Here is a 144,179-nt window from a genome sequence, read left to right on the forward strand (position 1 = left end):
GGACGAGGGCAGAAATGCGCTTACACAAAAGGGATATTATGTTTGGGCTGGTGTCGGAGTGGGACTGGGGTGTTGGCATCGAGTGGCACTGAAATACTTTGTACTGTGTGACATACTGAAGGTGACAGCGCTGCATGTGATTGGACTGCAGAAGTGATGCAAAGCTTTTCTTTCTCTATATTAAAAAGAGACGACGATATTGATCACTTTCATATCAAAGGTTTTTAAGATCATGAGAAATTTTGTGCGTTTTTGTCTGCTACTTTGCAGTATGTCGTCTCTCCATATGAAACTGGAAAACAAGAAAGTGTTTTTTTATCAGTTTGATATCGGTCTGAGCAAAATCAGACTTAAACCGCTTCAAACAAATATTAAATCACAACTAATAATCAGAAACATTTACTCAGTAACTTTTAATCAAAGTCACCGAGTGCAGCTGTGACGCGTCGAGAGGAGGACTGGCCCTCCCGGCTGAGACTGGTTTCTCCCGAGGTTTTGTTTTCTCTATTTATTCATCATTGGAGTTTTAGTTCCTCACCACTGGGCCGTGTTGGCTTGCTCACCAGGAGACTGCTGGTATTAGATTAGCTCAGGGTTCTGTAAATATCATAAACATTGCTTTATTAGAATGATCTTACTCTTTGTATACCATGTACTGTACTGGATTCTACCATTTTCTGTGTTTCGTTTTGTTTTGTTTTCTTCCTGTAAAGCAGCTTTGAAACAATGCAACATTGTAAAAAGAGCTATATAAATCAAATTGAACTTGCACTTTGCGTATTTTCTGCAGGTGTCGATGCTCCCACGCAGTACAGCTGTGAAGCTCATAATGAAAAAGGTCTGACGGTTTCCAGAGAGGCTCACGTCAATATTAAAGGTAAAGCAATATCGGCACGACATACAGTAAAACATAAATAAACCGATACCACATCCATACCACACCAGATGGGTGTCGAATCTGAGAGTGAATGTTTTCTCAGGGTTCTGAAAGCCTCGTGTAGTTTCACATCCACGATGAATGTTTTTCAGTGCTTCCTGACAGAGTGTCAAAGGTCACTGTAGTAAAACGTGAGGCAAACAAACTGTTGTTGAGCTGGACGCCGGGACATGATGGCTTCTCTCCGCTCAGCACCTGCAGCATCACGGTAAAATGACCTTTAAAAGATGCCCTTCTTACTTCAATGTATGATAACTTGACTGTTTAAAATGAAATAGACTGAACATTTTTTAACTTCCGACTGAAGATGTGAAGTCATTTTGTTAAGTAATTTGATTTGTTTATGAAAGTAATGATCATTGTTATGATATATTCTCAGTAATTGACATCCATCATGTGTTTCAGATTCGAGAGCTTGAGTTGGGAAACCCCACTAGCGCTCACAGCATAGCTGTTCCTCCGTTCCAGTACGAAGTCAACAATCTCAAGGCCATGACCTGGTACAACATGAGCGTGTCCTGCACCAACGAGATCGGATCCTCCCCGCCCAGCGCCTGGGTCCAAAGCAACACCACAGAGGGTGGTGAGTGTCCTCACAGATCTCACGATGAAAAAATGCCTTCCAGTCATATACAAGTTTTGATTGTATTGAATTTTTATTTTTGGGGGTGAACGATCACTGTAAGCTGAACTAGAGGAATTCCTGCAGCATGTTATTATGCGTTTCATGTCCAGATGCCAAATGGGAATGGGAGTGACCTGGTAGTTAGAAAATGCTTTCCTACTGGGTGTGTCTTCAAAGGATTTCCTCAGTATTCCTAAAAGAATTGTTGCAGATTTTTCAGTGTCTGATAAGCCTTATAGCTTATGTTATTATGATCTGAAGGCTGCGGTTTAAATTCAGTAGTTCCTGGGTGGTGATCCAAATATGGCGTCGCTAAAAATGTTACATCCTACGGAGGCAAGGTTTAGATCAAGTATAGACGGTTTCATTGTAACAACATAAAGAAACGTTACTGCGCATTCGCACTTTTGTGACCCCACCTTAACTTCCGGAACACATTCACAAACAATAGAGTGCCTGTAGATTATATCTGATAAGAACCCTTACTTGGCTAAACTTGTCTCTCCAATATTTTGAATTTAGACTGCGATACCAAGCTCAGCCACTAGATGTCAGTGTACCATACGGTTTCTTTAAATGCGACCGAACTACTGGACCCATTCAACAAATTGTTTATTTAATAAAATGAACACACAACACAATTCTACAAATCGTTTATTTAATACTATTATCATACAGTAAAGTAATAAAATAAATTAATATTAACGTAAATTAAATTAAATATAAATAGTTATAATAATATTCAGTGTTGGGTAAGTTACTCTCAAAAAGTAATTAATTACTAGTTACTAATTACATATTCAATAGTGTAATTAGATTACTGTACAAATTACTCTCTCCAAAAAGTATTTAGTTACTTATTACTCATTACTTTCTATATCCTACATCAACCTTGATTAGTTAAGTGATTCAAGGATAGACATGAAATGGCTCTTTTAATTCATTCAAATAAATAATATTAAACTACATAAAGTACTCTTATTAACTGACCAAAGTATTACAAATGTGAGAAGGACACATTAAAGCACAGATTTTAAAGTTAGACTTTGAATTTTGATGTCAATTCCACTATTGCACACACATATATTACACAAAGTATTTAGTTTAATTACATCAAAAGTAACTGTAATTAAATTACAGAAAAAATAAGAGTAATCCCTTACTTTACGTAATTAAATTACAGTAACTAATTACTTAGTAACTAGTTACACCCAACACTGGTTATATTATTAGACACTAGCCAAACACAAACAGTGTCACGAACTGTGGCAGGAGAAGAACCCAAGCGCAGGCAGCAGTAGCGAACACACAATACTTCATTATAAAATAAAAAACCCACGATGGGGAAAAAGCCAAAAGAACTAAGGTGAACTTTAAAACAAAACTTCCCACGCTGGGGATAAAACAAAGAAACAGGATAAAACAAAACAATTCATCAAACAATTAAGACTAAATGACATGCACGACATAAGACAAGGGAATCCAATAGACAAGGTAACATCACGAACAGCCAGAACTACATAGAACGTACAAGCAATCCACCAACACAAGACAAAGAAACAAGAGGGTATATAAAGGAAAGACAAACGAGGGATAATTAACACAGGGCAGGTGTGGGTAATTAAACACTCAGGGAAAGATAACGAGGAAATGAGATGGCGGGAACAGAGACGAGACACTGGAGAGAACGTATATTATTGTCAAATATTGTCAACATATTGACAATAATATGTTTCTCTCCACACATAACCAAAGGCTTTGTCATGACTCTGCTACAGGACCAAAAAGAACATGACTAAATGAAGCAGAGCCATGACAAACAGGAAGTTAACTGGGGGTCAGGTGCGCGCGCGTCCGATGAAACCGTCTATACTAGTTCTTGCACTAGGTCTCACTAGATCTCTCCCTGCCAGGAAAATGACTTTGTTCGTTAGTGAAAGATAGTTACCTCCATTGAGTTATCACTTCTACTCAAGCACAATGTCGAAACAGAGCTAGAGACAAATAATATAGAACAAGAGTTTATTAAATAATGAGACTTAAAACAGATACAAAATCTGTGAAAATTTACAGCTTCACAAAATTGTCCTGTGATGTTATTAAAAGCCTTGAGCTGGAGACCATTGGAGACCCCTATATCTACTTGTAAAGACAATACAGCACTATGGAGTTATACTGCGGACTATATTAAAAAGGAATTGCAAACTGCATTTGAAAATGCGTTTTCTATTTGTCGTGTCAAAATTGTGACATAATTCAAACGCAATTGCAAACCGTTTGCATTTGCATTTACACGAACGTACAATGTCTGCCAAATTTCAAAAGGAAAAGCAAAGTCTATTTGCAAATGAATTACCTGTGTCTTACGAGTTACGACCCTGCCAAATTTAAATCGCAATAGCAATTCCCCATATGCTATTTAACTTCCTCTGGTGTCACGTATTAAGCCTGCCAAAACTCAAATGAAATCGCAAATTCCTTTGCATTTGCGTTTCCTCCGACTTGTACAGAAACCTGTCAATCAATGGCGGGGGTGGGCTTATTCAACGGGGCGTGTTTGTATCGGGAAGTGACGTCATTCACCGTCGACTGGAACTTAAGTAGATACATACATGTGATACAGCTAAACACATGAGGAGTGAAGTTACAACAGTGCAGTTTTCAGTTTTTTTGTTTGGAAATAACTCGCGCTGGAACTCTGGGCTCAGAGCGGCATCACGTAGCATGTGAAACTTCGGTGCAGGATGGATAATCATCACCTTCTGCAACATTCCTCTACACATGTTTGTTTATGATATTCGTTTTCACAGTACTCCGAAGTCAAAGCGAGGACATGACATTTCTTGACAACACTGTGACCGTATTTTGCATCATGATTAATACGTGTTGTAAACCATAACAAAACATGTTCACTTTGTATGAATAAACAGCATCCTGCATTATCATTGTTGTTCATTATGCATACAGTATAACAAGTTAATAATAAATTACAAAAGTACGTGAATTCTACATCTCTTTATTTGTGTATCATAACATAGTGAGACAAAGACAAACTTGTGCTCCAGTGTTTTAGTGAGTTTGCTGGACAGAAGTAGCTGTCATCTACAAATTACTGGATGGAGTTGTTGCTGTATTTAAAATTTAATTTCCGAACAGCCTTTTCAACAACATGTGCAGTAAATGAGCCCATCAGCTGATGCACCAACCTGAGAAATTCAAGTAATTATGTTGAATCCACACGGCTTCAATATGACTTTTATTGGTAGCTCATTGAGATCACCAGACCACTGTTTGTGTTCATCTGTTTATCGAGCCCGTTGAACTTCTGTAAATTATACTTGTTAAGTACCGCAATTGTGATTCATTGTAAAGATTTTCTCTATATGAAACTTTGCATCTGATCCTCATTTGTTCCATTATTGTTATTTTGGCTTTTAGCTGTAGCTGAAACCCTTTTAGCCACAACCGGTGTCACCTTAGTGTTGGACTGACAGCCACCACTGCGACGGTGAATGACGTCACTTCCCGATACAAACACACCCCATTGAATAAGCCCACCCCCGCCATTGATTGACAGGTTTCTGTACAAGTCGGAGGAAACGCAAATGCAAAGGGATTTGCGATTTCATTTGAGTTTTGGCAGGCTTAATACGCGACACCAGAGGAAGTGAAATGGCATATGGGGAATTGCTATTGCGATTTAAATTTGGCAGGGTCGTAACTCGTAAGACACGGGTAATTCATTTGCAAATAGACTTTGCTTTTCCTTTTGAAATTTGGCAGACATTGTACGTTCGCGTAAATGCAAATGAAAACGGTTTGCATTTGCGTTTGAATTATGTCACAATTTTGACACGAACAAATAGAAAACGCATTTGCAAATGCAGTTTGCAATTCCTTTTTAATATAGTCCGCAATATAACTCCATACAGCACAGTAATAGAAAATGAGAAATCAATACATGTACAAATTAAATTGATAGTTCAACCAAAAAAAATCTGTCATTGTTTATTCACCCTCTTGTCATGTCAAACCTATATGACTTCCTTTCTTCCGCATAGCACAAGAGAAGATATTTTGAAAAATGTGGTTGACCGAACAACCATTCACTTGACCATTCACTTGCGTTGATTTTGTGACCATACAATAGAAGTCAATGGCTGCCATCGCTGTTCGGTTATCAACATTCTTCAAAATATCTTCTTTTGTGTTCTGCGGAAGAAAGAAAGCCATACAGGTTTCGAATGTTCATTTTTGGGTGAACTTTCCCTGTAATATAAATGGAGAAGAAAATTGTAAATGAAGTACGACACAAATGTACGTCTGCTTCAATGAGAATTTTAGGGGCCTCTCAGATAATACACACATCATCTAACGATGACATTTTCTGCTTGTTTTCAGTCCCGTCAGAGGCCCCACAAAATTTGACTGTTCAAGTGAACAATTCCATGTTGAAGATTCGATGGGAAGCTCCGCCCCCAGACAAGCTGAATGGCGTCTTGCAGGGATATGACATCACCATCAAACACGGGACGCAAACCAATAAGGTTAGTGTTGAGTTATTATTGATTGCAATAATCAATGAAACATCAATGACAAACCTTCGATCGAGGTGAAAATCATCTTTTATTTAAGGATATGCTGAAAATCTTTGGAATCTCAACGTTGTCTGTGATGTTTGAAGTATCAACATGTAAGTTGTGAACGCACCATACGAGTAGATATTGAGGATAGCATAGCTGAAATGATTTGATCTTGGAAGAATTTGATGAGAAATGTTTGAGTTTGTATTGAAATCTCTGGATTTCTGGTGTCCTGGCAAATCCGAGCACAGTTTGAGATCTCTGACATCTCCAGGGCAGATGTGTTTTTTTGTGTGTGCATGCGGGAAAGCTTTTCCTGACCTGTTGTATATTTCATTGATGTGTAAATCACATGAAAGTCCCGGCAGGTTACGCTGGTTTGGAGCTGCACGTTTACCAGCAAAACTTGTTGTGCAAAGAATTTACTAAAACATTGCGCCACGATGGGATCGTCATGATTTTCTGGCCAAACCCTCTTCATTTACATGTAAATCAAACGTTTTTAAAAACCCCAGGGCTGGTTTGCAAGCACGATTTAAAAACATGCTAATATCACCCACTGGAAGCAGCTGGCAAGTTTGGCGAGATGCTTGTTTTCAAGTGTTCATGAAGCACAGTTTGCATTCATTTAAGAATTGACGTAACGCAAAGACTAGAGTCTCCTTGGTAGGAAAGAATGAATTGAAAAGATGAGAACACAACAACATTGTGCTAATGGAACAGCTGTTCTTCACTATGTCGTATCTGAAGAGCGTGTGAGAAGATGACTCCCTGTTTGAGAGCTAAACTACACTTCAGATTGTCATATCTATGAATGCAAATAATATTATTATTATACTGTAATTTTGATTTGTATTGTCTAAGGATGATAGATTGTTCGCAAATATAATATATCGGAATAAAAAATAAATGGTAACACTTTACAATAATGTGCTATTTATAGAATAATAAGCCCCGACAGTGTGATCAGTCTTGTATCACACTGAAGGGGCTTATTTCGCAATAACAGCCGGCTGCTTGTGCATTATCCCGCTTATTACACGGCTACTTGCCACATGAGAAACAAACTGGACATGAAAGGGGATTTTGAAATATTTTATTAGCTCATCTTAAAGGGGTCATATGGCGTGAACACGTGTTTTTTCTGTGTGTTTGGTGTGTTATAAGTTGCCCATGCATGTGTTAGACACGTATAATTGCACAAATGAAAGTGTGGGAACAAAAGATGCGTTCTATCTAAAAGCGAATGCTCACCCAGACCTGCCTGAAACGCCTCGTGTAACCACACCCCCACAAATCTACATCAGCTGGTGGTCTGATTTGACTAAGACCGCCCAAATGTATACGCAAGTAAGGTGGGTGTACCTGTCAGTACAATTGAATAGGAACCTGATGTTCCAAATATGGTAAGAGGCGTCACATTTCCCTCACACGCTTGCAGTATTCCACCAATCACTACGCACTGGTTAACTGGCCACGCGTTTCATAGAGGCGGGGCAAAGAGGAGATACAAACATGCACGCTATTTGGAAAATACAGCGTTTTTGAACCTTAAATCATGCATACACATTGCATTACATCTAAAACAAACGACAATGTTAGTTTTAGCCGTGTCATATGACCCCTTTAACCGAATTTTACCTGATTTAATGTATTTAACCTGATTTACATCCGGGTTATTGTGTGTCATTAGTTTTGAGCGGTTGTTATCTGGGAATAATGTACCTGTAAATGTCGTGACTGGCCAATCAGAAACGAGCATTCCAGCGAGCTGTGTAATAACAATTAGTTAATGCATTAGCTAACATGAACTAACAGTGAACAATTCTTCTACAGCATTTATTCATATGAATTCATGTTCATTTCAGGATTTACTAATATATTATTATAGGACTGGGCGATATGTTGTAGGATTCTTATACTGTGTTCACACCAAACGCGAGCAATCGCGTTCCACGCTCTTTATTACTCGCGGGAAAAGTTCGTTATTTTCGCGTGAATGACGCGAAAATTCTTCGCGCGAATTCATAGCTCGAGTTGAAAATTTTCAACTTGCGCGGAAGAACGCCTCAAACGCGCCGCCCGATTCGCGTCATTCGCACAGCCTGCCGCGAGTTCGCATCTATGCGCGTCTTTGCATTGACTTTGTATGTCATTTACTCGCGCCAAACGCTTAATTCACGTTTGGTGAGAACACAGCATTATGCTCTCAGCTTCTCAATGACTACGGTTAAATGACGCCACATCCGAAAGACAGAGGGCGCTCTTGCGCAGGAACTCCCAATATGGGAAACAGAAGAAGAACAATTAGTTCCAGGAAATGCCTGTGGTCATATTCTATCGCTGTTCTTCAAACCTTTTTAGGTATTTTCATGATAATAAAGTATATTTATAGTAATGATGATAGACGAGTGTTGCTTTTTCAAATACACGTTATAAACGACTCAATCTCGTAGTGATTTTAGATCGAGCTGTACTTCCGTTCACGGAAGAGCTGTGCATAAAACATCGAATCGATTTCAGAATCGATTTAGACATGTCTAATTAGCGTGAATCGCGATATATATCGCCCAGCCTTGTGTCTTTTAACATTAATTAATGCACCATGAACTAACATGAATAACCGTATTGACATTGTCAAGGATTAATAAATGCTGAAAACCAAATGATTCATTGTTAGCTAATACTGCTAATCCATTTACTAATGTTAACTAATAGCACCTTATTGTTAAGTGTTACCAAATAAACAGTCATGTTTAAACCACTGAGCTTGTGCCCTGTTGTTGATCACCTCTGAATGCCCCGTGTGGTCTTTGTCAATGGCCAATGAGCAATCATGACCAATTAAACCATCTATTCCCCCTGGCACAAACACAATGGCACACTTCCCGTTTGTGTCCCAGTAGCAGGAAGTTGACAGTCGGAGAGAAATGGTTTGTTTTTGTCTGTCTCTCATGACTCACCGCCGAGTGACCTGAAGTTTATGATGACGCTTCAATGGCTGCTGGTGTATTCTATAGCCATGACTGGATTCATGATCTCACGCTGTGATCCCGCTCGAAAACAACAGTAACTGGAAATGAGTCTGATCACAGCTGGTCCAGTCTGATCGCACCTGTTGGGCTCCTTCAAACCAGCTCGGCTCCAGAGTAACCGGCCTCGACAACATCTGTTCATGCCATGAATGCAAAAATCCTTTTCTCATAACATGAAGATTTACAGTAACGATCATTTGGGGGGTAATGTGATTCGTTGAAGTACAATGAAATGAAGATGGAATGATTTTTCAAACGACCCATCTGGATATAGTTGTTTTTGATGTGAACAAGTGGTTTTTGCAAAAATACATTTTAAAACAAACTGAACAGACCAAAGAATGGCTAGAAGTCATACAAAACAGGAAATGTGAATATATATATAATTCATGGTATGAGAATATCTGGTATTTCCAACAAATAATTGAAAATCACCAGTGGAACGTGCACTCGCCCGCCCTCTACACGCTGTTTGCGTAGCGGGCGCTATGAGGAACAACTCTTAATAGGAGGAAACATAGGGGGAACAGACTTCGACAAAACACCTGTATAACTCAGGAGTTTGCTTCAGTGGTTGGAAGAGATTGACAGATTTCAGGACCTGGAGAAACAGGAAGTCATTATGTGAGCTGTAGAGAACTAGAAGTGACTTATCGTTATAGATGAGCTGGAGTTTAGTTTTCTTTTTTCTTTTGTTTTCTTTGCATGACTCTTATCACAATATATATTGTTCCAAAGCAACTTGAGAGAGAAATAAGCGCACAAAGAAAAACTGAAGGTTCTTAAGTGAGAAGCGATGAATCATATCCAGAATAAGAGTTGTGTTTACATAATAAATGTCTGTGTACTGTGCATATTAATTTTGTATTTATAAAAATAACACGCATACATGCACGTACTTAAGAAAAATATTTAATAAAAAATGAATACACATTTATATATCATTTAAATTATTGGTGAATATAAATAAATACACATGTGTACGTTTGTGTGTTTGGGTCAAAGACGAAAAAGGGTTTAAGCATAAAAACAATAAATGTAATACCGCTTTAAATCGTTGTTGTTAAAAATATAATATAATTGCATTTTTGTTTTTGTTATTCTGAGCAAAAAATAAATATCATACATTTTTCCCTGGTTTACAGAAGACGCCCACTAAAATGTCATTCAGTGTAACAATCTCGTCAGGCATATTTACAACAAAAATCAATTTATGACATATTAAAAGACTAATTACTACCACCCCAAATGCTAATTAGTTGTAATTTTTTTAATTTATTTGCCACTATCCTAGGTTTTGTCAATAAGAATTTTTACTCATTTAAAGCACAATGAAATGTAATATGCTCCCTTATTCTTTTATATAAGTTTAATAAGTCAGAATAAGCATGTTGTTTGAATTTGTACATAAATATTGTGTTACACTGAATGACGATGTAACACAACATTTCAACCAAATTTTGACATTTTATTCTCCGAAAACTTAGTTGAAACCATAAAGTAGACATTTTACTTGCATTTAATGTGCTTTCTGTGGACATAAAATCACTTTTGAACTTTTCTTTTAATGGGGACACCTTAACGTCTTTGACCCGTTTATAAATACAAAACTAATATGCATAGTACACAAAAATATATTATGTAAACACAAACTTTCATTCTGGTTACGATAATCGCGATTTGACAGCCTTCGCAAAGTGTGTGACACAATAAGAAGTTTAAAGTAAAACTTTTTGTAGATCATTTCAGTTTTTGGCACGCTACACATTTTTCTTCATTTGTAAATGTACCCTTGATTCTTTTCAACACATTGGAGGTTAACGTTTGAAAATCTCCCCTTGATTTAGATTTTATACTTGGCTGCTTGCGAAGCCTGGCAAGCATTACAATTTTGTTTAAATAAACATGAGTATTTAAAGATACAACCCATAACGTTTGCCAAACATAAAATTGCAGATTTCTTTTATGCACTTCTATTGAAACCCTCAGAATCTAACCCGACAACTCGAATAAATCATTATTATAAGCTTGCGAGTCAGGGCAAGATAGAGAGAGCGAGAGGGGCAGATTTTTCACAGAAAGTTATGGTGCTTTAAATATGTTAAAATGTCTTCAGTAAAGCAAGAAAATTAGAACGTAAACATCAGAGTCTATCTTCAGACAGCTGGAGGAATATAGTTTAATGTGCTCATAAAGGATACTAATGGGGGTTCAGGCCACAGCCATCACTCCAGGCCTGGAAAATCAATGAAATTCAACAGATTTTAGTTTTTGGCCGGTGTTAATACCTGACCTGAGGCATTCGAGCAGTTAAGATGCGCTGCAGGAGATGTGACGCACTAAACTGTGCACTTCTGAGGGGCCCTTGAAGGGGTCACTCTCATTTTAGGAAGTACAGATGAAACGGTCGATTGTCGATGAAGCGGATGTGTCTCAGTCTGAGACACAACAGATGTGTTGACGACAGCGTTACACAACCACGAGCAGCGGCGTGTCACATGTGTTTGTGTTGACCTGCAGCTCTCCTCTGGCCCGCGTGTCACTCACGACTGTATGAAGAAAAATAATAGCCTCGGTTCCTCATTCTCTTCAGTTTTGTTTTTACACTGATACAGTTTTGTTCTCAGCGTGATTTAACATGAGTCACATTTTATTCAACTGTATATTGCCATGTTACAACCACCATTTCATAGTTTTACCACAAGATCTTTAATTGAAAAGAAGTTGAACATTTATAGCTTGGTTTCATTCAAGTGTATAAGATTTTTATCTTCTACATGTATGTCTCTCAGATTTATTTTGAAGTAAATATTGACAGTTATTGGCAGTAAGTGAACAAAGCTGAATTGAATTGTGTGGTAGTTGTTCCAGACTTGTGTGACTTTCTTTCTTTCTCCGTGAAGATATTGTTCTGAGGTTTATGTAAAATTACTGTACGTGTTTATGTGTGTGTGTGTTCAGATCCACAGCATGAGTACAGAAGCCACAGTTGCTCTGCAGGTGTTTAACAGCACATACAGTGTGGAGGTCGTGGCTTGCACTCAGACCGGCTGCGGGACAAAAAAGTCACGCTTCTGGCTCTTCATACCAGAATTAGGTGAGAACATATGATAAGATCCTACTTCTCTTGAGTTTGTACGTTGATAAAAAACACTCAAATGTTTTGCATCATAATGTTAACCACTGACAGGTCCGTCGCCAAGGGGGGGCATTGCGGGGCAGTGCCGGCCCAAACAACTAAACCAGCCCCCCAGTCACACCCATTGAACAAACTTTGGTGGATTTTACAGTTTACATACTCAAACGTAACCGAAAGTATTTATCTTAGAGAAACAATCATCTATTTATGCAACAGTAACTTTAAATATAATAAACTCACTAACGCCAACAAACGAAATCAACATTTGTTCATTCTAGAATTTAATTCCACAGTCAGCTCAGCAGCACCCACCCTCTATCTTTCCTCCCTGTCTATGCGCTGATCTTCAGAGGTCACTCACAGAAATCTACCAAAGTAAAAACAGTCATAACCCACATGCTCTTCAACAAAAGCAAAATAGTTCAAAGTGGCCCATCGTGCACCAAGAGAAGACTTAGAACTTGAGTTCGCGCACGCAGAATGCACCTGTTGAGTTGTGGACGCGACGCTGCGCTTCACTTCCGGTGCGCACTAACATTTCAAAGCCTAAAGTGATAATGAGTGGTTTGTGAAAAAGTCTCGCATCCAAATGATGTCATTTTAATCCACTTCAAACATCAAATGCTGCTTTGCTCTTTATGGTGTGTGCGTGTGATAAACTCAAGACGGAAGCAACGAAACACAAGTTAATGGATCATTGTCTTACAAATGAAAAATAAAGATGAATGAACTCATTACTGATGTAGCATCTCTCACGTAATAGCCTAACCAATGTTTTAACCACAATCTCCAGCGCTTGGTTCTTTCTAATACTATACGGGTTGTTGTTTTGGTGAATATCTGTTAACATAAAAAGAATGCCCCCCATGAAAACGAAATGCCCCCCCCCCGTTCTGTATATTCTGGCTGCGGCCCTGGACAGTGCTATAATTTCCTTACATTTCATTTTCTTGTAGTTGGACAAAAATAATGACAAACTTTGTAAATGAATCACTAGTCTATTGGTATTGCCTGCCATGTCATCTCTATTGCAGCAACCGGAATCAGTTTTAATGAAATGCTGATGTTGAAACGAATCTCTCCGGAAGCCGTCATGTTGAATTATTGTTGTTTTGGAAACTAAATTGAATTACATCCCCTGGGAAACATACTCGCATGATATGATTAAAGTCAATTATATGAAATATACATTCATCAGAAATAATACAAATATGTAAGGGTGGTTCCGCTGTAGTGGTTCAGGCTATTGGGATGCTGAAATGACTAAAGTAACGTTAACAGCAAAATTAAAACAGCAAAACGTTAAAAGAGCACACAACATAGTTATTAGTACCAATATTAATACAAAAGGTATTTTGCATTTATGACAGCGTTTATTATCAGCTCGGGTTAAAAGAACGCACACATGTTTTTCATTAAAGTCAATTAGAGTTGACGGTTAAAGGATAAAAATATCATTCGCAGTTTGAAGAAGTCAATGGAAAATCTGTGTAATGATGTGTGCGTGTTTTTCAGAATCTCCTAACTCTCCATCTTCCACTCCGGTTCCTAATCGTCCAGACTCGGCGTACATTGTTCTTGGAGTTGTGTGTGCTGTGTGTCTTCTGATCATCGTGATGTTTGGGGTCGTGTGTTTACATAATGGATCTTATTTCAAGTAAGTTCTTTGCCATTTCTCGTTCTCAGAGGAAACATACAAATCAAGACGTTTCCCTTTTCCGTCTTAATACATGTTCCAGCTTCTCCTCTGAACCATAAATTTTCCGCTGAAGTCATGATGTTTAGTCAAGTAGATCTTTAGGCATTGTTTCAACAAACTCGCATTCAGGTCAGGCTCTGTTTGAACAAACACTTTTCATTCTTCCTTCAGTTCCCCAAGAATGCCCCTTTTTAACCATAATCCATTTGATCTCATTCCTCTGAGTGATTTGTAGACGTTGATTTATTCCAAGAGCAAATCTGAGGAGCACAGTCTTATTTATTTCTTTTTTATCTCGGCGCACTTGGTACAGGAAGTTGAAGGTTTGTGGAAGGAGAAGTGAAGCAGAAGTTGTGGTGCTTGCTCTGTGAAAACAGCGTGACTTCTAGTCGAACACAATTACGAAGGCATTTGGCCAGAGGAGTGCTGAGCAAAGAGCTTCACATTACCTCCAGTTGTTTGTGAGAGAGATCAACATACCCCCCCCCGATTCCTTTCTCTTTAGAAACCTTTTACGGCCGCCAGCTGACTTGTGTAGAATGAAGTGGGGCGATGGGAGCTTTGGTAAAGTTTCACTGTTCAGGGTCTTTAGCTTCCAGAACCAAATCACTGAGGGTGCTTTTTAATATAGCGAGGGTGCTCACTAATACAGTATGTAAATCAAGAGTTGGGTTCCAAAACGAGAACTCTGTTTTAATATGTTTTATTGTGTTAGTTAGCTGTATATTTTGAATTATTGTGGCTCAAATCAAAACAAACCAACTGCAGTTTGATTGATATGAATTGGAATGCACAATAAAAAAAAACATGATTTTTGAACAAATTTAAAAAACTGAGTTATCTCATTTTGGAACCAAACTCTTCAAATATATTATGCTGGAAATAGGCTGTAATCATAAACAATCTTAAAATATTACCACCAAACCAAACATGGTATTATCCATATATTACCATATATCACCTAGATTTAGTAACAATAAGAACAAAATCTGTTAAATTCATTGAAAATGTAAACAATGGCACATTACCAAGAAATATATCGCCTCCCTTACAAAAATTAACCATGAAATAAAAAAACATAGTTAACCAACGGTTACTGTAGTAAAACCATGGTTCTGCAAAAAGTAATCAACACACCCAAAAAGTAATTTTCGTACAAAAATCATTTAAATTGATTTAAAACCATATAAACAATGGGTGTATAACTGACTTACAGCGGACACGGCACATAATCGTAAGAGAAATAAATCGGAGAACTACAAAATGAGTGAACATATACGCTATTAATAATTTCATCTAAGGGTGCTTTTTTCTTAGCACCCTCAAGCGACGTCGTAGAACCGGGCCTGGTCTCAAGTCTCAGATGATTCTCCAAAAATGGCTTGAGAGAAGACATACACGACAGTTGTTAAAATCCACGAAGAGTATGGTGTAAAGTGAGTGTAGATTGTAGAGGTGAAATAATCTGGATTTGGGTCAATCTGATGAGAGATGTTTGAGCTCATATTGAGATCTTCAATAATATTGAGTTTTGATTGCAGACTTGACAGATCTGAGCTCAGTTTGACACATTGGTGAGATTCTCAGAGAGAAAAAGACACAAATGAGACTTAAAAAAGTTTCTATTTACTCTTTACTCTTCATGAGCTCTCGGAACTTCAACCCGGAAATAATTTATGGAACGGTGTTAGCAGATACTTGTTTTAATGCTACTAAATGCTTTTAATGTTACTAAATCCAGACGTTACTTCGGGCTGAAGTGGGAATTATCACATTATCACAAGGCAGCATGAATCTCATTGATGTCTATGAGAAATAACGGAGAAGTTAATCTGTGATTTTTCTTTATAGGTCTTTTATAAGTCGAATTATACATTTTTTTTGCCTTTCTACTGTCTGTGTGTGTTTAAACTATTGTCATTGGTGCCCTCTACAGGTCTTTGCTTGGAATCGACGACAAACTTACTCCAGTTGTTGAGTACAGACCACAGAGGTCCTATAACCGCTCGGCCATCGAAATCACACGTACGTTAAGAAATCTTTTTTAAAAGCCTTATTTATCATTATTATAAAACAGGGATTTAGTGTATTACAGACCTGAGAGGATATTTTCTCTCTTAGTTGCCAGTTTGGGCATCAGCAGTGAACTTCAAGCCAAACTCCAGGATGTGATGATCGTGGGGAATCTGCTGTCCATCGGCAAAGTCCTTGGAGAAGGTGAGGAGACGGTCTGGTCTGGTGTTGTGTCTCAGCTCTTTTCAGACTCATACTGATATCTTCTCTCACAGGTGAGTTTGGATCTGTGATGGAGGGCCATCTGAGACAGCCGTGTGGGACCTCTGAAAAAGTTGCAGTGAAGACCATGAAACGTGAGTCGTTTTGAATTGCTGTTTATGTGCTTTTAATAAATAAACAACTTTAGATTCATACAAAGTTCATACTGTGCAGTATGTAATGTTCACATTATATATCTCAAAGACAATATAACATCATAAATCATAAGTAAAATTAGGATCATTTTTTAAGACGGGATGTTTGTCACAGAGTACCAGTTAATATTTGATTCTGCCGGAGAAATGTTTAAGCAAAACCGTTGAATATTTCAGTGGATAACTTCTCTCAGAGAGAGATTGAAGAGTTTCTGAACGAAGCCGCATGTATGAAGGATTTCAGCCATCCTAATGTCATCAGACTCTTGGGTAAGAAACTTGTTGCACATCCGTCGCATGGCTGTCATCGACCAATGGCACAGTAAAGTAATGAGTGACACATGCATCTGCTCGCATAAGTGAACATTTGATTTTGAATGCTGTAGCCACACTGATAATAAGGGCAAAATGGAAAATGAACAAATAATTTGGACAGCACAGTAACTGAATACAGCAAAAATACACTGTGATATCAAATACAGGACGATGGTCTTGGGAAAAAATGATGCCTAAACATATAAGGTAAGAAGCTATACGGTGTTCAAATTGTGATGCAGCACTTATAACATTTTTATTAAAGTCATTAAATGCTATTGTACCAATAAACATTGATATTTAAACGTTACAGAGCAATGCTATAAATGACAATCAGCATCAGTATGCTTGAAATATAAAATCAAATAAAAAGATTTAAAATAAAAAAAGAGAAAATAAAATGAATTCTAATAAAAAAAGAGAAAATAACATAAAATGTTGATTTATTTTTCTAGGTGTTTGTTTGGAGGTGGGCTCAGGACACTTTCCCAAACCAATGGTCGTGCTTCCCTTTATGGAGCATGGAGACCTGCACAGCTTCCTGCTGCGGTCTCGCCTCGGAGAAAACCCTGTGGTAAGATGCCAATAAATAATAATAATAGAGCATTTAAATGATTTGTGATTTATACATGTGTAACGGAGGCCAGGCTAGAGACTGCGGTCTTTAGCCTCCTCGCTAGAGCGCCCGTCTCCCGTCCGGACCGAGTAGGACCGGTAACACATGCATGAATCAAAACGTGACAGACTCTGGGTCTGAGAGGATGTTGTTTTTTCCAGTATCTCCCCACACAGGTGCTGCTGAAGTTTATGATCGACATCGCTTTGGGAATGGAGTATCTCAGCAACAGAAACTTTCTGCACCGGGACCTGGCGGCACGCAACTGCATGTACGCACTCCTCTGCGCTTCTACTTTCTACTTAAAGTGGCCGTCACTCAGTTTCCGAAACCTATACGAACGCTGGGAGAGTGTATCGCGCACAGAAATGCTTGTTTTTTGACGCGTTGACCATGAGAAGCCAGCGCGTTTAACAGTGTGAAGAAGTCAGAATGCATGAAACACCGTTGCACATCCCCTTTAATAAATCTAGCAAATGTCAAAACAGCACTAAGTAGCATGCACAATAATGCAAGTCTTTTTTAGAAGTCAGAACTGAGTTTCATGTCTATGTTTATTGAGTTTTGGATGTGGTTGACTGAAGATTTGAACCTTTTAAATCCCTATTGATAATCTACAGCATGTATGCCGTTAAGCAGTTTATCATTTTTCCTACAGGTTGCGTGACGACATGAGCGTGTGCGTTGCAGACTTTGGCTTGTCAAAGAAAATCTACAGCGGTGACTATTACAGGCAGGGCCGCATAGCTAAGATGCCTGTCAAATGGATAGCGGTGGAAAGTCTGGCAGATCGAGTGTTCACGGTCAAAAGCGATGTGGTAAGAAGTGTTTTACAGTTGTGTTTTCTCCTCATGAGACGCTGTGTGTTTCACCGCACCGGCACCTGCTCGTCAAACACAACTTTGATCTGTACAGGAAATATCTGCTCAAACTTCTCAGCCTCAAAAGCACAGTCGGGCGTTATATGCTGGTGCGTTTGCAGAAGTCAGATGACTCGTTGACGTTTAATGTCATCTTATGTCCTTTCAGTGGGCGTTTGGAGTGACTATGTGGGAAATATCTACTCGAGGTATGACCCCGTACCCTGGAGTACAAAACCACGAGATTTACGATTATCTCCTCGAAGGCAACCGACTGAAACAGCCAAACGACTGTCTCGATGAACTGTGAGTTGGTTTTGCCTTGTAAATCACAGAGCAAAATACAGAAAATAAATAAGGCAAGCATTTTACAGACTCGTAACATGTGACATGCTGCTGCGTTACAGGTATGATATCATGTTCAGCTGCTGGAGCGCCGAGCCGGTGGACCGGCCCGACTTCACACAGGTCAGAGAGAGGCTGGAGAATCTAGCGGGGAAGCTTCCAGCGGTATCAAACAGAAGAGACATTATCTACATCAACACCAGTTTTACTGAAGATGAATCCACGGAAATGGCTGCAGAAGGTCCTTTGCTCTCTTCCTCTCCTTCCTGCAGCCGTAAAATCAAGGACACGTCAGTCGTGACGGCGGACGTTCATGAGAGCACGGGCGCTGAGGAAGACGACCGTTACGTCATCGTCGTATCCTCGGGAGACCACGCGGGAGCAGGTGCGGGCAGCTCTGTTGATGCTCAACTGTTGAATCACGGACGCTCTGAGCGGGACAGGGGAGACACAGTCAGAGACGTGACCGAGATGCAGCAAACATCTAGTGACACAACACACCTGCTTTGAAGAACCGTGTCGAACATTTTGTGGATTTGAAATCCATCGGGAAGTACTGTTTTTTTGGAGGATCCAGTCAAAATTCACCCCTTGTTCAGCGGATGCTTATTCAATGCATGTCAATGGAGCCCAAAAGCTGTGATACTGTGATAATATCAGACCTGTGTTTTTAAGCAATGAAATGTTTTCGTTTTTACAATATCATTTTGTTTTCAATGTTTTAGGAGGAGTTTTATTGTGATTGAAGCAGTTTGTTGTCCAAAAAAAAATGTACATACATAGAATACAATTTGTATATTAGAAGTGCCTTTTGTAAATATGAAGGACAGATTTTTTGTATATTTTTTACCTTGGATTGAACTGACATGGTAACTCGGAATCAGATGAAGTATTTTAAAATACTGTACATTTGAGGTACAAGAGCGACGTTTTCATTCATGTGTGATTATATTCTATGCTTTCGTGTAAATCTATTATGAAAAAAGTTATTAAATACTGCTAACAAAATGGAATTTGCTTTGATTTTCCTTTCGTTCTCGCACATTTTTTGCATGGACGTGAATGATTTAATCCGTGGTTTTACTTTAATAAATATTATTAGGTCCCTCTGTTTTTAAATATTTAAATGAGTAATTAAATGTTATTTTAAGAAGTAATTTGCTACAGCACTTAGGAAAAATAGCTCGCAAATAAAAACAAAGAAGTAGGTGTACAGAAGCAAATTGATTCATATTTCATATAGAAAATAAACCCTAATTAAACTTAATGGCATTGATTTTTTTCTGATTGGAAAACTGCTGAAAGAGAAAACTAATTATAGAAATAAAAACTCAGAAAAAGATGATATTACTGTACAGTCAAAGAACTTACGTTCGGGGTCTCGTGGATGAAGGAATGACGCATCGCAGGTGGGCACGTCACGTGCTGGAGGGCGCGCGTGCGTCTTTGACAGTAAACATGGCGGCGGCAGCTAGTCACTGGTGTACACACAGTACGAGTCGTTTACTCTGTTTTCTACCTTTTCTCTTCATCACTTTATTATTACATGGAGCTAATGCTGCTCCAGAGACGGGTCTGTGGACTACACCAGTGCTGAATGTGAGTGTGAAGCGTGTTCTTCATTAGAAATGACGGATGAGGCTAAAGCTAGCGGTACATGGCAGCACATCTGGGGTTTGTGGTTGCTGTGACAATTTTACATTTACAGCTTTACAAACACTATCTAAGACACTAGCGATCCAATGCGAGTTATTCGGCCCATGAACTGCGGAAACATGACATTTATTGAGCTGATGTGTTTCTGTGGGGAATCACAGGTTAGCTCGGCGCTTCTGCTCTTTACAACACTGACATTTCATCAGTTCCGCTGTTTTTAAAGCCACGTAATGATCAGTAATGATTACTGTAAAGAGCTGATGTTCGAGATGATGCATGTATAGACAAATAAGCTAAACATGCATGTTAAGTATACGTGTATATTTACAAGACAGCTGCATTTGAAAACAGATGGATGTATGCAAGATGATATATTTCCTGCAAGTAGTGAAGCAATCGGTTTGCAATCTAATATATAAGTGATGAGAATTATACCACTCAACATGAAATATGTCATATACACAAAATATAGTATTACATAAAGCAGTGTTATTTGTCAAATTGACCCATTATTCACAATACAGAATTATGTCATTTCTACCTAACCTTTGATCTGTGTAGAATATGTGATGAGGTCTTATCAAATATTTAAAGACTTGTCTATTTTTTCCACGGAGGTTTCCAGTAGCTGCCACATTGACATCTTATACCTGTTTAGTTCACTAGTAAGAACTCTTCTGAAAGTGGAAAAGTGTTGTGTCATTTCAGTGCGTTATCTTGTGTAAAGCTGATTTAAAGTGGCTTGTGTTGTAATAAGAGCCAAACAAACGAATTGGTAAAGAATTGAATTGTTTTCTCGTTTTCCAGACCTCGAGACCTTTATTATTACGAAAGTCCATGTACAAGGACACAGACATTGAAGTGAAAGGTATCTATCGTGATAAACCGAAGACAATGCTTTATAAACCGAAGAGAGTTATTTAAAGGAAAATCTAGTGTTCGTGTCTCTTTGCAGTGTCATCCTTTGGATGTCCAGAAGAAGTGACGTTTACAATTCAGTGGTATTTGAAGTATTACCCGTGTCACAATCAATACAACAATATAGAGGTGAGAGACCTTTGAGTGCTTCTGAACGTGTTTGTATAGCAGCTGTGTGTGATGTGATTTGTTTGTTAATCGTATGTTTCTTTATATGTCCGTTCAGGAACTGTATGAAAAGACTCCGCTCAGTCGAGGTGGGAGTTTGGATCCCGTGCCTTTTGGACAGGGAGAATATATTCAACACGCATATAAAGCATTGCCCTGTAACAGCGACATGCACTTCTTTCCTATGCTCAATGTATGACAGTCAAACACAATGTTTCATGTACGTTTCATATTCACCATTACATCAAGCGTGCAGATGATACTTTGTTTGTCGGCAGAAATCCAAAGCGGAGCCGAAACCAGTAAAGCCGCCTGCGATGGACAGAGAGCTACAGGTACAATTGTTGTTTGGCAAACGCGTTACGAAAGCCCGTCTCCGATCCAAAAATATATAAACAAAAATATATTTGGTTTGTTATTTAAGGCGGATCGTTTTACAAGTTCTCCTGATGCTGAGGCTGGCACATATAGAACAAAGGTGAGATTGAACGAACAATGTTTTTATATGGGACTTAACATATTTATATATACTTAATATACATGAATGTCCTGTATTTTCATTCCTGGGAAAGGATAATGTGATTGCAACGACCTGGAGAGACGGACCCTACCTGCTCGTGGTGGCGTTGCATCCAAGCAAACAAGACGTCAACTGGAATTTAACCTGTATGACTCATGACATTCCTCTTATCGTGAATGTGTTTCATTTGTCAACGTCTGTTATATGATCTGTGTGCATGCGTGTTATTGTGGGAATTGTGTATATTTCAGTCAGCGTGGTGATGAAGGGAACTCACGGTTTTCTCTCTGTCACTGAATGGCCTCTCATGATCGTGAGTATTGTTCATCAGCTTTCTGTTGTGCTTGAGATGTTTCTCTGGCATTATAATCTCTGTTGAACCCTTATGCAGTCTTGGTTTGGGGTGTGCACTCGTGATCTTTGAGTTCTCTAGAGACCCCAGGCAACAAAATGTCATTTTGTAACAAAAGAATTGTTTTTTTTTAACAAATCAACTCCGTTTTTTAGTTTTTACTACACGTTTGTGCAGTTTTTGGAGGATTTGTGATATTTTTAAAAATAAATAAAAAATATTTATTTGTAATAGGTTTTTATACAAAAACAGTTTTTTATGTAAAATTCACTTTATAAAAGACCCACATTTCTAACTTTCATTCATGGGGATAACATGGATCATTTGACATGGTTTAGTGTAAGATTTTTGCCCATCTTTTGGAAAATGTCGTTTTAAAAGTAAGGAATTCTCACTTTTACTAGTAGATTGCTGCAGAGCTCCACTATCTGCTATTAGACCAACTGACAGATATCTTTTCAAAGTTTTTTCAGTTGGATTCATCTTATGGATTGGATTCATATCATTCATACATATTATGAAATCACAATTCTAACAAAAAAGTATTTTTTTATGATAAGAATCAAACGTGGACAAGATGTTACAAAGAGAAAAGTTGCAGTCTTTAGAGTTTATAATTTATTTCAATCATCTGTTTTCAAATAATTCTACAAATTAAATAAATGTTGTCCGTTTTCTAAGCGGGGTCTCCATAGACCCCGAAAACCATGACTGTGACTTTTTTTTCCACACCAACAAAATCAAGATATAATTCCAATTTTTTTCATTTGTAGATCTAGAAAGTGTTGACCATTTTCCAAAGTATCATGCCATTTGGACAAAGAGAATATTTGTTTCTTTTATTTTAGCGAACGTCATTTGCGGGTCAAAAAGACCCAGAAGACCGCATAAGGGCTAAACAAGACACAACAGAGAATAAATATTTGCAAAGACAACCGTCACTACTTTTATTTACTCAGAATTTTAACTTGAATTGTTAAACCCTCATGGACCGTTTGTTCGTGGATGTAAATTCATCTCAACTCATGAGCGTCTTGAAATTGCGTGTCTTGTTGAGGAGACATGCAGTGATGCCTTTTTTAAAGGGACAGTTCACAGAAAATGATCATTGTTATAATTTGATGTTTGTTTCTTGCTCTTTTCTCGTCAGTTCTATATGGTCATGTGTGTGGTGTACATCTTGTACGCTCTGCTGTGGTTCGTCTGGTCGTCCTGTTACTGGAAAGACCTCTTGAGGATTCAGTTCTGGATCGCAGGCGTCATCTTCTTAGGCATGATAGAAAAAGCGGTTTTCTATGCTGAATATCAGAACACCAACACCGTGGGCTCAGCGTGTCAGTACAAATAAACCTTTGTTTTCTTTGGCTCGCATCGATTGAAATTGTATGTAGATTAATAATCGCTGATTTGACTGATGTCTATTCAGCTCAGGGTCTGTTGATCTTCGCCGAGCTCATCTCCGCTCTGAAGAGAACTCTCGCCCGTCTGCTGGTCATTATTGTCAGTCTGGGTTATGGAATTGTCAAGTGAGTGATGAAGATGTAGACTGTCAGCTCTGAAGATCATCTGAGATCGAGGTTGTAGTGACAGTGTTTGTTTTCCTCAGACCCCGTCTGGGCACGGTCATGCACAGGGTGGTTGGACTGGGTGTGCTCTACTTTGCTTTTGCTGCCATTGAGGGCGTTTTAAGGATCACAGGGGTGAGTCATTCTGTTTTTGCGTGTGATTTGTTTGAGTTTTAAAGACTTCCAAAGAGTGGAACTTGAGCTTACTCACTCGTATGCCATTACGGGGTTTTTAGAATAGACCAAAATTGTTGCTTGAAAGTCTTCCTAAATGTATTTTGGTTTTTGTAAATATTAAAAATGTAATTTTCTGATCATGTTGATTATCATGTGATAATTGTAACTCATGAATCACAGCAACAGCAAAAGTGTGAACAGGTTACTCGTGTGATATTGTTTCATCAATTCACAGAACAACAAACTATTACTAAAATAATGATACAAAATAATATACTTTTAATTTAATTGCAAATGTTTCTGTGGCAGTGAGTACTGTAGGTGGCACCTGATCTGAAATGTACGAGAACCACTGAACGATCCGATTATAAAGTTTATTGATATTCTTGGTAACCAAGATGAATTCGGCTTTTTTGAAGTTTGTCATTACAATATCAAGAAGTGTCCCAGTTTACCTGAATTCACCTGATAGTTTATATGCTTTATGTTGATGTGTAAGGTTGGAGATCCATTTAAAATAAGTTTGTTCCCCTCATTGTGATTCATTTTATTGAGTGTTTTATAATGCACTGTTTATCCTGAACTGAACAACAATTATGGCCAGAAAAAACTGTAAAGCTGCTTTACCAACGTTCTGGAGACTTGTATGCTCCTTTGACGTCAAAACCGGAGAGAAATGTGAATTTATATATTTTTTTGTGTATTGTGGTGCATGTAAACACGCTTGGTTGTTTCTGTTTTTTGTTTCTGACTCAGGCGAAAGAGTCTGATCTGGCCCTGCTGGCCAACATTCCCCTGGCTCTGCTCGACTCCTCTCTGTGTTGGTGGATATCCTTTTGGAAGGCTGTGTTTGCTCCTCGCCCTTAAAGTCCCAGTGAAATAAAAAATGACGATGCCTACTTTTTCATGAAATATTGAAGCGTTTATAGTAAATAGTTGATCAATGCGGGTCGTTCTCTTTTTAACATTCTTGTGCCCTCATAATCTTCAGTTAGAATCTGAAAATGCACTTCCGTCCTGTAATGACTATCCATCTTAAATGACATATGTTAGACGGCTTGGGCGGAGCATCCGTTAACTCCTCCCCTTCAAACCCATGTCAAAATGCAACAGCTGTTTTTATACATCCAATCAAATCGCAAAGAAAGACGAAAGCCACGCCCACTATTTTTCTCATTCCAAATTCCACTTCTCTCGGAAACGTGTCAAAATACGCAAGTAAAAACGATCCTAACTTCCGGTTCACGGGGACTTTAACAATCTGTCCAATGTGATGTGATGGTTTCATTTTATTTCTGCCTGATACCTATGGAAAGGTACTTAACTTACTGCTTTGCAGTTTTAGGGTGAAATAAAATTGTGGGTCATTTTCAATCAAGTTTACATGTAGCGCATATGCGACAATCTGACACGCTTGTCTGCTAAGCTTGTTTTTATAAAGTATCTAGAGTAAATGTGTTGATTTTGTATTGTTATAAACCAAACCAGTCTCTTGTTTCCTTGACTTCATCTTAAATATTTGTCAGTCTAGCACAAACCATTAAAACTCTAAAGCTCAGAAGAAATCCAGTGAAGTTGTCTTTGTACAGACACTTCACCAACACGCTCATCTTCGCAGTTCTCGGTGAGTATAAAGCATCTAATCCTATTAAAAATGTTTGAAAACCTGTGATCGGCGTAAGCGTTGTTAACCCACATGTGCTGTATGTCAGCATCCATCATTTTCATGGTCTGGACAACAAAGAAGTTCCGGTTAGCCGACTGTCAGGCGGTAAGTACATGAACTCTCTGATGTAGATTCATTACCAGTTTGAAGCCTATGATCAAATGAAGGATGTGTCTATATCAGCAGGACTGGATGGAGTTATGGGTAGATGATGCTTTCTGGAGGTTTCTCTTCTCCATCATTCTGCTGGTCATCATGTTTCTGTGGAGGCCGTCGGCTAACAATCAAAGGCAAGTGTATGAGAGACCTGACCGATGCTCAGAGATGAATGGGAACAGTCAAAGGTATGATTCTCTAATCTCTGTGTGTGTTGTGTGTAGGTATGCGTTCACGCCTCTCATCGATGACTCTGATGATGAAGAGATCGAAGAGTTCTTGGTGTCTGCAAATTTAGGTCAGTGAACCAACACTATTACATTGTATGAACATTGTATTTGGGTTTGCATTGTAATATAATAGATTTTATTATATTATATCATGTCATATATTATATTATATATTCTTTCCAGCTGATGGGATAAAATTGAGAGCAGCCAAGACAGAAACCAATGGAGCAGCAAAACCTACAACCCTCAATCCGGTCAGTGCCTATAAATGATATTAATCATTATTCATAATTTTTTTTAGTACAATAGTGTCACATGTGTAACATGTCAATTTTATTTATAGGATGAAGACTTAAAATGGGTGGAGGAGAATATTCCTGCCTCTCTGACTGATGTGTATGTGTCTTTATGCTTAAAACAACATCTCGCCTCTTCTGTGCTGCTAAAACATTTAACTTCAGTATAAACGTGTAATTATTCTTCTCACTTGTTTTATTTCAGAGCTCTTCCTGTTCTTCTGGACTCCGATGAGGTATGTACTGTTATGATGGGTTCACACCAAATGCAAATTAAATTAAAATGACATGCAAAGTCAATGCAAAGATGCGAACTCGCGGCAGGCGATGCGAATGAAATGAATCGGGGGGCGCGCGTCAATCTCGTCTTTTCCGCGTAAATTGAAATTTATTTGTTAGCTCGTTTCACTTACGCGAAAATAACAAACTTTTCCAGCGAGTAATAAAGAGCGTGGAACGTGATTGTTGGCGTTTGGTGTGAACCCAGCATTAGTCATTAGACACCACAGCAAAGAAGCGAAATGGAAACGATTCAATTCAGATTTATTTAGTGCGACAATATAGAAAGCATGGAAATATTGCAAACTGAAATTTTCAAAGAAGTCAGGGATTTAAATACACTTCCATACCCGTATCTTTTGTTATAGTTATTAAATCGTGCTATGATTATATCACGAGCAGTTCATAAATGAACCATCCAGGGGTGCGTTTCCCGAACAACGACCTAACTCGCTGGTTGACCACCATAGTACGATGCGTACGATGCATCGTTTGAGAAACTTACTAGCTACTCACGACCGTTTCCCGAAAACATAGTAACTTTGTCGCACATCTGTTGTTTGAACCACGTTGGTTCAACAGCATAGTTGATGACGTCACACAGGTGGTGGAGTAACACCGTCTTCTAATGAATCCGTTTAGATCGATTTAATGTCATATTATTGCTGTAAAAATATACACTGCATATGAAAACTATTTTTGTTATCGTATTTGTGCTCTCTATTGTTTTATTTCACGGTATTTAACTCATCCATAAGTTTCCTCCTACGTAACTCCGCCCATGGATTCCCCAGGGTCCTAGAGCACGCAGGTCACTTTTCGAAAAACAGCGCTTCGATTTTCTTGACAACCAAAAAGATGTCAAATTGAATTTGTATATATTAAGAATGATGGATATAGAATGCACTGCATGTTGCTTGCTTTGATCAAAAGCTTGATGCATGTAAGTCCACATGTCATAATAATAAGGAATGATTCTTCTAACCACAGCTCTAGACCTGTAGTTCCAACCACGCAACTTTGCGATTGATCATTGGAACGATAGTTTAGGGAAACACTTAAATCGTCAAACTATGTTGGAACGACGGAACTTGCGACCATAGTTGGCTAACGATGCTTTTGGGAAACGCACCCCAGTTTGGTGACTTGAGTAAATGTTTGTCTGACAATGCATATTGTCACCTGTTGATTGAATAAATGAACTCGCTGATAAATGACTCTCTTTATTGTATTTATTTAGGAGATCATGACTACAAAGTATGAGATGTCTAAGATGGAGTGAGTTTGAGAAAGCAAGCCTCCAGCGACGAACCAAAGCGCTGTTCCTGTAACTGGGATCAGAGAGCGAGCGAGCGAGCGATGGACTCGCAGACTGTTTTCTGCCTTTGCTGTGGTCGCTCGGTGAGCTTTGGATGTTGAAGGAATCATGCTGAAGGGGAGGAGGTTTTCTGTGTGATCTCAACGCCGTACTACCTGAACTACATGTGAGGTTTTGCCTCTTTTTCTAAACTTAAAAGATGTCCAGCAGACAAAGTCATCATTGATATACAGTACATATTTGAACTTTGTTGATATCATATCTGTTAAAGTTAGGATTGATTAATACAAATGCAGTGATCATTTGTCTAAATGACTGAAGCATTCGAAGCACAATATTTTGTTGGTCAGTTTGTTTATTTTGACTGAAAGTTAGCAAAACGAATAAACAGTGATATGAAACTTAAGTTGACTGACCAAAGCATCTTCTACATTTCCTTCAGTTAGAATCTGGTTTTTGGCTGTATATAAAGTTTAATTTATGAGTTTCACAGGTCTGTCAATTTGTCTATAATTTCAACGCATAATGTGAAATGACTGTAAGTGTGTTGGATTTGTGTGTTTGTCCACAGAGTAATTTAAATGAGCAGAATAATAGTAGTAGTATTATTTATTTATTTTGTCTGTAGGGAGTCCAGATATGAGAAATGTTTGTCTCCCATGAAGAACAATTGCAGCAAATGTTTCAATATAATATCGTATTTCTTTCTCTTTGAAGAAAAGCGCATGTACATTCATTTTTATGTATTTAAATCTTAGAAAAAGAGTTCACAATCTCCACCTGGATATTTTGCTGAAACCTTTTCTAATAAATGGTTTATTTTTCTTTATGCAAAATATAATTTCTTGTGATTTTAATTTTGGGAATGACAGATTCACTCATATAGATGCATACTGAAGCCTTACAACACTTTTATTCTTGAGTTTTGTTCTGTACCCGGCTGTATCACAGTCTGTGGTTCAGTTTGTCACTTTGCCTTTTTGCTCTAGTCTATTTAACAAAACACATGCTTTACCATGAACCGCGGTAAAATTGAGATATTTGTCTTTTGTTTTGTCCATGAGAAAAAACACATTGTCAAAACTGATTGTAATTCATTTTATCAGCTGCACTTTAGGATTTCATTTGATCATGGGATGTAGTAAATATCTTATTTTATCTCTAGGATTCTGGCCTTGTCAGTCATTCGTCATAAATATACAGTATTTATTTTCAATGCTTTTGTTTTTGCTTACAATCACATGATCTTTTTGAATGTAAAGTCTCTCCGTTTAGTCACAGAACACCCCTGAAGTCCTGCAGATCTCAGGTTCTGTCTCTTATCTGTCCACCTGCATGTTCGTTCATGTTTTATACGCATTAATAATGTGGGTTGCAATAAAGACCCTTTATTACAGTCAACTCTGAGACATTGTGTTATTATATGAGAGATGTCATATGTTGTGCCTGTTCATCATGTTCTGAGGGTGAAAGAACACTCAAGACAAACTGTAATTTCATTGTCTCGCAACAGATCATTCTTTGGATGATGGTTATGATTTGCAGAGATTACAAAGTCAAGAGCCACAATTAAAATAGTTTTTTTACAAAACTTAATTGTGGTTTTGTAACAGTAAAAGTGCACTAACCATGTTTTGATTAAATTTATGCATTTGGCATGTGTTGATTACCATTTGTATAACCATGGTTTTAGTACAAATGCCATTATGGTAGCACAACCGTGCTTAAGGATTGGTATCACAGGCAGTTTCTGCCAATCTCATATTAATCTTTCTTGAGTGCCTATACAGTAGTATTGCATACGTCGTATCTTCGAAGAGTGTTTAGTTTGATCACATTTATAAAAGAGAGATACAGCTGTACGATTATTTCCGGAAAAACAGGAGCTGCTAGAGGCGGGACTAGTGGGGAGAGTGGGATGGAACTACAGCACGAGCACACAACACATCATCATCACATTAATCCCTTCATGTTTTCTACATTATGCACGCACACGCCCATTGCCAACAAAACACAGACGTATGACTTAGTTTGACTTACCTCGTGCGGTTCATGTCCGGCATCTTTTAGCTCCGGGACCGCTCCATCTATCAGTTTCAAACCATCTCCAAATCCAGCGTTATATCCAGCGTTTATATAACATCCATCACTGAAATGCCGTGAACAAACAGACACCTAAACTTCACTGTCGCAAGAGTAACCAGCTGCAGGCCCACAGCCGCAGCCAATCTTGACGGTAAGTGGGTCTCTGCCGTTCGCCTTGCGGTGCTTTTCCAGGAGAATTGCCCAATAAAAGGAAGCCGCCATATTGTTTTAGCTATCTCGCTTGACTGAGCACGTAATACGCATGCGCGTGACGTCATTGTTTTCAGAAAGTTCCGTCTTGCAGTTTATATGGAAACGAAAACGGCGGCGTTTTCAAAAAGTTGCACTTTGAGAGCCGTTTTCAAAAGTTTGCATTTCCAGTCCCCTAAAACGCTGTTTCCGTGTAAACGGACAGCTAAAACGCATATTTTTTTTGCGTTTTCAGTTGAAAACGGTCTCGTGTAAACGGCCAACTACCCAGCAGTCTATGCATCATACGTCACCCAAGAGCGAAGAAGAGCACGAGGGCAGCGGTGTAATGGCGTTCATGTGTCGTAAATAAGAAACTTGAATGCACAAATAGCACACACAACAAATCTTAATCGTATTAATCACTAAATTTAAAGATTTTTTAAAAATGATTAATTATATCTAAATATAAATGTGAGTAAAGTTTGATACAATCATTCATTTTGAGAGAAAGCTATCAAAGCAGCACACTATATACCCTAACCCTATACCGTCCGTTTCCAAGATGGAGCCGCCGCGTTCGGTCGCCGTCCAGGTCGCCCCGCTTAGATTGTGCTTTTACTTACGTTTGCCTAAGGCGTGGCGAAGGGCTGGAGGGGTGCTAATTCCCAAGGAGAAGGACGCAACAGACATAAGTCAATTCCGGCCAATCTGCCTTCTCAACGTTGAGGGAAAAATATTTTTCAGCGTGATAGCACGGAGGTTGTCCACCTACCTGGAGAAGAACGGGTACATTGATACATCCGTACAGAAGGCTGGCATTCCTGGGTTCTCTGGTTGCTTGGAGCATACGAGTATGATCTGGCACCAGATCCAAGCGGCGAAGAAAGACAAAAGAGAATCTATGTCATCTTCCTTGACCTTGCCAATGCCTTTGGATCAGTTCCTCATAACCTCCTCTGGGAATCCTTCAACTTCTTCCACGTTCCATCATCCGTCACTAGTCTAGTAAAAGCCTACTTCAAAGACCTGCAACTGTGTTTCACAACAGCTGACTTTACAACATCATGGCAGTGTGTAGAAGTAGGCATCATGGCAGGCTGTACAATCTCACCCCTGGCCTTCACAATGGCCATGGAGGTCATCATCAGGGCCTCGAGATGGGTGGTGGGGGGTGAGCGAACTAAGAACGGGATACGCCTTCCACCTATCCGAGCATACATGGATGACATGACCACTGTGACTACTACTGCAGCATGTACCAGGCGGTTACTTGGAAAACTGCAGGAGAACATCAAATGGGCCCAAGTGCAGCAAGTAAGGCAGGACATCACCAACAGTCTGGAAAACATCAACAGGACCCTGCTGCCAGGGAAGCTCAAGCTCTGGTGCCTGCAATTTGGACTTCTCCCTCGGGTAATGTGGTCACTCACTATTTACGAGCTCCCAATAACAACTGTGGAGAAGATGGAGCGAACCATGACTTCATATGTGAAGAAATGGCTCGGTGTCCCACGCTGTCTGACTAACATCAGCCTCTACGGCAAAGGGGTCCTTAAACTGCCTATCACAAGCCTTACCGAAGAGTACAAGTGTTCTAAAGTAAGACTCCAGATGACGTTGAAGGACTCCAGAGACCATACCATCAGTAATGCTGTTCCAACCCTGGTAACTGGACGGAAATGGACACCATCCGACGCGGTGCAGCAAGCCACGTCAGCCCTGAGGCACAGTGACATTGTAGGGCACGTCCAGTTGGGAAGAGGAGGCTTTGGCCTTACAGCAAGTAAGCCAACTTGGCGTAAGGCCTCAACATCAGAGAGGAGGAAAATGGTGGTCGAGGAGGTGCGCCGTCAGGAGGAGGCGGAAAGAAGCGCAAAGGCTGTCTCTCTTTCCAAGCAGGGACAATGGATGAGGTGGGAAGGCCTGGAGAGGAGAAAGTTCAGCTGGAGGGAGCTCTGGGAAATGGAGGCAAGCAACATCAGCTTCATCATCAGAGCCACCTATGATGTGCTCCCATCTCCAAAAAACCTCCACCAGTGGTATGGCGAGGATCCAACCTGTGCCCTCTGCCCAATTCCAGCGACTCTCAAACACATCTTGACTGGTTGTAAGACCAGCCTCATACAAGGCCGCTACACCTGGAGGCACAACCAGGTCCTCAAGAGTCTGGCAACAGCTCTTGAGAGCAAGAGGAATACCACCAACTCCTTGCCCCTGAGAGCAACCAATTCCATCTCGGCCCCAACCTTCATCCGAGAGGGACAGAAAAAACCCAACCATCTCCCTATCAAACCAGAAGCTGGACAGCTAGCCATGGCCCGGGACTGGAAGATGCTAGTCGATATTGGCCAGCAACTAATCTTTCCACCTGAGATTGCAGCTACCACCCTTAGGCCAGACTTGGTACTCTGGTCCCCCTCATTGAAGTCTGTTTACATCATAGAGCTCACAGTCCCATGGGAAAATTCAACAGAAGAGGCCTATGAGCGCAAGAAACTGCGCTACATAGAACTGGCAGCAGACGCTCAACAACGAGGATGGAAAGCTAAAGTCTGTCCGGTTGAAGTGGGATGCAGAGGGTTTGTGGCTTCGTCCACCATCAGACTGCTGAAAGACCTTGGCATCCATGGACAGGCTCTGCGACAGACAATTAGATCAGTCTCTGAAGTAGCCGAAAGAAGCAGCCAGTGGATATGGATTAAGCGGAAGGACCCTTGCTGGGCTCAAAGAGCCGCTCACTAATCTCCCTCACCACTTGAGAACCCAGGTTACAACCCTCCAGGAGGAGGGTGAATAAGGTATGCGGTCAGCTTTAGGCTTGACTCAGGGAAGAGGACGCCCTCTGCCTTGCATAGTCCCGTGGGCTGCGCTAGTTAAATAACCAGGCAATTCTCATGATTGGGCATGGGACACAAGCTCAGGTTTGATCACCCTGTAGCTGGCCACCTTTGATGAGGGTGTCTAGTGTTGAAAGGCTGAAACACCCCCTGATTCAAAGGTACACTACTGAAGATGTGTCCCAAATTTACAGCTTTCCCACGTCTGAGATACAGCTCTCATGCCGCTCTTAACATCAAGGCAAACCTCATGTACGTACCACCCATTGGCACAATGGACAGTTTACCATCACGTCCCATGTTTCATGATTCTTTGCTTTCTCTTTCTTCACGTTTAACGTCTGCACTGACCATTTACGACAAAGTAACACTTTTGTAGAAAAAATATATATATTAAAAAACGGTTTTACCTACATTTCACTGCTGGTTGTATATTCTCTATATAACTGTGTATGTGACAAATAAAATCTTGAGTTTGAAATGGCCTTGACATTTCTCGTGCATTTTCAAAGTGAGGCCACAAGGAGGCGTAACACGCACGTGGTAAATAGACTCATTCCACACAAGATTCCTTACAAATGTTGTGCTGGTAGATGTTCGTAGAAGAATATGTTCATCCTAACTCATTGCTGTATTAAATAAGACTGCTTTTGCAAGTACATTGTACTATATTGTTATGTTTTAACTTAGTAAACATAAATATTGCAAACACGTGGTTGTTTTGTGGGGAAAATAAGTACAGCTGAAAGAGCTGAAAAAACAACAGAAGCCTGCTCAAAACACAATAGAAAATGTAACGGTTACATTTGGGAATTTTACTGGTTTTAATGGAAACTATGATGGACCTACTGGTATGTGATGGATTCTATTGGTGGGATGTTATCTGTCAGATAGGAACCAACAGAACACCATTAAATCCGTAAACTAGAATAATGCCCCAAACACACTACAAAAAGTAATTTTGTAATGGTTTTAATAAAAGAAGCTAGGAAACCGTTAGAATATCTGTGATGGTTTCTATGGCATTCCTGTTGTTATTCTTAGCAGGGGTGAACTTTTAAGTTTAATTCAAGGATGACTAGATTAGTTGAACAAATACTTAACATAACAAAATAAAAAAATCTTATTTGTCCAGACTTTACACAGATTTCACATCAAAACACAAATCCAACTCACCGGTTTCACCTTCCCTCAATTGAAGTTTATCATGTTGTTATTTCACTTCTAGACATAAAAACACACAGAGTATGCAGATGTTTCTTTATTTCTTAATGTTTGTGTTTGTTTAAAGCTCGTGGGTTTTAAAAGAATTGGGATTTCCTCCGAGGAAAAGAAACCACACAGGTTTGGAGTGAAGTAAATGATGATCATTTAAAGCCTAATATCTGCTTTCCTCTTGACTTCTTCATTGCGTGTACGTTTCTGGGCACTTTCATAGTGATCCAGAGAACAGAGATATTACACAAACTTTTGATCATTGAAGTGGCCAGAACATGTGCTTCTGGAGACTTGAGCTTCCTTTGATCGTTCTGCAAGTTAAATCCACTGAGACACTGAGAGGTGGAGTGTACATGTGCTCAACATTATGTTACTTTTGTAAGTTCAAATTGAAAGACACATTGAGAAATATTCTGATCCTGGAAGTTATTGTTTCTGGCATTCCTCTCATTTCTACGCTCACATTGTCGGTCAGATGTGATGAGAACTTTGGAAAGAATAACAAATGCCACAAATGTTTTTGGTGCTTCTAAAACATTAGACCATGCTCATCCTGGTCCATAATATGCAAATCGACTGATTTGAACAATTACTGAAAAACTTCGACTAATGTCAGTTCCACTAACTGTTTATTCATTTTGATGAGTTGATTGTTAATGTTCCCTTCTTTGAGAAGATTGTTTTATGCAAGAACAACAGACAGTGTCAAAATACAAACAAAAATGAAGATCAAGGTGTGTGGAACAGAGAAATAAAATTCACCATGTAAAGTTGATTTCATTGTCAGATACAAACCCTGATATACATGAACATGACAAGGCAAACATGAACAGCAATATATATGTTAAGAAAATGTTGAGATATTGTCATTCTTAATAAAAAAACATTCCACATATATAAACGCTAATTCAAACTATGGAATAATTCATGTAGGTAGATGTTAAAATGTGCTGTTGTTGAAGGTCTGTTTGACAGCGGTGCACATTTACAAGCTGAAATAAACTTTCAACATTCATTCAAGCTGAAGATGTTTTGTCTGTTTAACAAAGATCATTAAAACAAGCAATTTCTTACAATATGTTTCTCAGGTTTATTAGATTTTTGTGTCTTCGTGTATTAATTCTTCAGCACTTATTCACTGTAGCCACATTGTTTATTTAATGGTGAAACCAACCAACGATAAAGCTTAGTAAACTGTAGCATATTATTGTCATTTTGTTAATGTTTGCTATTGTGTAGTATTAACTATAGTGAATTATTAAACTAGTAAGGTAGTGTATTAAACTTGTAAAGTAGTGTACTATTTACTATAGTAAAATATAGAATTAATTGTGTTATGCTGGGTTCACACCAAACGCGAACAATCGCGTTCCACGCTCTTTATTACTCGCGGAAAAAGTTCGTTATTTTCACGTGAGTGACGTCAACCTTCGCGGAAGACAAGATTGACGCCCAATTTGCGTCATTCGCACCGCCTTCCACGAGTTCGCGTCTGTACGCGTCTTTGCATTGACTTTGCGTGTAATTTACTCACGCAAAACGCTTAATTCGCGTTTGGTGTGAACCCAGTGTTATGCTGGGTTCACACCAAACGCGAACAATCGCGTTCCACGCTCTTTATTACTCGCGGGAAACGTTCGTTATTTTCGCGTGAGTGACGCGATCTGACAAATATTTTCAACCTTTGTGGAAGACGCATCATTCGCACCGCCTGCCACGAGTTCGCGTCTGTACATGTCTTTGAATTGACTTTGTATGTAATTTACTCGTGCAAAACGCTTAATTCGCGTTTGGTGTGAACCCAGTGTTAGTATATATTTTTTAGCATTAACTGTACTGAATTGATGCACTGGAGTGCACTTTAATATTTACTATAGGAAGGTTCGAAAAGACTTTGGTAGCTTTTCGCACTTTACTATAGTAAATATTGAAGTATACTACAGTATTTTTTATGTGGAATGCAACCCATAAACGTTTGTTTTAATATCATTGCAAATGCACGAATGCATAATATTGACCATAACTAATGGAATCGGCTGTAAATTGGCAGGTTACAGTTTGGATCGGTGTCATTTTCATGATTGTTTGTTTTATTGTTTTGACAGCCATATGGTAAATATTGGCGCTCAAACAAACAGAGCAATACTACAGAGTCACAGTGTTTACCCTCTTCAGAAATCCAGGTAATAAGTTTATTCATCACTGTCTTTAAAAACTGGGATGGAAAATGACACGCTTTACCTTTAACCAAAAATGTACCAGCAAGTAAAAAGCATTTTTGTGTGAGTACATTAAAGTTGGAAAATCAGCGTTACATTACACTGCCGTCCACGTCTTTCATTTCTAAGACACGTCAACATCAAAACCAGAGCTGAGTCTATGAACAACTCTATCATTCAGACCCTCCAAAGGAAAACATTCATCCCTCTGAACCGTTTCCTTCAAGATCAGACATGCGACGATACCCCTCCATCTCTTCAGAACTCATAGGACGAAACCAGAAGATGGACTCGAGCCAGATGTTTGGCTTGGAAGGTGCGGTCAGCATATTCGGACATCTCTACCTCCACGCTGAGCTCCTGAGGTCCTTGTAACGGCTGAACCAGGATCAGCTCTCCGGTTTGACGGTCTGAGCGCTGCATGACGAATAAGCTCCTGGCGTCACCTCCTCCGGCGATGCCGAAACGGAGGCTGTCCGGTCCCGGCCTTCCCGGAGCGGTCGCAGTGGCCATGCGGAACAGGGTGGCGGGGGTGCGCAGATTGGTGGGCAGGGATAGGTAATGGTAAGAGATGGTCTTTGCGGCGAACGGACAGGAGCGGCTATCCATGGGACAGGGGTTTCTTTCGCACTGGCTGTGGTAGAACGAAGAGAATGTGTTTGTGATTTTTTTACGGTTAAAAACAAACAATCCATAATTGAGCGATTATATAAAAAGAATGATTTCTAAATCGGGAAATGTCAATTTGACGTTTAATAATAAATGTAAAAAAGTGAGTCAAGTAACCTGCAATTTTATGTTTCAAACAGAGCTGGCGATAGAGAGGCAGATTGCCCTTTTAACATGAGCCACTGTTTTCCAGAAAGCCACCAGTGCCTGACAGCTTTAAGGTTGCGTGACTTACAGCTTCTCACATTTAGCCGGACACAAAGGGGCCATTCAGCGCTCAGGTCGGCTTAACGACCAGCTTACTTAAAAAACAAGAATAAAAGTGTCATGCGAGAAAAAACAAACGGTTGCAGCCTGCTTCAATGATACCGCAAGCAAGTGGCAAGTGATTTAGTGAGATGTTAGTGGGCCCCAGTGCTGTTTAAAACGCTCCGAGACGGACATGTGTTTGCTATGGGAACCAGAAAACACACTTTACACTTTTGGTCATGAATGAGTCAGTGAGACGTTTTGTTATAATGTCTGTTGTTCATTTAGCTGTGCTCCGAAACCAAGCGAGCTGCCTACATAGACAGCATTTAAAATGAAAAAAAAAGAGAATAGAAATGACAACTGAAACACATGAGAGAGTATGGAGGTGTGAAATGAATGTAGATCGCAGAGGTCAAATAATCTGGATTTGATGAGAAACGTTTGAGTTCATATTGAGATCTCCTATAATATTGACTTTTGATCGCAGACTTGACAAATCTCCCTGTTAAAAAAACCAGCATATGTTGGGTTAGGTATGTTTTGGTGCTGGTTTGACCAGTTTAAACCAGCTATGGACCAGCACATGACCACCTAAGGACCAGCGCAATCCAGCATCAAAACCTACCAAACCAGCATATGTTGGGTTAGATATGTTTTGATGCTGGTTTGACCAGTTTAAACCAGCTATGGACCAGCACATGACCAGCTTAAACCAGCACAAACCAGCATCAAAACATACTGTAGACATCTCTTCTGAAGCTCTAATGACAGGCACATTTGTCAGATTTCTGACTCTTTTTCTCAAGGGAAATGTCTGAGACGCAGATGAGACTCCTCAGCAAAAGTTTCCATTCGCTCTCCATTTAATCTCTAGGAGAAATAATTGACATCATAAAGAGACTCATCTGTGATTTCTTTCTCATGGGAAAGGGTTTTGTGTGTTTGTGTGTTTCTAACTCACAAAGGTGAGGTCTTGACATAGCTGGCGTTGGCGTGCGAGCGCGGGCACTCGGGGTTGTCGCATTGGAAACCTCCTCCGGTGTTAACACAGCTGGTGCCGCGGCTGCAGTTGTGCTGTTGCGTAAGACATTCGTCCACATCTGGAGAGCCCAGAGGGAAGAGAAACCGAGTCAGAGAGGAAAAGACTGAGCTACCTGAGGAGGGAGGTGGGATTGTTTATTTGGCCCTTAAATTTGATTTGCCGACTGATTTGAGATGGACTCCTGGTGGGGTCTCTGACTGAGATCATCCCTCGTGAAAGAAAGCTGCTTTTAAATGGACAACTTTAGATAGAATATTTCACTTTCGGAAGCTCTAGTTTTTCTTTCGCGATCAAATCAAATAGAAAACATCCTCAATAAATCCTCTAATAATACAGACGCAGGAGCCGAAGGAGCCACAGACTGAAGAACTCCCAAAATATCCCAGCCAAAACCTGACTCGACCAATTCCCTTCCACACTCCTACTATTCGGCTTCAGTTACTAACTTTATTTACCCCTGGAGGTCTTTGTAAGGTGTCCAAATGTCTTTCACAGAGAGTGTCTGTTGCTTTTTTGCATCTTGATCCAAACGGCAAAGAAAGTTTCTTCAATGGTTCTTTCCAGCGGTTCAGGTTCCACACAGAGCTCTTATAAAGAAGGACATTTTGCCTTCATTCCTTTATGCTCTTATCCAAAGTGACTTTAAAATGCTGAATAATTCTTGTGTTTTTATAATGCCCGTAAGATTGGAGGTTGAAAGAGTTCTTGGTGTTAAATGATTAGAATACTGGTTTTGGGGTTGTTTAAAGCAGTAGTTCTCAAACTGGGGACGGTGGCCCATGGGGGGGGCCCCGAGATGGATCCAGGGGGCCACAGATTTTGTGGCATTTTATGGAATATAGAAATTGATCATAGATTTTATGCAATCAAACAAGAGAAAAATAAGACCACCAGACAAAAGAATTGATGTTTCAGCATTGTATAACCGAATATGGTTTTGTTTAAATAAAAATGTTAAATTTAAGATTATAAGTCTTTATTTGGGGGGCCGCAAAGCGATGCACTCTACACAAAGGGGGCCTTACAGCGAAAAAGTTTGAGAACCACTGGTTTAAAGCACCAGTGCATCGATGTTAAAAAAACAGAATGTAAATTAAAAACTTTCTTTTTGAGTATTAAGAATCACAAAAGTCACATCTGTTTGTCTCTCACCCTCACAGCTCCTTCCATCAGTGAGCAGTTTGTAACCGGTGGGACAGGAACAGTGATAAGATCCAGGGATGTTTACGCAGGCATGAGCACACAGAGGTCCTCCACGCTCGGTCTTGTACACCTCACATTCATTCACATCTGTACAAGCAAACGCACATAATAACTCTGCATCTGATTCAGAATTACGCAATAAATTAAATGGATATTATCAGGTTTCAAATTCATGTTTGAAGATTGATCGAATAATGAAATGATAATTGCTATAAATAAATAATATATAAAGTATGGATCATTTTGCAGTGTGAGACTGACCCTGACAGATGCTGTTGTCTGAGGTTCCGCTCATGTGAAAGCCAGCGTCGCAGCTACAGTGCTGGGCATGGTCCACTTTTGCACAGCGAGGTTTGCGGCTGAAGGCCGGATCATTCACAACGCTCCATTCTGGAGGAGCTGCAGGTATGTGGAAATGTCAATGATAAAAATCCCGTAAAAAAAACGGATCAAGTACTGGCAGAAAATTACCAGTACATTTTCCTTTATTTCACAGATATTTCCGTTAATGCTAAAATGCAACTTAATACAGTGCAAAATGTAAAATACAGGTAAAACGAGTGTAAAAATGAATACGGAAGATTCCTTCATATTAATACAGTATATTGAGCCCTATTTTTACGGATTTGTTTTTAGAGTGAACCCTCACATACACACGTTCAAATAAACATACGCTTGCATGCTTTAGTTTGCAACAGTTTAAAGTGTGTCAATTCTGCACAAAACAACATTACAAAATACAAAAAAAAGGTTTATTTAAGTGTGCTATCAGTGGTCTTCTAGACATACGTAAGAAAGTTTACTTTGTCTACTTTTATGTACGTTTCAGAAATATACTTCACCCAAAAATGAAAATTCTGTCATCATTAACTCGCCTTCGATTTGTTCCAAATCTGTATAAATGTCTTTGTTCTGATGAACGCAGAGAAAGATATTTGGAAGAATGCTTATAACCAGACAGATTTTGCATTGACTCCCATAGTAGGAAGAATACTTTATCTTTTTTTGTTCTGTTGAACACAAAAGAAGACATTTTGAAGAATGTAGGACGGCACTTTTGACTACCATTGTATTTTTTCCTACTACGGGAGTCAATGGGGGGCAAAATCTGCCTGGTTATACTGTAAGGTTTCTTTTTTGGGTAAAGTATCCCTTTAAAGGAACAATTCGCCCCAAACTGACAATTCTGTCTTCATTTGCTCACCCTCAAGTTGTTTCACATCTGTATACATTTCTTTGTTCTGATGAACGCATGAGTAATGTAGTGTTGATAGTTTGAAAGAAAGCCATATCGGTCGCTAGGAAAGACCTATGAGTTCTTTCTAGTTTATGGACATGTGTTTGAGGCAGCATTAAAAATGACACGCTTCATCTTTAAGACACCCGCAGGCAGGACACACGTATGTTATCGTGAGCACAGACCTGTTTGAGTCTGATACTGGCAGTGGTTTCCGCTCCAGTTGTGTGGACAGGTGCACTTGTACTGGTTGAGGGTCTCCACGCAGGTGGCACCGTTCTGACACGGGTTACTGCTGCACACGCTCACATCTGTGTACAGACAGACACGTCACTACAGATTTGAAATTGTAATAAAAAAAATGTATTCGGTAATATGAGCAGTTTTACCATCTAAGTTCTATTGTTCTCTAAAGCATTTCACATTTAGGAACGATTCACATTTCGTGTCTTCGCCGCATCGAGATGGAAATAATTAAACTTTTTGGAGTACCGCGCGGGTCATTTTAAGAGAGACAGCGCTGCAGCTCGCGTTTTCCGCATGGTTTTAGACGCGAAATGTGAATCGGGCCTGATGCAGTTTTTATACATTTTTGCATTTTGCAGACACTCTTATCTACCTGTGTATTTTATCGGTATTTGTGTTCCTTGGAGATTCAAACCCGTGATCTTTTTTGAAAACATATTTACAATAAAACCGTGTGTTATATTTCACAATCTGCTCTTTTTCTCTGTTGTCTGTACTAATATCGATTGACTGTAAAGCTGCTTTGCAGAAATGCGCAATTGTCACAAGTGCTATATTACGTTGAATGAAAAAAAATCACATTTCTTTAAGCAAAGGTGACATACGTACAGTATAATCCAGATGTGATCTCTTGACACATTCTTGTATATAATAAAGCGTTGTGTTTATTCAGCATCTATCGTTGACCCACAATCCTTTTGAGGCCAGAAATACTTCACGTGTCTCAGATTGGTCTCTCTCTGTCTGTACAGAGCCGGATATTTTGTGACCATGGAAAACACCTGAATTGTGCTCACATTCTTCTCTGTATCCTCAACTCAACTCAACTTTATTTATATAGCGCTTTTACAATTTTCATTGTTACAAAGCAGCTGTACATGAGACACATTGACTACAAGCAAAACAATCAAAGTTGTACCTGCAAAAACAAGAAAAGGTTGAAAACACAGAAGACAGACACACCCACACACAAAACACTCCACACACACAACACGCACACGCACCAACACACACAGACACAGAGACACACACACACACGGATGCGCACGCACACACACACAACACACACACACGTACGTACACAGACAAGTACGCACACACACACACGCTCAGTGAGAGCACACATTTAGGACATTTAGGATAAAGGAGAGAGAAGCACAGGTCAAATATTACAGATAATAAATTCCTATATGCAATATTAATTAAGTAAAACTTTAAAATTCTAAAGCAGCCCCCCCGGTCAGGCAGATAGTGCAAAAACAGTATGCAAACGGTGGCGAGGAACCCAAAACTCTAATCGAGAAAAAAAACCTCAGGAGAACCCAGGCCCAACCAGGGGATTCCAGTTCCCCTCTGGCAAAAGCTGCTGCCTCTGCACAAGCTCCAGAGATCTTGCACAACAAGGCTAAATAAAATAAATACACTTAATAATAAAATAAATTATAGTTTAAGATTATCATTAATAATCTAATAGCATTCTGTATCCTGTACAGAAGGGCACAGTCAAATGAAAGCGATCTTCTGAATGTTGACGATGGAATGAAGAAGCTGAGGAATGGTCGACAGGGAATGTTGAGCAGCCTCTTAAATCACAGTTCAACTAAACCCAGCTTCTCCCGTTCGCTCACATTCACTGAACCCGGCGGTAAGAGCCGTGTGCATCTGTGATGGGGAACGGATGAGGATGGATAGCGTCCACAACAGATGCGCACGACAAACTTTCGTCCGTCTTAGAAAGGTGAATTTATTGCTGTTGCTGTGAATATCTGTGAAATGCTTGTCTTGAAAAGATCTGTTAGCTCTTAATCTTCTGTGTACCAAACTATAGTTCATTTGTTGTCATTTCTAGATTCAAAGAAGGTCTGTTTTAACTAGGGATGGTCTGATGACAATATGATTCGATTTCAGTTATTTACCAAACAATGCAATGCATCGTGGCAAGTGAGATTTGGTTTAATTTATTGATATGATTCACAAATATTTGACAGAATAAAAATGTCACAACATTATAACGTTTTATTCCAAACCAGGGATGCGTTTCCCGAACAACGACCTAACTCGCTGGTTAACCACCATAGTACGATGGATCATTGGGGAAATTAATGATGTAGTTACGACTGTTTCCCGAAACCGTAGTAACTCTGTCAGAGATCAATCGTTTGAACCAAGTTGGTTCGGCAATCTAGTCGATGACGCCACACAGGTGCTGGAGTAATGACGTAATAAATAAGTTCCAATCTAATTAATGTCAAATTCTTGCTGTAAATAACATACGTTGCATTTAACGGCGACTTTAGTTATCCTGTTTTGTTATCTGTTGTTTTATTTCACGATATTTCATTCATTCATAAGTTTCCTCCTACGTCACTCCGCCCAGGGATTCCCCAGGGTCCTGGTGCACGTACGTTCGTGCGCATGCGCACTTTTCAAAAAACAGCGTTTGTATTTTCTTAACAAACTGAAAGATGTCAAATTAAATTTGTTTGTATTTCGAATGATGGATATAGAATGCACTGCATGTTGCTTGCTTAGTTTGCTCAAAGGCATGATGCATGTAAGTCTACATGTCATAATAATAAGGAACTATGCTTCTAACCACAGCTCTATACCTGTAGTTCCAACCACGCAACTTTGCGATGCTGTTTGTGATTGATCGTTGGAACGATGGTTTCGGGAAATCGTTGAACTATGCTGGAATGACGGAACTTGCGGCCATAGTTGGCTAACGATGCTTTTGGGAAACGCACCCCAGAAAAGTATTAACAACAATAGAGTTCTGTATACTATAGTATATACTATAGAAAACTGTAGTAATAATGTTTGAACTTTACTATAATAACTGCTATGGTATACTACTAATATTGTTGACGCTTTTTCGGTTTACTAAAGTTAATGCTATAGAATCAAGCGTAGCATCAGTTCTGGCAGGTCACGTGAGTCTAGCTTGCATCAGCCAATCACATCAGTGCAGCTAATAAAGCTTTGCGCCCTTATAAAATGCACTGTAACCCACTGCTTCGTAGGGCTTATTGCTTTTATAAAACGGTTATTCCATATGCGTAGCAAGGTTTCATAAAATAAAGTGAATAACGTGATATTTAGGCTATGTAATGCGGTCAGTCGTTATAAATCAGGGTATTTTATAACAGCTTAGAACTCGGCTCAGCCAATCAGAATCAAGGACCAGAACTGACCGTTTTATAATCATCGTTAACCATTAGTCATACAACACATACTAGACTGCGTCCTATTTAAGTTGCCACACTAAAAACCCACCTCCATCCCCATCCCCACCATGTCTGCCTGTATCTGTCGGATCATTTTATCGTTGTCATTTATCATTCATTTAATCCTGTTACGCATCATGAACAGTTCTAGTTCCCCAGTTTACTATAGGAAATAAATACTATATTATGAACGTATGAAATTTTAACCACACATAATATTGACCACAAAATGAATGGTTGATTGAAAATACGAAACATCATATATTTGAAGTCTATTTTAAAGCATTCTGATACTGTATATACAAATACAAGTTTGATCACTTTTGCTGTTTCTAAGGTAACAAAGACTCATCTGATTGGTGGAGAGGATTATGGATGGTGTTTGTGCTTCACGCTGGGATTTCATCTAACAACCAATTCATCACTGTTGATGAGACTTGAGGAAATTCAAGAAGGAGGTTTGGAGTGTAAAGTTTGGGCCAAGGAATGTTTTACGACTACAGTGCTCACGATCCTTCACGTGTTTATTTTCTTTCCCGGGAAGCTTAAGCGCGAGAATTTGCAGATCTAAATGGCTCGCTTGAGTCCCTGAGATATTTCTGAACTAACCATGAAAGTATTTATGTTTTCACTCGCTCTCGAAGGTGCTTTTGGAAGCGAGACGCCCGAAAATAGACGGGCAGAGAACACACGTGCAGAAATACAGACATCCCACTGTCTGTGGCGTCACATTAAACTCATACCTTCCTCTGAAACACACATGCTCTCTTTCAGACACGCGCCGGCCCACTGTACCACCTGGAATGTCTCGAATGCAGCCTGCGGCGATATTAAAGGAAGTCATCAATCGCATGCTTAGCATAGTTGCGTGCTATCGGACCGTGGACCGGCTTTAATGAGCTTAACCTCGGTCCACTGTGAGTTTATACAAAAAACAAATACTGCCAGTCAGACGGTTACACACATCACTCTTTAGTGTTGCTGTTTTCCACATTTTATAGGGAAAATAAAATAGTAAAGCCAACGCAACTATGAGATGTTTCTCCCCAGCTGGCATTTCAACGTTGAGTTACTGTTGAATCAACGTCATGGGTCAACGTTGAATGACCGTTGGATTTTGTTTTGATTTTGAAAATTGAAACAACGTTGAAATCCTGACCTTGTTTAAACGTCTCAGGTTTCAACATGGGTGAATTTAGGTAGAAACCATTAACGTTTAATTAACGTTGAGTTAAGTGTCGATTTTGAAAATTGAATCAACGTTGAAATCGCAACATTGTTTTAACGTCTTCCTTTAAACCTTAAATCAACTACAGATATACATTATTTTCTAGGTCGCAACTGGATCAACATATACGAATAGTATAACCATTCTGAATGCTATTATTACAACTTGTGCACAAAAATATGGTAAACTGGAATACTGAGTGAATTACTGAAAAGTATTATCAATGCAATTGTTAGCATTCAACTTGTTGAGCATAATTACAATATAAAATGACCTCAAAGGGTAATCTGAATATGAATGAGAAAAACTTTATGGCATGATTCTTAACAAACAAAGGAAAAGCAGCTATTTGATCTTTCTATTAAAAAAATCTTTCAAACAGTATAGTTTCAAAATGGCAGGAAAGACACTGGATGTTCCAAGAATACATGAAAACCCTTTTTTAAGATGCCAAAATGGAATAGAAAAACAAATCAATTTTTTTTAGAACATTTTATTCTGTATAAAGAAAAACTTAAACAATTGTTGCAATAACTTGTTAAACATTTTTTATTGCTTTCTTACGGCCACCACCACCCATCCTTTCTGGTGCATATTTCAAATATCTGGATATAACTCCTTGAATATTTGATTGGGTTGTGTTGTGAGTGTTGATGACAGCATCTAAAGGAAAAAAAATCAGAAGTTAAGTCATCGTCATAAATGCTGTACATTTGAGCCCACATATGAATCCTGTGTTATTACTGCCAATTATTTTCCAAGCCTTTATTATTCATGTTATTAGTCATAATTTAAAAACCATAACATTTCCTGATTAATGCCAGATCAACAGTAGGGCAGTGTGTACAGCACTCTCCTCCTATTGTCCATGCGAAACTTTGTTTCCTTTCATATTTGCATTGCATCTTACATACATGACAGACTAAACCCTGTAAGTAACGCGATTATTGAAATGCTATTTTTCAAACATGTAAATTACACATTGGTATAGTGAGAATGGTTGGTGGCAAAAAAAAACTGCAGGTATATATTGGTTCACCAATAATCATTTAAGCAAAAATATTTTAAAGTGAAAGTCAATAAAACAACCCCTGAAGTCCTTACGTTAGCAACACAGTGGCTAGTACAATTTGAATTTCGGCGGGAAGCTCGAGACACACTCGTATTACAATAGCACGGCAAATAAGGATCGAAATTACACTCAAAAAATGAAGAAAAAAAACATAACGAAGTAATACAAATAGTAGACCAATAGCTAGCCTACACATCAAGACCAGTAAGTTTTGCTTACCTTAGAAATGTGTGTTTTCTTTCCGCTGAGACCGTTCTTGCTTCTGACTACCCGCGCGAAACCAGAGCCCTAGCACGAGACGAGTTGACTCTGCAGTCCAGTCTGGAATCTCGCGAGATTATCCCTTTTTTTTAATCCAGTTGTTGTGTGAGAGAGTGCATCTAATTTGTATCATGATAAAAATATGCTATAAAAATATTCATGTTTTTGGATGGGCAACTCCCTTCTCCAAAAAAAAACAGTATAAAAAAGTCTGTTATTTTTTTAATTTTAACTTAATGATTTAAATGTTAAGTGTTTTAAGTATCCACATTCATGTAAAATTATCACAGAAAACATTCATACTGGTCAAATTCATTTTTGTATGTTAAACATATTATGTTGATTATTGGTGCAGACCTTGCTGAATTTTCAACGTTGATTTATAAGTATTTTACTGACCTTTTACAACCATTTAGCATTAAACATTGTTTCAATGTTGGATAAACGTTGAACCATGAACGTACATAATTTCAACCAAATATCAACGTTGAAGGTCGGTCGTGTGCCAGCTGTCTGCATTCAAGCGTTTTAAGCCTTCAGACTAGAGTTGTTTGTTTTATCGTTTAATTATATATATATATATATATATTCATGTTAATTTTTGTTAAATTTTTAACAAATTTGTTGTAGTTTTCTTCTTATATTGCTATGTAGGTTTAATTAATTTGAGATGAAGTTTTAATTTAGTTCTTATTTAGTTCCCATGAAAACCTTTTAGTGCCTCATCTTATTTCAGTTCATAAGCTAACAATTCTCATTTTTGTTTTGTTTTTCGAATAATATTTAGTGGTATATGGGTCAATGACGTATAAGGATTTTCGACATGCCCATTTTAAAATACAAATAAATAATAATATCTATGGCAGTTATTCAAACATTAAGAATGTGGTGCACACATACATGCAGATTAAAATGTTAAATTAAGTGATTTTAGTGTTTTTTATGTATGAATTGGCCATATTCTTAAACAGTGTCATGTGGTCGACCGTGATTTATATTAAAATAAATTCATTTCCTTACAAAGCTTTAGTATTTAAAGTGTTTAGAAACAAAGTATTTTCATTTTTGCAGTCACATAGTCTCATATTTTTGTTCTATAATTTTGTTAGCTAACTTTTTTTTATTATCGCATACAACTGATAAAAATGTTTTAAAAACACAATTCACTTAAGCATACTGTATCAGAGATTCATATTTCAGCCACAAAAATGAGATATATTTTATTTTAATTTAATACAATTATAGATATTATTGGTCGTACCACATGATAAGTGGTCGTTATATGTCATTGACCCATATTTTATTTGATTTAAAAGAACAAAAATGTCTTAAAGGGATACTTAACCCAAAAATGAATATTTATTTGAACTACTATGGCAGTAAATGGTGGGTGAGATCTGACATTCTTCCAAATATCTTCCTTTGTGTTCAGCAAAACTAAGAAATTTATACAGGTTTGGAACAATCTGGGGTTGAGTAAATGATGACAGAATTTTAATTTTTGGGTGAACTATTCCTTTAAAGGTTCAGTATATGAATTTTAGCAGCATCTGGTGGTGAAGTTGCAACCAACGGCTCACTCCACCCCTCACTTTTGAAGCACTACGGAGGCTGAGACAGGACAAAGATGTCGTCACGTTTTCGTTTCTTTTCTGAATGAGATAACATATTTATGAACCGCGTTCTGTAGAGCAGTTTGTCCGTTTAGGGCTTCTGTAGAAACAACATGGCCAATTCCACGGAAGGGGACCCGTGGTGTATGTAGATAGAAATAGCTCATTCTAATGCTGGGTTCACTCCAAACGCGAACCACCGCGTTCAACGCTCTTTATTACTCGCGGGAAAAGTTCGTTATTTTCGCGTCACGCAGAAGACAAGATTGACGCACGTTCGTTGCTATCACGCGACCCGATTCGCGTCTATTCACGTCTTTGAATTGACTTTATGTAATTTACTCGCGCAAATCGCTTAATTCGCGTTTGGTGTGATCCCCCCATAAGTTAATAAAGACATAACGCTTCATTATGTAAGGTCTTTATACATCCCTGAACACATTGTTATGTACATTATATTGCATTTCTGTCAATAGATCCTACAAAAAATGACACACAGCACCTAGTTTTAGTTTTGGTTAATGGTAATATCCCTGCTTCATGCACAGGTTTTAAAGCTCATGAGAAACAGAAATGCAATGAAGTATATCCAAATTAGTAGTACAAAAGCTGAACTACAAGGTTGAATTTTTTTACAGTAGATCAGCTCAAGTGGACGAGAAGCATGAAGGCCGATGAGAAGACGGGTAAAAATTCAGATACAGGTGTTTTCTAGCGTTTCAGGACATTTAATGCGGTCTCGTTCAGTGCAGCTCAAAAAGGATGAATGACCCTCTTTCTTTACCTGCTCTTTATCTCTCTCCCTCTGTGTGCGTGTGTGTGTGCGTGTGTGTGCTGTGCGTGTGTGTGTGCGTGTGTGTGTGTGTAAGTGTGTGCAAGCGTGTGCGTGTAGTGTACCGTATGCTTTTCACAGGTTTCATTCACGTGTGCAGGTATTAAGTCTTTATCTCAGTAATGAGATTTCGCATCACTCTTCATCTTTGCCCGGACATTCCACAGACTCAGTAACATAGATACAGTTACATTGTGCATATTAAATACATACCTGAGAATCTGTGGGAGCAGGTAATGGTGCAGTACATACTGTTTTATGGGACTTTCTAATGCACGTTCCCATAAAGAGATCTTTAAAACTACACGATAAATGGGACATACTGACAAAGGCGCTGTAAGTCATAAAAGTGATGATTACATTGAAACCTTCTAACAGACCTTTACAGATGACGGTGACTCCGCTCCAGGTGCCGTTTTCCTGGCACACGCGTGTTCCCAACCCCACCAAGCGAAAACCCTGAGAACATGTGAAATGGACCTCATGGCCCACCAGGTATTTCGAGCCAAACTTCCTCCCGTGGGCCGGAGCCATCAGAGGTGGACACGAGAGCTGAGCTAGAGATGACACCACAGAGAGAAAGAGAAATAAAGAGAAGAATGGGGTTAAGGAGTAATGTCAGAGATGAACTTGGTTACGTGGGGGACAGAACGGTTTGGGATATTTCGCCAGAAGGCAGACACATGTTGCTGAATGTGGGAGCCGTCATGGGAAAAAAATAGGAAATGCCTCATTTCATACAGACGGCTTACAAACGGGAACAATAACATATGAGGCACGAAAGGGTTAGCATGTTTGTTTGTTTTTGTAATCTTTCTTTGGAAATTATTTTCCTGTTCAGTTAACAAATGCTTTTTATTTTCCAGCCCCGTGCTCCAAACCATCCTTAAATGAAGATACCATTTCCACCATCCATGTGATGTGCCACATTATGGAGGTAAAATTCACGTTGACTTGAAACATTTCTATATATTACAGATGTTCAATACAGTGTTAAAATGTAAAGATTCTTTGCTGGTTCAGACATGAATATACACTTGTGCATTGTACATATGTAAAAAGACTGAAATTTTCTGTAAACTGGAAAAAACAGAAATATACCGTTCAATATTTTTCCCCCTGTAAAATTATAGGATATAAGTTTATCTATTGAATTGTTTTCCCCATTTTTCTTGTAAATGTGTTGTCTTTTCCTGTAATTTTAAAGTTTTTGACCGTATTTAAAAAATAAACTGTAAAAAAAGAAATCTTGTAAAAAAACTGGAAAATAACGTTTTTCGGGAATTTTCTGGCAGCTGGGGCACCAGAAATAAACTGTAAAAGAACGGTTTTTCCCTGTACAATTACATTTCCCCGTTTTCTTGTAAATTTGCGGTCTATTTCTGTAATTTTACATTTTTTAACTGTATTTCCAAAAAATACAATTTTATGTGGAAAATCTGTAAAAAATAACAGGAAAATTGTGTAAAATTACAGTTTTTTTTTTACAGAAGGTAATGCCATTTCCCATTTCTGGAAGTATAACTTTATGAGTCACATTTAAATTCTAAGCTCCACTATCTTACGCAACATGAGGAAACTACTAATGCATGTTAGTCTTCAAATTCATAGAAAGTTTTAGGAAAAACAACGCTAGGGGACAGATAAAAAACATATCTGTGTGCATGTTGATTTAGTTGTTACCAATGTAAAAACAGATTGCACATTATCAGACATTTATTATAGATGATGATCAGTTGTTCATTACAGGAATCACCTTCAGCTTTCCTTGTTGAGCTCCTATTGTATCACATTAAACATAACTTTTCATTTCCTTTGACTTCAGCTATGAAGTATACTCTTAGTCTTCTTTCCAATAGTGAAGGACTAGGCTTCCTATTTCAAAGGAAGGAAGTAATTGCATGCTAATAAAACACAAATAAGTCAGAGAAGTTCTTGGTTTGAGCTGTTCGAGCTTTGAAATTAAAACCGCCCATATACCGAAATCACTTTCCGAAAACAACTTGACTGAACGAACGTGTCTAAATGTACTCAATGCAAAGAAAAACCATTATCATCAAGCACAATTCATTGTGTTTTTAAAGGAACAGTTCACCCAAAAATGAAACTCTATCATAATTTACTCACCCCCATGCCATGTCATATACAAATACTTTTATATTAAAATATTGTCATGTTATAAACATGGTAAAGCGCCAAAAAGCACAAGCATCCATCATTAAAGTGATCAAGATGACTCCTGTCGGTTAATGTAAGTCTTCTGAAGTGAAACGATTGTTGGTGAGAGAAAACCAATCATATTTTGATCTTATTTAGCTTATTTATTTGAAATTGTTATATACATGGTCATATACGTACATCAGGGATTTGATGAGGGTGACAGAATTTTAAGATGTTTCTCTGAACTGCTCTTTTAAGGTCACATCTTTTTTGGTTTCTTTCAGTTTCAGTCTTCTCTCTTGTATTTATGGCAGTGCTCAATGTCTCACATTGATTTGAGTTCTGAATGGTTTTCTATTAGCATAAAGACCATTTGTGAGATGAATCTGCCCTGGATGAATGCGAACCAGTCTGCAGGTTCTTTCATACACAGCTTTGAAGTGTTTTATAATCCTCTGGAGCTGGAGTGTATGAAGCCAGCGGCTCCAGATGCCAGAATGACACACCTCCTCTGAATGAACGTGAAGGTTATGAGGGATTACTTTCATAAACTGTCCTGATACGTCTGGGGAAGCGAAAACCTCAAACCTCATTTTCAACATGGTCCAAGGAGATAAAATGAATGTTTCTCATCTTTGGGTGTGGTATCCTTTTAGGCCTGGTTTTGCTCCAGGTTTGTGATTATACAAATTATGTTTTGCCATGGTGACTACGCTTTTACTTTAATTAAACTATGGTTTTTGTAGACTTTGTCGTGTACACTCTTAATAATAAAGATGCTTTTAAAAGGTCCTTCACACCCAGGGGCGGACTGACCAGTAGCACATTCTGTCAAAGTCCAGAACGGCCGTCCCACCGACGGCCTACTGCCGTGACCAAGGGGTGGACCGGCCATATGGAGTATCGGAACTTTTCCCGGTCGGCCGCTAATGTATGGGGCCGGAATGGACGCTTGGGCCGGACAGACGGACGTTATTAACGCAAATGCACGCAATGCGAAGGCATTAGTGAGACAGACATGTCTAGTGCAATGACACGTTACTTACAACACCCAACACCCCCCCCCCCCAGCAATGCCATATAAGAACCGTCTCTTTCTTACTTTTTTATGATCTGAAGAACCTTTTTTCACCACAAACATTTTTTGAAACAGAAAGGTTCTTCAGATGTTAAAGGTTCTTCTATGGCATCAAAGAACCTTTCGAAGCACCTTTTCTTAAGAGTGTATAGTAGGAATATATGGAGTACTCACACGAGGACTGGTCTGATTGTGGAAACTTGGACACAGAGTTTTGAAGACTGGTGAGTTTGGACTTCATAATCCGAAGCCCTTCTGTAAACCGGACCTCCTGTGCTTTGAGGAACTTCTCCATCTGACGCAGTACGGCCATCGCTCTGTTCTTATCCATACAACCCTGAGAAACAAAGCCCACACGTCCAGTTCAGCAACCGACCGAGCACCTGGTTACAATTTGATGGCAAGCAGTTATCGCCTAATGATGGACTTACTCGATTCAAAGAACACAACCTCACGGAGGAGATGCTTGACATCATAAACGGTGCGAGGAAACATTACCGCAAAACATTGTATGAAAACGAAAAATGGCACAGATGAATGATCAAAGCCAGATGTGGGTGATGTCATGTGTTAGGACACAGGGACTCCTGTGGGGCATAACATAAAAGCTGAGGTTTTTCTGCTCAGGCCAATATTTAGGAAGTGATCGGCGTGCCAGCGCACCAGAAGCCAACCGGGTTCCCTTAGAAACACAAATATTACTCCCGTTTTACAGAACAATTTGTCAGAAGTGATGCTGTCCCGTATGTGTTCGGTCAGAGGGCAACCTCTAAGGTCCTCTCCAAGAACCACATGTAAGAGTCTACATTTTGCTCTCTTTTTCCTCAGCAGCTTCGTGGCAGTTTTACAAAAAGCTGTTAGGCAGATGTCTGTAGGACCTCTGTCCAAAGAGCCCGTCTCCTGTATATGTTTTTCATGGCAGTTAAATGCAGTCTTGTTAGAGGAAAGAGAAAACGCACCGGTCTTAAATTTCTCCAGAATTTTGCCATTATAAATAAAGGCATAGAAAAAATGCATCAAACACATATTTAATGACATGTCTCTCATGGGCTGTTACAGTGGTCACAAACAGCAATATGAATTGCATAATAAAACAAGTGACAATTAAGTAAAATCAGCAAACATTTATTGACAAATGTAAGGAATTGTGGTTACTCTGCGAAATAACTGCGTGAACTTGACTTCAAAATCCGGTGAAAATCACACTGACAGCTGATTTAGTTCTGGAAAAAGCTTTGCCTTCCTTTGTTTGCATATTATGTCACTTTATTATTTCATGTTTTGTTATCTAATGCAATTAAATGTTTACATTTTCTTGGTGATTTAACGAAACAAGATACTTTCGATGTCACTTAATGAGAAAACTGTATAAAATATCGTGCAATAGGCTAACCATTCAGTTAAATGTTTACAATGGGACAACTTTTTGTACCTGCTTTATTGCAAATAATACGCACATGTTCACGTAGGGCCTATTTATAAAATATAAACGTTCAGACTCACCAGTGCCGAATCATTACAGTCATGCAAGGATGAAACTGACAGCAAGAAAAAAATCGTGCGTAAATATGATATATTCATTCTTCTATATCCACTTTTCGCTTCCTTGTTATTAATCCTCATATGTGTTAACTTTATTCTGTTTACTAGTAGTCGCTGAATAAACCCTGATAGAAAATGTTTGGTAAACTGGTGCAAGAACTGCTATTGATGCTCGTGCGTTCCTCATGAAGACTCGCCGAGTGCCCGACGATGTCCAACTTCCGAGCGAATCATTCTGGCTGAACCGAATCTAGAGATTCATTTGAATCGACTCGCAAAGCCTGTTGTGGGTGATCGGTAAATTGCACGCGAGAAATTCCTGACTCGGTGGGAGTCGTTTCTTTGAATCGGTTCATTTCGATGAACTGTTCGAACTTAAATTATTCGGACATGTCAACGCTACTGCGGAGTTTCACTAGAATGCTGTAATCACTCTCTGAAGAATACATTTCATAGTCGTTTTTATATTTATTTTCACATCACAATATATCAAAGCACACAACTGTATAGAAAGATGACTTTAAAGCAAGGCACTTTTAAACCTTATCAATAAAACATTTTCAATTTTAACTACATTTAAAGCATAAGACACACATGAAGCACACATTTCTCTCGAAACAAGAAGCACATTATGCTTTCAAAGACGAGAGAAATGTTTCCGAGACTTTCACGAGTTCGTGTGATTTTGCTGCCGCCACATGTTCAATGTGGGTAATGCACTCAAGGGTGTGTAGGATACAATAAGGTAAATTATAAAAATGTACACGACATGTCTCAGTAACAGCAATCTTAAAGGAAATTATAAAAAAGTAAAAAAGAAATAATTTAAAAATCACCACAAATGTTAAAAGCCTAATAGGTGTATATTTGTGGAGAGAGAGCGGTGACACACAGATAATGTGTTTTTCTAAAATTCCTCATGGTTGGAAGTGCCTTTTTCTTCTTAATATGCAGACACACACAGTGATTCCCAGAAGAATGCCGGGAAATAGTGTATAAACCCAGTAGGGATGTGATTCTGAGAATTCAGGGCCTATAGAGAAAACACACGACAGATCAGCTGACGTGTCATTTTCCAATTCGTTAAAACATTTTATGTGATTGATCAAAGATAACTCACCCCACACGGTCACTTTGGGTTCTGGGATACTGCTATGTTTTACTTCACATTTATATTTGTCTCCAGGCTCTGGGGTGATAGTTACATGCTTGTATACTCTGAAAGTCCAGTCTTGCCCATACATTAAATCAGAGGTCTCTTCCTTCACATTAACACCATTAACAAAAAGATCAATTTCTATGTCGCCGGGGTAGAACCCAGTTGCGTAGCAGTAAAGGGTATTCACTTTTCCCTGTTCCTCAGGAAACTCAGTATACACTTCAACAGAAGGACGTGCTGTTAAGAAATAGTGGGATTTGATTATACAGTGCAAAACCAGAATGTATAGAAGACAATTTTACAATATCTGAACTATGATGACATTACCTAAAAGTGGCTTTGATGACTGTGCATCATCTTGAAACCTCTCCAGGTACTTGGCCTGTCTAAGAAATCCCTTGAAGACCTCGGTCAGGCAGAAGGTGCTGGAACGCTTCTCCAGAACAGAGAAGCCTGCACTCGAACTAGGACGTAGAATAAATGTTTGTTTTGACTGGTCAAAGTATGCGAATATGGCATCGTTGACCAAAACAACCACTCCTTGGTCCATGGAACCATTTCCCTTCATCCGAGTATAGGCCAGGACGTTTACCGCATGGTAGTCTGTATGTAAGTGCAAACAAACAAGCTGGACTTTAACTAAACAGTCGAAAACATCCATGTGCAAATATACAATATCATATGTTGGGTTGATGGTGTGAGCCAAGTTACTCATAAGTTTGGTGGTACATTGTTTTAAGATGCTCATCGTAGCAAATAAAATGAATTGAAATAGCTGTATTAGCTATAGAAGAAAAGAAAAAGTAGCTCCCCACATGAGGTGCATACAATAGACAGTGTTTTTGAACCTCACTTTAGTACATTTATAGCAGTTTACTACAGGAACTACTATGGCATACAACATTCTCTTTTTCCGTGGGTATTTTTTAGTATTTTGTTTGTTTAGACAATAAATGCATATCAGAACACAAAAAGCATTTAAGTCTCACATTTTTGCTTGCAAATTTGTGGGTTCTTTTGACAAATTGATGTTTGTTTTCTAGAATAATAAAACGAAGAATAATAAGACTAAACACAATGATATAGTCATTTTACCAGTCCACGTTATGATGGTCTGTGGAAACAGCAGATTTAACACGAGTGCTCTTAGCATTTTAATGTACATCATGATCGTCTTTAAATCTCTAAACAAAAAGCATTATCCTCTGTGATCATGCGCAAATAAAGTTTCCCTCACAACACTTTCATTTTCAGTTTGACTGTCAGCCTCAACACAATGTAACATTAAAGGCGGGGTAACCGATTTCCGAATTACGCGTTTAGACAACCGAGTCGGGCCAGTACCAAAACAACCTTGTAGCCAATCAGCAGTAAGGTGCACAGGACGGACATTAGCCGAGCGCTGACGAAAGCGAAAGATGGGGGTAGGGGTGTGTTTGTTTTGGTGATTTGAACATCAACAACGGCTAAAAGAAATCGGACACCCCGCCTTTAAAATACGCATCACTTTCTCGTTCAAAGAACGAGTCCTGTGCTAGAACAAAATGCAGGCTTTTATGCTAATCGTTGCTTTTGCTGAAATCATCCTTGGTGCAGGTAGGACACTTTTACAATAATTTCCCCAAGTATGTAAAACACAACCTGCTTGAAGATTTCACTTGTAGACTTTGTGTGTCTGACTGTTCCAAAAGAGTAGGAGTTTTCGTTTTAATTGAGATATACTTGAAAATACTAATTCCTGGACGCCTGTGGCCCTCTGGTGGCCTGTTGTTTTATTGCATATAGGCCCCTATGTTGCACATGTTTCTCTGTTATGTTATGTGTATATTTTTTATTTCATGTTAAATTATGTTACAACATTATTGTTGTTGTTTCATTTTAGACGAACATGCATTTCAGCAGTTCATTGAGTGCTCCTTTAACAATGAAGGTCAAGTTGATCGTTTATGGAAATATGGGTATGATGGCAAAGACATGATGCATATTGATTTAGTAAACCAGGCTGTCGTTGCTACCAGTGAACCCGGTGAACGTTTAGCAGAGGAGAGACAAAGCAAAGAATACATTAAGAGAAAAGAAGATAAACTAAAGATGGTGTGCTCTGCTGTGAAAACCGTTTTCCTGCTGTCCAACAACTCTCTGTCCAAGGCAGGTGCGTAAATATCATTGTTTATATTTCTTTGCAAAAAGAACAATTGGAAATGATATTATTTATTCAAGTCAAGTCTTCGTAAGATGTTTGATTTGTTATCTTATAAAAGATTTAAACCTTTCTTATCCAAATTTCCATCATTACATATTTGAAAGTGAAAGTGAAAAAACTTTAAATGGATATATACATCAAATATTGAAATGGATTATAATGTTTTTTCATTGTTGTTTTCAATGTAGTCAAACCAGACGTGTTTCTGTCTTCTGGTGGAAAGAAAGAAGAAGAATATCTAAAATGTGCTGTGCGTGGCTTCTATCCAAATGTCATTCGAGTGCGTTGGACCCAGACAGGAAGACCAATTTATTATGGTGTATCAACAACCAGAATACTCCCTCACAGAGATGGCAGATTCCAGATAACCTCCTATCTTAGCCTCCGTAACATTAGTGCCCATGGCGTTACCTGTGAGATTGAACACTTAAGCATCAATGAGAAACTGAGAATAATTTATGGTAGGTCACTCTGATTAAATTTTTTTTTTTAATGTGAATAAAACAATAAATGATGTGAAAACTCAGTCGTCCTCCTGACTCTGTCTTGTTTCAGAGAAGAAATCACGGTTTCTGTCAGCATTCACAGAACCTGTATTTTTGGCAGCGGTTGTCTTTCTGCTCGGGTTTGTATTATCAGTGTGTTTAACTCTATCAGTTAGTTGGATATGGGAACACAAAAGAAAACCACATCAAGATGACTCCCATGACACGAGTGCTGATTCAGACACATCTATGAATTTGATGAATGTCTTACAGGAAACATGAAGGCCAGTCTGAGTTTGAGTGTGGACCAAATATGATTTAACTTAACTTTATTTAACTAGTAAAATCTCTTTTAAAAATACACACATAATGTTGTAGTCTGTATAATTCTAATATTCTAATAACCATAACATTGTTATGGGAAAATAATTGTGTTCCTGAGCTAATGTCATCTAAATTTGCTTACTTTTCCTAATTGTAATAATTTACTCAAAATAAACTGTTTATAACAAGTACTACAGTGAACTGTAATTAATCTATGAATATAAAAATACTTAACGATTTTTTCTTGTTTTTATATTTTCTGAATGTATATAAATAGGTTAATAATGAACTTCACACCACAGCATTGCCATATAATATAAGTCTATGTGATAAGAATAAAAGTTGATTTTGGCAACTCTGTAATACCTCAACAACAAGTTTAGCTATCCAACGTAACTATTAATTAAATATAAAATGATTCAATGAAAAATACAGTTACGCAGAACAATAAAAATACACATCATCCATATATCTAAATAGTGCGTCACGTACGGTGTGTCTGAAAATGACTGACATCTTGACTAACCAATAGATGAGCTGAAAAATTCTCCCCGCACTTAGGCGCCAGCGCTTCGACCAATAGAATTGCGAGTCATTGTGCCTCGCGCCCAGACGGACAAGCAGCGATTGGCCACAACGACAAAGTAGGCGGGACCACTGGCTTTTGCAAGATCCTCGCAGCCATTTTCACGAAATGTTGCGTGCGCCATGTCCGCGGAAGATCCCGAAAAAAGCGTCGAAAACAAACGCAATACTCTCCGTCTACAGTGTCGCACCAGGGCGTCTGTGAAACCGCCGGGGACGTAAACAAAGCTGCGGTATCAAAGCTGTGTTGAGACAGCGTTAAACATGACAGAGGATATCATGTCTGTTGTTAAGCGTCTCATGTGTTGTTGAGACGCGTAAACCGTGAGTTTTTTCTCCAGACTGTCAATATATCCAAACTTTCAGCCAACGAGTGACTGATGCATCTCACACTGGTTGCGGAGCAGTTGTGTTTCCAACCATCATGGCTTTTGTGAGCCTCTTCTCCAGTCCCCCAAGCCCCGTACTTGACAAAAACATGACAGACTGTGAGCTGGCAGGGGAAGAAAGGTCGAGTAAACATGTTCTTATCTGCAAATGCTTCATGTGTGCGACTATGTCTTTTCACGTCTCTTTGGTTCTTTTTCAAGGACGCATTTCTTTTGGGTTCATTCTGTCAGGCCTTTCCCCCAGTTCACGAAGTAGTGGTCATATTTTACTGCATGCAGTTTCATTTTAACGCTGTTACAGAGGAAAAAGCTCGTGTCACACTGCTCATCTTCGTCCATTTTTAGCGCTTTCCCCGCGTTTGCACTCTTTATTTAACGCTTCAGTTGATTTAAAGAGAACGCAAAATTTCATGTTTTCTGGAAGGTTGTCGCGAGTTTTGTCATGTTACCATAGTAATACGTCTTATTATATTTTATAATAATACGTCGTTTCAGGGCTGTTTAAGTATGTAAATGGTCACGAGGCGTATTGTGCCCCGCCCACTCACGGTCCTCTGGAAAGCCCCGCCCACCGGTGGAAGGAAACATGTCTGCTAGGGATTCATGGCAGGAATCTTGTACTGGTACAAGTGCCATTGTGAGCGATATGTTGTCGGACAGGGATTGGAGGAAAGGCTTTGCTCAGCTTGGCAGGAATGCATTTGTCCATGGTTGTCTACAAGAAAAGTTTCAAAAGAAAAATGTTTGTCTAATGTAATTATATTTCTTCTTGGCTAACATCACCAATATAAATCACTTTCTGATGGTGAAAAGTCAAAACTGGGCAATGAATGTCTTGTTTAGCAATGTCACTATTTCATGTTGACTTTAAGCAAGTAAACACACTGATATTTCGTAGATTCTAGTCTCTGGGCTGATGTGCTGTTCTGCTATGTCTGTATGGGACGGTTGACAGTTTATGATCAGACAACTTCATTTTTCTAGTGATAACATATAACAGCCTCAGAGCTGGGCCGGCCTTGACAATGTCCAGATCCAAAAAAGTCTCATGAAACCATGACAGTTGCTTTCTGATCATTTCCCCTTTGACCCCCTTGTGCTTAGGTGTTGGTCGTGTTTGTTAAATGTGCTTCAGATGTTGTAAGCCTTGATCAGCTTCCCACTTTTTGCTCACGCAGTTAAACTTTGAGGACATCATCATTAAGCCGACCACCAATCTCAATTATACATTATAATAAACACATCTCACTCATTTGTAAACCTTTTACGTGTTTTCAAAGCACACTTAAGTGGCCCAGATTCTGTATTTAAAGGCTGTTTATTTGGCTTTGGTGCCCAGTGTAAAATGGTTTACTCAACTCCGAGCCGAATACTAAGATCCCTTAAGACACTCAGTTTCCAGACTGGACTTTGTGAACTATTTAGAAGTTTACGCTTGACAAAACACAGACAGTAATGTTGGTTTAAAACCAATATGGTGTGTAACCTATTGAGGTTTTTTGATGAAAGTAAATATCCCAGTAGTAAGTTAGGCCTGAATAGTCCAAACATTTCCTTGGAGTTTTCTTGTCCTCAAAAAGAAACTGTTTTGCTTATTTCGTAATAAACAAAAGAATTCAATCAAATCAAATTTCACTTTGAACAAAAATCGAGGATATAAACAGTCAAATCTGCCATGTTCCAGATGCTTTACGTTTACGTTTACTTTTTTTTGCCAAATTCATTAACGTATTTAAAATGCTTGGTCCGCATTTTAATTTAATGGGTTAATATGAAATAAATATTCAAACGTATGTCATTCCAACATTTTATGAATCACTTTCTGAGTAAATACTGACAGAGTTTATAATTTTTGGTTGAACAATTGGTACTAAAAAATGTTTTCTATTGTACTAATGACTTATGATAAAAAACGATTCGTCTTTTCTCTGGTTAAATCGTTGTGTGGCTGGTTTTGTTTGTGTAACATTCATAGTTTTTTGTTTTTCTCCAGAGAGGATGGAGAACTGGAGGATGGAGAAATAGATGATGAAGGAATAAGCATCGAAGAGGTGAAAGAAACCAAGGAAGATTCTGAGGAGGGCGAGAAAGACAAAGAGAAAGGAAAAGACAAAGATGACAAGACACATCGTCACTCAAGAAAGAGACACAGAAAAATTAGAGATAAGCGAAGGTCAAAGAAGAGGAGACGGGATCGACAGAAGGTGTGTGTTTGGTTTTGGATATTTATTTTAATCACTTCTCTGAACTCACTTCTCCAGATTAGAAACAAAGTTAAAGAAAAACATGTGAATGTTTACTTTTCTATTTGCGCTGCTCTAAAATATTTTATTGGCTATTGTAAATCTGTTCAGTATTCAGAAATAAATCACAGATGTGATTGCACGATTATTTAGCAAACAGATCTTAAATAATTTCTTATAAATGATTTGGTCTCCTCCTGCCTTGGTCTTAACCCCTTAAATATTTGGTCTTGTCTTGGTACACACACAACCACCGCTGCTCACGTCCTCTTAGATCAACGTCAACTCATTAAAAATGAATCATTTCAAATTAATGAATTTCTGCAGATTAAACATCCCTTCGTGATCTTTCTATTGTTTCTGTTTCAGCATCACTCTCCATCCAGCGGCTCCAGCTCGGACAGCTACGACTCAGAGCACGAGCGTCAAGACCGACCCAAGAGTAAAAAGAACAAAGCAACGTACCGAGATCATGACGGGGAGCTGGCGCAGGTGAGTGAAGGCTCAGGTACTGGAATTTAAAATCTCTTATGATGTCTTTCTATTCGATTCATGTCATCCAATGTCTCTAGCGAGAAAATGAGCCTGGAAAACCACAGAGGTCGACGCAGCACAAGAACGAGATGGACAAATACAGTGAAGATAAATACGACTACGATGAAGAGGAGGAGGATTTCTCAGAGGAACTGTCTAAATACAAACACGCTAAAGAGTTATCTGGTCACGGCAAAGGGGGGCCACCTAAAGACAAGACCAAGCGACCAGTCATGAAAGGACAACAAAAACAACAACAACAACAACACCAGTGTATGTTTGTTTCTTCCTCTTGCGCATTTACCTGAACAACACACTTCTTATTTCACTACATTAACAACCTGTCCAGTTCTGTACAAATTGTGAATTTAATAGTAGTATGTGGAATCTGATGGTCTTTCCTCTCACAGTTGGAGGTCAGCGTGGTAGAGGACGTGGTGCCATGGGCAGGGGACGCGGAATGCCCAACAAAAACAAGAAACAGAAGGGGAAGAACTGGGGCCGGGGACGTGGTCGAGGAGGAGATCAGGGCGGAGGAGACGGGGTGAGAATTTCTCGTCGTTAAACGGAATGTCAGCTGTTAAATCTGCAGTGCTGTAATGTTTTGTCATTTCTACAGGAATCTAAAGGTCTGCCCAGTTTTCAGAAGAAGCGTCCAATCATGAGCCAGGAATTCATTAATCAACACACGGTTGAACACAACGGGAGGCACATTTGTAAATATTTCATCGAGGGGAGGTGCATCAAAGTACGTTTACTGTTGAGTTTCTGAAATAAAAATACACAATTACTCAAATTATTGATGCGCGTAACGTGTGCTTAAAGATAAACCCCATGAATCTTTCTCTCAATGTTTCACAGGGGGACCAGTGCAAGTTTGAACATGACAATGTTGTTCCAGAGAAAAAGAAGGAACTGTGCAAATTTTATGTCCAGGGATACTGTACCAAAGGAGATGCCTGTATATACATGCACAATATCCTTTAAACACCTTTTCTAACAGATCACATTTACATTAATGCATTTGCCAAACGCTTATCCAAAGCAACGGCTCATCCAGTTGAATGTTTGAGATGTACAGTGCACATGTATCTGTTTTATAAGCATTTGTTCAATGTTTTGGACCTTGACCCAGAGGTGTATGTGAGTATCCCTGCAAGTTCTTTCACACCGGAGCAAAGTGTTATCAAGGCGACAATTGCAAGTTTTCTCACGAGCCTTTGACCGACATAACTAAAGAACTTTTGGACAAGGTAAAGACTGAAATAACATTTACTACAGTAAACACGCTTTTTGGTAAGTTGAGGTCAAACGTCTTGGCTTACACTCTTAAAAATAAAGGTGCTTCAAAAGGTTCTTTGATGCCATAGAAGAACCTTTTTTGTCTAATTGGTTCCATAAAGAACATTTAACATCCGAAGAACCTTTATGTTTCACAAAAGTTTATTTATGACGAAAAAAGTTAAATAATCTTCAGATTATGAAAAGGTAAGAAAGAGATGGTTCTTTAAAGAACCTTTGACTGAACGGTTCTTTGTGGAACCAAAAATGGTTCTTCTGTGGCATTGCTCTGAAAAACCTTTAAAGCACATTTATTTGCACAATGTGTTGGAGTAAATATCTAACGTGCAGGGGTTAAGGTCACTGGTCAGTTTTGTAGTCACACTTACGTTTTTACTTCTTACCACTGTTTAAATGTGACATTTATTGGACTAAGCATGATTTGGAAATCTAATTTTATTATTGCACATTTTAGATTCTTAACACAGAAGAGGAGCATGTCAATGAGGATGAGATGGAGTTGGAAGATCTGAGGAAACATGGAATCGCCCCACTACCTAAACCGCCTCCAGGAGTAGGACTTTTGCCCACCCCTGGGCCTGGAAGCCCACCAGATGGAGGCAAGAAGATCCCCTCTCTGTTTGAAATCAAAGTTCAGCCTACTGTGGACCTGGCACAGAAGATTGCTTTAAGGTACTATTGGTTATTGAGTCCTTTATTCTGCATTATTGAGCTTTGATTGATGTGTTGATGTGTTGATCTGAATAAATTTAATGATCTCATGTAGGCATTACTTGAATGATTAAGATAAGTTCAAGATTCTCATAAACACAGTGTGAATTGATAAGTCAATGTCTGTTTTAAAGTGGCCGTCACGACGTGTGCGGGGAGGGGGGGGTTGTGCGGAACTATTGCCAACGAAACACAGACATATGACTCTTTTTGCGCTGAATGCCTCTCCATCTATCAGTTTCAAACAATCTCCAAATCCAGCGCTATATCCACCATTTACATAACATTCCTCACCGTAATGCAGTGAACAAACAAACAGCTGAACTTCGCGAACGCACTCTCTCTCTCTTGCTCCTACTGGTTGACGTGTGCGCATGCTCCTTCTCCCGCTCTCCTTGGTTGACGCGAGGGCATGCTCTTTCTTCTCACTCTGGTGGGTTGACGCGTGAGGGTGCTTTTCGGGGAGAATTGTCCAATAATGGACTAGGAAAAGTTGTTACGAAACGGATTTTCATGTTGGAAAAAAAATTTCCGAAATCTTTAGGAACGCTGGGGGGAGTGAATCGAGCACAAAAATACTACGTCATATGTCCAACTCGTTTTTTGACAAGTTGACCATGTCAAGCATGAGAAGACAGCACGTTTAACATTGTAAAGAAGTCATAATGCATGAAACACCATTGCAAATCCCCTTTAATGGCGGAGTATATGAAGAGTTTATTTGCAAAAGCAGATCACCATGTTTTTTATTTTGTTATCTTGTCTTTTTGTGTGTGTTTAATGGTGTTGGTTAGCTGTATTATTATTGCTTAATCAAAACAACCCAATTGCAGTTTGATATGATTTGGAACGCACAATAAAAAAACATGATTTTTTTAAACAAAATGAACTGTAATTATGATTGATATAATATCATTATGATTGACATAATATCTTTCATTCATTCATTGCAGGCCCAATTTCTACAACAGTACATCACCCCCTGCTGGACAGTTTCAGGGAAGTGGCGGTCCTATGGCTTTCACTGGCGGTCCTGAGGATATGCAGTCTGGCAATATGATGTCATCTCCCCCAAATCCTTCCCTCCCACCACCTCCAGGCTCAATGGGAAGCCCTCCGCTACCATTCACAGGTCCAGGAATGCCACAGAGTCCCACAGGTCAACCGCCCTCCCAGGGCTTTGGTCAGTGCCCACCTATGCCCGGACACCAAGGGCAGCCCCCTTCGTTCCATGGCATCATGCAGCACATGAACCGCCCACCCATGAACCAACAAGGGGCACCATTCCAACCCATGCCTGACATGCAGATGAATATGCGTTTTCAAAACATGGGCCAGATGCCGTCAGAGTTCTTCAAGAATCTGTTTAGCAGTCAGTCTTTGACCCAAGGAGGTAGGCCTTATATTTGTGTTAAATGTTTGAGATCTGTAAAATGTAGTGCTTCACTTTTCTCTTTTCTACCTTTTATTCTCTGTGCTTTAGATGATGGACCCATGCAAGACTCTCAGATGCAGGGAAACATTGAGTCTGGGATGCAGGACTTTCTTCCAGCTGTCCAGAAGGCTTTGCTTTTACACCTGAATCAGAACAATCAAGACTCGGACAATCGCAGAGAAGAGGGTCAGAGCTGTGCACCTTCCAGCAGAGAGAAAGGTTGAAACAAAAACAAGCATATCTAAACTCTTGGTTTTAATCGTTTATTTGAATCAACTATCATGATCTCTGCTTCTTACACAGATGAAACTCCTAACTGGTACTCCAGTGATGAGGAAGAGGGCAGCAGCGTTACGGCCATTCTGAATACTCTAAAGAAACAGAACGATATGTTGAAAAACCAGCAGCATAGCACAGCACCAGCTGTCCACATGGACCCCAGACTGCAGAAGGAGCGAGCTCTGCCCAGCGACCCTCGAATTAAAGCTGGACCCCCGGATCCCAGAAAGGACCACGGAGACAGTGTCGGGGACCCCAGGCTTGTCAGAGACCCCCGCAAAATGAAACCTCTGGATCCAAGCTCCTCCAAGCATGAATCTCATCGCCATCCAAACCCCTCCATGTCCCACAAGCCTCCCGTCGGAGATGACGATGAGGAAGGTGAGCGAGAGCTGAGGGAGAGGGCAGCCATGATCCCGTTGGATCCGAGCCCTGGGGCCATGCTGCGAGATCCCAGATGCCAGATCAAGCAGTTCAGTCACATCCGGGTGGATATCCTCCTCCAGCGTCCTGTCTTCGCTCAGATGGTGGTGTGGGGCCCTGAGGATCTCATCCCTTCATTGATCCCCAAACAGGAGCCGTCCATAAATCTGCCGCTTCCACCTTTAATTGCTGATGCTCAACTGAACCGTAGTCTGTCCTCCCCACCGGACCACCCTCCCTCAGCCACTCTGAGCCCTCCTGATCCTCGTCTGGCAGCCGCACGCCTCAAAGAGGGAGTCGGGAGGTTTGGTAGCCCTCCGGGTAGGACGCTAGATTCTCGCCATCACGCTGATCCCCGTACTCCCAAAACACTTGATCCGAGAGTTAGCCGCTCTGGCAGTCTGGAGTCCAAGCTACCGGGTATGAGAGAAAAGGGAGGTGGGTCCGTTGACCCGCGACTGCAACGTGGAGGAAGCTCAAACCAACCCACCGCTGCATCCTCCAAGCCCGAGTCGGAGAAACTACCCCCGTATGCACCTCGTCTGGCATCCTCCATGGGTGCAGGTCTCGAGAGCCCCATCACGCTGTTAGGAGGCATCAGTTTATACGATCCACGCAATCACGCTTTACTCTCTCCAAAACGCGAGAATGAAGATCTCCCTAAAAATCCCAGTATCCTGAAGCCCTCTCTAAAGCTCCAAAACTCTCTGCCTCATGCATCTCCATCATGGGCAACAGGAGTTGAAAAGGAAGAGAAGAGCCCAGTTGAAGTCTCAAATAGCAACACCGGTGGCTGTCCATTCAGTCCTCCTGTGCCTGCGATGATGCCGGCGTCTCCTTGCTTGCCAGTCCGTGTCGCGGCACCCGCGGTGCACAACTTGCCCATTCAGGCGCTAGCAGGACTGATAAGACCCGCTTACGTGGACCCACGACAGAACAAACCCGCTGCGACTCCACAAGAGGAAGAGGAGGACAAAGATAACAAGAAGGACCGGCCCTTGAGGGACGTCTTTAAAACTTTTGATCCTACAGCCTCACCATTTTGTCAGTAGACACACCTGTACTGAATCTAGCTCACACATAGGTTGTAGTCCGTACACCTGTACACTTTGTATTCACCGCATGTATATGAAGCTTTTTTTATTTATTTATATTTCTTTGTACATATTTTCTCCACTGATACATAATCATCTTAACAAATTCTTTCTTTTGGATAATCGTTTAGGCACTTCTGAAAGGACTGTATTTACTCGCAATGCAAATGCAAGAAATATTTTAAATAAATTTGTATCTTATATTTAGGGACTTTAGTCTCCGTGATGTAACACCAGTCAAACAATGGTTGTTTTATCATTGACGGTTCAAACGGATACGTGTCTTGAGTCGTTCATATTTATAGTACTGCGTAACAAACTCAAAACGTGAAATTTTGGAAAGTTCATACAATATTTGTCCCATGACTACGTACAGCATATATATATATATATATATAGGCACTGTAATATAACAGGAGTATATCTCTTTTATATTTTCCATCATTAGTACTTTGGGGATTTCTGGTGATGAGAAAGTTGAGGGTTTCCGAGAAACTGTTTTTTTTTTGTTTGAACACTTTTTCTCACTTTTTATGGTTGTTTTTTTGTGATCATAACAGTTTTATTGTATTTGTTTCATGTTTGTCCACAGAACATGCTGACTTGTTTTGTGTTCTTTTACCATGCTGACAGAAACACCAGAGAGGGATTGAAACATAGTACTTACTTTCTCATTTTTTTATTCATTGTCTAAAACAAAATAAAATTGAATCCAGTTATTATGATACCAGTGTTTATGTAGATGATTGTTAAGGAACCGTAAGATAAATAATCCTGGAAAACTTCAGTGATGGTTTTGGGTGCCAGGGTAGTCGGTTGACTTAAAAATTTTATTTAAACAAAATTAGTTTTGTAATTGTTTTAACATGTATTAAAAAGTTACATTTAATGTTTTCTATGACATTTCATATTTTATATATTTTTCTTGGTTAAGTTATATAAGTATAAAAGGCAGTGATAAATATTTTGTATAATGCAGATGTTCTTTTTAGGTAGGAATCAGGGGCCTCGTTTATAAAACGATTTGATCGTAAAGTGTGCGTAAGCAAAAATCCACGGCAGGGTTCATATTTATAAAAACGGTCTTTGACGCAACGTCAGGGTCTGAGCAGACGTACGCACTTTTTCTTGTCCGAGTGCTGCAGGTTTTTGGAAATATAAGTCATTCTTGCTGCTTGTACTATAGTGTTTGGACGTGGACGTTGCTCTTTCGAATATCAATGACATTAATTAGACATCGTTAAAAAGCTGCTCAGCTGCGCGCAATTTCACGATCATTTGCGATTTCTAGATTTCACATCTGATAAGAGAGGCGTACACGCGTTTTCTGTGCGTACGTGCGTTCTATGAATCACACGTACGCACTTTTCGAAATGATCGTAAAATCAAATTTAGGACGGTTTCTATGCAACATTCTATAAATGAAGCCCCTGGACTTTATTCCACAGAAAGCAGGACAGGTAAAATGTCTTTCTCTCTATAGATACGTATGACTGAAATAACATGATCATTTTTATTGTTATTAAGACGCCTTCAAGTAAATTGTTGACTATTTTACCTTTAATGCTTAATATTGTAAAAGGAATTGAAGAAAGCTGATCATGCTTGGTTCTCTTGTGTGCATTTAGAGTTGTGATCAACTCACAAATAGAACCTTATAGAACCGAGATAACCTTTCAGTTTTCTAAAAAAGGCCCCAAAAGGTTCTAAACTTCACATAATGAAAAACGAACAAACCAAAAACCATCACATAATGTACATTTACATTTAGTCATATAGCAGATGCTTTTATCCAAAGCGACAGATGAGGGAAACAATGGAAGCAATTGGAACAACATAAGGACAACAAAAAGCATAAGTGCAATAAAAGAAAACTGGTCTCATATAGCCTCCCACAGTATACAGAGCTAAGGTTTTTGTTGTTGTTGATAGAGTAGAGGTGTTGACGGAAGAGATGTGTTTTCAGGCGGTTCTTAAAGATGGCTACAGAATCTGCTGATCTTGTAGCAGCGGGCAGATCAATCCATAAATGTGGAACTGATCCTGAGAAGGTACGTGAGAGAGATTTTTTACCTTTTTGGGATGGCACCACAAGACGTCGTTCGTTTGCAGAGCGTAGGGATCTGGCGGGTATATAAGTCTGCATTAGCGAGTGAAGGTAAGGGGGTGCCAAATCAGCGGTGGTCTCGTAGGCCAGGAGCAGAGTCTTGAATTTGATTCGGGCGACTATAGGGAGCCAATGTAACTTAGTGAAGAGAGGAGTGACGCGTGCGCTCTCTTAGGTTCATTGAAGACCACTGTTGCCGCTGCATTCTGGATCATCTGTAGAGGTTTGATTGTGCAAGCTGGAAGTCCAGCCAGTAGCGCCTTGCAGTAGTCCAGTCCGGACAGAACAAGAGCCTGGACTAGGACTTGCGTAGCATGCTCGGATAGGACAGATCTAATTTTCCTAATATTGTAGAGGATGAATCTAATGTAAATAAGTTGTCACAGAAAAAGAATATGTGCATAACTAAATGTTGACAAGAATGTCAGATAGAACCTTATAATTACACGGTGATAAGTCTAGAATAAATAAAAAAACAGTCAATTAACATAGCATGTTAACATAGCATATCTTATTTGAAATTGTCTAAGACATTGATGGGTGGAGCAAGGCTGGGCACAGTGGAATTCTGGGGGGTTCTTCGTAGACCCAAGTCATCAGTTTCAGGGTTGAGCTGCTCCTGAGCTCGATGGATAAGAAGACTCTTTTTCCACTGGAAACAAAAAGCTGCTGCCTTTGACGCTTCAGAGTTTGGTTCCGGTTGTTTCAAGCCCTGTAAAAACCACAAAGACAATTCAGATCATCAATGGCAATCGTTTCAAAGTAAATGATGACTAAATTTGCCCACTTTATAGTTTGCAAAATGATTTTTACATTCCTCTTACCCTGATACAAGCAGTTTCCGCAGCTCGGACGCCTTGGATGACCGTCTGTAGTAGATTCTGTGCATTCTTCACCAGGATCTCATCCGATGACTTACATCCAGGGGTCACTGCATTAACACTGGAGAAACACCATGCACCCCTTGGGTCACAAGAGAGTTTTGCATGTTTAATAGTTGTATTGTTATTGAGCATGATGTGTCAGAAATGTAGGGAGAAAGGTAAGAAAGTCCATCAACTGTGCATCAGATCTGAGATTCTGAGAGTCAGTGTAACTTTGAACGTTTCTCACCTAGAGATGATGGCGAGTTGGTTGGAAATGGTAACAATCTGCTCTGCTATGACACAGAGCTCTTCTGTGCAATGTTTGTCCAAACAATGGTCTGCTATGACACGCACAAACCGGGTGATGGACTGGCCGCTCGAAACGAGATCTTTTGCAGACGTCACGAAAGCATCTTTACTCTGTTGGGGAAACATACAATTAAGATCTGTGTTGTTGAAGAGGACAACATCTTTGTCAGAGTTGCTTACCTGAATGGGTCCTTTACGCTTTAAATATTGGGCCATGTGAAAGAGTTTATCAGCCATTTCCTTCGTCACCTTGACGACCTGGTTACCCTTGTCATCCCACTTCTCTGTCTCTCGTTTGAGAAAGAGGGACGTGTATGAGAGAGTCATGTCCACCGAGGTGAATGTGGGCACTCTTGTGATCCTCTGTGATGTCACTTCCTAAAGAAAAAATGAACAAATGATGTTTTCCTGTGTGTGCAGTATGTTGTGTTATTTTGCAATGAAGTCATTCATCAACAGTTGTTACCTTATTTGGGTCCTGTCTGGACACATCTTGGATGTTTGGTTTGCTTGCGGTAGAATCTTGATTCTTTTTGGCCGTGGGATTTGGTTCTTTGCGTATAGGATGCAGGGTTTCCCTTTTTTGCGTGAATGCTATTGATATTTGAGGCTTCAGACATCCACCGGACTCTCTGCCCTGCAACCCACACTTGATTTTTTCTTTGGTAACATCAAGAATTCCATCCAACTTACAAATTTCCTCTATAAGATAGTGAGCCTTTGCTGACCAGCACTGTGTCTGTATGTCAAGAGTTAGAGTCTCGCCCAGAGTTTGTGTCTCTGCGATCATTCTGGCTCTACACAATATGTCTGACATCTGAAAGGACAAGTGGTCATTGAAAAAACGTAGATTTGATCTCTCCTTTGGGTCTCTGATAAAATTGAAACAGTCTTCAATGGACTCTGTTGCATTTTTAACACTCTTCATTAACAAATCTGCTTCGCTTTCAAATTGTGCCAAAGCATCTTCAGTTTCCATGCTGCCATCTTTACTTTTCACTGAGCATGCCAAAGAAATAATGTTTTGAATTGCTGTCACATAATCCTGGTTACTCTTACTCAGGAGACAAGCGAGTGCTTTCATTTTAATCTTAAAATGTCTCTGTAGAAGCTCTGACTTGGCCAATGTCAAGACACTTGAGAGAGACACAGTACCAACATCATCTGCAACCTGTAGGTATGAGTCCGTAAGCATCTTCACCTCTTCTTGTAGTTCTTCTAAATGTTTAACCTTATAGCTGTCTTGACAGTTCAAAGAAGACAGTCTTGCAGCTTCTTGGATACGAAGTGAGTTCTCGGACATCGCTGCCAACCATTTCTTGGGTGTCATTTGACGATTTATTTGCTTGCCATCAGACGTTCCTAAAATTCTATCCAGTGAATTCAGCAGCACTTGAATGGACAAAGCCCAAAGCATGCAGAGGCCATCGAGCTCATCAGTTAGAGTTGACCTTGAACCAACAAGATCTGTAAGATTCTTTGCGTTGGTTTGAGCTTTTTGGAGTTTGCTTTGCAAGGTCATAATACTCTCATGAGACTCACCCAACACCTTGATGTCCACCGATGTCACAAGTTGCACAGCATCCGCACATAAACACATGACCTCTGTGAGTTCCTGTGTGATAGATTCCAACATGCTTGGTACGTAGTTTTGGAACATGGAGTAAACGGCATGGTACCACATCCCTGCCACCGGCATCAATATCTTCCGGGCACTTTTGATGAGGTCTGAGAATTGTGTGCTGTGTTTATAAATACTATCTGTACTCATAGCTGAACTCATGGCTGTTTCCTGTGCTGTCTGGACGAGCAAGGGTGTCAGGGACACTAGTTCAGATCGCAGACTTTCCATTTCCAGATTGTCAACTGTGTTTGTGACGCTGGTGGCCTCTCTGGCAGCTTGGGCGTAGCTGTTTGAAAGCCCAAGAACTCCAGTGCAAGCCATGTTGAGGGCTTCTACATCTTTTCCTTTGGTCATGTTGACAACTTCACACAACAGAGGCAATAAATCAACATTATAAAGCTGTACAACAGGATTAGATTCAACGACAGGTACAGTCCACTCTTCTTCTGTGTTTGGCACATTCTGCTCCATGATTGGTTGAACAGTCTCCAAATCATCTTTAAGCTGAATATCTTCAATAGTGGAGCTGTGCACTGACATCTCGGATTCAGTTTTATCATCATCACTTCGAGCTTCTGAAATTGGGACAGCACACGGTGCGGTACTGACAAACTGGCGAGCTCCCTCCCGCAGTGGACTGAGCAAATGTGGATGCTGCAAGCCATCAAGACCTTCACGTAGAACGTCAAAGTGTCTTAAAGCTATTGTGACGCTGTCGGAAAGCAATGAGAATTGCTCACTGCTAAGGCTTGTATTAGAGTAGATTTCAGTGAGACAGTTTGTCACCTCGGCCGCCCAGGCCTCAGCTTGCTTTATCAAAACCAGAAGCCCATTACGGTAGATTGGATTGTCACTCTTATCAACGTGTCTTCTCACAAACTGTATCACTTGGCTCATGTGCCCGATAAGCAAACCTGCCTGTTTGGTGAAGATCTGCACATTCTGATCTTTATGTGCATCAACACAAGCCCCCCAGTCTTGTCCGATCTCCTTAAGAGCGAGACAGACAAAGTCCTTAATGTTCATGATGCCGCTACAAACATGCAGGAGTTGCTCCATCTCTTCTGTCCATCTCGGAGTTATCTCTTTTAGCTTTTGCAGAACTACTGCACAGTGCACGGCATCTTCTCCAAGATCCGAAACGAGCGCTACAATTGCGTCTTTTAGTTGCAGAATGAATGCTCTGGAGTTATCTACACCCTCAAGACTTGTCTCATCACATGCTAAAGATGAGATGAAGCCAGCCACCTCTGCTATCTTATCAGCGTGAGCTTCAAAGGCTTCACATTGCTTCTGAAGTGTTTTCACATCCAACTCTTCATCATCAAGCTCTTCCTGGGAGATACGGCTAACAGCGTGCACCAGCTGCTCCAAAGGAGCTACACTTGAGACAAATATGTCCATTATCTGGAACATGGTGGCTTTCGCAACAGCATTGTTGACTTTATGGATCTGCTGCGATAGTTCTTGATCATCAGAATGTTTGGTTTGTTGGGAAATCCCTGACCAGTGTTGTAGGACCAGCTTGCAGTTCGCAGCCACTTCCAACTGGATTTCCCTCCTGGAAGCGTTTGCTACCATCATACTGTGGAGCACCAGGTCACGAAGCATAACATCAAATCCAGCATCTTTAACAGACGTGGGGGCAGACAGCATCCTCTGTAAAGTGTTCTGTATTTCGGTGTAGTATCCACGCGAACCCGTAACACCCGGTTCACACTTACTCTTAAGTGTGCTTACGATGTCATTCACAGTCAATTCCACTTGGTTTAAGATGTAATGCTTTGCACTCTGAGCCTCCTCACTGTTCGGATGTTTGATGGTTGTGTACATGGCGGTGTGCAGCATGGAGACACATTTTCCCAGGGTGTCTAGAGATGCTTTTAAACGCTTCTGCTGTGTGTTATCACGCAGTTCCTGTATTCGTTCCAACACGGAGGTGTGAAGGAGCAGCATTGCCTTGGAGTAGACTTGAAACGCTTTCAATAAGGATGAAATGTCTTCTGCAGCTCCTACTTGAGAGAGACAATGCAAGAGCCATTCAGCAGCCGCCGTGATCTTCCTTACAGTCTCATCATCCTCTACCAGAAGAATCTACGAAACAACAAAAACAAAATTAGAAGCATTTCAGTCATGCACAAACATTTTCAGAGTTTACTCTTTTTCTCTCATTTCTGCATGCAGACAAATTACCTTTACCACACTCAACATCACATTCTGAGTTGCTTCAATGAGTTCTTCTCTGTGTTCCATGACCTCTGGTTGTATGCTGAGCTTTTGGGTGGCCAGGAGCACATGCTGACCCGACACAGTCAGAGATTCCACAAGGTGATCCATCTCAATTTTTAGTATGCTATCTTCTGTATTTTCCATTAGCCTGAATGTAAGAATACGAGATGTAACGCAAATCGACATGCATCTACAACCACCTACAAAAGTACCATTATATTACCATGCTGCCATGTTTTTTTTCCTTTTACATGGTGCCATAGTAAAACCATGTTAAAAAAATGTACGACTGCAAGAAATGTTCAACATTTTCAAGTCTTTTAGCACTTTAACATGAACTATGTTTTATTTGAGGTACTATGTAAACAACATGCTATGTTAATATAATATAATATAGTATACACAAAATATACAAGAATGTTTTTTCTACTATGGTAGTGGATGATGTTCCAGAACTGAAAATAGCTAACATTCTTCAGATGAACACAAAGAAAGATATTTGAAAGAAAGACATTTATAGAGGTTTGAAACAACCTGAGAGTGAGTAAAGATGACAGAATTTTAATTTTTGGGTGAACTATTCCTTTAAGTTCAATTAAAGTCCGTTTACGGAAGTCGTGCCACTCGGCGGCCATGTTTGCAATGCCTCTGGGCAGCTATTTGCATCATAACAAGTCCACAGTCCTATCTACTTGAATGGGGGAAGGCAGATATTTTTAAAATCACAATTAAACAGCATATTTCTGATTAAAATTTAAACACGACATGAACTGTATCATGACTTTGGTTTGCAAAGCTTAAATTGCGCTATAAATCACATTTTTCGAGGTCGCCTCATCTACTACGCCTTCGCACAGGCTGGCAAGCGTCTCACGAGAGCCCCGCCCCAGAGAATCGTCAGTCTTTATTGATTGACGATTGGCTCGTTTTATTGGAAGGCGGGACTTCCTTCGTAAGAACGGCCATATTGAGCGTTGCATTCCTCGCCATTCTTTGTAACGGCATTGGCACATCTTGTTAATATTAATCTTTGCTTCAATCCTATTGGCTTTACAAGTCATTTTTTCAATTTACTGTTTCACATTTTGACAAGTGGTTAAGTTGGTGTAACTTATAATAATGAGTTGGAATTGCTTATTTTGAAGAGAATAAGATATTGACAAACACTGAAAATAGTAAGTTGAAATCACTTGTAAAAACTAATTTGATTGTACTTAAAGAATTAAGGCAGCAAAAAATGTTTAATAGTGTAGTGTAGTGCAAATTACTTCAGTTTAGTAAATACTGCAATACACCACAGTATTTTTATGGATTTTAAAATGAATGACCTCCCATCCTGCCAAGAAAGCAATAAATGTAACTGACCTTGTTGCCATAGCCGCCATGTTTTTAGAAGCTTTGCTCACAGCTGTAGCGGCCGCTTCCAGTTGAGTGAACTGGTCCAGTTCTGTATCACTTCCACACAGCAGGATGAGCTGACACAGGTGAGTGGACAGAGGAGCCACCACCTGCTCGATTGAGCCTGTTTTTATCAAGCCGTCTTCTAGAAGAGATGTCATTGCTCTTGCACAAGAAATGACAATTTCACAAGAAATGACTCACAATACATGTCATGAACATGTCCTGCCTGCCTAATTCATGTACTTCTGTAATCTCATCTTTTAACGTCAATTTTATACACTGCTATTTACTAAACAAAGTTATAATTGTTGACATAAGCAGGTTAGTTTATTTGCTAGACGATATATTGAGATGAGATCATTACCTGGTGGTGCTGCAGGTTCATGAAACTGCCTGTTGCACTGTAGCACCTCATAAATAATGCACAACATTGACTGTGATGCAGAACGGTTGGGTTGAATCTCATGTGTCACAACATGGCATCCAGAGACATTCTTCCCAAACACGAATGAAGGCTGTCAATTTGAGTATAATACTATTAAACTTAACCACGTTTTAAATCTACAACTAAACTCTGTTAGTGGCTTTTAATGTGTACCACTAATGTAAACATGTATAAATAACTTTGATAAAGCTTTTAATGTGCACCACTAATGTCATTAATTGTGCTGACTAAAGGGGCTGAGGTGGTGAAGTCCTTATACACCTCTGCCACTTGCAGGACTGAGAGGTCAGGCATCTCACTGGTAACAACTTTATACAAGGCACTCCTGAAATAAAATATTGGGGAACTAAGTTGCACATTTGACCTCATAACCAGTTATAAGGTTAGTTTACGGCGTTTCACAAAATAAAGAAATTCGTATGGGTTCAGAATGTCATACGAGTGAGTAAATTATAGGCGCTTGCCTAGGGCGCCATCTAGTGAGGGACGCCAAATATGCGGCGAGAAAAAATATATGATTAAAATTATAATGTCTATTTATTTTTTTCAACAGTTTTTGCCATCCCTCTATCTACAACAATACTTTGACATAAAAAATAAGTTAAACTTCTTTGGACATGAGTTCTTTTCTCGTGGGGAAGGGGCGCCATCAGTCAAGTTCGCCTAGGGCACCAAATGGTCTAGGACCGCCCCGGATCAAATGTTATTTCTGTTACACTTATAATTGATGCAGTATAAACCTTAAAGGACCATTGTGTCATTTTTAGTGGCATCTAGTGGTGAGGTTCTCTTTGAATCTCTGCGAATCTCTTTCGAAGCACTACGGAGGCTGAGAGAGGATTAAGATGTCGTCACGTTTTCGCTTCTTTCCTGAATGAGATAACATGCTTACGAAACACGTTCTGTGTAGAGCAGTCCGTCTGTTTAGGGCTACTCAGAGCCGTTGAAAAACAGAGTTGCGACACACTTTGATCTCGCCGCCGCGTGGTCACGTGATTGATGGAGCTCTCAATAGTTCCAAACTGTCAGTCTGTTTGAACGGATTTAAGTGGGAGAGACAGTGGAAACAGCTGCATTTGCAACAAATTTCACCATATACGAGCACAATATATGCACTGATTACTATGTTGATTAAATTTATAATAACATTTTGTCTGATGAGTGTTAGAGAGACACTATTAATCAGTTTTGTGTGTTTAATTTGACTAGGAAGGATGTACAATGTGCAATACATTAATCGGAACTCGGAACTTATCGTGCTTTCTTTGGCCAAGGCCCGCCCAAGAGGCCACATGACTGACAGGTAAAGCAACCAATCACGTTTCGTTTTGTGCCGTGGCGTGGAAATGTCCCCGCAGTAATAGACCGGTGTACATTCACGAACGTGTCAAAAGTTAACAGCAACAAAATTATTATTAGTTTATGCCGCGAACCTCGCATACTTTTAAGAATTAAGCATTTAGTCGATCGTGATGAATTCTTATAGCAACCGTTGTAAACACGGCAGCTTACTTCTTAGATCAGACGGCTTCGTGTTGTTTCCAGGCGGACCGTTAAAGAACGCGACACGCACGTCTCCCAGAAATCCTGTGAAATTCAACCAATCAAATGCCGACTTCGAACATGCTGAAGTGTTTCCAGAAAAGTGTGCCTTATGCATCAGACGTTTAGCCAACGGTCCGTGGGCGTGACATCTGAGGCTGAGACTACCATCCCACTGACAAGACCTGGCCAGACTCTCTAAGAACACCAATGGTGTCCTGGTAGCCTGGTGGTTCGTGCGGCGACATATAGCGCTAGTACGCCTGCGGCGACCCGACTCCGATTCCCGTCTTCGTGCAGTCCGGTCCTTTGCCGATCCTGCTCCCCTGTCTCTTTCCATCACTTTCCTGTCACCTCTCCACTGTCCAAGAGAAATACAGCTAATGAAACACAATAAAAAACATGATTTATGAAAATGAGTTATCCAGTTTTGAAAATGAGCTCTTCATATATAACTATAAACCTCAAATACAAATGTTCTTAAATCTTTTATCAAAAACAACTTTTCTGATATCATGTGTTTTTAAGTGGTGTGTGTGTGCTTGTGTGTGTATGGTAACCAGAGTTGGCTGTAACTACTTGTGAGTAATTAGTTACTGTAATTTAATTACTTTTCCCTTGAAAAAGTAAAGTAAGGGATTACTCAAATTTTTTCTGTAATTTAATTACAGTTACTTCTGGTGTAATTAAACTAAATACTTTGTGTAATATATGTGTGTGCAATAGTGGAATTTACATAAAAATTCAAAGTCTAACTTTAAAATCTGTGCTTTTATGTATAATTCTCACATTTGTAATACTTTGGTCAGTAAATAATAATACTTTACTGTAGTTTTATATTATTTATTTGAATGAATTAAAAGAGCCGTTTCATGTGTCCATCCTTGAATCACTTAACTAATCAAGGTTGATATAGGATATAGAAAGTAATAATAATTAAATACTTATGAGTATTTGTACAGTAATCTAATTACACTATTGAATATGTAATTAGTAACTAGTAATTCATTACTTTTTCAGAGTAACTTGCCCAACACTTATGGTAACATGCTCCATTTAAAACGAAGGTAACGTTACTTAATTAAATTCCGTAGTGGATGGCGCACAGTTCTGTGTTAACAGTCTAAAAATGCTCAGTAATTAGGCCACCTACGACAAACAAAAATCCCTCTGAATGGGAACCAGAATAAAGCACTCCTACAGAGTGCGTGTGAAAGGGACGGAGTATATTTATAACGTGTGTCCACGCCCCCTGACGCTGACGTCAGAGGTTATGAGTTGTACTGGCGACTTGCAGAACTCGCACCAGTCCAACAGCACAACCGCGCTCGAGGAGGAGCGACACGGCGGTATGAAGAGCGACACGGCGGTATGAAGACCGTGCGGCACGAACCGTACCGTTTCTTTAACGGAGAGAAGAGAAACGTTCCCCGTGTGATGAAACGGACGCGGCGCTTCGTTCGCATTTCGTCGCATTTGTTGAAGCCGACGCGTCTGAACCACCACAGGATCGCGCGCGGAAGATCGGATTTAAAGGGCCAGCATGGACCGATGCGCCACGGTTCTGGACGCGGAACGGGAAAGACAGTACTGCGAGCTGTGTGGCAAAATGGAAAACCTTTTAATATGCGGCAGATGCAAGATTTCCTTCTACTGCAGCAAGGAACACCAAACACAACACTGGAAGGAACACAAACGCACCTGCACACAGGCTGACAGGAGCAAGACTCTACAAACTCCACAGAAACCAGTTGAAAACCCGACCGATCTCAACCAAAGAGAGCCGAACACCAGAACCGAGAGCTCAAAAACCGAAAACCATAAAGCCAAACCCCATCCTCTGAAACTGGCCACCGAGTACATAGTGCCGTGCATGAACACAAACGGCATCTGTGTGGTAGATAACTTTATGGGTGAGGAGATCGGACTGTCCATACTGGAGGATGTCAAAGCGCTTCATCAGACCGGCAAGTTCACGGACGGACAGCTGGTCAGTCAGAAAAGTGACTCTTCAAAGGACATCAGGGGGGATAAAATCACCTGGATCGAGGGGAAGGAGCCGGGCTGCGAGAAGATCCGATCCCTGATGAGTCGTATGGATGATTTGATCAGGAATTGCAATGGGAAAATGGGAAACTACATCATAAATGAAAGGACGAAAGTAAGTGTGTGTGTGTGACAGAGAGAGATAAAACAGTGTGAATGTGAATGACACCTGCTCATACGTCACAGCTTATACAGTATGAGTCTACTGCGCACGCTTTACCTTTGACATACAGACCTCTTTATATTGCTCTTTAGTTGAAACGAATACATTTCACTATTGCTTTTTCGTTGTGCTGTATTGTTTTAGTCATTCGAGTCTTTCAATGTTTATAATTATAATAGTGCATGCAAAAATCTTGAAGGGGTGTATTTATACAAAGTCTTTTATTTGCATATTGAGTTATTTACAAAATTGGCCCAAAACATAAAATTGACTGAACAAGCACAATTAATTGGCCCCTAAATGTTTTTTGTGTGGCTAGTATGCAGTAGTCAGTCTGTTTTATAGTATAATATAAGAAATATGCACCATTGGTTTCTTTAAAAAAGTCTATGTTGATTCTTCACAGCTTGATGTGTTTCAAACATATTCTGACAAATCTTTATTGCCGGTTAATGTTAAGCTGACCATATACTGGGATAGGTGGAGTAATTTTTGTTTTCTCAATATTCACATCTTGCATAATGCAGTAATGTATGGAGGACGAAACCTGCATACACTATAAATAATTAATTGTGGAAATAAATACATAAATGTGTGTATAAATACACATATTGCTGTTAAAATACATAAACAAATTATTAAACGTTTGAGAAGCTAAACCCAAAGTAACAATTTTCCCTTAATCTTTCATTTATTTCTTTATGTAGTTCCGTATGAATTTTTTCCTCAACACAACAAGCCTAATGAGAGGACGTTGATCATGCATCGGTGGGCGGGTCTTGCCAGCGCATGCGCATTAACTTCAGGCTAGATGTTGCCAAGAAGCATGAAATCTAAAGCATAAAATTGTTCTGAATACACGACAGGACGATATGAACAGACAACCCAAGCTTACAACATATACAGACAGACGACATACGGACGCCCAGAAACACACAATGACACTTGCATGTCTTATGAGTGGAGCAACCTGTTCAAGCTACTGTTCTTTTCTGACTACAACAGGATCTAAAGCCATGTCACACGTAGCTGTTAACTGACCTAATTCCTGTAAACATGCATTTACTCTAAAAAAAGCATACGCATTCATTGAACCCAAGTTAATACTCATGCGCAGTCAAACGCGCAAGACCCGCCTACTGATGCATGATCAACACCCTCTTATTAGCCTGTTGCGCCAAGGAAAAATAATTAAACGATTAAGGGGAAAATGTTATTATGAGTTTAGCATTTTGTTAAATATTTTTTCATTTCTCCGACCATTTATTTATTTATTTACATTATTTGTTTATCTCACCAAACATTCAATTATTTGTATTTGTATTTATACACATATTTAGGTATTTATTTCCGCATTTATTTATTTATAGTTTTTGCAGGTTTCGTCCTCCATAGTAATGCAGCAATTTAGTGCGCAGCTTGGACGAGGTTAAAGGGGCAGTTCAGTCATCATTTACTCGCCCTCATATTGTTCCAATCCTGTATAAATGTCTTTGTTCTGCTAAACACAAAGGAAAATGTCTGTAAGAATGTCAGTAACCAAACAGATCTCATCCCCCATTGACTCCCATAGTATTTATTTTCCCTACTATATATGGCAGCAAATGGGGGACATTTTAACAAATATCTTCCTTTGTGTTCAGCACCACAACAAAAAATTGTGCAGGTTCGGAACAACCTGAGGGTGAGTAAATGATGACAGAATTCTCATTTTGGCGTGAACTGTCTCTTTAAGGGTTTCTCTATGAACACATTTGAGTTTCACCACCTCAAACGTTTCCTGATTGTTTATTTGCATCATAGAGTTACTGTCTTGTCAACTGTGGACATATCAGTCATAAGTTTGGATACAAATGGTTTATCTTACACTAATCTAAAGCCTATATGCTATATACTAAAATACAGTTTTGGAGACACAAGATCCATATATTAGCATTTTTTATCAAATCATAACTCTTAATAATTCCATTAGCATTTTTTTCTTTAATTTTACAGACTGTACTTAAATTCTACAATGTGAAACGTGGTAATACTAAGTAAGGAGTGGGTGTGTCCAAACATTTGTAGTCTTTATTAGACTAGAAGACACTTGTGCGTTTGTAATTGTATATTGATGCTTTAGTGTTTGTGCTTTGAGCTTCAGTCAAGTCTTGCGTGTGACCTCAGAACTCACGAGCTGCCCTCGCTTCCACTGTCCCTGAGTGTATCCGAGTGCACTGACCCCCGGTTCCACCCCCGAGACCCTCACATCAGGGAGGATGGACTCACTCAGCCTCCTCTCGATCAAATAATCTTAATGAAGCACAAACACAGTTTACCTTGAGATCTACACTCTTAAAAAAGGAGCTGAAGAAGCATTCACTCAAAGGTCCTTGAAAGACCTGTTTCTTTCTTTTCTTATTTATAATACAAAAGAACATTTTCCATGACAAAGAAATGTTGTGAAACAGAAACTCTTTGGATGTTAAAGGTTTTTCGTAAAGCACCTTGTTTTGAAGAGTGTATCTGTCTCTCAGCACACGACTGATATTGTGAAGAGCAGAATTAAATTGAATCTGTGCAGATCTACACCATAAGGGCTTGTCCACACCGGGACGATAATCGCGCGCGTTAATCGTCGACCTTTAACGCCTCGTGACTAAACAAAGGGCGCCAACGTTTTTTTAGTTTGACGCGCCGCGTTAAAAACTGTCCGACCAATGAGATTGGCACTTTTGTTCAAGAGCCTGGAGCCGCTGAAGTTACAGTAAAACACGACTTGGTGGCGCTCAAGCCCAAAACGGTCTTGCCGAGAACATAAATGCATATCTTCTCTTGTAGATTTGCTTTTTTTGCCATTATTTGGTTTGTTTTAGGTCTGACAGAAAGTGACAGTAACATAAACACAGTAAGATAGTGTAGCCTTAACAATCTAGAAGCATAAGTATACACATATACTATATAAATATATATAACATACAACCATACATTATTTCAAATTAAGAAAAAAAAAGAAACACCAAACTAGCATAGTTTTACACAAAAATTTAAATGTAAATCAGGAAAAAAATGTTGTAATGTGTAATAATTGGGGGGGGGGGGATGTGGAGGGTTAGGAAATAGTTGTCTCCTTAAAATTCTCCAGAACCAAATCTTTTCCATCTTGAGAGCGTATAAAAGGTCGAAAACCCATTGGCGAATGTGCCTATTATTTACATGCAATCAGTTTAATTAAACTTTACAATAGGTTATGTTTGTTAACATTAGTAAATGCATTAGCTAACATAAACTAACGATTATATTTTAAAATATATTAGTAAATACTGATATTAGCATGAACTAAGATGAATAATTTGCTGTAGATGTATTATTTATTGTTAGTTCATGTTAGCTAATGTATTAAAGTTGTATTTGTAAATACTTTGTATATATAATGTGAATATTGTATTTTAAACTATATTGTAAAGTGTGAACTCTTCAAATTCTGCTGTAAGCTGTGAGTTGTTATTATGGTATGCAGCATTACAATACCCTCTTTGTCTGTGCATACATAGCTGCTGTCAATGGATCTATGCAAACAATTCGTACAGAAAGACCCCTGCTTTACTGACATTTCACCTCATTTGGGGCTTTGTGAGAAGGGGAAGTCATGTGAACCTGTCTGAAGAGGCTTTGCTCTGCTTATGAACTTTCTAGATTGAATAATTGTGCACGTCTGTACAACAATGTAATCTATTCATTTTATTGTATCTGCACTGAATCTAATGTAATCGAGAGTTATGGACAGTTGACAACTTTGCTCTATACAGGTTGTGGTTTAACATAAGATAAATAAAAAAAACAAAATCACTTGCCAAAACGCACACAAGTAAATTTGAAGCTGAACTGGATTTGTGGTCTTAAGCATGGTGTGATTATTCATCTGATGCGTTAGATTAACACGTCTTACACATGTTGAATTGGTGTGTTTTCTCAGCCTGAGATCAGGAACGGATCCAAGATCTGCCTCGGGAAAACAGTCTTGTTGTGTCAGTTCTGGAGGTAGTGCTGGTGTCATGGCGAACATGTTAAAGCATAATCACTCAATATCTCTCTTCATTAATAAACTGTAAGGTAGAGCTGAGTCCCGCTGACCTCACGTCTAGACTGATGTTTACGTGCTGATCGTATCAGACAGGCTTCAACAGGACTCTAGCGCTGTGCACTGTTGCTGTTTTTTGTATTGAATCGATGAACTGAAGCAACTGATAGACATCTTTTCTAATGGATGTTATTGTCTATGATCATCGTTGTTTTTGCTTTCAAAGAGCCCAGCAGGAATCAATGTGTCAGTTTTAAATAATGTGCATTAACGCTTGCAGACAGTAATGACGCTTTTCCACTGTATGGTACTGCACTGTACGGTGCGGTACGGCTCACTTTTGGGGGGTTTTCCACCGGGTACAGTACCTAGTACCTGATACTTTTTTAGTACCACCTCGGTTGAGGTTCAAAGCGTACTGTACCGATACCAAAATGTGAAGTGTTTACACACAGATAGAATCATTACCAGCGTCATTGGTTTTGCAACACACGCATTTTAATACGTAATATTGGCATTTCGTGATATGCTTCGTGACAGTAATATAGAGATTGAGACCCTTAACCCAATGCTAAATGCTACATGAGCTTACCCTCGTGCACCGTCCAGCAAACCAAATGATCGTTGTCTGCTCTTTGCTGTAAGATTTCCCAAACTCTCTGGTATTTTTAGCAGTATTTTGTTTTGCTGCCATCCGCTATCGATATGCTCCATCACTCCTGTGTTGTGCGTGTGTTTGTTGCGTTCACAATGATGCTACGGCAGTAGAGGCGGCGCAACTAACGCGCTAAGTTTATAATCCCCACCCACGTTGAAGCGCTACTAAACTGCTGTGGAAAAGCAAACTGAGCCGAAGTGAAGCGAGCTGCATCGAGCCGAGTCGTACTAAACCTGACGGTGCCACGCAGTGGAAAAGCGCCATAAGAGACGTGTAATGTAAATGCAAACGTGTGAAGTTTAGTTTGTTTAGTTCGACTTGCTTTTTTATGATTTTAAAGCTGCTGTCTGTAACTTTTGCTTCTATATGCCGGACACTTTTGAAGCTGCGATGAAAGTGAAATTTGGACCTTAACCAACAGCCCCCCGTTTAAGTGCATTATATGGAGAAGACCCCTGGAAAGCTTTCTTCAAAAGCCTCAATTTGTTAACGACAGAAGAAATAAACACACCGTATGTTTGGGTGAGTGAATTATCATGACATTTTTATTTTATAGTGAACTACTCCTATAAAAGTTTATTTTTACGTTTTATGTTTTCTTGTTTCAGTCAAAAAAGCTAAAGTCTACCTTGACAAAGGCTTGTTGGTGGAACGTTGGTAGAAATAAACTTGCGAGTGTTTGGTTATATTTTTCTTTATAAAGGAGAACGCTGATCTTTGTACAGATCAATAACTGGTTGTTATTTATTTTTAGTCAAAAGTTTGCAGATTGCAGCTTTAAGATGTTACATACAGTAGATGTCGCAAGTGTAAAGTATAAAATGATGAAATCTTTGTAAGAGTTTTATCAGGGGCAGTTATTAACTGAACGAGATATTCACAAGTGTATGTTGATGCTTTCTTTGCCTGGTTATGTACTGTATATAAAAACAGCCCTTATTATGTTAGATGTACAAATTGCGTTTTTTCAGTGTTCAGAATAAGAGATAATTAGAGAGCGAGAGAGAGAAAGTAGGTCATTACATGAAGAACGACTTCCTTCTGGGGCTGCACCCTGTTTGACTGATAAAGCACCGTGTTATTCTGGAGCATCCCTCCACCGTCACGTTTCACGACTGCCAGTCCAGTCAACATACTCATTTCATTCATAGAGATCAGATGGCTGACAAACATGCATGTCAATCTATCATTTCCATCTGCTTTCAGGAGTCGGTGAGGTGTGGGGTTATGGTTTGAGCGATGACTTTAGTAACGATCTGCTTGAGTAAATCACGTCATGCTTTACTGTGTGATTGCTGTAACCAGTCGGTTGGTCTTTTTGGTCAGTTCTGTTTGTCTACACAATGTTGGCATGTGTGGAATATCCAGATGCATTATGGGAACTGAGGTCTCGATTGGGTAAAAAAGGCAGTTTATCGGAACTAACAACAATTCATAATAAATATTTATACATTTCAAGTAATAAATATTCAAGCTGTCTGTTTTAAGCCTGAGGTTCAATCTGATGTATTCACTGACGTTTCTGAGCCTAGCTTGTCCATGTATTTATGTAAGTTGACCAGCTTTTTTTTGGAGTTTCTTGAAGTTTCTGGAGAGCGTGACTTATATCGAGCACACAAACAAACAGCGGCACGAGGCTGTCTCTCTCTTGAACTTCTCTTATCAAACAATCAAAGCAAATATTATTGTTTCAATACTCGGTTGCTTTGGAAGAGCCGAAACATTTTGATTGTCTAATAAAAGGTTTGTCTGAGGAAAATGTACATTTTTCTTTCAACTTTTAAGTAGCTAACGCCGACATCCATATATCAGATTCCTGAAGATTGATACGTTGAAATATTTATTCTTTTTGTTTAAAGTTTTGTTTTGTTAATCAAAATGTTAAGAAACTATAGCTCAAGCTGGTCGATGATGTAGCACTAGCAGCAACTGAGGACCGTCACTTTTACTTTCGTAATGCACATTTAACATTTCAAGTAGAAAAGGGCCTATTGCGTTGATTTTATGTCGATGTGATGTGTTTTAATAGAGTATTTGTCTCTGTCTACTTTAAAGGCACTTCACACTATGACTGTCACGTAAAGAGTGGGGAGAAAGAACCCAAGCCGCAGGCAGCGGCAATGACGGGGTTAACAAATAAATACTTTATTTAACAAAACACAGAACAAAGGAAATACCCACGAGGGGGTGTCTGACAAGACGAACTAAAATACAAAACTAGAAACCAAAACTTCCCTCAAGGGGGCAAAACCGAACTAAAGTCATAAATAAACACAACTCACATTCAGGGCAAGGCAAGGCAAGGCAAGGCAGGGCAAGGCAAGGCAAGGCAGGGCAAGGCAAGGCAAGGCAAGGCAGGGCAGGGCAGGGCAGGGCAGGGCAGGGCAGGGCAGGGCAGGGCAGGGCAGGGCAGGGCAGGGCAGGGCAGGGCAGGGCAAGGCAAGGCAAGGCAAGGCAAGGCAAGGCAAGGCACACGAGACATGAACAAGCACATACAATGACCGAGCACAGACAATGAAACAAGGGCATTAAGTAGGGAACACAAAGGAGGGATAATAACACAGGGCAGGTGAGGGTAATGACACACAGCAGGGAAGCAATACAGGAAACGAGAGGGGCGGGGCCAATGACAAGACACAGAAAACACATGGAGTGTCAAAAGATAAACGCCCCATGGTTTTCTCACACTAAACCAAAGGCTTTACCACGACTCTGCCACAAGACCAAGAAATCCATGACAAGAAAGAGCAGAGTCGTGACAATGACGTCATTATATCATGATCATCTCTGTCTTTTCACTCCATATGCTGTAAACCACTGGAGTTGGATGCTGTGTGTGTTTCTATTGGTGCAGAAGGCAAGACTATGCAGACGTGGGTTTGATCTGGTTGTGTGGAATGTAAACAAAGATTCAGGTCGGTTTGGTAATGAGGCCGTAAGAGAATGCGGAAGAATGACTCTACACACACACACACATCCGGTACAGTAACATCTTCATACACAGCAGCAAGTACTGTGAAGTCGACACGTCCCCCTGCGAGTCAGGCCTCTAATGTATGAAGCTAAACTATACCATGACTTTAGATTCTAGCAATCTCCAGCACTTTGCATTTTCTTCAAATTTGCCTTTTCTTGTGTTCTGTGATACAAGCATGTCAATAACCACACAAAAGGTCCCGGTAAATGATTATGTCACAGTAATACATATATTCATTCAAATTGAACCAGACCAAAGGTTTGTTGGTGAAACATTGGTAGAAATAATAAACTTGTGAGTGCGAGAATTTACCCAGACCAGCGCTCTGTGGTGTTGTCTGAATTGTTCTTTTTCACATGAGACGAATCTGGATATAGTTAAAGGAGTCATATTGCACGGCTAAAAGAAATATTATTGTTTGTTTTAGATGTAATGCAATGTGTATACACCATTTAAAGTTTAAAAAAACGTTGTATTTTCCACATACTGTGCATGTTTGTATCTCCTCTTTACTCCGCCTCTCTGAAACGCGCAGATTTTTAACAAAGCTCATGGCTCTGAAAAGCGAGGTGTGCTATGATTGGCCAGTTCACCAGTGCGTAGTGATTGGTGGAATACTGCAAGCGTGTGAGGGAAATGTAACGCCTCTGACCATATTTGGAACATCAGGTTCCTCTTCAATGGTGCTGACAGGTACGCCCACCTTACTTGTGTATACATTTGGGCGGTCTTAGTCCAATCAGACCACCAGCTGACGTAGATTTGTGGGGGTGTGGCTACACGAGGTGTTTCAGGCAGGTCTGGGTGAGCATTCGCTTTTAGATAGAACGCATCTTTTGTTCCCACACTTTCATTTCTGCAATTTTACGTGTCTAATACATGCATGCGCAACTTCCGCCATATGACCCTTTTAATTTAACTTATATAGTTAACATAAACTTGCTTGAGAACTGGTGTGAATAAAGCCAAGGAATTGGTCATTATAGGGAATAAATGAGATTTTATTGAAGGGTTAGACCTTTGACACTTGATGGACATCAAATAGAGACGCTCGGATGTTTTAAATATTTAGGAAGAATTATTGATTGTAAATTGACATTTGCTGGAAATGTTGAGTGTGTTTTTAAAACAGCAATGCAGAGATGACATCTTAGTAGGAAGTTACAACATTTTGGTGTGAGTCAACATATTTTAGAGATGGTTTATAAGAATCTTGATGAGCGTGTTATATGTTTTAGTAAGATTATGTGATACACCGCAAAAACAACTTTCTTGATTAGTATGTTTGTCTTGTTTTCCAGTACAAATGTCTAAAAATTCTTCAATCAAGATGCATTTTCTTGATGAGCAAAATGACTAAAATAAGTCTTGTTTTTAGACAAAAAATATGAAATTTCAGTGAATATTTGCTGAAAACTAGTGCTGTCACAATGATTAAATAATCGTCTCATCGCAAGTATTTGACATAATGCCAATAATTTCAGATAACCGCAATGATTGTGAATCCTTAGAAAACAAGGGTGATCTGCACTCACTGTTCCAATGACATTTCTTCATCATTTGAGTTGTATCAGATTTGTACTTTTTGTATTTCTGAGGTTTATTAAAGTGATTCCAGATTTGATCTACACAGCAAGACGACATCATCCTCATATCTCAGTTTTTTTCTGTTAAGGTCACTCTATAGGGAATGTGACTAGTTCAAACAAGCACATTTCTCCCAATGGGGTAAGAAAAAGAATCTTGAATTAAGGTTGACCTATTTCTTAGTCATTAAATTCAAGATTATTTTTCTTACCCCATTGGCAGATTTGTTTGCTTGTTACAAACTCACTGAAATTTCATATTTTTGTGTCTTTCTGACATCTTTTGATTAAAAACACGACTAACTTTCTCAGGTCATTTTGCTCATCAAGAAAGTGCATCTTGATTCAAGAATTTTTTGACATTTGTACTGGAAAACAAGACAAACATACTAAGTAAGAAAGTCATTTTTTGCAGTGTGTGGATACTGGCAGTAGTTAAAATCGCTAGTGCAATGCAGGACCACAAAGACAACTGAATGAAATCTATCAAACAAGAGTCAAACAAAAAGCACAGGTTATCATTGAAGATTGTTCTCATCCTCTGAATATTACAGTTCAGCTTTTACCATCGAACAGCCGTTTTAGACAACCTCAAGCAAGGGAAAATGTGTATGAAATGTCATTTGTGGCAACAGCTGTCAGAACTTTAAGTAGGAGAATCTGAGTAACGAGGAGGGGGATTGTGTTACTGTCATTTGTATGATGATGTTGAATGTATTTATGTGGTGAAGCCAAAGACAAATCTCCACTTGTGGACAATAAAGTGACTTAACTAATATAGTTAAAGATTTTATAGTCTCGCCTTGGATATTAAAGTTGAAAGGTCGTATGTAATTTTTCAGAGATGTGTTAGTAAGGGATTTCATGAAATGAATATATATGTTCCAGACGAATGTTTGGTTTGATTTTTGTTTCTAAACCTCTGTTAAAAGTTGCAATAAACCAATAAATCAGTTGAGCGGTTGGATATGATTTTCCTGAAAACTTTGCTGAAATTTGTTCTCATGTAGAGAAATGTATGTAAACAAGTTTTGGTTTTAAGCAAAAATGTAAAAGGAAAGCAGGAATATGAACACATTGGCGTATGACCGTATCAGATCGGAATAATAGTTCATTGAATAGTTTAATGACTTCTTTGTGTGTTCAGCAGCGTACAGCTGTTAACGCTATCTTCTGTGACCCTCGTCTTTGTTTTCAAAGGTTTTTACGGGAAGCTCGAGCGAAGGAGGTGTCCGTGTGTTTTTGTTTAGTCACTGGGTTTCGAAGGCAATCCCCTCCCATGGCCCCGTTCTGTCCTACTAAAAGTGACCCGCGCTGAGAAGAAAAGATTTCGACAACCGTGATTTGTCACGCTGTCTTTCTCTCATGCCGTAGGACAGTCTTCTGTGCGCCAGACCTCACACTTTTATAGGCAGTGACAAATATGTTTACCAATCTCCCGGAGCCGTGGCCTCCCTCACGCACGGCACGTAGCAGGATCATTAAAATACTGCTTCCTCTGGCAGGAGGCCAGACGTCCGGAGTTCACATCGGTTCATCTCGCTCCACTGCGCACACATGGAGGTGGATGCTTGGCAGTCATGAGCAAGGGTTAAAGCACCAAATATTGCGAGTCGCCCGGCCGGTCCATCCTTCAGACCTCCTGGAGCGTGTAGCACCGTGTTTCCACTTGATGTTGTTTTGGAGAAATCAGATCCCTCCTGGGTTTATTCGGAGGGAAAAAATGAGCTTATTGTGCATGATTTATAAATGCACGTTGTTCAACGTAAATGCATTCAAATCCCATGGTCTGTTTTTATTTTAAACTTATGAATATGTTTTTATTAGGGCTGTCAAAAGATTAATCGCGATTAATCGCATCCAGAATAAAAGTTTGCGTTTACATAATATATAACTGTGTACTGTGCATAATAATTTTGTATTTATTAACACATACACATCCATGCATATATTTAAGAAAAATCTAAAAATTAATAAACATTTATATATCATTTCAATTATTGGTAAATATAAATAAATACATGTAAATATTTCCTAAATATGTATACTTGTGTATGTGTTTGTATTTATAAATACAAAATGAATGTGCACAGTACATAGACATATGTTATGTAAACACAAACCTTTATTCTGGATGCGATTAATCACGATTAATCGTTTGACAGCCCTAGTTTTTATAGTATTTTTTTTATGTTGTCCGGTTAGATGTTTGAATAGATTCTTAACCGTCTTCTCACTTTGACAGGCAATGGTGGCGTGTTATCCGGGTAAAGGCACGCGTTACGTGCGTCACGTGGACAACCCAAACGGCGATGGGAGATGTGTCACATGCATATATTACCTTAATAAGAATTGGGATGCCAAGGTCAGTAAATCACCTCCAATCCTATAAATCGGATCTAAATACACATTAATTTAATACTTTCGCACTTTCTAAACTAAAGCAATCTCCAGAAAATGGCCACTGCAAAGTATACGTGCAACTAAAGCCGCTTCATTTCATTCTAATCCCATTAACCTCAGAGATTGTGATCTCCAGAGAAACCAGAAGTGTTCCTCAAGCCCTCGCTGACAAAAGCAATAAGAGTCATTCAAAAGGAAAAGAAATGAGTATCAGTTAGATGGCAGACATTTCCTGTGTATTATTCATGGGCTCTGAGGTTTCAAATCTTTCCTTATGGTGTGTTCACGTCAGTGAAAACAATAGGTAACAATTTATGGATTTGTCAGGCACCAAAATGAATCTTAACATTGATCATATTTACCCTGCTTATCTTGTAATTACTTGGTCACCTGGCCTTTTTGAAGAACAAAAACACTGGACGGTTTACACCAACAATACATTAAATTGAGCCTTTTCTTAAATAAAAACTACCACACACTTCTTGTTTTTCATAAAAAAGATCTTGTTTCTGTTGATAGACATGAAAATGATGTAATACGTTTGCACGTATTTTTGGCTACTCCGAAAAAAAATCGATTTTTTTGTTCAGTTGTCAAAATTTTAAAGGCTTTAACACTTTTGAGGGCTTTGTATGAAATGTACATATTCATGAAATAAATGGTCAAAATATTTAGATAATTTAAAGGGATTTATAAGCTATTCTATTTTAATTATTTGTTAAACAGATGGTAGAATGTTAGTCATATGTCATTAAGGTTTATTTCAGTAATTATAACTCATTTTGTTGTTTGTTTCAGGATTTGCAAACTTTATTTCTATTGCACGTTTAAAAAGGAAACAAAACAAATGGTTTTGTTACATTCAGGTTGAGTGATTTGACTTGAAATGAAATCAGATGTGTGCATAAAATAATGTAATACATACTAAAATATGCATTGTGTTTAGTCTTCATCGGTTTATGAGTAAGAAAGAGTTGTGAGCGTGTGCGTGTTTCTGAGACGTGTGGTGTGAAAGGTCATTCAGTGATGTGTTTCCCTGCACTCGGCATACGTCTGGTTCTCCAGCATGTGGCCTTTCCTCTCATCCCTCTTCAGGAAGGCCGCGCTGGCCTCTCATTGTTTGTGTGGAATTCATCGTTATCACTAAAAAACCCTCTAGTCACGCACTGCTGAGTCCACCGTATTGTCACTAGTCACGTTAACTTGATGTCACATTTATTTGAATGTGAATAATTACAGAATAATGACAAGATACAGATGGAATCGCCTACAAATAAAGTACAGTTTCAATTTTTTGGTTAAAGATTTATTTATACATGACAAGGTGTAGGATTGACTTGTTGGAGTTGTTTGTTTCCTCTCTGTGGCTTTATTGAAATCTAAAATTTGAGCACTGCATTCATAAATGGCACTAAACAAATAAGAAAGCGTTTTCTTCTGGTCACAAGTATACAAACCCGAATTCCGGAAATGTTGGGACGTTTTTTAAAAGACTTTCAAATCACATGAGCCAATATTTGGTTCACAATAGAACATATAACATTTGTTATGTTTTCTGAGGAATTAAAAAAATGTTATGCACCAAATGAGCTCATTTCAAATTTGATGTCTTAATTCTCCATTGTTTGTGTTTTTAGGAACATGGAGGTTTGCTGCGAATATTTCCAGAGGGTAAAGCTCAGTTTGCAGACATCGAACCCAAGTTTGACCGCCTGCTCTTATTCTGGTCTGATAGACGAAACCCTCATGAGGTTCAACCAGCATATTCCACAAGGTCAAAATCTCTAAAGCTTATAACCATACATGCATCGTAAACATTATACTGTCATACTGTATATCACGTCATTTTGTTTTTTTTAAACTTTTTTCTCATTCTTCTCATTGTAGATATGCTATAACCGTGTGGTATTTTGATGCTGCCGAGCGGGCGAGGGCAAAAGAAAAGTATTTAACAGGTAATTCGGTTCATTAATGTTGAAGGAACATTTCACCAAAAAGTGACAATTATTTACTCTTCAACAAGCAAAAGCTCAAAATAGGCAAGAAATTCAATCTTTAATCTGAGAGTAATGATTTGCTTTCTGATTCTTTTGGGTGTTTTGAGGTGCTGGAGCGAAAGGAGTGAAGGTGGAACTAAACAAGCCGTCTGATCCCAGCTAATCAAATGATCATTAATCTGGATTCTTCCCGGTGACCTGCTGTGTGGAAGAAGAGATCAGTGCACGCCAAAGTTCAAGAGGAAGCCAGACGAGTGCAGTATCGAAGTGATTGATATTCAAACATTTGCTGTATTTTTCGGCATATTTCCCACAAGGCCAGCTTACTCTGGATATGACGCTGTTGTTTAGATTTCTTTTTAGAAAGGTACAGTAATCTGTATTGAATTGACCCCAATGCCTCTCATGTGACTGCAATCACAGTTTTTCTAAAGAACTTTTTTCTTAAATGCGAAAAAGAGAAATAAAGCTTTTTTCCCTTCGGTTCTCATGTGAGTTTATGCATTTTTACTTTTGATCTTTGTGAATCAAGCTGCTCATGTATGCATGTTTATTTATCATGACCGCATTTCTGCTGGTTTGATTTTATTTCAGTATTAATGGACACTCGTGAATGTCTGGCATGTTCAGCGGGCGGATGCATGATGGGATGTTGTTTGTTATAATTCTGCTCATCATTCTGTTCTGACACACCTGCACATGTTGTCTGAAACCGACAAAAAAAATGCTGTTTGCATTTTAGAAAATATTACATTTGTAAATCTTCTGAATCGAGGTGAAAATCTTTGTTGCTATATTAAAATGCAAATAAAAGCAATGAATGTATTGTATTGTGACTATCCATTTTATTAAATATGCACACATTTTTGTGTTTTTTATGCATGTTTTTATGTGGTAGTTTAGTACATGTAAGTATATTTTTGTTATTATGATTAAATCTGTCCATAATCATAAAGGTTGTAGTGCATCCACTTTAAATTGCGAGTCGAGAAAGCTGAACAAATACAGTACTTTTACTTTCTATACATAGACGTTTTAAAATGATTTTTATATGAAAGATTAATAGGAGTGAACAGTTGTAAGCTACATCAGTTAAAGAATTTTTAACTAATTCGAACTAGATTCAAACTATTTATTAAAGGGCTGTTTGTACATGATTTGTACAGTTCATTGCTAAATATCGCCTCTCTGTGGTTGCAATTGTGAATTGCATCCTGTGAAGTGAAAAGTCCGTGTAAAAAAATCTGATTTAGTGAATAGATTTAAAAACAATTATATTAAACTATAATTGTTTATATTTGGCCTCCTTTCCCCGCCCTTTCCTGCTATAAATATAGTTTTAAATAATAAAATGTTTGCAATTGTATCTTCATCATACATTGATGAACAACGTATCAACTCGGTTCCAATAGCACTGCAATAACAATGATGTAAAAATGTATTGTTTGGTTTTTATGAAAAACAGCTATTAAAAAGTAAAAATAAGAGTTTTTGGTGCTACGAATATTGCGCAACACCTAGAAAACTGATCTCAGAGCTTCGTCAGCGCTCCTCAATGTCAAAATAATTGAGGCGCACAATCAAATGAAAGAAGGCGGGTGTAACTGGCCAATCGAACGAAGAAAGCAGGGGTTACTGGCCAATAAAAAGAAAGAAGGCGGGAGTTACTGTCTACAAATGCAAGGCTCGTCGCCAGCGCTTCAGTTGTAACGGTGAAATATGCAACTAAACATTTAATAATTACGATTGAAATGTGAAAACGACTGACAGTCATATCCAGTGATCCAAACTAAAAAACGTATTAATTTGAGTAGGCTATATACTGATATGAAAGGTAAGTTTGACGAGAGAAATAATAGTTTTCGGCGTTTTATGGATGGCGATTGAATATGAGAACGTTTACAATGAATTGAATGGACTGTCCTGATAGACTTCCGGTAAATTAACTTGTGTAAAATCTTCACGACGTTCATTCCGTCTTTCTCCAGCAGGCGTCACTGTCACATTGTATTTCATCAAAACCTCACAAGCTGAAGAAGCGCACGAGACCAGCTACAAAGGACCTGAATGTTTTATAATGGTCTCAATAAACGGAAAAGAACGTAACTTTTAAAAAACTAAAGCTAGTATTACGAACTTACCCCTGAAGATCAGTATGATGAATACAATGTTTTGTATATGCAGTGACAATTTATTTTCTTTAAAGGTTGAGTTTTTGAGGGTGAATCATTACACTATATTTTCTTTCCACTGCTTTATGTGGCGATGATCTAAAGCTTTTTTAATTGGTTTTGTGTGAAGGAAATTTCACAAAAAGTCAGTTACAACAATGCTTCAAATCTGTTCTGGTTACAGTTGTTAGACTTTTATCTGTGAAAATCAAATAACCGGAATAACTCGCAAGAAATGTAGGAGACAGAAAGAAAAAAACTTTGCCCTGCTGTACTAAATTAATAGCAAAGATCAGTTGGAACATTTAGATCTTGTTTTAAACAAACGTAAATGCAAATGAAGGTTTAAGTTGTCTTTTGGGGAAAATACACAAAACATTTTATTTATTCATTTTCATATTACAATGTAAGGTACAGCACAACATCAATGCTTAAATCACATGCGGTAACATTTTTTTATTTTTCAGCTGCAAGATTGACTTTGAGAATGTGAATAAAAACATTAAAGAGCCATTATTTGCAGTATGTGTATCTTTTAGTTTGATAAAGGACACAGTTTGACTTTTGAGTTCATGCCTAACGCAAGTCCTAGATGGAGAGGTTTAGTGAATGTGGTCTGGATTCTGTGGATGAGGGTCATCGTGTCAGAGACGCCGTAGAAAGCCAAAACTCCTGCTTTGTGATCCACATACACTCCTATTCTAGAGCAGTTAGACACTACAGGGAGATTAGTCTCTTTTTTATTATGACAGAATGAGAATCTGGAGGGCGAGCAGAATAATCTCCAGGACTGATCATTATATCCAAATCTACACTCATCACCCATTCCCTTTCGACTAATGCTCTTATACGCCAATGAAACAGACACTCCATAACTGCCCGTCAGCTCAATCTCACAGTAAGAGTGGTCTCTCACACTCTCTTTACACAACACCTGCTTCCAACCGTGAAATCTGTCCGGATGTTCAGGGTATTGATGGGTGGAGCCCGTGTCCGTAACCGCCCTGTTCCCTTCGGACAGACGCAGGTTTTTATTCACAGTGTTCAGATCCAGAGTGAAGCGACTGAAATCTGATGAGGAAAAACATATCCTAACGTGAGGTTCTGGGAAAAATGGAACACATTTTTGAGATCGAGATGACATGGTTGTTCTTAATCAAGTCATTTATGTGACAAATTATAAGTAATATTTAAATAGTAAGTGCTGAACTTACATCTGAGATATTCCTCCCGGTTTTCATTTACAGGACCGACAACTATCTGAATATTTTTCACTATGAAAACCAAAAAACATCTGCAGTTAAATATCCATGTCAAGAAAAGTTTTATATTGAATGAATAAATTATTGTAGAGCTGTATGACATTGAAGAAATAATGAAATATGATAACACTGTTTTAACATCTACACAAAATGAAAATATTTGAAAACTGAAAATGACATAATCAACATACATGTTTTACATTCTTTCTGATAATTCTTTTCATCAGAGCACACAAACCTTTGCATGCCAGTCTCTCTGCTATCTGAATTTATCAAAAATGGTGACTATACGTAACTTTTTGAGGTATTAATACATATAACCTATTGCAAACCATTGTCATATGCACATTTGCTTTTAAATGATGGTTTGGGGATTTACCTGTTCCAGATATCACTTGAATTTCCTCGCTGCAGAAATTCTGCAGTTTGTCTCTGAGTTTATCAAGAGATTTCACAACGTCATCAAAAGACAGAAGAGAACTGACAGTGATTCTGGGTGATTGTGAAGATCCGGAGACAGAAATAGATCTGCAACTCTATACACACAATAAAAGATGCAATTACATTTACAATGCGTGTGTTATTTCCCCGTCAGGACAATGCCCGAGTAATTTAGGTGGTTTCAAAGGGCATTATTGTGCTGCTCTTCTGAATCATTAGCAAAAGAGCATAAAATCTAAAGGCAAGGCAAGTTTATTTATATAGCACATTTCATACACAAGGGCAATTCAAAGTGCTTTACATAAAATGATTGACAGAGAGAAATAAGACGTATCTTTAAAATGCAAATGATTTAAGATCACAAATACTTTAGATTTTAAAGTATTTTAAACACAAGCTGCATTGTTACCTGGAGGAGCTGAATGTGATCATTAGTTTGTGAAAGTTGCTGGAGGTCAGCGTCTCTCCTCCTCAGATCTTCAATCTCCTGGTTCAGTCGCTCTGAGAGTTCTTCAGCTCGACTCACTGCAGCCGTCTGCTGATCTCTGATCAGCTGTGTCACTTGAGAGCGGCGTCTCTCGATGAATGACATCAGCTCAGTAAAGATCCTCTCGTTCTTCTCCAGTGCCGTCTGTGCAGAGCGCTGTTACCACACAGACAAACAACCATCCAAAAACACGTCCGCTTCAATTTCATTTCATTAAGTAAAGTACGTTTCAAGTTCATGCAAAAATGTGTTTTATTGTGCATTCCAAGTAATATCAATCAAACTGCAGTTCAGTTGTTTTGATGAAGTAATAATAACAAAACAAAAAAAACATCATTTTTATGCAAATAAACTCTTCATAATTAAGTATGCTTTATGTAGTAAGTATACATAGTATACAAGTGTGCTACTTTTTATTTGATAAAATATACTTTTAGATGTGCTGCAGCAGTAGTAAACTTTGAGTACACAATCTGTGTTTTTCCTTTTACTTCACATGAGCTCATGCTGTTAGTTAACTATAGTTCAATACTCCATTTTTGTTATACTCTCAATAAACTGCTAGTTTTTATACCGCAAATATGCATTTCTTTTCAACTACAGCTTTCTTTACATCACATTTATAGTTTACTATCTATATGTCTATTAAGTGTCCTCGAGGTATATTTGAAGTAAATTTGGTTTATTTTCGACAAAGCACACTTAAATGCATTTTTTGTAAGGGCACGCTGGAGGAAAGTCTCAGGCGCTCTTCTTTTCTCACCTCGTGACACTCCTGAGCATCTTTAAGCTTCTGAAGCTCCTGCTCGCTCTGTTGGATCATCTGCTTGCACTTCTTTTGCAGCTCTGCCAAATGACCCTGTTGAGAACAAAACAGAGCTTTTGAAAGTTTCGAAAAATAAATTCTAATATCGCTAGACATAAAAGCTATTGTATGCGGTCAATGTGTTTTTTATAGCTGGTTAAGTGCGTAGCATTTACAAATATAGAAAAATATATTATGTAAAGTGCACGGAAAGTCTGCGAAGACCAACTTAACCTAGACCAACTCAAGACCAAGACCATCAAATTCATAGAAATATTCAACAAAACCCTAACACCAAGATCTTATTCAAGTACTTTTGTTTGCAATCATAGCTGATGAGAATTTGGCTTTGATTTTGTTGACATTTTTGACACAATCCCTGAAACATTAGTGAACTGGCACAAAGGCAACAACAGAAGTCAAATTAGAAACTTGATTGAAAATTACAGCCAGTAACACTATTGATGTTAACAAATAAATCAGACAATGCCCCGGCAATAGTTGTGATCAAGAAATGGTCAAAAGTTCAAGAAAGAAGTAAATAAATCTGTACTACAACACTAGTCAAATTCAAGTTGAACTTTCTACCTGCATCTTGGTCATTTCTGCCGCAGCTGGTACGGTGTCATGGTTTCTGTGTTTGTCTGATACACACAATATACAGATACACTGCTTGTCAGTGCGACAGAAAACCTCCAGCAACTTCTTGTGTTGGTGGCAGATCATCTCCTGAAGTCGTCCAGTGGCATCAATCATATTGTGCCCCTTTCCTTTGAAGAGATTCTCATGTTGTTCAAGGTGATTTTCACAGTAGGAACTCACACACGCCAGACAAGACCTAACGGCTCTTCGTTTCATTCCAGCGCAGACGTCACACTCCACATCTCCGTCATCTTGACTCACAACCCTCTTCAACTTCTGCACCATTTCATCGAACACCACATTCTTAGATAAAGTGGGTCTTTGTTTGAAGGTCTTTCTGCACTGCGGGCATCTGTACGCTCCTCTCTGTTCATCTTGATCCCAGTAGCACGTAATGCATCTCATACAGTAACTGTGTCCACAGGGAATGGTCACGGGATTCTTCAGCAGATCCAGACAGATTGAACAGCTGAACTGCCCCTGAGCCCACGAAATACTGCCTTCTGCCATGTCACGAAGAATAACCACAGAGATCGAGAGAACGTGCGCTGTGCAGAAAACAGAACATTTGATTCCTTTATATCAGTGTGAAGGGGTTGTTTATCTCACTACCAGCCTGTTTGTGAAACAGGTTTTTCAGGTCTGCGTTTTTGTGTGACACACGTTGTTTTCTAATGGGTAATTTGATGCAAATGCAATGAAAGAATCAAAACATTTGACAAATGTTCCGACAAGGTTTGAAGCCAGAGCAATGCAGTTCGTTAAATAAGAGCCACAGATTTCTCAGTTCACACGCGTCTTCATTCTTTGCCATCCCATCAAGTAGTGCTGGGCCAATAAACGATATCATATCGAATTGCAATAAAATCTATGTTGATAACGATGATAAGCTCTTGACATTTTAACTCAATATGGATTAGTTCTTCGGACAGCAGAAATAAACACGACACAGGCAGCATGCAGCTTTTAACATGCGCGTCAAAGTCCATTTCATACTGCACTTGACAAAGAAAACGCGACACAAGGAGGAAATCATGAGAGGAAGCGGCAACGACAAAAGTCAAAGACCCCTTGAGTTGTCATCGTGTGTTTTACAAAGCGTCTTATTTTCCTTTGCAACCGCTGGTAAAACGCAACAAACGGCAAACGAGTTACCCCGAAACCAGGGCTGCTCGATTATGACAAAAATCATCATCACGGTTTTTTTGGCCAATATTGAGATCCGGATTACTCATTAACTTTTAATACAACATAGAAAAGAAATAACTTTGTTTTAAACTGTGAACACAAGAAAGGAGAGGATCCTTGCAAAATGGAATGCGGCACAATAATAGTTTTACCTCCATTATTTTGTTTCTGTAATTGTTGAAGGCCAAAATTGACGATTACGATTAATTTTCCATTAATTGCACAGCCCTACCCGAAACTCATTGCAAAGGCAAGCACCAACGTTTTTATATCCGCTAACGTGAGCTGGTGCATATGAAACAAACCAGCGCTGCCCTGTACAGATCAGAGAAGTGATGAAGTGAGTTAGTTTGCACATTAAAAGACTCATCATGCAAGCATGTTACATACACTGTTCAAAGAAATGGACTACAGTTCATGTGAGATGTCTGTAAGGTTCTCTGAATGCATTGAATCCCACCAATCGAGCAAGACATTGCAGCGCTATGTATGTGCACAGTAGTGATGGGTCATTCTTGAACGATTCGTTCATTTTGAACGAATCTTTAATGTGACTCGGGACGAACGAGTCGTCTCGGGGAGTGATTCGTCCAGTCGCGCATGCGCATTGCGCAACATTCTATGGGTCCTGTGACAAAAGAACGAACGACTCGAACCCGAAGACTCGAGAGGTGAACTAATCAATTCTCTTTCCGGCTCAGACGGCATTGGTAAAGCGTAGGGGGTTTCTTATAGCATTATAGTTTGTATTGTTTGTAATGTGATCAACGTTTGCATAAGTAGTAGATGTGTTAGGAAAGTAACATGTAACATTTTAATTATATTTTGCTAAAATGAACGAAATGAACGATTTGACTCGAAAAAAGATTTGTTCATTTTGCTGAACGAGACTCAAAGGTCCGAGTCAGTAAAATTATCCGAACTTCCCATCACTAGTGCACAGGTGCTGCAGCTTTTCTCTTCAAAGAGACATGAGCCAATAGCGTTACAGAGCCTTCTCATTGGTTGAATGTACTGAATGAATACGCCCTTTACTAAACGATTCAATTGAGTCAAAATGAGATTGTGGTAGGTGTTGTTCATGGCCTAATATCCTCTGTGTTGTGACAGTGCGTGTCCAATTCGGTCATATCAATGACTTGGTTTAATTTAATTTGAACTGTTGAATGTAACATTTGTTAGGCCGTTTGTTAATAAACTTGATTTTAAATATAATTGATTATCATTGTTGGGATACTCTCAAAGCTGGCAGCATTAACAAATTACACTGTATATCGAAATAAATATCGTTATCGATCAATATAGAAAAAAAGTTATCGAGTTTACATTTTTGCAATATTGCCCAGCCCTAATGGCAATAGTAATTTACAAGGAAGCAGAACATTAAACTTACTGTAAACAATCATAAATATGAGACAGCGTAGTCGGTGTTCCACACCTAGTGATCTGTTCAAACTGACGTTACAAACATAAGCTAGTGGCGTGCCAACATAAATACATAATGCAAGTTTGAACATCATTTTAATCTATACTTACACCGAACATCAAAACAGTATCACATGCAATAACATGCAAAATAAGTATTATATGCATTTTAATGTTGTTGATGATAAGTCCATTATTTTATCGAGTCAACTGTAAACACTGACAAGTATGAAGCAGGATGTTACAATAGTATGCAGACTAACCTCAGTATGCAAGGGTGTGACAGATTTACTTCTGTGCCAATAAACTGACGGAGTTAATAGGTGAAGAAAGTAAGCATTACCAAAACATATTACGGTCTGGGCGATATGTATCGCGAATCGCACTAATTATACATGTCTACATCGATTCCGTGTTTTATGCACAGCTCTTCCGTGAACTACGTCTCTTTGATCAGTAGGAAGTACAGCTCGATATAAAATCACTACGAGATTGAGTCGTTTATAACCTGCATTTGAAAAGCAACACTCGGCAAACATCATCATTATTTTTTATTATCATAAAAATACCTGAGAAGTTTTGAAGAACAGCGATAGAATGTGTCCACTGGTATTTCCTGGAACTGCGTGTTCTTCTTCTGTTTCCCATATTCTGCGCGAGAGCGCCCTCTGGCTTTCGGATGTGGCGGCATTTAACAGTAATTCATTGGAGACGGGTATCTGCAGGTCGGAGAAATGGGCGTGCCGAAAGGTCTTTTCAATTGGTCGCGAAAGCTGCGGTCAGAGTTTCATACCTAGATACAGCCAAGCTGTATGTATTTATTAGTTAAACGTAGACTTGGAGAAGTGCCTGTGTACTTTTGACTGAATCGTTTTTCCGTATTGTACAAACGTCTTATACTTTACAATAAAATATTGTGTTTTGTATCATATTTAATTTGATTAAAAATGAAAATAATCACATCAGATTACCTAAACCACATGTATTTAAAATGAAAACGAAAAGCAGCAGGATAGGGTTGTTTTAATATCATATGCGTTTTATTGTAAATGTAACATGAAGGTAGGGGTAACTGATATTTAAGGGACAAGCTGATAAGGGTCACAATCAAAAGCGTATAACAATTATTAAATGTCTCTCAAATAACACTTACAACTGCACCAGCTTTTCCAAGTTCAAAATAATTTGCTTTCCTTGGTGTCATGATAGCAACAATATAGCTGTCATATACTTAATCGTATATAGAGTAGTTGTACTAAAACGGTAGAAATGCATTTTACTATATTAAAAAAAAAACATGCAGAAAAACTGAAAACTCATAAAACATAAGGACAGCTGCTTCTAGATGAGTAAGAACTGTTTAATTACCTTAATTTATTATTGAGCAATTTAGCAAAAACACAGACTTATCTGATACAATTTTATTTAGATTTTAGAGGCTAATGTTCACAAATTCACAAGTTTGCATTACACAACTTTCTGCGAACTTCTTCCTGTTTAAAAGAAATTACGTATGTGAGTGGTTAACGCTGATTGGTCAACTCAGTTGCCAATGGAGAGAACCTTTGACCAATGAGAAACCTTTCGGCACGCCCATTTTTCCGTCCTGCAGAGACCCCTACTTGATTCACTGAGGAACTGAATTGCACGATATATCGCCCAGCCCTGACCAGGTTGCAGAATGGGCTAGTTGCACAAGATGGAGCCGGTGAGCTTTTGCTTTTGTAGGACCGGAAATTTAGTCTGCCGACTCTGGCGTCCCAAAAGCTCACCGGCGCCATCTTGTGCAACTAGAGAATTAAACCAATGTAAAGCATAGGTAAAATACTTGCAAGCACTGTTCAACTGCTGAGGCAGGTTAAAATGCAACAAAGTAGTATTAAAAACATCAAAGAACATTCAACATATCAAAAATATGATTCACTCCAATTCTAGTGAGCAGTCAATTTTTTTTAAATCTGAGCAGCCCTCTTTGTCTGTGCTGCAGTTCGACCCATTTTTCAAGTCTCGCGACCCATGGCCCTTACGAAAATTTACCATGGTTTTACTACAGTTAAAATGGAAAAAACATGGTTACTGTAGTAAAACAATGGTTATCACAAAATAACCATGGTTTTGAAAACCATGTTTTTTATAAAAACCATAGTAAACGATGGTTACTGTAGTAAAACGTCTGACTGTAACCCCTGTTCTCTGATGGAGGGAACGAGACGTTGTGTTGAGAGACAGACTGGGGTTTGATCTTGAGAACCTATCATCTCTGAGAGGAATTTTAAAACGCCAATGGGCTTGGCGAATGGCACACGCACGGCAGTCCCCGCACCGTGCATATGGGTATAAAAGGGAGATGGCGGCGGCCATTCACTCATCTTTTGGGCTGAGGAACCTGAGAGGCATCTCCCGGTCGCTGCAGCGGGTCTGCGAAGCGTTGTGGCATGAAGACACAACATCTCATTCCCTCCATCAGGGAACGGAGGTTACAGCCGTAACCGAGACATTTCCCTTCACTCGGTCTCTCGACGTTGTGTTGAGAGACAGACTGGGGACCTATCTTTACACGCCACGGCGCTGAGCCGCTCCGCCTGGTCTGTTACCACAATGCCAATGCTTAGTGATGGATGGAATGCCTATACTTCGCCTTAAGGGGGGAAGTAGGGAGGCTAAGATAGCGCACTAGACTCGCCTGGAGAGGGGAGAAGGCGCTTTCACAGGCGTACGCCCAAACCAGTTGCCGGTCTTATACGCCGGCAGCGTGTAAGACACGGGCTGACACTGGTTCCACACGGAGGTTGTAAAACCTCGCAAAGGTACTAGGCGTAGCCCTACCCGCAGCATTACATATGTCTGCCAGAGAGGCACCCTGAGCCAGTGCCAGTGCCCACGAGGAGCCCATTCTCCGAGTGGAGTGAGCTCTCACTGCAAGCGGGCACGGGCGATCTTGGGACTGGTATGCCAAAGTGATGGCATCCACAATCCAGTGCGCCAATCTCTGTTTGGCGACAGCCCACCCCTGGTGCTGTCCCCCATAACAGACAAAGAGCTGCTCAGAGCTTCTAAAGCTCTGTGTGCGGTCCAAGTAGAGGCGCCGTGTGCGTACTGGACACAACACGTTGGAGGTTGGGTCTCATTAAGGTCCCAAGAGGGTACGGTGCGCGGTCGAGGTGGATTCACCCTTCTCACGCCCCTAAGGAACCTGGTGACCAGGTCATGTTGGCCGAGAGACTTACCCTCCACGAGATTGTGATGAGCGGCAATAGCGGCTACATACACTTTCAACGTGGATGGTTACTCTCGAGTCTCTCTTGTAGGAAGGCCAACACTGACCCGATCGGGGAATTCGACAAAGACGAGAAGAGACGCCACTTATAAGCGTATAAACGGCTGCAAGCCACTCAAGGTCTCCTCGTCCCGTCCAGGGGCCAGACATGGAGATTCCAGAGGCCTGGCATGGGGTGCCACACCATGCCCTTCCCCTGCAATAGAAGGTCCTTCGTCAGGGGAATCGGCCAGGGGGGAACTGTCATCAGAGCCACCAGGTCTGAGAACCAAGTCTGGTTGGGCCAGTAAGGCTCAACTAGCAATACTTGATGTCCCTCTTCTCTGACCTTGTACAGGACCTGTGCAAGGAGGCTCACTGGGGGGAAGGTGTACTTCTGCTTGTCCCGCGGCCAGCTGTGTGCTAAGGCATCTGTGCCGAGGGGTCCCTCGGTCCAGGAGTACCAAAGTGGGCAATGGGTGGAGTTCGGGGAGGCAAACAGGTCCACCTGCACCTGGCCGAACCGCTCCCATATGAGCCGGACTGCGCGGGGATGGAGTCGCCATTCTCTGCAGGGCGTCCCCTGATGAGAGAGCGCATCGGCTGTCTGGTTCAGGTCGCCCGGGATGAAAGTGGCTCGCAGGGACTTGATCACCTGCTGACTCCAGAGGAGGAGGCGTCGGGCGAGTCGTGACATCTGCCGTGAGCGTGTGCCGCCTTGGTGATTGATGTACGCCACGACAGCCGTGCTGACCAGCACGTGTTTGTCCTGCACAAGGGGCCGGAGTCTCCTCAGTGCCAAAAGGACAGCCAGCAACTCCAGGCAGTTGATGTGCCACCGCAGCCGGGGACCCGTCCACTGCCCCGATACTGCATGCCTGTTGCACACGGCCCCCCACCCCTGCAGGGAGGTGTCTGTCGTAACCACGACGTGCCTCGAAACCTGCCCGAGCGGAACCCCCGCTCGGAGAAAGGCCAGGTCTGACCAGGGGGTGAGGGTGCTAAGGCACTGAGGTGTTACCGTAATGCGCCTGGTGCCAGTGTGCCTCCCTGAGGGGAGCTATGGCAGCCTCTACGAGTTTGGTAAAAACCAGAGGAGACAGGGCCAGACCGAAGGGCAGGACCTTGTACTGATACGCTCTTCCCTCGAACCGCAAGAAGGGTCGGTGCCGAGGGAGGATGGAGACGTGAAAGTACACGTCCTTCAGGTCAATTGCCACGAACCAATCTTGGTGACGAACTGAGCCCAAGATGCACTTCTGCGTCAGCATCCTGAATGGCAGCTTGTGTAGGTACTTGTTCAGGAGGCGCTTGTTCAGGAGGCGCAGATCCAGAATGGGGCGCTGCCCCCCACCTTTTTTGGGCACTATGAAGTACTGGCTGTAAAACCCGGAAGACATCTCGGTTAGAGGGACGGGTTTGATCGCACCTTTCGCCAGAAGGGCGGCAACCTCGACCCGAAGCACGGAAGCGTTCCTAGCGAACTGGATCGCATAACCGAGACGGATCGTCCTCTCTAGCCAGCATGACGGGCTGGTGCACTGGTGCAAGAATCGTGACAGCGGAACCAGAGGGATGATCTGCTTCACCGTGCCGTGGGAGGCTGGTTCGGTGACTGAGAGAGTGGTCACCTCGCATGGGGCGGAACCCTGGGGAGGTCGACGGCTCTGTTGACTTACCTGCTTGTTGTCGCTGACCGACGCAATGTCCGGTGGAGGTTGCGGCCGGCAAATTGGTCCGTCCAAGACACCGTCGAGTCGAGGGTGCTGTGGAGAAAGAAACCCCAGGGAGAAACACTCTTTCTGTGAGAATGTGGACTTGATGGGGACGCAGCAGGCAGTCCCTCGCCGACCCGTGGGCGCTGGTATGGCCGGGGTTGGGCCCGATGTTGAACTCCCTGGGTTCTTCCCGTCAGGGTTGCTTAGAGGTCTTCTTAGCAGCCTGCTGAAGCGGGACAGATGCCTTCCTCCGCTGCGGCCTGCGTCTCAGACGGGCCGTTGTCTGGGAGGGCCCTGGAACCAGAGGAGCCTCCGCGGGGGGCAGGGTTGCTGGGAAGCAGGCTGCGCTCGGGACCATGACGACCGATAGGTGGTCAGGTTGCGGTGCGGCAGGATCTGCTTGATCGCCTCAGCCTGCTTCTGCACCACGGAGAATTGTTGTGACACATCCTCCACAGTGTCACCAAACAGCCCAGCTTGCGAGATGGGCGCATCCAGAAGTCGGGCCTTCTGGGTGTCGCCCATCTGCGCAAGATGAGCCACAGATGCCTCTCTTGGACCACAAGTGTGGACATCGACCGACCTAAGGCACGTGCCGTGGCCTTCGTCGCCCGGAGCGTGAGGTCAGTGGCCGTGCGTAACTCGCTCATGCGAGTTGGGTCGGTCTTCCCATCATCCAGGTCTTTCAGGGCTTTAGCCTGAAAAACCTGAAGGACCACCATAGTGTGGAGGGTGGAAGTGGCCTGTCCTGCAGCATTGTAAGCCTTCGACACGAGTGTCGAAGAAAGCTTACAAGCCTTGGACGGAAGTCTAGGCCGACCCCTCCAGGTGGCAGCTGTCTGCGGGCACAGGTGAACCGCAACTGCATGCTCCACCTGGGGGATGTTGACATAGCCTTTGGCCGACCCCACCATCCAGGGAAGTAAAAGCCCCCGAGCCCGCTAGCCGGGAACGTGCCGAGAACGGTGCATTCCAGGACTTAGTGAGCTCCTCATGCACCTCCGGGAAGAATTTTGACCATGCTCCGACCCCAGAAACCATGAATCCAGCCGTGAGCGTTTCGGGGAGGGAGGTGTTACGCTCAGCTGCAAATCCTGCCTCAGCATGCTTGACCCCCAAGCATGTGACGCAGGTGTCATGCCCGTCTGACTCAGGGACGTGTCTGTCACACCCAAGGACACAGCTGCGAGACATGCTCGCAACTGTGAGAAATTAGCTTTTTTAGGTCTGTAGCTCGCTGCCGAGACACCCAGGGGAAGTCCTCTCTCAGGAGGGAGAAGTCCGCTGCTCTGCGTCGTAAATCCAGCAGTAGAATCGTGAAGAGTCTCGAAGAGATAATGCTTGACATAAGCCACGCAGGTTCCGAAGAACAAAGGATGAGTGAATGGCCGCCGCCATCTCCCTTTTATACCCGTATGCACAGGCGTGGGACTGGCGTGAGTGTGCCATTCGCCAAGCCCATTGGCGTTTAAATTTCCTCTCAGAGATGATAGGTTCTCAAGATCAAACCCCAGTCTGTCTCTCAACACAATGTCGAGAGACTGACTAAAGGGGAACTATGGTTTTGGCCTAAGTAATCAATGCACCAAAAAACCATGGTTACTACACTTTTACCACAAAAAAAACCATGGTTAATTTTCGTAAGGGGAAAATGAATACCTAGAAGTTACCTGACATCACAGTCTATTCATCATGTCAATGTAGATAATAATTTGACATTAATTAATGCCCCTCTTTCGTTTTCTAAAGGGTATTTATGCCTCGTTTATTTATTTATTATGTATCAATTATAAAACTTTACCTCATCTGCTAACATGATTTCTTTAAACTTATGTATCTTTAAAATACTTTGTAAGTTTTTTTATTAGTATTATTTATTTACCCTATATTTATGGAAACATATTTTGTTTAACTAAACATAGTCCTATGTCCTACTGCCACGGAGCTTTTTTGTAAATTGCAATGACATATTTAGTCTTCTACCACTAAAATCATCTACCATTTCTTAATGTTTTGTTTCAAGCACATCAATTACAGATAAAGTTGTTTTTTGTATCATTCTGTCCTCCGTCAGTACTCGTCTTTCTCTACCAGGTGTCACTGTTGAAATCTGTGTGTTGACGTATTTTTGCAGCTGAATAAAATATACAGTTTACACTAGCATAGTGGTTTTTGGATATTTTACTGCAAAATTGTTACAAACTGCACCTTTAATTGTGGGACACATTGTTCTGGCTACAGCTAGAACAGAAGGGCAATTCCGTGAAAATGTCAACCTTACCATGAAAAAATTAAGTTTTTACCAGCGGTTTTTACTTTCGTAACAGCACAGATATTAACATTTGGTGGTTCAAATACTCATGTGAGAGCTCTCTTCAAATTTGTAAAGCACTTGTTTTAGTGCTTGATTTTTCATATTCAGGTAAGTGCCATTTTCAGGATTGTCACATCCATAACGCTACATATTCCTCATAAATGGACACATGAAAATTTAAATAAAATAACTATTTTATGTTCTATAAAGAGGCATCCCTTCTCCATTAATTGGGTATTATTGCTTCAGGATTGTGCATTTTATTTCACAGAAATCCTACAAAGTTTGTCGTCTCCCAAAAAACGCGTCGTTTTTTTGTCACATCCATAACGCATGTTTATTTCCCTTTTTTAAAATAGAAAATTTGTTCATAGACTGACATCTTTTTATGTTTAGACTTTATCAACAAGGGTTTAGTAAAATATAAACAGATGGTTCAATATATTTGTAACAAATTCATTCTCTGAGCATTTTTATGTCACGTCCACAATGCAAAATGTCACGTCCATAACGTTGGAATTGCCCAGAAGTAGAAAGAAGGAATGCAAAAAAGCAAGTCGTTTCTAAATCACTTGTTCCATTAAACTTGTTGCACAGCAGGAATGTAGATGTAGGTTTAAAAATTCCACTGTCACCCCATGCGGGCAAATGTAGGAAATATGCCACTTGGATCATATTTTAGAACCAAAAAGTTGTACTTGTGTGAACAATGTGCCTATAACACAACACTGTGTTACATTTACGTGCATTTATTTACACAAAAAAATGAAGGAACATAAAAACATAAATGTATCATTTACATACATTAACATCTTTCAGCATTCATTTCCACACGACGATGATGACTATCTGTATAACACTGAACACTGTTACGTATTTGTAACCATGAAAGACTTGATTCATAGTGTCAAAAATGATTCACAGTATCTCTGTATGTTTCGTTAAAGGACACAGTTTGACTTTTGAGTTCATGCCTAACGCAAGTCCTAGATGGAGAGGTTTAGTGAATGTGGTCTGGATTCTGTGGATGAGGGTCATCGTGTCAGAGACGCCGTAGAAAGCCAAAACTCCTGCTTTGTGATCCACATACACTCCTATTCTAGAGCAGTTAGACACTACAGGGAGATTAGTCTCTTTTTTATTATGACAGAATGAGAATCTGGAGGGCGAGCAGAACAATCTCCAGGACTGATCATTATATCCAAATCTACACTCATCACCCATTCCCTTTCGACTAATGCTCTTATACGCCAATGAAACAGACACTCCATAACTGCCCGTCAGCTCAATCTCACAGTAAGAGTGGTCTCTCACACTCTCTTTACACAACACCTGCTTCCAACCGTGAAATCTGTCCGGATGTTCAGGGTATTGATGGGTGGAGCCCGTGTCCGTAACCGCCCTGTTCCCTTCGGACAGACGCAGGTTTTTATTCACAGTGTTCAGATCCAGAGTGAAGCGACGGAAATCTGATGAGGAAAAACATCATCTGACATGAGGATTGTTGTTTGTGTCTTAAATTGACATTTTATCCGAAAGTGATTTACATATGAGATTGAACATTTTGTCAATAAGTGTAGCGTGTTTACAAGTAGGGCTAAAGCAAGGGAAAATGAACAAAATAGAAGATAGAAGACTCAGAAGTGTTCTTTAAGAGGATGGAAAAGTTAGGCGTTAGTCGAGGTATAGGCAGAACGGGTTTCTTTTTGCTTTTGCATGAATGTAAACAACAACTTAAGTTTCATTTCCATCGGAGCGGAAGTACTTACATTTGCAACAGTCCTCCTGGCTTTCCTTTACCGGACCAACTATCTGAATATCTTTCACTGTAAAAACCAAAAAACATCTGCAGTTTACTTTACACGTCATGAGAAAATGAACACCTTTGATATTGAATGGATGACTAAATGATGGTTTGGGGATTTACCTGTTCCAGATATCACTTGAATTTCCTCGCTGCAGAAATTCTGCAGTTTGTCTCTGAGTTTATCAAGAGATTTCACAACGTCATCAAAAGACAGAAGAGAACTGACAGTGATTCTGGGTGATTGTGAAGATCCGGAGACAGAAATAGATCTGCAACTCTATACACACAATAAAAGATGCAATTACATTTACAATGCGTGTGTTATTTCCCCGTCAGGACAATGCCCGAGTAATTTAGGTGGTTTCAAAGGGCATTATTGTGCAGCTCTTCTGAATCATTAGCAAAAGAGCATAAAATCTAAAGGCAAGGCAAGTTTATTTATATAGCACATTTCATACACAAGGGCAATTCAAAGTGCTTTACATAAAATGATTGACAGAGAGAAATAAGACGTATCTTTAAAATGCAAATGATTTAAGATCACAAATACTTTAGATTTTAAAGTATTTTAAACACAAGCAGCATTGTTACCTGGAGGAGCTGAATGTGATCATTAGTTTGTGAAAGTTGCTGGAGGTCAGCGTCTCTCCTCCTCAGATCTTCAATCTCCTGGTTCAGTCGCTCTGAGAGTTCTTCAGCTCGACTCACTGCAGCCGTCTGCTGATCTCTGATCAGCTGTGTCACTTGAGAGCGGCGTCTCTCGATGAATGACATCAGCTCAGTAAAGATCCTCTCGTTCTTCTCCAGTGCCGTCTGTGCAGAGCGCTGTTACCACACAGACAAACAACCATCCAAAAACACGTCCGCTTCAATTTCATTTCATTAAGTAAAGTACGTTTCAAGTTCATGCAAAAATGTGTTTTATTGTGCATTCCAAGTAATATCAATCAAACTGCAGTTGAGTTGTTTTGATTAAGTAATAATAACAAAACAAAAACACATCATTTTTATGCAAATAAACTCTTCATAATTAAGTATGCTTTATGTAGTAAGTATACATAGTATACAAGTGTGCTACTTTTTATTTGATAAAATATACTTTTAGATGTGCTGCAGCAGTAGTAAACTTTGAGTACACAATCTGTGTTTTTCCTTTTACTTCACATGAGCTCATGCTGTTAGTTAACTATAGTTCAATACTCCATTTTTGTTATACTCTCAATAAACTGCTAGTTTTTATACCGCAAATATGCATTTCTTTTCAACTACAGCTTTCTTTACATCACATTTATAGTTTACTATCTATATGTCTATTAAGTGTCCTCGAGGTATATTTGAAGTAAATTTGGTTTATTTTCGACAAAGCACACTTAAATGCATTTTTTGTAAGGGCACGCTGGAGGAAAGTCTCAGGCGCTCTTCTTTTCTCACCTCGTGACACTCCTGAGCATCTTTAAGCTTCTGAAGCTCCTGCTCGCTCTGTTGGATCATCTGCTTGCACTTCTTTTGCAGCTCTGCCAAATGACCCTGTTGAGAACAAAACGATCTTTAAAACCCCAATTTTAATCTCGACATAAAAGTTAGCAGAAAGGTGTTTTCTACCTGCATCTTGGTTGTTCTTGCGGTCTCACAGTTTTTGAGTATGTCCAGATGGATACCAGTGGCATCAATCATATTGTGCCCCTTTCCTTTGAAGAGATTCTCATGTTGTTCAAGGTGATTTTCACAGTAGGAACTCACACACGCCAGACAAGACCTAACGGCTCTTTGTTTCATTCCAGCGCAGAAGTCACACTCCACATCTCCGTCTGCGCAGCGGGCAGAAACGTCAGCTTGCCTCATGATCTTCTTCAACTTCTGCACCATTTCATCGAACACCACATTCTTAGATAAAGCGGGTCTTTGTTTGAAGGTCTTTCTGCACTGCGGGCATCTGTACGCTCCTCTCTGTTCATCTTGATCCCAGTAGCACGTAATGCATCTCATACAGTAACTGTGTCCACAGGGAATGGTCACGGGATTCTTCAGCAGATCCAGACAGATTGAACAGCTGAACTGCTCCTGAGCCCAAGAAATACTGCCTTCTGCCATGTCACGAAGAATAACCACAGAGATCGAGAGAACGTGCGCTGTGCAGAAAACAGAACATTTGATTGATTCATCTCAGTACTGCAAGAGGTTTATATATCTTACTGCCTACTTGTGGAACAGGTTCTTCTGGTGTTGTCAGGAATTTATTTTCAGGGACAATTGCACCACGACTTGATGACGATGTCACGAAAGAACCACAAGCATTCAATGCTCTGCCAATCTCATTGATTCCCATTGAGTACAGGCTATTGTGAGCCTTGTGCGGGAAGGTAAAACCACAACACAGTGCATGTACCGTAAGCAAAAAAAAATAGAAAACAGCGCAGGTGGCATTCCAAATACAGCCATCAGCCATACCAACAGACACAGGTTTTTATTCACAGGCCGGGATTAGTTTCAGCCTTAGTGAAATTATAGATATAGACACAGAAGAGATTTTTTTGCATGCATGCATGGTAAAGTTAGGAGATCGTCAGATTAATGCGGAGCAGTTGTGTATTAAGTTTCACTTAAACATAAACGAAAACAAGTTTCATTTCCATCAACTGACACCTACAACATTCCTCCTATAGGTTTCTTTTACTGGAACAAATATACGAATAACTTTCACAATAGACCATGACAATTGGTACTGCTCCCCGTTTTACTAAACAAGCATTTGAACAAAATACAACCAACAGAACATTTACAGCCGATTTAAAAAGTTGAACAAATATCTTAAAGATTTCATGATACAAGTAAGATTTAAATGAATAAATCAATAAAAACTGAAACCAGAAGTGCTTCTGGACCAGTGTTGACATCTTGCAAAGTGGTCTATAAAAACCAAAAGACATCTGCAGTTTATTTTTCATGTCGTAAAGAACATTAACAGACACAATCTCTGAAAAAGGACACAAGTGCAGTTCATCACGTAAACATCCATTGAGATATGACGTTTGCAAGAAGGACGTCTGCAGGAACATGCTCTTGCTCAACATTGTGTCTTGCTCAATGACAATCTAATGATAAAATAATGAGCGTAAGCAAGTTTGAATACTAAAGAAAATACTATTTGAATCTTTGACATGACCTTACTCAGTCAATATAGAACAGATATTGGGGGCCTGAAGATGGATCCAGAGGGGCCACAGATTTGGTTCATTTTATGAAGAATAGAAGTTTATAAAAAATTGCAATCAAACATCAGAAAAATAAAACCACCAACCAAAGGAATTGATGTTCCAGCATTGGATAACTGAATATGGTATTCGTTTAATTAAAATTCTAAGTTTAAGATTATCAAGTCTTGCGCCCTGCACAAAAAGGGGGCCTTACAAAGTAAAAGTTTGAGAACTACCTAATTACATTGTGCAAGATGATTTTATTTATTTATTCATATTTATTTAAATTGCTAAAATCATATAGTGACTATGTAAAACGCAATAGATATCCATTACTGTATGCTTTTATGGTAACATTGCTCGTCTTGTGAAACATTCTGTTTGACATTGAATGATGCACTGTCACTTTAATTACACCGCAAAAAATGACTTTCTTACGAAGTATGTTTGTCTTGTTTTCCAGTACAATTGTCCAAAATTCTTGAATCAAGATGCATTTTCTTCATTAGCAAAACGACCCAAGAAAATAAGTTTTGTGTTTAGAACAAAAATATGAAATTTCAGTGAATTTGTACTTAAAACAAGCAAAAAATTCAGCCAATGGGGTAAGAAAAAGATCTTGAATTTAGTGACTGAGAAAAAGGTAAACCTTAATTCAAGATTATCTTTCTTACCCCATTGGCAGATTTTTTTGCTTGTTCTACGCAAATATTCACTGAAATTTCATTTTTTTTGTCTAAAAACTAGACTTATTTTCTGAGGTCATCTTGCTCATCTAGAAAATGCATCTTGATTCAAGAATTTTTAGACATTTGAACTGGAAAACAAAACAAAAATACGAAGTAAGAAAGTCATTTTGCGAACGCACAACTACCAGGTGTTTTTTAAAAGTACATTTTATGTTGAAAATAAATTCCATCAAACTTTATGTTTATACTCTTTAGGTTGGAAGAAAACACTTTCACACGCTGTCGATGTTTGTGCCTGCCCTGAGTGGAACTTAAGTCTGACATCTCATCATCAGATAGCTGCGATCATCTTACCTTTACAGCCTATAGGCCTCTCTCACGCTCAACGGAGAGAAAAGATTTCACACAGCCATGTGAACAGGTGTCAGTGCGTGCGCATGTACACACAAAGACGCACACGTTGGGCGAATTCTAATCGGCAGTGATCATCCCTATTTTGGAAGAGCAAGTTATTGGGTAAACTCTGAAAGGAATAGTGCAAACAATATCACCATATGAAATACACTTTGGCGAGGGAGCAATGAAAACCATGCCATTCTCAATGCAAAGACGTAACGTGCCCTTGTAAATAGTCCCTTTCGGAATCTTTTATACTGAATGTTCTGTCTGCTAAACAAAAATGTAATCCTCAAAGAAAACTGTCTGCATTTTTACTTTTGAGAGTTTTTTTTCACCGCGACATCCAAGCACCCCCTATTTCACTGTGTGAACCACCAGTGTTAAAGTCCCAGTGAAATTTAAAATGACATATTTTTTCTACATATTTATTCGAACTATTCGTTCGCCTACTGCTTTTTGCCTACTATATAGTAAGGAAGTATGCCATTTTGGATACAGCCCATGAGTCTGGCTGTGTCTCAATCAGCTCCCCTTGTTCTGGAAAAAGTAGTTTCAACTCAATTATGCTCCTTCCTCCAAAGGAATGACATCAATGAAGAATTCCAGTCTGGATTTAGAGCATGTCACAGTACAGAGACTGCTTTGATCAGAGTTACAAATGATCTGCTATTGGCGTCTGACCGAGGTTGTATCTCGTTATTGGTGCTGCTAGACCTTAGGTGCTGCATTTGATACCATTGACCACAGCACACTCCTACATAGACTCGAAAATTACGTCGGCATTAAAGGAATAGCTTTGAAATATTTTAAATCGTTTAAATCTTATATATCCGACCGTTTTCAATTTGTAGCAATAAACAATGAGGTGTCACGCAAATCGCAAGTCCAGTACGGTGTACCACAGGGCTCAGTTTTAGGGCCTCTGCTCTTCGCATTATACATGCTACCTCTAGGAGATATAATAAAGCAACACGGAATGAGCTTTAACTGTTATGCTGATGATACTCAACTTTATATTTCCTCGAAACCTCATGAAACACAGCAGTTCCATCGAATAATGGAATGCATAGTCGATATAAAAAACTGGATGAGTAACAACTTTTTATTACTGAACTCGGACAAAACAGAAGTGTTACTTATTGGACTGAAAACTGCTATAAGTAACAACCAAGAATACTGCTTAACTATTGACGGATGTTCCATAAAACCCTCGTCGTCAGCAAAGAATCTTGGCGTTCTATTCGATAGTAATCTGTCATTTGAGAGCCACGTCGCCAACACCTGTAAAATTGCGTTTTTCCATTTTAAGAATATATCTAAACTACGTCATATGCTGTCAATGTCAGATACAGAGAAGTTTATTCATGCATTCATGACATCAAGACTAGATTACTGTAATGCACTGTTAGGTGGTTGCCAACTGGTCCAAAACGTGACAGCTCGAGTTCTTACACGTACAAACAAGTATGAACATATTAGCCCGGTCCTGTCAACCTTGCACTGGTTACCTATAAAGCATCGCGTTAACTTTAAAATCTTGCTTATAACCTATAAAGCCCTACATGGTTTAGCTCCTCAATACTTGAATGAACTCCTTTTGTATTACAGTCCTTCACGTTTGCCATTTGCCTGGCCGGGGGGGCTGCTTTAGAATTTTAAAGTTTTACTTAATTAATATTGCATACAGTATAAGAATTTATAGTCTGTTATATTTGACCTGTGCTTCTCTCTCCTTTATCTTAAATGTGTGCTCTCACTGAGCGTGTGTGTGTGCGTGCGTGTCTGTGTGTGTGCACGTACTTGTCTGTGTACGTGTGTGTGTGTGCGTGCGCATCCGTGTGTGTGTGTGTCTATGTCTATGTGTGTTAGTACGTGTGCATACTGTGTGTGTGGAGTGTTTTGTGTGTGGGTGTGTCTGTCTTCTGTGTTTTCACCTTTTTCTTGTTTTTGCAGGTACAACTTTAATTGTTTTGCTTATAGTCAATATGTCTCATGTACAGCTGCTTTGTAACAATGAAAATTTATATATTATATATATTATTATTATTATATATTATATAAATAAAGTTGAGTTGAGTTGTTCAGTAGTCAGGGCACTGATCAGCGCCATTTTAAGGGTGTCTCAATCGCAAAATCCTTCCAAATGTCCGTTCCCTAAAAATTCCCACAATGCAACGCAAAAACCAGTGCGCGTCGATGCTCCCGATTTTCCCTTAGCGGACGTTCTCATATGTACTTCAACCAGTATTTCAAAAATTAAGTCAGAGAGTTGTCGGTTTTGCCGGTTGTTAATTAAAACCAGCTGTGAAGTGTCACAACGCGCTTAAGCAGTCACGTCACAGGAAAATAAGGAATCAGTGTCAAAAATGTGTCAAAAATGCATCACACTCATGAAAACAGGGTGTGACGTCAATGTCTCAGTAGTGTCAGATTATTTCCGTAATCAGAAGCATCTGCATTCTCAAACGGTACCTGCATGTTTATGAACTAAACAAGAAGAAAATGTTCTGATCTTATATTTTCAGTGAGTCATGACAAAGCTTTGATATTACACGCTGACTGACTCTTAAAGCACTGACGTCTAACTGGGAAATTCACACATGGTATTTAATAGCTCAAACTGGAGTGTAGTTTCAGACAGCACTATTGATTTTCATTGTCCACAACAGAAGCGCTGCCCATTACATGTGGAAAACTGAGAGAGAAAATCAATGATCAAGTGAGTTGTGCCATGTGATGAGCTCATTCTAAAACTGAAGACAATCTCATAGACAAATGACTCGAATGACTGTATAGATTAAGATTTGAAGTGCAACACAATTTCCACTGTGGTACGCAGTGACAAAAATCTTGCTCTTTTAAAATGCAATAAATCACATGTTCTCCTGAACCTCGGCATTACATAAATTGCAAAAGTCTCCATTGATTCATACACATCAAACCTGCTTGACTTGGTTTCTTATATTAAGTATACTTCATAAAAATGAACTTGAACTAAACACAGTGATTTCGAAGATAAAAACTGATTTACAGTACCTTGAGGTGCTGGAGCTGTCAGCTGATGCATCAGGAAGTAAAGATTCAGATAAATCTTCAGACTTGACGTCTATCTCCCCCTGAGATTCTGGCTCAAGAAATAAGCAAGAAATGACAGATCCTGTAACGCTGAGAAAAACAAGCAGAATGATGTGGAAAACCCAATTTTTCAGCTTGAAGCCGACAGAACGATGCCGTGCTCACTCTGTCCCTGAAAAGGGATCCTTTTTTAACCTTCAGTGCATCTGTTGTGTTGGGAAAAACCTCAGGAGCTGTAAAGTTGTTTGTGGATTCAAAAGTGCAGAATGCACTAGGTGAACATCTAAAAGGATACTCCACCCACAAATAAAGAGTTTGTTCATGAACAGCCTGTCTGAAACCGTTCTCTTTGGAAGAAATGTGGTTCAGCTGCCCCTACAGCCAATCACCAAGGGTTAAGACGTGAGAAATCCAGGCTTGTGTTGGAGTTGAGGGAGCCCGCTGACCAGTCAGTGAGGGATGCCAATGTCCAGATCCGCACCGGTCGTAAATGGAAAGCACACAACAAGGTTAACCAGGCGAGGTTACAGCAAAAAGAGATCATCGGCAGAGTCCAAGTAGGAAGGGCAGGCCTGGGAAATGGAGAAGTCTGAAAATTCTGGTCCTAGGCCAGCAGGAAAGAGAGGAAGGAGATGGTCGTTGCAGAGGTGACGAGTATGGAGAATGAGCGACAAAGGGTCAAGGTCGTAGCTCAGAGAACCCAGGGAAACTGGACAACGTGGGAGAGCGTAGTTGCCAGAAGATACCGCAGGCAAGGCTCAGTTTTCTGGTTAGGGTGATGCACAACACACTCCCCTGCCCAAGGAACTTGCTGCTCTCAGAGGCAGGCTGCAGGGGTGATAGAGAGACGTCTCTGTCACTGCCCCGCCACCAGGAGGCATTCCGGGGGTTAAAGGGGCGAAACGCCCAGAAGCGGTGGTACCCGGCTGACGACCCTTCAGCATGCCAATTCGTAGGCACCGGAGGAGGTGCGTCAGGCAGCAATGCCATAGCAGGGAAAAGACCTACATGTGTTGGGTTTGGTTGTTGCTCACCCTCAAGTTGCCCAAACCTGTATGCATTTCTTTCTTCTGTTGAACACAAAGTCAAATTTTAGCACGTGACATTTCTGGGACATCATTGACTACCATATAGGACAAATTAAAATAGTAGTCAAAGGTGCCCCAGAACTGTTTGCTTTCCTACATTCTTCAAAACATCTCAATTTGTGTTGAACAAGAGAAAAAAACCCCACAAGTAATTTTTCCTACTATGGTAGTCAATGGTGTCCCAGAAATCTCAGTTGCTAACATTCTTCCAAATATCTTTCTTTGTGTTCATCAGAACAAAGACATTTATACAGGTTTGGAACAACTTGAGGGTGAGTAATGACACACAAATTTTCATTTTTGGGTGGAGCATGAGGTGAACATTCACGTGGTGTTATTCAAGTATATTCAATGTTACAGATTTTTACAATTGCTATGACAATTTTTCCAATACTTTTAACATTTTTTAACATCTTAACACAGTTATCACAACATCTGGCTGTGAAGACAAATAAAATAAACACATTTCTTGCTGCTTTGACACAAAATGCATTTAAAATGCTTTAACTTCTTTAACACACAAGCTCAACCAGACCAAAACTATATATTTTAACTGTCAAATGTACAAATGCTTTCACACATGTCAGAACAGATAACATCACGTTCTTAACATAACTTATAGGCTAAACGTCAAAGTGAACAACTGAACACAAATATATCACCTGCATTTTATTCCATTGCTAATGAGAAAAAGCAAATTGAAGTTATGCAAAGATATAAATCACAGCCGTAGTCTATATTTACGGCTGCTGTCATACACATGTAAAGTGAGGGACGGAACAGATGAACCTTTCGTGAGGGACCCCCTTCCTAAAATACATATCCATCTATCATTTTATATGTGCAATGAAACATTTACATTTTATTAGATAAACAGTGAATGTGATATTACAGTATAAAGACAACATATTGTTTCCAAACTTACAAATATTGTTGGAGGTATATAACCCTGAAGAGACATTTCAATATGTATTTGTACTGTAATACGTAACTTTCACTTTGAGTACGGAGAAAAAAAGGAAATATTTACTAGAAATATACAAATTAGGGCTCTCAAAAGATTAATCGCGATTAATAGCATCCAGAATAAAAGTTTGTGTTTACATAATATATATCTGTGTACTGTGCGTAATAATTTTGTATTTATTAACACATACACATCCATGCATATATTTAAGAAAAATCTAAAGATTAATAAACATTTATATATCATTTCAATTATTGGTAAATATAAATAAATACATGTAAATATTTCCTAAATATGTATACTTGTGTATGTGTTTGTATTTATAAATACAAAATGAATATGCACAGTACATAGACATATGTTATGTAAACACAAACTTTTATTCTGGATGCGATTAATTGCGATTAATCTTTTGACAGCCCTAATACAAATATAAACCATTCTGAAAATTTTGCATGTAGCAAAAAAAGCAGATAAACACTTAGATTTTGTGTGTAAGCAGTTGGAAAAAACTTTTCATGTCACACGATTTTTGAAACCTCGCACTCAAAGTGCAAAACTACACACCAAATCTCCAAAACCATAAGCTATTTCTTAGCCTTTGACTCAGTTTTCAATTGCATAAAACACTTTTTTCAAAACACTACACACAATTCTCTACCTAAAACACAAAAATCTAACAGGAAGTGACATGCTTTCCTTTTCCAAACACAACCAATCAAAATGCTACACTTATTCACCAGGGCTGCGTTCAGCCCCGACAAAACGCTGCAAAACGTTTTTTAAACGAAAACGGCGGTGCGGTTGAACACCCACGCAAAAGTTGAACTATGGCAGCTGAGAAGGCCATTCTTTGTGTTCTTTTTGAAGAATTTTCGGAGTCTGATGAACTCGGTATAAATACGTGTTGAATACTGCAAAATACATCTCTTCTGAAATCTTCAATTGTTGTGTATACCGAGCTGCAGCGGACACATTTAAACGACTTTACTTCGACCCATTGTGCAAGCTGTCTCTTTAATACCGCGTGGGTTATATACATGTTGCTGCTGATTGGGCCGACATTCTTGACACGCCCACCAAACAAGAGAAAACGTATCTCAAACCCTGTTGCACACCGTTGCAAACCGTTTCCAGGAAACGTGCCCGGAAACCGTAGCAAAACGATTTTACACATTTACAAAGATTTATTTACACGGACAAAACAAAAACCCACGATAGGGTAACAAGGACAGGACTAAATGATAAAAACAGAAACCAAAACACTACCCACGTGGGGGCAAAAAACAGGAGAACAAGACACTAAATAAATTTAACACGACTGGTACTAGACTGAAGAAACACAGCAACAAGACAGGGTATAATTCTAACAAGGCTTGGAGTAATCCACAATATCGCACAAGGCTAGACAAACAAGGCATGGAAGCAAAACGAACAAGCACAAGGGCATTAAATATGATGAACTAACAAAGGATCATTAACAAGGGACAGGTGTCTGGAATGAAACACTGATGGAAAGCTAAACGAGGAAACGAGAGCGCATGTTGTGTCAGAACCAACAATAACATGTCTCTCTCCACACAAAACATGAGGCTCTGTCATGATCCTGCCACTAGACCAAGAAAGACATGACATGATGAGGCAGAATCATCACAGTATTTTTGTATTTTTAAAATGAGTGTTGGAGTTTAGTTTGCAATGTGTGATTTTGAGCATGAAATTAACAGTTTTGCCAATTATGTGTTTTAGGTGTGTTGCTGTGTTAAGAGTTTAGGAAACTTGTTAGGTGAACTGCAAAAATAGCAACTGTAAAAAACTGTAAATCTGAAAGAAGTCTGAAAGAATATCTATTACTTGACAAATCAATTATAATGGCATAAACAACAGCACCACCTGCAGACACATGCCATTCTGACTAGTTTTCTTTTTCATGGAGAACACAGAAGCAAATTAAGCTTACTTTATGTTTTAATTTTTTTGCAGTGTTATTTTCATTTTTATGTGACCTGTGATGTGACCTGCCTTTAAAAAGATGTGCTATTGGTAGGCCTATACTAGGATTAGGATTATCCCTTACACACACACACACACACACACATATATATATATAAATATATATATATATATATACTGTATATATGTACAGTATATGTATATTACATTTTCGATCTAAAATACATGTATTAAAAAAAACTATTTTACTTTTAAAAAGTAAATAGAAGAATACTTTTTTGAGTTTACTTTTTTAATGCAGAAAAACAGCTGTGTACTCATAGTTTGCTCCCATTACGCTTAGAGAATACTTAAAGTGCATTTTTATAAACTAGAAAGTGGGCCAGTTTAGTCCAAAGTAGTACTGAAATAGTACATTTAAAAGCATACACATAACATATGCTTGAAAAGACACTCATTCTTTGCTTAGGTATACTTAATAAAATGAACTTTGAAGCATACTTATTTTTTGTAAGGGTGGCGGACATGCTGTGTTAACTACTTTCACTCACATTTGCTGAGAGTTCTTAATAACTATTTGACAGTTCTGATAAATCTGCTGTCAGAAATAGTTGCGTACTCAGCTTTTATACTTTGCAGACCTTTCAATGGCCACGGTTTTCCTCAAGGGGGCACTGTTGATCCAGGACAGAAAATCGCTTTCAGGAAACAAAGCCACTGTCCATAATAGTCAGATGAGGAACATAAATATTACGGTTGATCTTCACTCGCAGATAACTAAAGGTTTTAAGGATCTAATACTGCTGCTGATGTCCTCTAAACCAAAACAATAATAAAATAAGTGGGTCAAAGTTTGTTCCAATCTTATCTTGCTTTACAGTGTTTGCAGCATCTGTATCTTAGCAACAATGAGTGCATGAACCTACTAGAATCAGAACATACTGATCTCACAATCAATCAATCTTTATGACTTTAGAGATGGCTAAGCAGCGTAATATTGCTTCTTATCTTTTAAAACAGTCTTCTGTGTATATTCAGCGGATTTTTGGACACAGAGCCTCGCTCTGTTTAAGTCCACCGAGACGAACCTGAAGAAAAAGCACCAGTGCAAATATTTAACGAGTTCCTCAGAGGTCTCTGTGTTTTAGACACACTGTGTTTTTATTCCGAGCGTCTTGAGTTTCTTACATTGCCCAGAGTGACCCACATTCAGACGGATCATGAACCAGACCCTTTCGCTGGAAACACAACGCTATAGTCAGACCTTTTCTTCCCCGAGTTCGGTGGCATCCATCATTCTTCCATGGCCGTCATTATGTCTTCTCCGTGTTAACAATGACTTTTCTAAAAATACCCTCTCGGCTGACAGAGATAATGTTTCAAGCATGTTAAACCGGGCCGCTTCTCAACAGGTGGGCTGTGACCTAAAAATGGGTTCGGAGAGGCTCGAGGAGAGCAGGAAAAACATCCATAAAATTGAAGTATGAGATACTTCATTCATTTGTATAATAGAAATGGTTTCAAAATACTATTTAATTCTGTATAGCAAAATATTTGCTGTCGTTTATGTATTCATACATTTGTACATTTTTATGTATTCATACATTTGTATTCATACATTTTATGTATTCATACATTTGTACATTTTTCCATTTCCAAAATTTATACAAAATTTGTTGACAATTTTGCAGAGTAGAGTGAGGCCAAATTTACCTTCCAGTATAAACAGGTCTGTTCCATTTGACCACATATTCCCAAATCACAGACGAGATCACTCTAATATCTCAATTATTTCCCAAGGACATCAGTGAGACTAAATGGAAAGCAAATGGAAACTTCTAAGACTGCATCTCAGATATTTCTCCTGAGAAAAAGTGCCAGAAATCTCACAAGTTAGAGTTTCAAACCGAGCTCAGATTTGTCTCGTCTGCAATCAAAAGTCAATATCGTGAAAGATCTTAATATGAGCTCAAACATTTCTCCTCAAATTGACTCAAATCCAGATTATTTCACCTTTACAATCACCATACTCTGTATGTGTTCTGACAATTACACTCTCGTTTGATTCTGTCTTCATTTCGCTTATCGATTTTGAGAGAAACATCTGAGACAAATCGATATTTAAATGAAACACAAAAAACATTTTCCTCTTGCTTGAAATAAGTGTAACTGTGGCTTGAATGCACGTGTCGGTAGCAGGTGATATTTCACAGGAGGGTCTGGTTGTGCCAGGTGGGCTTTGGCTTTAACAGAGGTCTTTGTGCGTGGGAATGTTCTCTGGTTTGACTGATGAAAGGCGGATCCCATAGTGAAACCTCAAAGGTGATGTGTCCTGGTCTTTCAGCAGCCTTCTATAATTACCTCCATAACCTCCCACAGACTTCACAATGAGCTCTCACATATTGATTTCTTGAAACAAATGGAACAACCCATACCTCCCCCCCGCTCGCTTCTGCGGATGCTTGTGGAGCTGCTGTGTGTATTTATCATTTGCTTTAAAACCGGAGCTCCAGAAATCCTGCAATATCAGTGTAATTTTATCCCCGCAGGATTAATCCTAAATGATATTTAAAGTAGAGCATCATTATATATCTATATTTACCAAGGCTGGCAAGGAGACGTCTCATTCCAGAAAGCACTGCATTGGACAAAACACGTCCATAAGATGATGTTTGGTCCATTTTCCTGTATAAAATAATGTACAGTATGTCTGTTTAAAGTACATTTGAGTGGAAGCATGATCTCAAACATGACATCAAAATGAGAGATTATAATTTCAAGGGCTCTAAATATTTTTCTAGATCTATATAAATAGAGCAGGAGTAAAAAAATCTTTTCTTTGGAGCAGAGCTTTTAAAGTCATGATGATATTCAGCTGATGAGGTGAAGGTGAGAAGAGGAGAAGTGAAAACACAGAACTGTGTGAAAGTGATAATGAGCCACAGAATGATTTCATAACCTCTTCTCACATTGTTTTCTTCCCAGCCTTCCGCTCCCCGACAGCCACTGTCTGAAATCACAAACCAAGATGGCCGCCGGTGACTCATCAGTTTTGTTTTGGCCTTTCTGAAAGCTGATTGGCTCTGGGTGACTTCATGGGATTTTATTGGTCACATACAGAGAAGCTCTTAGAAATCAAAGCTTGTTGGTAGAATAATACAATTTTACAACCAAGCCTAAGAGGAAAAGATACAAATTCTGCTTATGACTCTTTATAATGAAATATAATGATGTTAAATATGTGAATTCATGTGGTTTTTTTATTTCTCGTTTCAACATTTTAACTATTAATGAAATTAATTTACTTGTATGATTCTTCAACTGACATGCAACTTGGAAATGCAATATTGTGGTGTGCCCATTTCGTTATCCTTCCAAAAGGCCTTGCATGTGTCTTAAAGACAGAAGATCTTTGACTAGAGTTCTGGTCTGCGTTGTATGTTAGTGAAAGCAGGTTTGTGTTCTGCATTCTTCCTCTGTGAGATCTTAAACAAAACTCCTGCACGGGCCCGAGGGCATCGGCTTTAATGTGGACAAGCTGTTTCTCCGCCGCTGGGACATTTTCTCAGGTCGCAGGAAAGTTTCCTCTGAGTGCATTCATGAGAAATGAGAAATTCCTGCAAGAGCAACGCCAAAGACCAGTCTTCTATTTACACGTCCAGAGAAACCCGGTGAAGTACAATGCAGCCGAGTGTTCCCTCACACAAAACCGAACTGTCACCGTGTCATCATATCCTTCAAAATCTTCCTATATGGACAATTCCAGCATCATGGATGTGACATAAAAACGCACAGAGAATGTATTAGTTACCAATATACTGAACCATTTGTTTTTATCTTACTAAACCCTTGTTGATAAAATCTAAACAACAGAAAAATATCAGTTTAGACACAAGTTTTCTATTAAAAAAAATAGAAATAAACATGCGTTATGGATGTGACAAAAAAAAAACACATTTTTTTGGGAGACGACAAACTTTGTAGGATTTCTGTGAATCAAAATGCACAAACCTGAAGAAATTACACCCATGGAGAAGGGATGACTCTTCCATTTTCATGTGCCAATTTATGAGGAATATGTAGCGTTATGGATGTGACAATCCTGAAAATGGCCACGATCAGACTATGAGAAAATGCACTAAAAATAAAACAAATGCTTTTAAAACTTGGGGAGAGACCTGACATGGGTATTTGAACCACCAAATGTTGATATCTGTGCTGTTAGCACGGTGAAAACCTTTGGTAAAAACTTTTTTTTTACTTAAATGAAAATGTTTTCTTGGTAAGGTTGATATTTTCACAGAATTGCCAAATGTAGTGATTTAAAATAATATTTGATCATGTATTGCATAATTGCAATAATTCTATAAAATAATATAACATTTACCTACATTTTGATGTTTTCATAGTTTTATTGATTGCATTATTGTACCTTCCGTATTTGGTTTCTCAAGCTATTTACTGAAAAACATGAAATGACCACAAACACCATACACAACTTGCTAACATTTGCTAGTTCACTTTTAACTCAATGTGATACATTTCAAACATCATTCAGTAGATACATTGGTAACAAGACAGAAATGAAATATTACATATGAATATTATTATGAATAATCTCTTTAAAGGGGTAAAGTGGTCAAGAAATATTTTTAACCATGAATGTAGCAAAAATTCACTGATGACACAAAGGAGGTGTTGTGTCAAAGGTCACCCGTGGCCCGACCTTTACCACACGTGGAGTCACATGTTTGGTATTGACAGACATAACCAGAGCTCTTTTAAAAACAAAACCCCCTCATGAATTCATTTTCTACTTTCACTTGTGGATTTACACGTTCTGTGAAAGTGATCAGAAGGAACGTGTGCTGTTAGTATACTTCATCGACATGAGTATACTTCATTCAAATGTCTTAATGTTTTTTTAACCTTAACCTATTACAGCTTAAAATCGTGTATGAAACACAAACGTAAAGACGCTGGAATTGTTTATAAAGCTCACGTAATACCTCCATAGTTGTAACAATTTCTAACTTTTACCACTGTAAAGGTATCTGTTTGTCAAGCACATCTATGTAGCAACATTTACTTTAGCTATTTTTAAAGCACGCTTGCTGTTGTGAACCACTAATGGCTTCATGGGTGCGATGCCAAACCAGAGCTGAACTTCAGTTGAATTGACAGATATATTCTGAGATGCTCTTGAGTTTAGTCACCGTATAAACATCAGGATTTCAAGTAATGAATGCTGCTCTTTCACATGGTCTCATATAAGACGTCTTTATTAACCCCACGTGTGCCTTGACTGTTTTTAAAACATTCATAGAGTAATCCCCCCGACGGCCCATTTTAGCTTTCCATCGCTCAACACCAGGTCTCTTTCAGACAGTTTAACAGTATATCATGTTGTCTGTTAAATGTGAGCCCATGGAAAACAAAAGGCTTTACAAGCTTTGCCAAACGGGCAGAACATCAAGCAACAATACTTTAGAGGTGGCACGCTGTGTGCTTTCTAACACAGAAGTTGCATTATAAACCCCATGTGTTCCCAAGAATTCCTGGAAAGACTTTCTCTGCTTCAGAGTTAAGCTGTAAATGATTGTGGTAACACTTTACTTTAAGGTTCCCTTTGTAAAGCATTTGTCAATGTGTTCATTAATGATTAATAAGTCATTTACAAATGCATTATAAAGCAGTTATAACTGCATAAATAAAAAGGGATTCTAACGAAAAACCTGCCAAATAGTGAGCCATTTTTAACTCGCATGTTATAAATGCTTAATAAATGTATTTATTCATTATTATTTGCAAAATAGGCTGTCCGACCGGAGACTGTAGGGTGTTATGTTGTTTTTTCTTATTATTGTATATTTCGTAAATGGTTCAATCCACTATTTTGAGGCACACTTTCATGGTTTGCTAACATTTATTATGTTTAAGTTGTGAATGAATACTTCACAGGCATCCACTTTTCTGTAAAGTGCTCTTTCATGGACTGTCAATACTTCTAAATGTATGATTCACATCAGAGATGTAGCCTTGTGAGCATTCTGTTTCAACAATAAATAATAAATTAATGTTTTCTGGTTTTGGTTAACTTTTGGAAGTAATTGAATCATTAATAAAACATCAGTTTAGTTTACAACAACCTTTGTGCATTTAGTGTTAAAAAGTGATCAAAGGTTTGATTAATTTATCTTGGTAAGCGAGAAAAAACTGCTTTGGATAAGCATCGTGATCTGAGGGCATTCTGGAGGGCACCGGAAGACATTGGGAATCGGATCAGGTCAGCAACATGGTTTGAAAAGTGACATAGGATATGAAATATACAATAATAAGAAAAAGCATAACACCCTACGGTCTCCCGTCTGACAACCTATTTTGCAAACAACATCAAGATTATAATGAATCTGCTTTCGAGTCAAATAAATAATGAATAAATACATTTATTAAGCATTTATAACATGTGAGTTAAAAATGGCTCACTACTTGGCAGATATTTCGTTAGAATCCCTTTTTATATAACTGCTTTATAATGCATTTGTAAATGACTTATTAAACATTAATGAACACATTTATAAATGCTTTACGAAGGGAACCTTAATGTAAAGTGTTACTATTATTGTCATAAAAAACTTTTTGCTGTGGATTAAAACTTCTGCAAATCAAAAATGTTACTGCTCTTTCATAGCAAATAGTTCTCAGTTGTGTTTCATTTAAACATCAACAGCCGTTTCTCCTAAAATTCATGAGAAATGTTTTGAGATCTTCAATAATATTGACTTTTGACAACGGCTTAAACTGAGCACAGGTCTGTCAAGTCTGCAGGACTAATCTGAGCTCACTTTGAGACATTGTTAAGACCTCATCTGAAACTCTGTCGGAGGCAGACATAGATAAGACTTCTCCTATTAAATCTCACTGATGTCTAGGAGAAATAATTGAGATATTAATGAGCTCTCATCTGTGATTTTACTCGTGGGAAATAGTTGTAAACAATGAACCAAAATGAAATGAGTTCTCAAGGAAATAGAAGGAGACCTAAGTAAGATAAAAAGATATCTTTGCATTGAATTGCTTTGAATATAAACAGAACATCATGTCAGGGGCTCCGTGACAAACACGTTCATCTTGTCCTGCAGTAGCAGAAATGTTATCTCTGATGCCTGCAGGATGGTTCATAACACCGCCTTTCCAATTTTAGATGAACTCCCAAGTAATCAAATCTGTCCAAGGGGGTCAGAAACCACAAAGCAAAGACCCGTGAGCCTTCAGGGTACAAAATGATGACAAAATAAATAGAATTACTTGGTGTACAGATAAACACTCAAGTACCAATGGATAGAGCTCGAGAAAGAAATGAGAGTCAATATAATGCTGACTTGCTGTACCGGGTGACCTCAGTAAGCTGAAACGATCCGCTGCCGAAACGCTCGCTGATAATGACACCAATTTACTCCAAAAAACCTAAAAGATTAGAAGCACTGGAGGATCCGGACTGGAGAATAGTCAATGGATGCTGGTCATTAAAAGAACGCTGGAGGTTTGAAACATGTTAAGCTTAATCTACAGCATTTGTGACACAATATTGACTAGCCCCAAAAAAACCTTGCATCCTTAAAATCGCTTAAACTCAAACTACAGTACGACAATTACAAGGAACTCAGTAAGATGCACGGTTTATGTCACTTTAAATGTTGAGTTTTAAACAGTACGCGGGATATGTTTACTGACCTTGTCTGTGTTAAATTACGACCAATCTTTCAGCGTTGTCGTAATGATGATGTAACGGCGGTAACTTTCACACAAAGACATGACAAAGCACTGTTTACATGGATCAAACTCAACCCATATGAATGATGATGATGATGATGGATCTTCAGATGACTAGGACTTTTAAACGTGCAACTTCAAAAAGAAAGATTTACAGTTCAAATAATAAACAGGGCTTTACTTTTGACTTTCCATTTCTGCTTTGAAAAGCTTGAGAGCACTGGCCCTGTTTATTTCCATGACCTTACAGTAACTATTTGGCTTTTCATGAAACAGAGGGCTGGCTTTAGTTTTTTAGTGTTAATCAACGTTATCACACAAATGCTGTTGATGGATCTGAACTTGCATTGAACTCAGAAGATTTTTCAGAAGAAACAGACGTTCTTCCTCAGACATCAGGGAAGTAAAATCAACACGGCTTTACAATGGAAGGGCGCTGACAGATGGATTTTTGGCAAGGACACGAGTCGTTTGAATGGGTTTTCAAACAAAAGTATGTATTTTCTTGGCTAGAACTGCAGGAGCTCAGAATATGTGATTTATGAGGTTTTAGCATGAACAAAACTCACACACAGAGAACAAAGCTCCTTCGCTTCAATCCCGTTTCCAAGAAAGTGGAACTTCTGGGCTCAAATTGAATTCGTCTCGTGGGTCACATGACTGCTTCCGTCTCATTGAGGGCATGTCAGAATGTTCAGGCTGAAGCGTAATTCACAGCTCATTGTGACCCTGTGGCATCTCATCGTGACCTCCTCTGCCTGTCAGACTGATCTGAGAACAGCATCAGACAGCAGCGGGATAATCAGCTTTGTCCCTCACTCATTGCGGCTTTAATAAGACTATTGATTTTACAAGCCATCGACCAGGGGAGAGACTGCAGGGGACGACAGGCATGCTTACAGGATTTCCTTTGTCTGAAAATTGCCGTAGTTATTAAGAACATGGGCAGCAGCAAAGCCTGCGAAGACACACGGTACATCACAGTAAACAGAGTAAAACACAAAACCAGCATCACATAACACGTGATAATACCATCTGTATTTTGATAAATGATAACCATATTTTACATACTATGATATTTACATACTTTCCAATTTACTTCAAACAATAGCTAGATATTACTACACTACATGTCCAAAAAACATGGTATTACCATGATACATCAAAAAAATCATGATATTGCTTTAGTGTGCGTCCCAAAAAACATGGTTTCACCACAATACTGAATTATATTATATTATATTACTTATTATATTATATTATATTACTATAATGCATATGAAAAACATGGTATCGGCACGAAACACATGATATAACCATAGTACTTTTCTAAAAAACATGGTGTCACCATGGTTCACAGAAAAATCATGATATTGCTTTAGCGCATGTCCAAAAAAACCATGGTATCACCAAGATACATGAACAAAAATCATGATATTACTTTAGTGTGTGTCCAAAAAACATGGTATCCCCACGGTACAGATGCCAAATCACGGTTTTACTAAAGCGCATGTCTGAAGGCATGGTATCACCACGATGCATGGCCAAAAATCATGATATTACTACCATGGTATCAGCATAGCACGATACACATAAAAAACATGATATAATTATGGCGCATGTAAAAAAAACATGGTATCACCATGGCACACAAAAAAATCATGATATTACTATGATACATGGAAAAAAACATGATATTACTATTACACACATGCAAAAAAAAAAAAACACGGCATCACCACGGTATACATAAAAATCACGATATTAGTATAGTACCTTTATAAAAAAAAAGCATTGTATCATTTACATTTATGCATTTGGCAGACGCCTTTATCCAAAGCGACTTACATTGCATTGTTGTGTATCACCTTGATACACATCTTAAAAATCATGATATTTCCGAAAAAACATGGTGTCACCATTAAATGTGTCCCAAAGAATCATGATATGATTACTAATGTAAAAATCATGGTATCACCATGAAAAAAATCACGATATTACAAAAAAAGTCATTTGCAAAAAATCTATTATCACCACGGTATTCATCCAAGAAAACATAGTACTGCATATACAAAAAACAAAATACTTAAGTTAAGTTGGTATAAAAGCTGATGCTGTACATCCCATGATGCTCTTGTGAACAGTGACTCATTGAGTGAATCTGCAGTAAAACACTGGAGGTGGATGATATGTATAGATAACATACAAGTGCATATTTAACCAACTTTGAGGAGATTGCCAACTGATATGACTACTGGTTAATAACCAGTAGTCATACTGGTTAGATATGACTACTGGTTAGTCATATCAGCACCGTTGGTGGTTCAGGCAAACAGACTCAACAAGTAAATGTTTTTAGCTTTTGAATTTCAGGTGAACATGTGTGTGTTCATAAAAGTGAATAAAAAAAGTTCAAAAACAAACATTATTCTCAAACACACACGCGCACACACATATGCACGCACATGCACACACGCACGCACGCACGCACGCATGCACACACGCACACACACACACACACACACACACACACACACACACACAGCACACGAGCACACACACCACACACGCAACACACACACGTTATCATCGATCAACCACACCACACACGCACGCGTCGGATCAGACGAACGCGACGCGGGACGGCGACGCACCGGACGCAACGAGCACACGACACACACCAGCAACACACGCACAACAGCAACGCATGCACAACGCAGCACTACAGCACCACGCACAACACACACGGGGACACGTCACGCAGCGCCACAACACACGACACAGCAGGCATCGACCACACCTACACACGTCAGGCGGCACGCTTGGCACGCACCTACATGTCTGTGGCTTGAGGGAGGCCAACACCGCTATACAGGCCGCACACGGCCGAACAACGGACACAGCCACACACACACACACACACACAGAGGGCTGTGTCCTGTGCCAGGCATCACATTCAGAAGAATTCAAGGCACTGTTACATAACTGCTGATGTGACGAGTAGTTTTCCTCTAAAAACTAAACTCACCCATCTGTTTCATAACACCCGTTGACAGAGAGAGAGAGAGAGAGAGAGACTGAACTTCACGGTGAGTCAAACACACCCGACTCAACCAGGAGTTCAGATCCAAAACACGCTGCATGGCTTTCTGAGATTCTACTGCTGCAAGAGCCACAGCGCGCTTTCTGCATTCATGATCTGCCTTTGATGTAATGCTCATAAGTTATATCAATCTATAACAAATCAAATTGAGGGTCAGATGGGTCTTTTCTTTCTAAATGGGCGATTCTTGGCTAGAAGAAACATCAATATGGCTGATAGTCAAAAGTCTGCCTCTGCAAGATGAGTTCAAGGCAAACAGCCAGGAACAGAAAGCAACTTTTGTCTCGCCACCAAAATCCCATGACACTAACACAAGACAACCAATGATCATGTATCCAAGACGACAAATACTTCATGTTTCCATCCAGGAACCAGCACGGACACAAATCATTTCCACAGTTACAAATCTTCCCAAACTAAAGCTGCTCCCATTGGACGCTGTCCATTAAACACGTGATGAACGAGTCAAAACAGTGGCTCAGTATATCTCCCAAACGGAGAGAAAAAACATAAATTACATCGCTTTAATATATCAAGAAAGTCTTGGTTGCTAAAGGAATAGCTCACATTAAAGTTTTGGAAGATGGAGGATTAGCAAATAATGACACTACCCAGTTTCAGTCCAGTCCCAAACTAATGTAAAGTTCGAGCTGACTTCACTGAAAACAACTTCATATCTGAAAATAAATCAGTGCCATTGTTTTGTCTCATCAGGAATGCTTTTTGTCACGTTTATAAAAGTTATACTTAAATGACTTAACTAGCATCTTACGCCTTCCATCCTGATGTTTTTAGCAGGATGCTCCACGATTTGACACAGACGACATGAAACGTTTCAGAACATTAAAAGCAGCGTTGTTCAGTCTTCTTATATAACTGTGATGTTTACTGGCACTTGCATCTGTTATGGGAGAATAACATCTCAAAGTGAAAACATGATGTTGTGCAGTTAGTGTGAAGAAATCATTTCAGCCAATCACATCACATCGGCTGAGCTTCACAAAACTTAATTTATACAACTAATCTCCTATCTTATTGTCAAAAATTCACGCATTGATTTCTTACCGAAGATGTCATATTACCGAAGCATAACATGCTGGATTTACTTGGCTTTAAGTAAGGTTAAGGTTTCTTTCAGAAATGTTAGAGTCAAAATAATCAAGAAAAGCATCAACAGAAACAATTTCAACATATTTATTTGTTAAATATGCAATATAAAAATATATGCAATGGAGTAAAAAATGGCACGACTGCCGAATCGACACATTTGTCTTATTGTAAATGTTATTCTATGTTACTTATCGTAATGTATTACTAACGGTCAGCAAGCGTTGAGACAGTATTAATAATGTCAGGTGCGCTGGAGTGTTGAACTTCACTCACAAGCGTTTAGGACTCTCACAATAACACGCAATCATCTTATATCGCCTGGGTTTACAGACGCGGCGACCGGCCGAACGGCTAAACCAGCTCCGAGCACACGTTCACCTCCAACTTCATCAATCAATCATCTGTTACCGGCCTTCAGAAACCAAAATAAACAACATGTCAACAGAGAGTAACTGGTGTGGATCACGAATCTATGTGGGTTGGGGGGTTGGATAGTGGAAAGAATGTCTCTTTTTACATCTGGAACACAGTGCAGATTGAGCAGAAATGATCAAAAATGTGCTTTACTGTTTTTGCACTTGGTTTTAGTACTTAATGGATGCATTGAATTCATTGAATTAAAATCTAGTCAATATTTCAGCCAGAGAATCAATCTCAGGCATTGAAAACTACAATATGCAATCTACTAACGTGCATAAACCGTTTTTTTTGTAAGGGATGAGTAATTAAAGGATGCTCAGAAATCTTGTTGCTGATTAAAAAACAAGAGAAACATATTTTTTTTACCAAAAAAATGATCTTACTGCAACCATGAAAGTTGATTGCAGACTCGGTTCTACACTCCAGTGTGAAAACAGTTTAGGAAACCACCAAAATGGACAAAATGGATTAAATTGACAAAATGGAGCAGAACGAGAGAGGGGTACGTGGCCGGCTAGCTGAATTGAAAAGCGCCTCTAAGTGAATTTCTAACCTCGCTACGAAATTGGCATCCCGGTGGGGCAGCAGCCACACAGTAATCTTTTCAAAAGCCTGGGTTTGAGCGCTCGCCAGGAAAAAAAGCCAAGTATTTTTTCATTTGGACCTGGCCCGCCGATGACCCTCCCGTCAGAAAGAGACGGAGCTCTGAAAAAAACAAAAGTGCTGCCACGACACAGAACAAGTGGGCTGGGACGAACCGCAAGCGTCTGCGTCGGCTTCCTGCGGAGCACAAACAACAATGAACGACTGATATTGTTTTAAAGAACAGTCGACGCCGTCCGCGGGCCTGCAGTATAAACACACGATCTGTCCGAATTTATGTCCTTCCTCTTTACAACACGTCTCCAATGTTGACTGTCTTTGAGTTGCGGCCAAACTGACAATGAAGGTATTTTTGCGAAATGAAGAAAGAGGGCGTTCGAGTCTGCCGTGGTTCCGTTGATCCTACCAAAACACACAAAATTCAACAAGCAGGGACCAGATATCATGTGTCCGTGTGATGTTTAGTATTGAGGCCTCACTTGGCTGTGGAATGACTCAGGAGATTCAGTGACGGGGAGGAGTCGACAGAGAAACCCTCTGAAAAGTGTGTTTTACGCTCCCCAAAAAAAGTCCAGATATCCGCCGGCGCCTCAGACGTCTGCCCTCAATTATCCTCCCACAAAGCTGCTAGAATCTCGTGGAGAAGAAAAAAGTCTGAGCGGGCGGGACGTTTGATGTTTGCCAGAGAACAGGAGGGGTTTGAGAAGAAAGGTCTGTGTGAACTTGCCTGCCCCCGTTCAACATTTGGAAACAAGGCTCCAGGAAACAAAGTCACTGGATTAAACGCAGCTGTTCAGCTGAAGCAACATGATTTTAAATAGGGCCGTATGTGCCAAAAGAGTCTTACCGTGTCACATCCGACAATCCTCATTTAACTACATTCAGGATATAGAATTTTTTGGGATATTATGTAACATACGGAGGATTCAAAACACTCCAATTCACCAAATTAAACAATGGCCATGGTTTTCAAACTGTGAACGGTTCCATAACATCCACAGATATGAAATGGTTAACTACATTTTAAAACAGCAGTTTGTGTTAAATCCCATGAGAGCCATGCAAGAATCCGTGAGTCAAATAGTGAGCTATTGTTTGCTTCAATGCTACACGCTCCATCCTAAATTAAACTTCTGTGTAAACATATTGAGCAATGTTGATGACGCAGCGCTGTGTGCTACAGAGGAGGTGAAATTCGGAAACAGGAAGAAACACTCTGGGAACATTCTGGACTTTTTCTTTCTTCATGTTGGCTTACAGAATGTACTCAGCAACCCCTTCTGTAATGTTGAACAACACCTTCTGAGAGTTTGTGTACGTAACTGTGAACCCGAGCTCAAGGCAGGTTTAAATGTAAGAAGGATGCTGCAGCGTTGTGGGAGCGTTGTGAGAGCGTCCGATTTGTGACATCAAAGGGATTGTCGGGGATTCTGGTCTTCTCAACGGCTGGTCATTCACACATAATAAACTGCATTGTTCCGGCTTCTGTGGCACACATGTGGGCCTGTGGACCTCTTTGATGTAATCTATCACCATTCGACAGGTGTAACCATTACCATAGAAACAGCTAGGCTCAAGGAATGTTGCCGAGTGGCTTTCCGAACACTAAAAAAGGAAAACTTATGGTACGTTAGTTTTATTGAAAAGAAAATACAATGTGTATCTTGTATATTTATGTTTAATAATCATTCTTACACACAATAACTTTTTCAATAATTCCAAAGCCAAAACATTATCAGCCAGCCTCCAACAGAGATAAGAGGATAAAAGTTTTTTTTTGTGGCTTTTTTATCACTTGTGCATGAGATTTGAATTAAATATAACATTAGATCTGGCGGTGTCGCAACAATCTTTAGAGACTTTCTTACTGTAACTCAGAGAACAGAGCATAAATTAAAATCATTTGAAGCGCTTGCGTTGAACATAATTGTTCCGAACGAAAGTAAAAGACCATTACTTTGTTTTACATTGGCTACTGTGTATAGACCCCCTGGTCCCTACACTGATTTTCTGAAAGAGTTCGCGGACTTCTTATCGGACCTATTGGTTAACGTTGCTAAAGTACTAATTGTCGGAGATTTTAATATCCACGTAGATAGTGCTAACGATGCATTAGCAGTGGCGTTTACAGAGCTATTACACTCTTTTGGAGTAACACAACACATCAATGGACCCACTCATCGATTTAATCATACACTAGACTTGATTATATCTCACGGAGCCGATCTAACCAATATACATTAGATATTATACCTCAAAGCGACGATGTCACTGATCACTATCTTATAACATGTACACTGCGCACTGCAGAAATCAGAAATCAGCCGTTTAACTCGTTATCGACAGGGTAGAACAATTACCTCGACTACTAAAGATAGTTTCGCAAAGAGCTTGCCAGATCTGACTCCTTTAATAACCATACCAATAAATACAGAATCGCTCGATGACATGACCAGCAAATTGGGCACTATTTTCTCTAATACATTAGAAGCTGTCGCCCCTATGAAGTCAAAAAAGATGAATGAGAAAAACGTAGCACCATGGTACAATAGCACCACTCGCACCCTTAAAAGAGAAACACATAAAATGGAGCGCAAATGGAAACAAACCCAATTGTGGAAAGAGAGTGCAAACCATTATAAAAAGGCACTAAAAGCAGCAAAGGCTGAGCACCTCCGTAACCTCATAGAAACTAACAAAAACAATCCAAGCTTTTTATTTAGTACAGTTGCTAAACTAACAAATAAACAGACATCACCTGACCTGGGTATTCCGCCGCACCTTGGTAGCAATGAATTCATTAATTTTTTTACAGAGAAAATTGAAAACATATGAGACAAAATAGTAAAAACTCAAACTCCAAGTCTGTCCAATGAATTAGTACCAACCATCGCCCCAAAAGAAAGGCTACAGTGTTTTTCACCTATAAAACAGGAAGATTTAATTAAACTTAATGCAACATCTGAACCTACAACTTGCTTATTAGACCCCATACCAACTAAATTATTAAAAGAGTTATTACCCGTTGCAATTTAGCCCATTTATAACATTATCATCTCGTCAATTAATCTAGGCCATGTCCCAGGACCCTTTAAACTGGCCGTCATTAAGCCTCTTATCAAGAAACCAAACTTAGACCCCAATGAACTAGGAAACTACAGACCGATTTCAAATCTCCCTTACCTGTCTAAAATACTAGAACAAGTAGTGTCCACTCAGTTGTGCTCTTTCTTACAAAATAATGACATACACGAAAAATTTCAGTCAGGCTTTAGACCGCATCATAGTACTGAAACTGCGCTCATTAAAATGACAAACGACCTGTGTAGCAAGATTCAATAAAACGGGAAGGAAGGAGGCGGGAACCGGTAAACATTTAAACACATTTAATCAAAAATAAATAAACAGCATTAAAACAGGCCGGCAGCCCCTCACGGACGACTGCCGGCCACACAAACGTAAACAAAACTTTACAACTTCCAGGCCCGGTCCTCTCTCCCCGTATTCTCCTGCCGTTCGTCCTTTTATGCTTCCGCTCCTCCGTGAGAGATACGAGGCCGGAATGACGCCCAGCTGACACTCATTATCAATCGCGTCCTGGCCTCGCTTCCTCCTCCCACGGCTCTCGTTACGCCTCCCTCGTCACATAACCCCATCGCCCCTCACAGGCCGGGGTGTACCCACGAGACTGTGCTTACTCCCCCCCGGGGGGGCCAGTCTCAACGGCCCCAGCGCCTGGGGGTATGGACAGATGAGACGAGAGAACGGAGACGGAAGCACCAGGAACGACAGGGGCGAGAGAGGGGAGAGAGGAAAAAAATTAGTCCGGTTCCCCGACACGCCGTCGCTCGGTCCTCAGCCAGCCGATAGGCTCTTCCTCGCGGTGCTATGCTGTGGTGCTGGACGTTCGGTGGACGGCCCGATCCTCCTCCGCCTCCTGGCGGCCGGCGATGGCTTCTGGCTGAGGGCAGCCGGCAACGAGTTCCCCGTTTCCTGTTCCTCACCATCATGGCTGTTGGCAACAGGATTCCGGCTCACGGCCAACTGCGGAAACTCCTCCGCTCCCTCTATGGCCGCCATCCCACCTCGTCCCAGGAGCACTGCCGCGAGCTCTCCATCCCCACCGATTCCTCTCGCTCCAGCACCACTGCCTCGGGCAGCCGCTGGTAGACGTCCCTCGTCCGCGCTGCCCGAACTCCTCAGCACCGCGAGGCCGCTCAGCGGCGAGGGCTCTTCGACAGCATGTCCCTCCTTCCTCCAGGGTTTCGGCACCAATGTAGCAGGTTCGCTATGATAAGGAAGGAAGAGGACAAGGTTGGCGGGACTGACACGAGCTTTATTGCTTTGCCACACGAGAAATCAAAAGTCAATTCATACAACATATAAATCCACGGCTTTTCCTTCAGCCCGGTTCGAGAAGATAATAATCCAGCAAAGTCCTTCTTTCTCTACTGAGAGGTTCTGTGGCCGTGGCAGTCCGTGTTCAGTCCATCTCTCTCTCCCCGTATTCTCCTGCCGTTCGTCCTTTTATGCTTCCGCTCCTCCGTGAGAGATACGAGGCCGGAATGACGCCCAGCAGACACTCATTATCAATCGCGTCCCGGCCTCGCTTCCTCCTCCCACGGCTCTCATCACGCCTCCCTCGTCACAACCTGCTTATAGTATCAGATAAAGGTAACATCTCACTCCTGCGTTCCATACTGTAGACCATAAAATACTTCTAGATCGCTTACACAATTATACTGGTATTCAGGGACAGGCACTACAATGGTTCAGATCTTACTCATCAGACAGACATCAATTTGTCCATTTAAATGGGGAATCATCAAATCTAACACAAGTAAATTATGGATTACCTCAGGGATCGGTTTTAGGACCCTTGCTATTCTCCATATACATGCTGCCCCTTGGAAACTTTATTAGAAAACATGGAATTAGCTTCCATGCTATTCCATGCTATCCTTCCAGCTATCCAAATTGGCAGAGTGCATCGACGATATAAAACATCGGATGACTTGTAATTTCCTTCTTTTAAATTCTAATAAAACAGAATTATTACTTATCGGACCAAAAACACGTGAGCAGAATATCTCGGATTATAACCTGCAAGTTGAAGGCTGCAGTGTTACTCCAACAAATACAGTTAAAGACTTAGCGTTATATTAGACAGCAACCTCAAATGTCACAAAAACAGCCTTCTTCCACCTTAGAAATGTTGCCAAATTAGGAAATATTTTATGTGTGGCTGACGCAGAGAAGCTTATTCATGCATTTGTGACCTCAAGACTTGACTACTCAAGACTTTAGCCCCTACCTACATAACAGAGCTTCTACCACACTACAACCCATCACGCTCTCTAAGATCTCAAAACTCCAGACTTTTGATAACACCTAGAATAACTAAATCCACCAAAGGGGGCGGAGCTTTCTCATACGTAGCACCTAAACTCTGGAATAGCCTTCCCGATACTATTCCAGGGTCAGACACACTCTCCCAATTTAAATCTAGATTAAAGACACATCTTTTCAGCCAAGCATTCACTTCATGCAAAATATGCTAAATAAACCACCGGGAGACTGCATTGATTAGATATTATTTACTAGAATAATCTTGGTTGTTCTATAAACACCATGCTGTGTTTGACCTTTTTTGTGTTTTTCAGTTTTTTTTATTTTCTCCCGTAAAGCTGCTTTGGAACAATGTTCATTGTGAAAAGCGCTATATAAATAAAATTGAACTGAATTGAATAGATCTAACATATTGAAGATTGAACTTGAAACAGCTGCCAAACTCATCTTTGTTTTGTTTAATCGTATGCCGTATTTCTTCTGTAAAACATATAAAGCGTTGAATGTCTGAGTCAGTGTTTGCTACACAATGACAGCAGATGGTTATTTTTACAGCCAAGATGCTAAAATGACACACACACAAAAAACACATAAGAAGTCATCATTCCATACAAGAGCTTTTTGTGAGAATCAGACATAAATGTAGTCAGTTATTATTTACTGAAAAAAACACATTCCTGTTTTCACAAATTCAACTGAAAATGAAAAAGATCATTGTACAGAAGTACACGGAGAGGGATGACGAATCCTCATATTCACCCTGATGAGAGACTGAAGTCAACAGCACCTGTTTGTCCAGCACACCTGCGCTCAATCCCTCACACCTGGATGAGCGGCAGTAAACGTGGCCGGATGAACGTGAGGGGAAAACATTGACAGAAAAGAACAAAGAAACCATATAAACATTCATTTTGGTGAACACAAAACACAAACGAATCGGATTTTATAAAGCCGTTTGCGTTTGAAGCCATTGTTCACAAACGCACATTCTGTACACACATCAGCAGGTAAATGTGATCACCTGTGTTCAGTATCAGGTGACAGATGAAGAAAGAAAGACGTGTTTTTATGTCACCTAAACACACGTGAATAGAGTTTCAGTTGTCGGTCAGGTTAGACAGGCAGTTCTGTTGTGGGTCAAACGCTTCTGCAGGGTCACCGCTGCACCCGGCCAACCACAGCATCTGAAACACTGATGCGAAAGATTCCATTCACGTTAACATCATTCCAAAATAAGAGTCTGATCAGGTCATCAATTTTCATCCAATCATGACAACGAAACAGCGATTTGAATGCTGATCACCGAACGCTGCATTTTTGTCTCGCTCCATTTAAAAGCACAGATGCTAATGATGCCATCGTCCTTGTGACGTGTCTTCATCTCAAACGGTCTGTTATTCAGAGCAGCTTGTGCAGACAGTCGCGTGTGTCGCCGGCAATCTGTTGAGATGAGATGAGCAGACACAACACACGCATGTGACACGAATGAGTAATGTTATTACGCAGAACATGCACTGATGCATCTGATGACATGAAGATGAGAGCGACCCGTGAGACCCCGAGGGACCCTGTCTGTCAACATACGGACACTTTATACGCGTGTTACAGGAGGAGATTACTGCTGAAACTATACAAGATGAATATCACCAACATGTCCCTGTCGTATTTCGCATCAAAATCTGAATGCAAATTCATTTTGTATCATTTTATTATTAGGATAAATATGCACATTTTTTTACAATCATGTATGCATTATTACGTACAGTCACACTGTAAGAAACCCCCGCACTCCCATCTGGTTGAAACATCCACGTTTACCAGGGCAAAATAAAGTGACCAATTGCAGCTGCATGCTTTCTGCTGCCGAACGGTTGTCATGGTAACCACACAGACCTCATGTTTATCCATTGAACAGATGCTCCAGTGATGTTGTGCATGTAGATATAGAGTTAGTCTTTAACTGAAAACACATCATGACAGGTGAAGATTCACTCCGTTGAGCTTTCACACAAATGCAGTGCATGCTAAGACTCAAATCATTCAAAAAATTATATACAAAAAAAAGCATTATACAATTTCTTATCGCTTATCGGCATCGCAGTATTCAATGAATTATGTTTATAATGGTTATGCTTATATTTCTCTTTTTTCACCACACCTGTCACAATGCATTATGGGATTGCCTTCTTTGTGAAGGATGCACACCGGGCTGGTTTACACTTACAAAATGAATAAGCAGAATAGTTTTGTTTTACATCAAACTGCTTCTTTATTATTTAAATAATTAAATAACAAAATATCCATTGCATTTATTAACTTGCATTGCAGAGTTTACGTACACGACTGTAATAACACTCATGGATGGACTGTGAATTGTACTTGAGGCAGTCAAGACTATATTTTCTCTTCATTAAGACCGTCAGACACCTCATTTAATCCCATCGCTTCTGAATTATGTAGATGAATCTGTGTATAAATAAAGGCATTCGGTTTCAATTGAAGTTCAACCACAAAATGACTCACGCCAGAATAAAAGGAAGTCAATTTGCCTGAAGCTACAAAAAGCTTAAGCTGCACTTAACAGTTTCTCAGCACTGAAACCAAACGTCTTTATTAAACTCCCATCGTTCTTTCAACATTACACCCACATCATTCGGCTTGAAGTTAGAAGAGGGCAGCGGTTCGAAACAAATTAATACCTTTAGTTTTTTTATCACTGGTAGAGAGTTCCGATCAGCGTTATTCCTCTGATGTGTAAAAACATGTTTAGCACCAACAACTGATAGATTGTCAAAGAATCAACAGACCAGATAATATTCAGGTCGGGTATAAAGATTAACAGAAGCATTAAGAAATCTATCTCTCCAAAGTCGACATCCTATTTTGATGTATTTCAAAGAATTCTGTTTAAAATATAAATGTAAGTAAAAAAGATTTTTTGCGATTAATAAATAGTCAGTTTAGGGGCCAAAATCTCCATCAGTTCAGAACTCTTCACTGTATATGTTCAGATATACCCAGTGTTTCATTCCCAAGGTTTCATGTCCATCCTTTGCTGACTGTTGCTATGGTGACAGTAAAAGTGAGGCAGGCTTGTTATGTGTGCCTCCAATAAACGCAACACAAAGAGAATGTAGATACTGCCAGTGTGTGTGTGTGTGTGTGTGTGTGTGTGTGTGTGTGTGTGTTCTACAGTACACAACATACACTACACACATCAAAATAATACGGTTTAACATCCAAGAGTTCTTAGAAATGGTCTTG

At 39.6% G+C, this 144,179-nt stretch overlaps 9 protein-coding genes across 11 annotated transcripts in view; 5 read left to right on the forward strand and 4 right to left on the reverse strand.

The window, feature by feature from the left end:
• Positions 1-19,606, forward strand: part of mertka (c-mer proto-oncogene tyrosine kinase a) — a 28,833-nt gene extending 9,227 nt beyond the window's left edge. Inside the window, exons 5-19 of the mRNA XM_057342270.1 lie at positions 791-877; positions 1,030-1,145; positions 1,343-1,520; positions 5,964-6,109; positions 12,142-12,277; positions 13,835-13,976; positions 15,955-16,043; positions 16,140-16,235; positions 16,307-16,387; positions 16,625-16,717; positions 17,218-17,336; positions 17,540-17,649; positions 18,037-18,196; positions 18,408-18,544; positions 18,646-19,606. Of these exons, the coding sequence (XP_057198253.1) occupies positions 791-877; positions 1,030-1,145; positions 1,343-1,520; positions 5,964-6,109; positions 12,142-12,277; positions 13,835-13,976; positions 15,955-16,043; positions 16,140-16,235; positions 16,307-16,387; positions 16,625-16,717; positions 17,218-17,336; positions 17,540-17,649; positions 18,037-18,196; positions 18,408-18,544; positions 18,646-19,093 (2,138 nt within the window). The 3' untranslated portion in view covers positions 19,094-19,606. The remainder of the gene's footprint in view (positions 1-790; positions 878-1,029; positions 1,146-1,342; positions 1,521-5,963; positions 6,110-12,141; positions 12,278-13,834; positions 13,977-15,954; positions 16,044-16,139; positions 16,236-16,306; positions 16,388-16,624; positions 16,718-17,217; positions 17,337-17,539; positions 17,650-18,036; positions 18,197-18,407; positions 18,545-18,645) is intronic.
• Positions 19,607-20,016: 410 nt separating this feature from the next.
• tmem87b (transmembrane protein 87B) lies at positions 20,017-29,302 on the forward strand. Of its 2 annotated transcripts, none has more exons than XM_057342711.1 (20): positions 20,017-20,182; positions 21,047-21,107; positions 21,195-21,286; positions 21,384-21,518; positions 21,604-21,660; positions 21,750-21,803; positions 21,898-21,991; positions 22,097-22,158; positions 23,348-23,531; positions 23,624-23,723; positions 23,804-23,897; positions 24,696-24,767; positions 25,455-25,563; positions 25,652-25,710; positions 25,789-25,895; positions 25,986-26,059; positions 26,175-26,245; positions 26,335-26,387; positions 26,493-26,523; positions 27,807-29,302. In XM_057342711.1, exons 1-20 carry the CDS (start codon positions 20,042-20,044, stop codon positions 27,846-27,848), a joined length of 1,692 nt encoding a protein of 563 aa, XP_057198694.1. In that variant the 5' UTR covers positions 20,017-20,041; the 3' UTR covers positions 27,849-29,302. The 2 variants fall into 2 exon arrangements, with proteins under 2 accessions (XP_057198694.1, XP_057198695.1); XM_057342712.1 differs by having other exon boundaries at positions 25,792-25,895.
• A 5,526-nt stretch (positions 29,303-34,828) lies between these two features.
• On the reverse strand, positions 34,829-55,010 carry LOC130559031 (fibulin-7). The gene is made up of 8 exons (XM_057341877.1): positions 54,059-55,010; positions 52,730-52,892; positions 49,698-49,874; positions 41,024-41,149; positions 39,863-40,000; positions 39,551-39,688; positions 38,318-38,456; positions 34,829-37,069 (listed from the first exon to the last, which is right to left on the reverse strand). The coding sequence occupies exons 1-8, from the start codon at positions 54,176-54,178 to the stop codon at positions 36,694-36,696; spliced, it is 1,377 nt and encodes a 458-aa protein (XP_057197860.1). The 5' UTR covers positions 54,179-55,010; the 3' UTR covers positions 34,829-36,693.
• A 1,485-nt stretch (positions 55,011-56,495) lies between these two features.
• On the forward strand, positions 56,496-58,752 carry zmp:0000001006 (uncharacterized protein LOC100002840 homolog). Its single transcript, XM_057341878.1, has 4 exons — positions 56,496-56,852; positions 57,139-57,408; positions 57,648-57,920; positions 58,015-58,752. The coding sequence occupies exons 1-4, from the start codon at positions 56,801-56,803 to the stop codon at positions 58,224-58,226; spliced, it is 807 nt and encodes a 268-aa protein (XP_057197861.1). The 5' UTR covers positions 56,496-56,800; the 3' UTR covers positions 58,227-58,752.
• Positions 58,753-58,967: 215 nt separating this feature from the next.
• LOC130559030 (zinc finger CCCH domain-containing protein 6) lies at positions 58,968-68,151 on the forward strand. The gene is made up of 12 exons (XM_057341876.1): positions 58,968-59,363; positions 61,236-61,446; positions 61,855-61,977; positions 62,058-62,292; positions 62,430-62,563; positions 62,639-62,767; positions 62,881-62,995; positions 63,163-63,272; positions 63,776-63,993; positions 64,986-65,425; positions 65,516-65,686; positions 65,771-68,151. Exons 1-12 carry the CDS (start codon positions 59,278-59,280, stop codon positions 67,219-67,221), a joined length of 3,423 nt encoding a protein of 1,140 aa, XP_057197859.1. The 5' UTR covers positions 58,968-59,277; the 3' UTR covers positions 67,222-68,151.
• A 912-nt stretch (positions 68,152-69,063) lies between these two features.
• Positions 69,064-76,224, reverse strand: LOC130558761 (catenin alpha-2). The gene is made up of 7 exons (XM_057341363.1): positions 75,764-76,224; positions 74,363-74,546; positions 71,012-74,263; positions 70,726-70,923; positions 70,484-70,656; positions 70,195-70,312; positions 69,064-70,082 (listed from the first exon to the last, which is right to left on the reverse strand). The coding sequence occupies exons 1-7, from the start codon at positions 75,955-75,957 to the stop codon at positions 69,882-69,884; spliced, it is 4,320 nt and encodes a 1,439-aa protein (XP_057197346.1). The 5' UTR covers positions 75,958-76,224; the 3' UTR covers positions 69,064-69,881.
• Positions 76,225-79,067: 2,843 nt separating this feature from the next.
• On the forward strand, positions 79,068-94,522 carry egln1a (egl-9 family hypoxia-inducible factor 1a). 2 transcript variants are annotated; one of them, XM_057342550.1, is made up of 5 exons: positions 79,068-79,947; positions 91,522-91,641; positions 93,317-93,453; positions 93,567-93,634; positions 93,784-94,521. In XM_057342550.1, exons 1-5 carry the CDS (start codon positions 79,330-79,332, stop codon positions 93,837-93,839), a joined length of 999 nt encoding a protein of 332 aa, XP_057198533.1. In that variant the 5' UTR covers positions 79,068-79,329; the 3' UTR covers positions 93,840-94,521. The 2 variants fall into 2 exon arrangements, with proteins under 2 accessions (XP_057198533.1, XP_057198534.1); XM_057342551.1 differs by lacking the exon at positions 91,522-91,641 and having other exon boundaries at positions 93,784-94,522.
• A 1,686-nt stretch (positions 94,523-96,208) lies between these two features.
• On the reverse strand, positions 96,209-100,065 carry LOC130559230 (tripartite motif-containing protein 16-like). The gene is made up of 6 exons (XM_057342185.1): positions 99,431-100,065; positions 98,801-98,896; positions 97,960-98,193; positions 97,489-97,645; positions 97,062-97,121; positions 96,209-96,918 (listed from the first exon to the last, which is right to left on the reverse strand). Exons 1-6 carry the CDS (start codon positions 99,992-99,994, stop codon positions 96,383-96,385), a joined length of 1,647 nt encoding a protein of 548 aa, XP_057198168.1. The 5' UTR covers positions 99,995-100,065; the 3' UTR covers positions 96,209-96,382.
• Positions 100,066-110,118: 10,053 nt separating this feature from the next.
• On the reverse strand, positions 110,119-118,556 carry LOC130558711 (tripartite motif-containing protein 16-like protein). Its single transcript, XM_057341292.1, has 7 exons — positions 118,511-118,556; positions 112,795-113,321; positions 112,624-112,719; positions 111,784-112,017; positions 111,313-111,469; positions 111,155-111,211; positions 110,119-110,854 (listed from the first exon to the last, which is right to left on the reverse strand). The coding sequence occupies exons 1-7, from the start codon at positions 118,539-118,541 to the stop codon at positions 110,304-110,306; spliced, it is 1,653 nt and encodes a 550-aa protein (XP_057197275.1). The 5' UTR covers positions 118,542-118,556; the 3' UTR covers positions 110,119-110,303.
• Positions 118,557-144,179: the final 25,623 nt, after the last annotated feature.

Source organism: Triplophysa rosa, linkage group LG9, assembly GCF_024868665.1.
Source record: "Triplophysa rosa linkage group LG9, Trosa_1v2, whole genome shotgun sequence".
Taxonomy (NCBI): domain Eukaryota; kingdom Metazoa; phylum Chordata; class Actinopteri; order Cypriniformes; family Nemacheilidae; genus Triplophysa; species Triplophysa rosa.

Coding starts and splice junctions, on each gene's coding strand:
- egln1a (XM_057342550.1), top strand. CDS start 79,330: ATGGACCGATGCGCCACGGTTCTGGACGCGGAACGGGAAAGACAGTAC. Junction 93,454..93,566: donor CAACCAGCATATTCCACAAG/GTCAAAATCTCT, acceptor TTCTCATTGTAG/ATATGCTATAACCGTGTGGT. Junction 93,635..93,783: donor AAAAGAAAAGTATTTAACAG/GTAATTCGGTTC, acceptor GGGTGTTTTGAG/GTGCTGGAGCGAAAGGAGTG.
- LOC130559030 (XM_057341876.1), top strand. CDS start 59,278: ATGGCTTTTGTGAGCCTCTTCTCCAGTCCCCCAAGCCCCGTACTTGAC. Junction 62,768..62,880: donor TCGAGGGGAGGTGCATCAAA/GTACGTTTACTG, acceptor AATGTTTCACAG/GGGGACCAGTGCAAGTTTGA. Junction 65,426..65,515: donor TCAGTCTTTGACCCAAGGAG/GTAGGCCTTATA, acceptor TCTGTGCTTTAG/ATGATGGACCCATGCAAGAC.
- LOC130559230 (XM_057342185.1), bottom strand. CDS start 99,994: ATGGCAGAAGGCAGTATTTCGTGGGCTCAGGGGCAGTTCAGCTGTTCA. Junction 98,194..98,800: donor ATGCTCAGGAGTGTCACGAG/GTGAGAAAAGAA, acceptor GTGTGGTAACAG/CGCTCTGCACAGACGGCACT. Junction 97,122..97,488: donor TCAAGTGATATCTGGAACAG/GTAAATCCCCAA, acceptor TGGTTTTCATAG/TGAAAAATATTCAGATAGTT.
- LOC130558761 (XM_057341363.1), bottom strand. CDS start 75,957: ATGACATCTCTTCTAGAAGACGGCTTGATAAAAACAGGCTCAATCGAG. Junction 74,264..74,362: donor TGATGTTGAGTGTGGTAAAG/GTAATTTGTCTG, acceptor GTTGTTTCGTAG/ATTCTTCTGGTAGAGGATGA. Junction 70,657..70,725: donor AGCGTAAAGGACCCATTCAG/GTAAGCAACTCT, acceptor TTTCCCCAACAG/AGTAAAGATGCTTTCGTGAC.
- LOC130558711 (XM_057341292.1), bottom strand. CDS start 118,541: ATGCATCAGCTGACAGCTCCAGCACCTCAAG. Junction 112,720..112,794: donor CAAGAACAACCAAGATGCAG/GTAGAAAACACC, acceptor TGTTCTCAACAG/GGTCATTTGGCAGAGCTGCA. Junction 110,855..111,154: donor CCAGGAGGACTGTTGCAAAT/GTAAGTACTTCC, acceptor TTTCCTCATCAG/ATTTCCGTCGCTTCACTCTG.
- LOC130559031 (XM_057341877.1), bottom strand. CDS start 54,178: ATGAGGATTAATAACAAGGAAGCGAAAAGTGGATATAGAAGAATGAAT. Junction 49,875..52,729: donor ACAATCAGACCAGTCCTCGT/GTGAGTACTCCA, acceptor TGTCATCTCTAG/CTCAGCTCTCGTGTCCACCT. Junction 41,150..49,697: donor AGTCACCGTCATCTGTAAAG/GTCTGTTAGAAG, acceptor GTCTGTACACAG/ATGTGAGCGTGTGCAGCAGT.
- zmp:0000001006 (XM_057341878.1), top strand. CDS start 56,801: ATGCAGGCTTTTATGCTAATCGTTGCTTTTGCTGAAATCATCCTTGGT. Junction 56,853..57,138: donor TGAAATCATCCTTGGTGCAG/GTAGGACACTTT, acceptor GTTTCATTTTAG/ACGAACATGCATTTCAGCAG. Junction 57,921..58,014: donor GAAACTGAGAATAATTTATG/GTAGGTCACTCT, acceptor GTCTTGTTTCAG/AGAAGAAATCACGGTTTCTG.
- tmem87b (XM_057342711.1), top strand. CDS start 20,042: ATGGCGGCGGCAGCTAGTCACTGGTGTACACACAGTACGAGTCGTTTA. Junction 21,661..21,749: donor CGATGGACAGAGAGCTACAG/GTACAATTGTTG, acceptor TTGTTATTTAAG/GCGGATCGTTTTACAAGTTC. Junction 22,159..23,347: donor CTGAATGGCCTCTCATGATC/GTGAGTATTGTT, acceptor TTTTCTCGTCAG/TTCTATATGGTCATGTGTGT.